Source organism: Gobio gobio (assembly GCF_949357685.1).
Source record: "Gobio gobio genome assembly, chromosome: 10".
NCBI lineage: Eukaryota > Metazoa > Chordata > Actinopteri > Cypriniformes > Gobionidae > Gobio > Gobio gobio.
This window is the reverse complement of record NC_137116.1, coordinates 7,904,519-8,008,413: the sequence shown is the minus strand read 5'-3', so window position 1 is coordinate 8,008,413 and position 103,895 is coordinate 7,904,519. Positions and strand designations below refer to the sequence as shown.

Sequence of the window (103,895 nt, the reverse complement as noted above, 5' to 3'; positions counted from 1 at the left end):
CATGTCCGTAGAAAAGTCTAGAGAAAAAACATGAAAAATATAAATATCCTAAATAAATGAATAAGATTAAAATAAATTAGCTATTAAACATTAAATTAACATACGATAAAACATAAAAATAAATAATACAATTTAAATAAATACGCTTAATTTATTATACATTTAATTCATTTATTATTTCTAAATTTGCTTAAAGGTTTAGAGAGAAAAAATTTAATACATTTGATCGAATAAATAAATGATTGAATGTTAAATTAACATCTAAAAGAATTACATACATTAAATAAAAATAAATATATGTGAAAGCCTAGAGTAAAACTGTAAAAATATGAATATAATAATAATAATACTAATATTAAAATATACATGCATATATAAATACATATACATAAATATAGACACACACACACAATAAACTAATGATATATATATATATATGAGCTTTGGGTCATGACCGAAAGGACAAGATCCCGGATACAGGCGGCCGAAATGAGCTTTCTCCGCAGGGTGGCTGGGCGCTCCCTTAGAGATAGGGTGAGAAGCTCAGTCACTCGGGAGGAACTCGGAGTAGAGCCGCTGCTCCTCCACATCGAGAGGGGACAGCTGAGGTGGCTCGGGCATCTGTTCCGGATGCCTCCTGAACGCCTTCCCGGGAAGGTGTTTCGGGCATGTCCAACCGGGAGGAGGCCCCGGGGAAGACCGAGGACACGCTGGAGGGACTATGTCTCCCGGCTGGCCTTGGAACGCCTCGGTGTCCCCCCGGAAGAGCTAGAGGAAGTGTCTAGGGAGAGGGAAGTCTGGGCATCTCTGCTTAGACTGCTGCCCCCGCGACCCGGCCCCGGATAAGCGGAAGAAGATGGATGGATGGATATATATATAATACACACACACACACACACACACACACACACATATTGAAGTACATAAATAAATTTGATTAAAATAAATAAACTATTAAATGTTAAATTAACATAGCCTAATAAAATGTAACACCATTGCTGCGTCCCAATTCGCACACTATCCGTACTAAATAGTATTCGAAAAAAGAATTAGTATGTCCCAAATCATAGTATGTTGAAAAAAATTATTCCAAAGATTCCCGGATGGTCTACTATTTCCGGTCAGAATCCGAAGTGCCTGATCGATGCGCACTCTAACGGCTGATATTGCCCACAACCCATTGCGAGATGGACGAGGATTCGATTAGAACTACAAACGCGGATAAAAAGTTTTAAAAAACTACAAACATGACGGTTACGCTAGTCTGGGTTAAGTGGAGAGTGTTAGATAAAGTGGTTTGAGTGAGCAATTATCAGTATTTAACCTGACGAAAAGATATTTATTCAATATTATCCACATTATATTTCACCTGCAGCAGCATTGAGAACTTTTGTAATGATAAGTTTGGCCATTAACTTTGCAAACACATGAGAGGAGTCTAAAGACCCACGAAAGGCAGATCAACGAGCGACTACATTTCTCTCCGATACGGTAGGAAATTAAATTTAAAGTGGGGGATTTGAACTGTGACGATTGCTGCGTCCCAATTCGCATACTATCCGTACTAAATAGTATTCGAAAAAAGAATTAGTATGTCCCAAATCGTAGTATGTTGAAAAGAGTATTCCAAAGATTCCCGGATGGTCTACTATTTCCGGTCAGAATTCGAAGTGCAGATCGATGCGCACTCTTACGGCTGATATTGCCCACAACCCATTGCGAGATGGACGAGGATTCGATTAGAACTACAAACGCGGATAAAAAGTGTTAAAGAACTACAAACATGACGGTTACGCGAGTCTGACGGTTAAGTGGAGAGGATTAGATAAAGGGGTTTGAGTGAGCAATTATCAGTATTTAACCTGACGAAAAGATATTTATTCAATGTTAGTAACATTATATTTCACCTGCAGCAACATTGAGAACGTTTGTAATGATACGTTTGGCCATTAACTTTGCAAACACATGAGGGGAGTCTCTGCATTAAAGACCCACGAATGGCAGATCAACGTGAGGCTACATTTCTCTCCGATACGGTAGGAAATTAAATTGAATGTGGAGGATTTGAACTGTGACGATGATTGACAGGGCAGTTTAAACGGTGACGGGTCGCACGTAAATAAGCAACAGAGTCCGTTAAAGATGACGAAGTAGTATGTCCCAAAGCTTGCATACTCTTCTGCTACACACTCAAAAGTATGTACTTTTTCTTCACAAAAACAGTACATACTTTTAGGACGTAGTATAAGTAGGCGAATTGGGACGCAGCAGATGATTGACAGTTTAAACGGTGACGGGACGCACGTAACAGAGTCCGTTAAAGATGACGAAGTAGTATGTCCCAAAGCTTGCATACTCTTCTGCTACACACTCAAAAGTATGTACTTTTTCTTCACAAAAAGAGTACATACTTTTAGGACGTAGTATAAGTAGGCGAATTGGGACGCAGCCCAAATTTTCTCTATCGGCGTGCCTCGTTCCTTCATAAAACAGTAGAGATTGGTCACAAAGTCCTCTATCTGATTGGTCGGTTCTAGAAGCCTCCTCACTGCTATTGGTGATACCAAGTTCTCCATCTCCCTGCTGGTCCACTATGCGCTTCTGGGATGAAACAACATGTTTATAAAACAAGTGTGTTTCACTTTATTTCTAGTTTTTTTTATGTGTTTGGTCTGCTGTGCCATTTATTAGTTTTTAATGGTAATGTATTATTACATTTATGCATTTAGCAAACGCTTTCATCCAAAGCGACTTACAACTTAGGAGTACAAGAAGCGATCCATGAAGAGGCAACGAGTGCCTGAAGTACTACGTTTTGGACATTACCCAGAGGAACACATGCTAGGGCAGGGAAGGAGTAGAGGAAAATAGAAGGAAAAGGATTTTTTTCTTTTTTTTTTTCAGTTTTCAGCTGTCTTTTGAATGTTGTCAGTTATTCTGCAATTCGGATGGAGGTGGGAAGATCGTTCCACCAGCAGGGAACGGTGAATATAAATGTTCTGGAGAGGGATTTTCTGCCTCTCTGTGATGGTACCACAAGCCGTCGCTTCTTAGCTGAGCGAAGGCTTCTGGTGGGAGTGTGGACTTGTAGGAGCGAGTCAAAGTATGCAGGAGCACCTTGAACTTGATGCGAGCAGCAAGTGGTAGCCAGTGCAGAGGGATGAAGAGTGGTGTTACGTGGGCCCTTTTGGGTTCGTTGAAGACAAGACGTGCTGCTGCATTCTGGATCATTTGGAGCGTTTTGATCGCACACGATGGAAGTCCAGCCAGAAGCGCATTGCAGTAGTCAAGCCTAGAAATGACCAGGGCCTGATGGACGAGAAGCTGTGTTGCATGCTCTGTTAGGAATGGTCTGATCTTCCTGATGTTGTGCAGCACAAACCTGCATGAGCGAGCTGTCTTTGAAATGTGGGCTTTGAAGGACAGCTGGTCATCAAAGATTACACCAAGATTTCTGACCGACCCTGAAGGGGTGATCAGAAATGAACCTAGCTGGATGGTGAAATCGTGTTGTATTGTCGGATTGGCAGGGAAGACGAGCGGTTCAGTCTTTGCCAGGTTCATGCTTTTCATCCATGCCGAGATGTCCGCCAGACAGCTTGAGATTCGTGCAGCTACTGTGGGGTAGACATTTCCTCTCTCAATATCCATTAATGTACTAAAAACATATTTAAATCAGTCCATGTGAGTACAGTGGTTCAATATTAATATTATAAAGGCACGAGAATATTTTTGGTGTGCCAAAAAACCCAGAAATAACGACTTATTTATTATATATTATATACTTATACTGTATAGTGATGGCCGATTTCAAAACACTGCTTCATGAAGCTTCGGAGCGTATCGAATCACTGTATCGAATCAGCAGTTCGGAGCGCCAAAGTCAGAAAGTTTGGCGGTTTGACACGCGATCCGAATCATGATTCAACACGCTGTTTCGAAACGCTCCGAAGCTTCATGAAGCAGTGTTTTGAGAATGGCCATCTCTATATAAGTCGTTTATTTAATTATTTTGGTGCACCAAAAATATTCTCATCTTCATTTGTGTTCCGAAGATGAACGGAGGTCTTACGGGTGTGGAACGGCATGAGGGTGAGGAATAAATTACAGAATTTTCATTTTTGGATGAACTAACCCTTTAAACACTGAATCAACTTCTCTGTGTATTTCCAGAGCATTGGTCTGAAAAGTACATGAAACAAAAAAGTTGATTTTCATGGTCCATACACACAAGCTTTTATATCTAAACTGACTGACAAAAATATGTCTTTAAAGCAGACAAATCATCCAAAATGCAGAAAATATGCCAGGTTCACCTTTTTTTGGTAAAGCCAATTTGTCAAAAACAATTAATAGTCAAGTATGAAATTATAATAATAATTGTTTTACCTCCAATAATTGATCTAACAGGATGCACCATATCCTGCTATTCTTGCACCACAACTGTTCACACTGGAAAGACAAAAACAATAGTATTACAGTATTACATTAGGCTAACTTTTTCAACTTTTGTTATATATTATTTTTGGAGCTGAGTGAAAGCTCAGTGCATGCACTTAATGCATATGCATTTGTGCAAACTTCATAATTTTACCTTATGCAGTCTTAATGAATATACGTGCAAACATAAGCATTTAAGCACTCAACAATAAGTTTGCTGGAAGCATGTACATTTATAAAATATAATTGTGTTTCTTGATTCATGTGCAATAAACTTACACATATAAACTTGACATATAGAGCTAGTTGAGCTAGGTATTCAAAAGCAACATACTGATTGCTGAAGAATTCATTGGAAATTAAAAATATAATTTTAACGAATCCCCAGTGACTACAAATGCATTAAAAGAGTGGACGTTAGATGGCACACTTTATTTTGTTAATATAAAGCTAAGCTTATCTCCTTTCACCATCTTCACTACATTGCTCTTCAGAAACCGTTGCATTGTACTTCCAGTATAGGAATACACCCCACTAAAACAATAAATGAGTGTTAATGTTACATCTCTGACCTGATACAGCTGCGTACGTCTTCACGTAGTCTAAGATCAACAGGTCAAAGATTTTTAGTGGCCCCCCACACGTATTTTAAAACTAGAGCGGACCGTTCATTTCAAGCTATGGCACCTAGGCTGTGGAATGTATTGCCTCCTTCCTTACGCTGCCTTGACTCAGTGGAAAATTTTAAAACACAGTGGAAAACTCTTCTATTTAAAGAGGCTTTCACCTAGACTGTAGGGTGGTTAGGTCGGTCTTTTGTGCATTTCTGTTTATTTTTCTTATCTATTTATTGTTTTTGTTACTTGTTTGATTAGGTACTGTACTGTTGTGAAGCACTTTGTGATTTTTATCTGTGAAATGTGCTATACAAATACATTTTACTTACTTACTTACTAATGAAAGTTAAAAATGTCAAAATCGAATGTTTTACTTTGTTCATATAAATTTAAGCTTTAGCTTACCTCCTTTCACCATCTTCACCACATTGCACTTCAGAAAACGTTGCATTGTGCTTCTTCCAGGGGCCTGTTTCAGAAAGGAGGTTCAACCAACTCTGAGTTTAAACCTGAACTCTGAGTTGACTTACTCTGAGATGGGAAACTCTGAGTTTTGGGTTTCAGAGCAGCTGAATTGAGGTAGTTCAATCAACTCTGAGTAGACTGACTCTGAGTTAAGCTCATGCATTCCTACTATGAAAAGCCACGATCAATGGAGCTCCGAAATTACGATTCACCATGGCAACAGCACCCAACAAAAAGACGTTTTCATACTTCCGGGTCAATACACAAGTTTAATTCTTAATTATTCTAATTAAGTTTAATTTTCATGGTATTTCATGGTTTTCAAAAGGCAAACAAAGAATGTGGCAGCAGCTAAAAAACAAAAACAAAAAAAAACATAATTCAATCAGGAAAAGCTTTAAGCATAAAATGTTCATGGGTGTAGGTTTAATGACTTTACAAACATTTGACATATTAAATAAATATCATTCAGTGTCCAATGTGCAGCAGCTTTTCTCACATAGACCCTTTTCACAGACTGTGATGACGTGTTTTAATGGTCATCAATATCGTAAATCCTGCAACGTTTTTTTTTATATTTTTTTTTATGTATGTACATTTATAACACTAATACTTTGTATTATATTACTTTTGCATCAAATTACAAAAATCAAGTTACCGCTGCTGTGAGTGTTTCTAATACAGCTATGAGAGTGATAGTTAAAATTAACATCTTTCTCTCTTTTCACTGCAGTTATCAATCTCACTTTAATTTTTCCATCTTTTTGAAAGTTGTGAAATCACTATTGTGGAGTTTTTCTTTTGCTATTTGAGCAAATGGAGACACAAAAATATATATTTAGTGTATTCTCTCATTCACCGCTATAAGAGTTAACCCAACTATGACGACTTCAGCTTCGGAAACCCAGAAATGTGAAAAAGGGTCTATGCTCTTTTCACATAATGAAATGTTCTCTGATCCCACCTGTTACATTTATTAATCAGGGTAATGACATTATTGACTTCTACTCAGGCCAGCCAAACACCAGCACCACTGACAGATAAAGACGAGATGGAGGAAGAATATTAACACCCAACAGGAAAAAGAATAAAGTATTTGTAGGAAATAAAGATGACTATAAAAATGTAAATAAATGTATTTAACAGCTGTGGCGGTAGTTATGCCATATATCTCGTACTACCATCTGGCAGCATCCTTCCATTCCATACAATAATCCGTTTTCAGAAAGTGTGATGATGGGTATATGAGTGTCATCAATGCGTCCAACCACTGGAAATCCTAAAGGAAATTCGAATTATTAGGTTACTTCTAGAGGATTATCAAGTGAACGTCAGGATCCTGTATAAAAGGACATGCCATTTTTGTCACTTTGACAGTGTCCTCATGATGAAAATATGAGCAATGAATGTTCCTGCAAAGAATGCTTTTCTTACTTTGTATTTTTGTCGAGTGGCAGAAAATTTAATTTGTTTTAAGTAAACTTTGCTTACTTTAGATTTAGATTAAATTTATACATTTTTTTATATTTATACTTGAAATACGACCAAAATACTCAGTAAGAAAAGCATTTGTGGCGTTTGAATGAATGAATAAAGTATTTAAACACTGCTGGTGCTTTGAAAAGGGGGAGGAGAACGAAAGAAACTGCGTTTACCAAAGAAAACCTGCTTCTGACCAGGTTAGGTTCACAGAGTAAGTTACCCTGGTAACTGACTCTGAGTATAAGTTACCTCTCTTTCAGAAACGGGCTTGGCTTACCCTGCTTTCTCGGGTTTGACATACCTCATATTCTGAAACAGAAATCCCATAGTTTCCCTTATTTCAGGGTTAACCTACTCAGAGTTTTCACTTAACCTCCTTTCTGAAACGGGCCCCAGTTAAGGAACAAACTCCACTAACACAATAAACAAGTGTTAATGAATGTTAAAAAAGTAAAACTCTAATATTTTACCTAGTTTTTTTCAAAGACAGCTTACCTGACAGAGTCTTCACAACATCACGCTTCAAAATGGCTCCCGCTTCTGCTCATTGGCTGGATAAAATATTTGCATATGACGCAGCTCACAAATACGTAACATTTTATGTTAGGTTTACTTAATTTTAACCAAGTTGTAATGCTTGTTGATGTTACTTAAATTTTTTCTTTTACTTTATGCATACACTTATGTTCACCTTTTAATTTACATTTTTGTGTTGCATACACTAGAATATGTTAAGTAGAGCTTGCAATGTTATAAATATATATATTTTTGAGTTTAATCTATTTATCTTTGTAAGTAATGGATGTTGAGCCAACAAATCGTTTTTTTCAGTGAACCGAGGATAGGCTTCACTACACTTTACCACAAAGTCGTAATTATGAGTGGCAAACAATGGATTTTCTTTGAGGCCAGATTTGGAGGCATGTCATATGGTGGACACAAAGGGTGCAGTGTCTGTATAAATTGTGACATTCGGAATACCATTCCCGAGTCCAAGCCTCCAGTTGTTTACGAGTACTATTTATCTAGGATGGCCATTTGGGAATTTGGTATGCAGAGAAAAGTTTCATAAAAAAGTTTATGAATTTTTTATATTACATCACATCGTGGGTGGATATTAGCAGTGTTTGTTTTTGGCACCTGAGAGACGGAAACGGTGACGCATGACGTCAGACTTCACCAGAACATGCATGGTAATATGTTGAAGTAAAAGAACCTTTTAGGAAAAATATTGACACATTTATTAATTTGACTTATCTTTGCAAATGTTATATCCACAAATGTAAGTTCACCAAAAGCACATCAATGTTTCTTGTCTTTTTGAACGAATTTAAGAAGTATCTCATCAACATGTCATCTTCAGTAAATAAGAAAGCGAGTAGAAAGACTTTTCTGTCTTCTGTTATTTTCATTTAGCAAATTATTGTTAACTGTTCTCCCCTCTGTAACATATTGCTGATATAGTATTTTGTGGATTGTATACACCATTATATATTATAAACATGTTATTTTTGTATTTTGTGCATTAATGAATAAAAAATATGTTGAAGTGAATAAAATATACATATTGTCGGTGCTGTGGCTGTAGTAAAGTGCACAACAAATGGAGTAGAGAAAACAAAACTAAAAGCTCAAGAGATCATCTGAGATTGTCCCTTATTTTCCTTTTCTGAAGTTGACAACCCTAATCATGACTGATAAACAATGGCTGCATTTTACTGCAGTCCTAGTCTCGGTTTCTCTATTTGAACGACGAAAATAGACTGTTGATACTTGTTAGACAGTTTTTTTCTTTAAACACATATGTTGACAGCCACCAGAGTTATGGCCATATAAGCAGACCGCAGAAGCCAGAGAATAACCTTCTGTTTTAGTCGTGCTTGTTTAGTTTAGTTGCTTTTCTCTGGCTTCCTGTGGTTTTTAGAATGAGGTTTAAGGTCCGTCTCAGTTTGCATTTGTAAAAAAAACGTTTAGCAAAATGCTAAAAACAGATCTCATTAGACACATCACTTAAAACTAACAGCTCTTGTGTTTCATTTAAATTCCACTATCATTTCCCGATTACCTATAGGCTATATGTATGAATAAAAGCCTAAAGAACCTTTGTGCCAAAAGGGTTCTTTCTTGTCATTATAGAACCTTTTTAGCATAAAAGGTTCTTTGGAGTTGAGTAAAGAACCCTATGGTTCTACGTATATAGAACCCCAATGAACCCTTTTTTCCAAGAGTGTACACCCAACGATCATGTGTGAAAACACTTAATAAATCTTAAATCGTTCTCTTAGAAATCAAAACTCAATGTTTTCAGAAAGAAATCAATTATTTTGACCCCTTTGCATTTTTGTTAATAGTGTAAATATACACTCACCTAAAGGATTATTAGGAACACCATACTAACACTGTGTTTGACCCCCTTTCGCCTTCAGAACTGCCTTAATTCTACATGGCATTGATTCAACAAGGTGCTGAAAGCATTCTTTAGAAATGTTGGCCCATATTGATAGGATAGCATCTTGCAGTTGATGGAGATTTGTGGGATGCACATCCAGGGCACGAAGCTCCCGTTCCACCACATCCCAAAGATGCTCTATTGGGTTGAGATCTGGTGACTGTGGGGGCCATTTTAGTACAGTGAACTCATTGTCATGTTCAAGAAACCACTTTGAAATGATTCGAGCTTTGTGACATGGTGCATTATCCTGCTGGAAGAAGCCATCAGAGGATGGGTACATGGTGGTCATAAAGGGATGGACATGGTCAGAAAAAATGCTCAGGTAGGAGGCAGTGTGATGCTTTGGGCAATGTTCTGCTGGGAAACCTTGGGTTCTGCCATCCATGTGGATGTTACTTTGACACGTACCACCTACCTAAGTATTGTTGCAGACCATGTACACTCTTTCATGGAAACGGTATTCCCTGGTGGCTGTGGCTCTTTCAGCAGATAATGCGCCCTGCCAAAAAGCAAAAATGGTTCAGGAATGGTTTGAGGAGCACAACAACGAGTTTGAGGTGTTGACTTGACCATTCTTCTAGAAGCGCATTTGTGAGGTCAGGCACTGAAGTTGGACGAGAAGGCCTGTCTCGCAGTCTCCGCTCTAATTCATCCCAAAGGTGTTCTATCTGGTTGAGGTCAGAACTCTGTGCAGGCCAGTCAAGTTCCTCCACACCAAACTTGCTCATCCATGTCTTAATGGACCTTGCTTTGTGCGCTGGTGCGCAGTCATGTCGGAACAGGCAGGGACCATCCCCGAACTGCTCCCACAAAGTTGGGAGCATGAAATTGTCCAAAATGTCTTGCTATGGTGAATCATTGAGAGTTCCTTTCACTGGAACTAAGGGGCAAAGCTCAATCCCCGAAAAACAACCCCACACCATAATCCCCCCTCAACCATACTTTACACTTGGTACAATGCAGTCAGGCAAGTTCTCCTGGCAACCGCCAAACCAAGATTCGTCCATGGGATTGCCAGACAGAGAAGCGTGATTGGTCACTCTAGAGAACACGTCTCCACTGCTCTAGAGTCCAGTGGCGGCATGCTTTACACCACTGCATCTGACGCTTAGCATTGCACTTGGTAATGTAAGGCTTGGATGCAGCTTGGATGACACATTCTTTCACAAATGTTTGTAGAAGCGTCTGCATGCCTAGTGCTTGATTTTATACACCTGTGGCCATGGACGTGATTGGAACAACTGGATTTAATGATTTGGAGGGGCGTCCCAATACTGTAAGTCACTGTAACAGAAACTCTTTAAAATAGCAAAACATTAATCACTACTAAATCACTCACTTAACATTAATCTTGCACAAAAAACATTATATAACACTTAATTTTAGCATTTGCTCTCCCTTTCGAGTGTCTTGGAAAAGCATGCTGTGAAATGGAAATTTTCAGTTAAATTTAAGTTAGTCTAAATTTAAAGAAACAAGTTCACAAAACTCAAAACAATGAAACAATTCAGATCACATAAAATTGTTCAGAAAGAACAAGTTCTTTACGCTCATAAAAGTTCTTTTGATTGAACTTATTTGTTTAATATAAGTTTACCCTACCCAAACCAATTAACATTATGAGCATTAGGGTTCCCATTCAGTCGGTCACTCTCGACGCCACGTCGGAGTACCGACGAATAGGAATCTCGCTCGCGAGAGCCAATCTACTTCGAGTGTAACTAAACGAGCCAATGCACATTGGCATGCAATGATTGCACCAGGTGCTCATGCCACGCCGTGCGGGTATAAATGAGACACAGGTGATTGCATCAAATCAACCTTTTGCTTCGGAGCCGAGTGGTGAATGGTTTGTCCTAAAATCACTCTCTACAAAGCGTGTGTTAACATTATAACGAGTCAAGCTCTTCGGTGGACCTCTCCTCGTTTGGTGTTGGAGTGACGGCACTGCAGCGGGGTTGATTTCTCTCTTTCTTTTTCTATTTTGAGCAAAAACAAAAGGCTGTTCTCACAGCTGGTTCGGTGCGCTATTAAGAGCGCTGAAAAGCCGTTTTCACGGCTGGTAAGAGATCGCCTTCTATGAGAGAGAGAGCGCGCACATCAGGCTGCACTTTTTCCCTGTCTGTGTCGCCGCGACTATTCCCCTGTGTGCTTCAGCACCGCGGAGAGCAGTTTCCCTAAAAGAGCTACACAGATAGAGCATGCGTCTTTTTAAAGATGACATTCTATCTGTGTGTTTCTGGATGCGGTTGTTTCCTGTCCTCACTGACGGCCACGAACACTGTTTCACATGTCTGGGCGCATGCTGAGACTGTGTTCGTGGGTGGTCATGTTTTCTAATGAGAACATGACCACGTCGGCACGCCGGTCACGACTCATCTTTCTCCGGGAAGCTTGAGTCCCCTTTGTTGTTGGCCAGCCGCCGCTCGTGTGTAAAAGCACAGCCGCGGGTCTGCTCGACACTCTGGGAGACCGCGGAGATCAGTGAGAGTTGCCGTCGGGGAAACCCGAACGGACCTCTCGTTTCTCTGCGTGCCGTGTGCCGTTGAGTGCTAGGCTGTAGCGCTGGTTGTCACGGCAACCCAGCGCTCGCTCTGCGCTCTAGGTGCGCTGTCCCCTTGCCTATTTCTCGTTGTAGCGCCCTCCCTGGCAACAGGAGAGGTCTATTTCAGTGAAATAGCTGGGGTGACCTGAGGAGAGGAGGGCTTCTCCTTCGGGGAACCAACCCCCTAGGGCCCCTCCCCCTCTAGCGCACTGCAAGCTGTGCAGCTCTGGGTGGAATTGCTGGTCCTTCTTATGGGGGAACCTAGCATTTCATTCAGTGCTCCAGCTGAGGATCAGATGTCAATCGCTGCATCGGAGAGAGGGCTGTTGTGCTCTGGGAATGAGGATGATGCTGAGCCCACTGTAATGGTGTGTGCTTCGCTGAATCGGATTCAGAGTTAACAGCCATGCTTCCCGGGATCACTCCTGGATGTGCATGGAAAACTTGGCAGTGTGGCACTTCTTTGGATATGGAAAGCCAAAAGGGCCAAAACTGCATAAGTTTTTCCTCTCTCACTACCCTCAACGGTGGGGTGGCTGTGCGCAGACCACCCCTGCCTGCACAGGGTAGTTCTGAGTTGAGGTTGAGCTGTGCATGTTGACTAACCGTGATCAAAGTCATGGCGCAGGCCCTCGGCCAGACAATGTCCACCTCAGTGGTCCAGAAAAACCTCCTGGCTTGCCTTGCTGAGATGTGAGTGGTCGTCAAAGTACGCTTTCTCGATGCTCCCATCTCACAAGGTGGCCTTGGGCGACACTGTTGAGAACTGGGCCCAGCAGTTCTTCGCAGTCGGTAGCAGGCTGAGGCAATCAAGAGCCTCCCCCGACGTACCATCAGAGTGCCTCGTGGGCCGCACCTCAGTCTGCTCGTCGCCAAAGGCGTCGTCCCCTGCAAAAAAAAACAAAAAAAAAACACACTTGGCACAGCCTGCTCTACTGTGTCCTGCAGGGGATGACGCTACCTGTCTCTGCTGCTGTTTAAGCGGTCGGTGAAACATCACCTCTGAAACGGGTGACCGGGAGATGGGCGGGGCTGCTCTTCCCCGGAGGAGGGCCGGGTAAAAATCTTGAGTCAAAATCTGCCAAAAGTTCTGCCGCTGGTGTCACAACCAGTGGTACCCAAATAAAAAAAAAAAAAAAAAAGAGCAGTTCCTCCCATCTCTGGGTCCCAAGGGGGTTCGGAGAGCTGTGGACGGTCAAACGCCGGACCACACTCATCCTCTCCTTCGCCAGTGGACAGTAGTGGACGGTTCGAGGACGCAACCTAGCCTTCTCACGTACCCTCTGCCCTCTCGTGGAATCAGGTAAGTGTGCACCGCACACTCACAACCGCGCTGCGGGCCGCCTCCACGAGACAGCCGCCCCAGCCTGGTACCTGCATTCCACCTCGCTGCCCCACGGTGGGTACGCCGGTGGTCCCTATTGTCCCGCTTGCACGGACTCTGCGAGCCTGGCTAGAGCTCCCCAGTCCGTCTCGCTGGCTCATTCGGACCATCAGGCTCGGCTATGCGATTCAGTTCGCCCGGCGCCCCCCCCCAGGTTCAAGGGCGTCCGCTTCACCTCGGTGAATGCCGCAGATGCCCATGCCCTGCGTGCGGAGATCGCTGTCCTACTGGCGAAGGACGCGATAGAGCCGGTCCCTCCAGCCGATATGAAGACCGGCTTCTACAGCCCGTACTTCATTGTACCCAAGAAAACCGGTGGGTTACGACCAATCTTGGACCTGCGAGTCCTGAATCGGAGCCTCCACAAGCTACCGTTCAAGATGCTCACGCAGAAATGCATTTTCGAATGCATCCGTCCCCAAGATTGGTTTGCAGCGATCGACCTGAAGGATGCGTACTTTCATGTCTCGATTCTTTCTCGACACAGGCCGTTTCTGCGCTTTGCGTTCGAGGGTCGAGCATATCAGTACAGAGTCCTGCCCTTCGGGCTGTCCCTGTCCCCCCGTGTCTTCACGAAAGTCACAGAGGGGGCCCTTGTGCCCCTGAGAGAACAGGGCGTTCGCATCCTCAACTATCTCGACGACTGGCTCATTCTAGCACAGTCAAGCCAGGGATCAGTTGTGCGAACACAGGGACCTGGTGCTCAGACACCTCAGCCAGTTGGGTCTTCGGGTCATCTGGGAAAAGAGCAAACTCGCCCCCGTGCAGAGGATCTCTTTTCTCGGTGTGGATTCGGTCGAACGGACAGCGTGCCTCCCAGAGGAGCGTGTCCAGTCGATGCTGAACTGCCTGAACACGTTTCAAGGCAGGATGGCGGTTCCACTGAAACAATTTCAGAGGCTCCTGGGGCTTGTGGCAGCCGCTGCGGCAGTAACACCGCTCAGCCTGCTTCATATGAGACCGCTTCAGCATTGGCTACTCGGCCGAGTCCCGAGATGGGCGTGGCAACGCGGCACTCTCCGGGTGAGCATCACACCGGCCTGCCGCCAGTCTTTCAGTCCATGGTCAGACCCCTCGTTCCTTCGGGCCAGAGTGCCCCCGGAACAGGTGTCCAGGCACGCTGTGGTTTTCACGGATGCCTCTGCCATGGGCTGTGGAGCCACGTACAACGGGCATGCAGTGTCAGGGGTTTGGACGGGCCCGCACCTGCATTGGCATATCAATTGCCTCGAGTTGCTAGCGGTGCATCTTGCTCTGGGCCGCTTCAAAGCGCGGTTGCGGGGCAAAGATGTACGGGTCCGCACGGACAACACTGCGACCGTTGCGTATATCAACCGACAAGGTGGTCTGTGCTCCCGTCGCATGTCGCAACTCGCCCGCCATCTCCTCTGGAGTCAGAAGTGTCTGAGGTCGCTTCGGGCCATTCATGTCCCTGGTGTGCACAACCGTGTGGCCGACGAGCTTTCACGAGCTGCGCTCCTAGGCGAGTGGCGACTCCACCCCCCAGGTGGTTCAGCTGATTTGGAGACCGTTCGGGGTGGCACAGGTCGACCTGTTTTCCTCCCCAGAAACGTTCCATTGCCAGTGGTTCTATTCGCTGACCGAGGATACACTCGGCACGGATGCCCTTGCGCACAGCTGGCCCCAGGGGCTGCGCAAATGCGTTTTCCCCAGTGAGCCTACTTGCACAGACACTGTGCAAGGTCAGGGAGGACGAGGAGCAGGTCCTGCTGGTGGCGCTGTACTGGCCCAACCGGACCTGGTTCCCAGAACTTATGCTCCTCGCGACAGCCCCTCCTTGGCCGATTCCTCTGAGGAAGGACCTTCTGACTCAGAGACGGGGCACCCTTTGGCACCCGCGTTCAGACCTGTGGAAGCTTCATGTCTGGCCCCTGGACGGGACGCGGAGGTTCTAGGTGACTTACCCCAAGAGGTAGTTAACACCATCACTTCGGCACGAGCACCGTCTACAAGACAGGCTTACGTCTTGAAGTGGGACCTGTTCGTCGAGTGGTGTTCTTCTCGCCGAGAAGACCCCTGAAGATGTTCGATCGCGTCTGATCGCTTTCCTTCCTGCAACAGGGGTTGGAGCGTAGGCTGTCGCCCTCCACCCTCAAGGTTTATGTTGCTGCAATATCTGCCTATCACAACCATGTAGAAGGTAAGACGGTAGGGAAGCACGACCCGGTCGTCAGGTTCCTTAGGGGGGCGAGACGGTAAAATCCTCCTCGCCCTCCCTCCATACACTCTTGGGATCTTGCTCTGGTGCTCAGAGCACTTCAAGAATGCCCCATTTGAGCCTTTGCAGTCAGCAGAGCTAAAGATTCTGTCTATGAAAACTTTGCTGTTGGCTGCATTGACCTCCATCAAGAGGGTAGGGGACCTGCAGGCATTTTGGGTCGACGAATCGTGCCTAGAGTTCGGGCCGGGTGATACCCACGTGGTGTTGAGACCCCGGCCTGGCTATGTGCCCAAGGTTCCTACCACTCCCTTCAGGGACCAGGTGGTGAACCTGCAAGTGCTGCCCCCAGAGGAGGCAGACCCAGCCCTAGCTTTGCTCTGTCCCGTCCGCGCTCTGCGGGTTTACGTGGATAGAACTCAAAGCTTCAGAACCTCAGATCAGCTCTTTGTCTGTCACGGAGGCCAGCAGAAGGGAAAGGCTGTCTCCAAGCAGAGGATGGCCCACTGGATAGTGGATGCCATCACCTTGGCTTACCAAGCACAAGGTGTGCCCTGTCCGCTCAGGGTGCGAGCACACTCTACTAGAAGTGTTGCATCCTCCTGGGCGCTGGCATGTGGCGCCTCGCTGTCAGACATCTGTAGAGCTGCGGGCTGGGCGACACCCAACACGTTCGCTAGATTCTATAGCATACATGTAGAGCCGGTCTCCTCCTGTGTTCTCACCTCAAACGGGTAGAAGCACTGAGAGGCCCCGTCTCTTGTCGGCTTGCTGCGCTACGGCGCTTATATTCTCCAGAAGCAAACTCTGTGAGTCCTCCACCGCCCTCGGTGCCGGACGTGGCGGAACGTCTGGCATCAGGCCCCTTGCCGCTGAATCCTTGAGAACCGGTATTGGGCTCGGGTTATATGAGTGACCCTACGGGGATCCCATATATCTTTCCACAGTCGCTCCTACGGGAAGCCCATGTCTTTCCCTTGGGAGAGCCTTCTCGTCAATGGGACTGAGCCCCCTCTCTCCGTTGCGGGCTACGGCTCAGCATTGTACTCCACATAACTCCTTCGGGGTACGATGTGGGCTCCGCAGCGTCCCCTTCACTAGGGCACGCTTCCCAGTGTTATCCAATAAATCACTGAGTGGGTCTTGCGGAACGGCAGTGATGGACTTCCCGGTGTGAGCCCCGTCTCATCAGGTAAGAGAGCTCAAGTGGCTCACACAGGGCACTGGAAGGGGGCAGAGGCCATGGCGCTTTGGTAGGGATTCCTATTCGTCGGTACTCCGACGTGGCGTCGAGAGTGACCGACTGAATGGGAACGTCTCGGTTACGTATGTAACCCTCGTTCCCTGAAGGAGGGAACGGAGACGCCACGTCCCGTCGCTTTGTCCTCTGTACCCTGCTGGGGTGCCTGTCTACCTACTCGGCTCCTCAGCAAAAGGCTGATTTGATGCAATCACCTGTGTCTCATTTATACCCGCACGGCGTGGCATGAGCACCTGGTGCAATCATTGCATGCCAATGTGCATTGGCTCGTTTAGTTACACTCGAAGTAGATTGGCTCTCGCGAGCGAGATTCCTATTCGTCGGTACTCCGACGTGGCGTCTCCGTTCCCTCCTTCAGGGAACGAGGGTTACATACGTAACCGAGACGTTTACAGTGTACCTAATTTGTCTACTTAGAAATCAAAACTCAATGTTTTTTAGAAACAAATAATTTTTTTATTTTGTAAATATAAACTGAATATACATACAAGTCAAGTTACCTTTATTTCTGTAACACTTAACACAATACAGATTCACAATAGTAACAAATTCAGATTCTGCCGTAAAACAGCTCTAACAATCCAGTCATTATACAGCTCAAGTCAGTTCAGTGATTCACTTCAGTTCAATAACTGTAAAGTTCATCAATTGTGCATACATACTGAATATACAGTGTATTAGCGCACATACATGTACATTTGACAAACTCCTTTGCACCGAACAAGCAAAAGACACAAGAGAGTTTTACATCGGTCACATCTGTGTGTAGTTTGGTGTGTATATGGCAAATCATTTAATGTTTGTGTGTAGAGTTACTACGCCAAACAAATTTTAGGAGAGTTAAACTAGTTTAGAATAAAGTGTTTGCTTTTGCAAGAGACGTGTGATGTTTTGCATCTTGTGTGCATGTTTTGTGAGTTTGTGAATAAAGTTTTGAGAAATAGGGCCATAGTTTCAGAAATTATGTGTAAGCAATATTAAAAACGTTGGTCGATCGGATGAAAAATGGGGTCTAAAACGTTTTGAACTTGTCCACTTTCGACCACTTCCAGAGGAAGAGGAATACGAAAATTGCTTTAGTAGTGTAGATGCTTATGTGGTCAAATGTGTCGAACAGCCACTAAAGACTGTCTACTCTACGCTTCTGGCCTGCATAAACATTATGGGAAGTGCACTAGCCAGATGGGACTTAAAGAGATAGTTCACCCAAAAATGAAGATTCTGTCATCATTTACTCACCCTCAAGTTGTTCCAAAACTGTATTAGTTTCTTTGTTCTGCTGAACACAAAAGAAGATTGAAGAATGTTTGTAACAAAGCAGATAGAGCAACCATTGACTACCATAGTAGGGGAAAAATACTTTGGTAGTCAATGGTTGCTCTCTCTGCTTTGTTACAAACATTCTTCAAAATATATATATTTTTGTGTTCAGCAGAACAAAGAAAATCATACAGGTTTGGAACAACTTGAGGGTGAGTAAAGGATTACAGAATTTTCATTTTTGGGTGAACTATACCTTTAAACTTTGTCGTCTGAAGACCCAAGTTTGGTTTGAAGATAAAAAAGTCCCAAGCACAATGCTCTCTCATCATTCCTGATTTCTAACACACACTCACAGCGTTCGGTGTGGTTTCCCTTGTCTACTTGTTATCCGTTTGACCAAAACAAATCTTAATACCAGGTGTAAACAGGGCCTTTATGTGCTTTTTTGAAACTTGAAATATTTGGTTGTGAGGACTTTAGGTGGGTGGACAAAAATGATGAAAGAATATCAAAAACACTTTCATTTGTGTTCCAAAGATGAACGGAAGACTAATGGGACACACTTTATATCAGGTGGCCTTAATGTACTAACATTTAAATTAAAAATTTGATACAATGCACTCATTGTGTACATGAGTACATAAAAAAAAATACCTGCATGTAATTACATCTATAATTACATTTATAATTACACTGTTGACCCTTCCCTTACACCTAACTCTACCCTTAAACCTACCCACACCACCACACCTGTCCCTAACTTTACCCGTATCCCACCTCAATATCAGCAAGTGTTTTACAATACAATATGAACACAATAAGTACATTGTACTTTTTTTTTTAAATGTAAGTACATAGTAGTTAAGACCACCTAATATAAAGTGGGACCGACTTATGAGTTTGAAACAACATGAGAGTGAGTAATAGATGACTTTTGAGTGAACTATCACTTTAATTCATTGATTATACAAATCGTAATCAATAGTCACATTTTGTAGAGCATTTTTGGAAAGACTTTACAATGTGCTTTCATTTGTTAACAATCAACAATACTTCTACAGCATTGATAGCTCATGTTAACCTCAACCTTTACTAATACATTATTAAAATAAAAAGTTGTCTCTGTTAACAACAATAGTTAATGCATTGAACAATGGTTTAAGTTTTACAGGTAAAGAAATTGAAATCAAATGTAAAATAACCCTGCATAGTCTTCACTTTATAAACAATATATAGATATATATAGTGATTTCAGTCTTTCATAAGGTTAATGACAGGAATATTAGGCTGCTGTCACTTTAAGACTGAATGTACGGATCCAATATACTGTGCCAGGATATTTTGACTTGATTTTGTGAGTAAAGTGAACTTAATTCAGTATTCACACACTATATGAGAGGTGGCTTCACAGAAAACAGCGAGCGAGAACTGAATTTAGTTCTCTTTTGCATCTTGAATGTTTTAAAATCACGTCAAAATTCAAACACGGGAATCAAGTAGCATTTTTATTCACTAACATTAACAAAGTTAAATTAAAGCTGTAAAAATGTATATGCATTAACAAATGAGACAAGTATTTTTAATTGCTAGAATTAACTGTATTCTTTCTGTATTCTAAGTTAATATGAAATGAAATTCATTTTTGGCTCCTACTGTACATATTGTTCTCCTTAAGCTGTGTTGTTCTTTATATAGTAGAAGTGTAACCGGGAAAGGCACATGCTGGGTAACCCTTACAAAAAATAAGTATACTTCAAGTTAATTTTATCATATACACTTAAGTTAAGTTCAAGTATATTTTTAGTATACTTCATGTAGTAAGTACTAATATCAAAGTACTAGTGGTATACTTGTAAGTGTACTATTTCAATACTACTTGGGACTAAATTAGCCTACTTTTTAGTGTATAAAAGTATACATTTTAAGTATACTTTAAGTGTGACAGTTGAATAGTTTTTTTGTTTGTGCTGCAACTATTCTACAAGTGAACTTATCGTTATACTGATATAAATACTTAAAGCACATTATTTTGTTTATGAAAGTACACTTTGAAGTATACTCTCAATAAACTACTAGTTTAGTAGTTTTATACTGCAAGTATACTTGTAAGTTCTCCTTTTTTTGCACTTTGCAACCCAAAGCTGACTTGATACCAGGGCCATAACCACCATAGGCATTGAGGGGGACAATAATTGGCAAATTGGCGACCCAAATATTTGATATTTCTTAATTCTGCTCTTCATTACGCACCGCTCTATTTTGTTGAGGATGGCACAGTTTACAAATGTACAATGTACTAAGAGCGCTCGTCAATGTCAGAATAATGGCCGATCAGATCAAAGAAGGCGTGGCTTAATGTTCACTGAAGACGAGTGTGAATTCCAATGCAGCACTTTTAGTTTTCCAGTGAAAGAGTGTGTGCGTGATAAGATATAAGTAGCTAAACATTTAATATTTGACAACTGGTTTATGATGGATGTTTAATGACCCCCAGTAACATACAGTGATGATGCAAACAACTAATTTCACCATTTTTTAATTGAAAATATCCAATCATTTAAATGTAATTCATAACTGAATGTGACGAAACAAGACTTTTTTTTTTTTACATGTTTGACATAGAAATACAAACAAGAGTGAATGAATGTGTGCATATTTTTAAACAAAATATAAAATGGATGAATGGAGTCTAAATGGATTACTTCACAAATAGGCTATAATTAGTACTCAGTCTCGGTCTCTCCCTGGCTTGGTGTTGGCCTCGTCTTGGCACCCTATTTTGCCGATCTGAGTGTGTGGTCTGAAGCTCATGGCGCAGGTGCGCTGTCTGAATCCACTTTTGCTAGTTTAACGACGGAAAAAACGTTCTGCGCGCCAGACGCATAGTCCAAAAGGGTTGAACCTAGTCTCTTAATGAGTCATGGGTGTGTTTTGGGCGTAACGTGCAATAAACCAATCAGAGTCTCATCTCCCATTCCCTTTAAAAGCCAGTTGCGCTTGCACCATGGCGGATTCACTATTTACATTAGGGATGCACCGAATCCAGGATTTGGCCGAATATTGGGCTTTTTAACGGGGTTCGGTTTGGATGCCCAACGTCAACCGCTGCTAATTATCCGACTACGTTAACTGATAAGATTATAATATTGAATTGGCATTAAATAAAAATACGATTGACAAGTGTCTGTGACCTGTTAAAAAGACACGTTTTTCACAGGTTTATTTTACCGTGCAAACATCAGCATATACAGATCAGATAAAATATAAATACAAATAATAAAATAAATAAGCCTACACTACACTACACACATTTTTTTCACTTAAATAATTACCAAATTAGGATACACTGAATTCGTTTGAATCTTTGAAGAATCGGAATAGTTTTTTTTGTCAAATAAAAATAGCAGGCCTACCTCAACCCTCACCTTGTATGGTTTTTAATTTTTTTAAAGTAACATGTCTAAGTGATGTGGGTTAGTCTGGAGCACAGCCTGTTGACAGAAAACAACCTCTCAAGCCTTGTTTAGTTTCGTCTGTCTCCGCTGCGCGAGCCTCCAATGACTGTGGCGCGCGCCTTCTGCGCTCTCCATTGTGCTGTTCTTTGAAACGACAAAGGGCAACTCGGGATAATTGTTCCATAAACCATCAGGAAACAGTGGCGAGAAGAACATACGTGACAATATTTACTTTAAACCACACTACGAAAACGAAAAGCCTTAAACAAGGCTTCAGATGGCACTGATGTCCCGGGAAAACAGAGATAACGCCTCACTAGAATGGACAGCCTCGGGAAGTGCCTTCATTTGCGTTCCACCAGTCAAGAGCTTGTACTAGCCTACTGCTGTATTTTAATACCGCATAGCATATTTTGTAATATGAGCATCCCTACACTGCTGTGGACGTTGTTTACTTCATTAATGTGTTTACTGTGATAATGGACTGAGGATGGGATTAGGATTCGGTATTCGGTTTTGGATTCGGCAGAATCTTAACCAGTGGATTCGGTATTCGGCCGAACCCCAAAAATCTGGATTCGGTGCATCCCTAATTTACAGGGAGGAAAGACTGAAGGCTTCTCCAGGGAGGAATTCTTTTATTTTTAATATTTAAACGTGTGTGTGCTGCTGCGCGTCCCTGTGTGTAATAAGCAGAGTGTACGCACGTTGTGCACGGCCTATAGGCTCATATTACTAACACACCCTTTAAATAACACAAAAAATACTGCGCTATTGACTTTAGACCAGGTTTTTGTTTGTCATTGTCGCAGTGGTTTTCAGTTCCTCAAAATAGTACCGTGCCAACAACCAGACCGGTTTTCAGACCAGCACGCCCATGGGCAAACATATGGGTCATCAGTGTATTTGCTATTTAAACAACGTCGTGCTAAACATGAAAATGATAACTGCGTCAGGCTGAAACTGGCGTCACATTGCGTATTGCGTCCTATCCTTGGTCTCAACCCCTCAAAGTCTTGGTCTTGTCTGGGTCTCAACATGGTCTCGGATTAGTTGGTCTTGACTACAACACTAATAATTAGACCTAGAACTTATTTTACAGTTCATATTTCTTCATTATTCCCTTAAATCCCTTGTAATCCTTTAATTATTTAATTTAATTAAATAAAATTCCCCTTAAAAAAAAAAAAAAACCTTTGGTCCCCCCAATGTTCAAGGCCTTGCTTGATACTATATTAACTTGAACATGCAAGTTTATAAGACAGTTTGTAAATCTAAAGTATTTAATAGGCTACTCAATCAAATGAGTAAACACTACAAGCCAAGTATACTTAGAATTTTCTGTCAGTATAAGTCAAGTATACTGAAGTGCAATTTTACATAAAAGAAGTATAAATAGTAGACTGAAACTGTACGTTCTTATTTTTAGTTTAAAAGAAGCATACTAGGCCATTTCTTTTGGTAAGGGAAGCAGTGAACATAAATTCAAGTATTGTATAATAAAAATCAAGTTGCAGTGCATAGTATCCTTTTTTCCCTTTGGTTTTGGCCATTTCAGAAGTCTCTGCCTAAAAGCGTCCCGAGAAGTGCTCTTACTTTACAGACACCAAGAGATGCGCGCGTGCCCAACCACGAACACGGGGCAGTGGAGTGCACTTCCGCCCAGTAGTGCACCATGTCTCCTGGGTTAGTGTGGTGGACAGACACCATAGTTTGGTAGCAGCAACGGCTATAAGGTACAGCTGGTCCTCCGGAGAAGAGTGGAGAATGGGTCGGTGCAATGCCTGCCGTGTGAGCACAAATACCCACAAACACATCCTCTGGGGGCAATGGACTGTCTAAGCGTATGGCGACGGCTGCTAGTGACAGCTTCAGCAAAGCAGGTCGAGAAAGCACATATGCTGTCCCGCTGCAGTAATCAGGAAAGACCACGCCGGCGTACACAGTTTCTGACGTGAAGTGTCTGCTGGCAGGATTGCGGTCCGGAGCGACCTGCATGTGGACGCGTCCCAGGTAAAGCTCGACGAGTTCGCTTTCTGCCGTTTTAAAGCTGTGGTTGAGATACTGCAGAAGTGCACTAGGGTTGAACAGTACATCATCATCGACCTTCGCCAGATAGCAAGCCTGTGGGCAGAAACGGCGTGCCCAGCCCAGCATAGACAGAGTTTTAAGGGTCAAGTTGGCGTAGGAGTCAACGAAGCGACCCTGTACGAGGTCCCCGCGCTCCTTTGACTCCTCCACCAATTCTTTGCCGAGGACTGGGTCAGACGGCTGACCGACAATGAAGAGGGTCATGACTCGGTGACCCCTGACTTGTACTTCCCCTCCCCAGGTGTCACGAATGGCCTGGCGCGCCTTTCTGTTGGGAGGGGCAGATGCCACCAGAGTGATGAGGTAGGGTTTGGCACGCTGGCAGACGTGGATGCTGGGCATAAGCAGGTACTCTTCCGAACGGGTCGGAGGTAAACTGTGAGGAAGGACCGGTCCACGAAGCCCTTCCACTCTGCTCATGCCCAGCGAGGTCATCCACAGTTCAATGACGTCAGTAAAGAGTAAAGCAAGCAGGGAGCCACAGAAGACTATTATGGAGAGGTAATGGACGAATCCTAAATGGCCTCCTCGCTTCCCAACGCGACCCTTACAGATCCTAAAACTAAGCACTACCATTTTTTATAGATCAGAGGAAACACTTCTTTACTCCTCCTTTTTGGGTATGATTATAGACAGATCCAGTGAAGGGACCACTTCTAGGTGTCCAGTTCTGCTTTTCTCTCCACCGCCAACTGCAAGAGGAAAAAGATAAACCTGTAGATTAGTGTTAATAGCTGATATCTAGAGCAAGAATTATATTCTTTAACTTATATACACTACACTCTAAAAAAAAAGGTTCCCTTTCGTTCAGTCACTACGACGTAACGTTAGTGACTAACGAATGGGGGTTTCGCTTAGAAGCCTATCAACTTCGAGTTTTGAGAAAACGCCCAATGGCGTGCCAATGCCATGGGGCATGCGGAATTTGCATACGTAGCTCCGCCTCACTGCGTGAGTATATAAGGAAGTACGAGGCAATATCGCATTATGTTTCTGCTTTCGGAGCCAAGAGTACCTACCTCTTCACTCCTACAGCCTTCTGAGACTCTGTCAGCTTCTTCGAGACGAGCAGCTTTCCAGTCGGTGTTGGTGTGACGGCGCGTTCCAGTGATCGCATACTTCCTGCCTGCTGATCTGTGCAGTGGTCTGCATCCAGCTGGTGTGTGTTTCCCTGGGCGCTTCGGCATCGACTGTGAAGTTTCCTCTCACAAAAGAGCTTGCACGTGACGCGTCCTTTTCAGGATGTTTCGTCCGTGCACTTCTGGGTGCGGTAGATCGCTTTTCTCTTTCGACGGGCACGAGCGCTGTGTGACGTGTTTGGGCTTTCAGCACGCTCAGGCAGCGCTCGTGGATGACTCATGTTCTCTCTGCGGGAACCTGGCCATCTCAGTGCTACGATCGAGACTCCGTGAATTCCGTGCTGATGCCGGAACGAGAGTCCCCTCCGTCCCCCCCCAATCTGCGGTCTCCTCTGGAGGCGGCACTTTGGCTGGTGACCAGGGTGATCTGAGGGTGACGGTGTGGAATAAAGCTCCGACGCTAGTTCCTCGGCCCACACCCCCCTCTCAGGCACTTGACCCGGCCCGCGCTCAGGCGTCTACATCGGGGCCGGCTCCTGCTGTCCCGACTGTGGCGTTTGGCGCGGCGGAGGAGGAGGTGATGTCTATCGCCGCATCACAAGGTGGGCTGGAGTCATCTGAGGATGAGGATTCGGCTGTGCTGCCACCTTCGGGTGTCCCAGCATTGCCCGAGTCGGACCCAGAGTTGACAGCCATGCTCTCTCGGGCCGCCGCAGCGCTTGGACTGGAGTGGAACCCTCCGCCTCAGCCCGAGCGTTCGCGGTTGGATGATTGGTTTTTGGGGGCGGCGCGTTCGGACACCCGTCCGGCCGCTCCTCCAATACCTTTCTTCCCCGAGGTGCATGAAGAGGTCGCGCGTTCCTGGAAGGCCCCGTTGTCTTCCCGTGAACGTTTGGCGGCCTCTTCCGCCTTCACCTCTCTCGATGGAGCCGCGGCTCATGGGTACACTGGGGTCCCCCCAGTCGAACGTTCTGTTGCGATGCAACTGTGTCCACAGAGCGCTTCGTCCTGGCGTGGTGACCCAAAGCACCCCTCCAAGGCCTGTAGGTTTTCGTCATCTCTGGTGGCGAAGTCCTATAGAGCTGCGGGGCAGGCCGCCGCTTCTTTGCATACCATGGCAACTCTTCAGGCTTACCAAGCCAAGTTGCTGTGCGATATGCACGAGAGAGGGGCTGATCCAGGGCTCAGCAATGAGTTGCGTGCCGCCACCGACCTCGCTCTCCGGGCGACGAAGGTGACCGCGCGCTCCCTGGGTCAGGTGATGTCCACAAATGTGGTCCAGGAGAGACACTTATGGCTCACCCTGTCTGATATGCGCGACGCCGAGCGAACACGTTTCCTCGACGCCCCCATATCACAGGATGGGCTATTCGGCGGAGCGGTCGAGAGCTTCGCCCAACAGTTCTCGGCCGCTCAGAAGCAGACTGAGGCAATAAAATACATCCTGCCCCGGCGGTCAGCTGCTGCCTCCACCCCACCGCCCGCGCAGGTGCCTCAGCCTGCTCGCCGCCGAGGACGTCCTCCCGCGGCTTCCTCCGCCTCTGCGCCACCCAAGCAGCAGCCTCCACCCGGGCCGCGCAGAGGCAGCCGCAGGAAGGCGTCCCAGTCCGCTCCAGCCCCGCAGCCCGCGAAGAAACGCCAGGCTAAGCGGCGCTCCTGATGCGGATGGCTCAGGGATGGGCAGTTCTTTCCAGGAGACGGCGGCAGGGCCGCTCCTTCCCCCGGTGGAGGGCCGGGGGAGAATCTTTTGTTCAGCTGCTGGCCCCCGGGTCAGCAGCACCCTAATGTGGTTAAAGAAAGAACTGACAAACCCATCCCTGAGCCCCCAGAGATCGGTGACGGCAGTGCGCGCCACCCTCGGGTCACGCCACTCTCGTCCCTCTCTGTCGCCAGCCCCCTGGCAGAGCAGACCCCCGTGGAACGCGAGTCCTTCCCTGGTCTCCTCTGTCAGGACGCAGCCGTTAACCGTGCTCCGACCCGGGGACGCCCAACAGCCTCCCCTGTCCGCGCCGGTAACGCTGCCTCGCTGCCCCACCCGGGGTACGCCTACTGTCCGTATGACCCCGTTGGTGCAGTCTCTGGAAGCCTGGCTTCAGCTTCCGGGGCTGTCCCGCTGGGTTGCCCGGACCGTCAGGCTCGGCTACGCGATTCAGTTCGCGCAGGCTCCTCCCCGTTACAGGGGAGTCCGCTATACCGTGACCGGGGCCCATGCCCCCGTCATGCGTGCGGAGATTGCCACTCTACTGGCGAAGGGTGCGATCGAGCCTGTCCCTCCAGCCGAAATGAGGTCGGGGTTCTACAGCCCCTACTTCATTGTACCCAAGAAAACCGGTGGGTTACGGCCAATCCTGGACCTTCGCATCTTGAACCGATCCCTTCACCGGCTTCCGTTCAAGATGTTGACTGCGAAACGCCTTTTCGAATGCGTTCGTCCGGACGATTGGTTTGCAGCGATCGACCTGAAGGACGCCTACTTCCATGTCTCCATCCTTCCTCGACACAGACCGTTCCTACGGTTTGCTTTCGAGGGGCGGGCATACCAGTACGCAGTTCTCCCATTCGGGTTATCTCTGTCCCCTCGCGTCTTCACGAAGATCGCCGAGGCAGCCCTTGCGCCCCTTTGGCAGCACGGGGTCCGCATCCTGAACTACCTCGACGACTGGCTCATACTAGGCCACTCTCGAGAGCAGGTTTGCGGACACAGAGATCTGGTTCTCCACCACTTAACCCGTCTGGGCCTTCGGGTCAACTGGGAGAAGAGCAAACTCTGCCCAGTGCAGAGGATCTCTTTTCTCGGTATGGAGATCGACTCGGTCGCCATGTACGCGCAGCTTTCGAGCGAGCGCGCGCAGTCTCTGCTGACTTGCCTCCGACAAATCGAGAGCAAGAATGCGGTTCCACTGAAACTTTTTCAGAGGCTCCTGGGGCATATGGCATCTGCAGCCGCGGTAACGCCGCTCGGATTGCTTCATATGAGACCGCTTCAGCACTGGCTTCGCGATCGAGTCCCGAGATGGGCATGGCAGTCTGGCACGCTCCGGATCCAAGTGACTCGGGCCTGCTTACAGACACTCACCCCGTGGTCGAACCTCAGCTTTCTACGGGCCGGTGTGCCCTTAGAACGAGTTTCCAGGCATGTTGTCGTATCGACGGATGCCTCTGCCACGGGCTGGGGTGCCATGTGCAATGGACAAGCAGCCGCGGGCTCCTGGACAGGACCCCAGCGCCTCCTGCATGTCAATTGCCTCGAGTTGCTGGCAGTACGGTTCGCCCTGCACCGCTTCCGAGCGTTGCTGAAGGGTCAACATGTGCTTGTCCGGACAGACAACACGGCCGTAGTAGCGTACATCAACCACCAGGGCGGTCTACGCTCCCGCCGCATGTCTCAACTCGCCCGCCATCTCGTCTTATGGAGTCAGAAGCGCCTGAGGTCCCTTCGTGCTGTCCATATTCCGGGAGTCCTGAACCACGCAGCCGACGAGCTCTCGCGGTTTCAGCCTCTCCCGGGAGAATGGAGACTCCATCCCCGGACGGTTCAGCTGATTTGGGAACAGTTCGGCGACGCACAGGTAGACCTGTTTGCCTCCCACGACTCTTCCCACTGCAGCCTGTATTATTCCCTGACCGAGGGCACGCTCGGCACGGATGCACTGGCGCACAGCTGGCCGCGGGGCCTACGCAAATATGCGTTTCCCCCAGTGAGCCTACTCGCACAGCTTCTGTGCAAGATCAGGGAGGACAAGGAGCAGGTCCTTTTGGTCGCCCCGTACTGGCACGGCCGGACCTGGTTCCCCGAACTCATTCTCCTTGCGACAGCCCCTCCCTGGCCTATTCCTCTGAGACCGGACCTCCTCACTCAGAGACGGGGCACCCATTGGCACCCGCGTCCCGACCTTTGGAACCTCCACGTGTGGCTCCTAGACGGGACCCGGCAGGTTTGAGTGGCCTACCACCTACGGTGGTCGCCACCATCACTTCCGCTAGGGCAGAGTCCACTCGGCATGCCTATGCGTTGAAGTGGAACCTCTTCGTCACCTGGTGCTCTTCCCGCCAAGAAGACCCCTGGAAATGTCCGATCGGGTCCGTGCTTGAGTTTCTCCAAGAGGGGCTGGAGCGAAGGCTGTCTCCCTCCACCCTCAAGGTATATGTGGCCGCAATATCTGCCCACCACGATCTCTTGGAGAACAAAAAGGTAAGTCAGCACGACCTGGTCATCAGGTTCCTGAGGGGAGCTAGGAGACTGAATCCTCCTCGCTCTCCTCTCGTACCCTCTTGGGACCTCGCAGTAGTACTAACTGCTCTGCAGAGACCTCCCTTTGAGCCTTTGCGGTCGGTCGATATTAAGTTTCTGTCTATGAAGACGGCTCTGCTGACCGCATTGGCCTCAGTCAAGAGGGTCGGGGACCTGCAGGCATTTTCGGTTGACGAAGCGTGCCTGGAGTTCGGGCCGGCTAACTCTCACGTGATCCTGAGACCCCGGCCTGGATATGTGCCCAAGGTTCCCACCACTCCGTTCAAGGACCAGGTGGTGAACCTGCAAGCGCTGCCTTTGGAGGAGGCAGACCCAGCCTTGGCATTGCTCTGTCCAGTACGCGCTCTCCGCGCCTACGTAGACATGACGCAGTGTTTCAGGACCTCAGACCAGCTCTTTGTCTGTTATGGTGGAGAGCGGAAGGGAAGTGCTCTCTCAAAGCAAAGGCTGTCTCACTGGATAGTGGACACCATTGCTTTGGCTTACCAGCAGCAAGGCCGACCATGTCCCCTTGGTGTGAGGGCACACTCCACCCGGAGTGTGGCTTCCTCTTGGGCTCTAGCGCATGGCGCCTCGCTAGCAGACATCTGCAGAGCTGCAGGCTGGGCGACACCCAACACATTCGCCAGATTCTACAATCTCCGAGTGGAGCCAGTGTCCGACTATGTACTCGCCCCCCCGAGGGGCCGGTGATGGGCCAGGCTCAGGTGTCTTCGCTTGCTCGCCACTCCACTCCACGGACTGGATACGTGCGATATTTTCCTCAGGTGAGCTCCCCGAGAGCCCTGAGCTCCTCCAGCACTGTCGACGCCGACATCAGTTCAGTCTGCCCTCTCGAGCCCAGACCCTCATGTCCGGCCAGGTGCCCCATGTGCATGGTTCCCTCCGGCGACCCCCACATGTGTATTTCACCATAAGTCTCCGCAGTGAGCGGGTTTCTTCCCTTGGCGTGTCCCCGCCACCCCTAGGGTTAAAAATCCACCTTCGGCTGGTACCCTAGAGATCTTCCATATGCAGCCCTCTCCGGGTCATATGTGTCTCTTAAGTCCTCCCCACGGGTAGGCATCTTGGCATTCCCTCACTGGGATATGCTTCCCAGTGTACCTTGGTAATCCTGTGTTAAGTGGGAGTCCTTCGTCCGTACTAGTCTTACGACAGGGAACTCACACTTACGCAGGGCGCTGGAAGACGGCTGAGTGGCGGGATTATATTGGGACCCCCATTCGTTAGTCACTAACGTTACGTCGTAGTGACTGAACGAAAGGGAACGTCTCGGTTACGGATGTAACCCTCGTTCCCTGAGGAGGGAACGGAGACGTAACGTCCCCTTGCCACATCAGCTGTGTTGCCTGGAACGCAGGAGTTCAGTCTTGGCTCCTCAAGCAGGTAACATAATGCGATATTGCCTCGTACTTCCTTATATACTCACGCAGTGAGGCGGAGCTACGTATGCAAATTCCGCATGCCCCATGGCATTGGCACGCCATTGGGCGTTTTCTCAAAACTCGAAGTTGATAGGCTTCTAAGCGAAACCCCCATTCGTTAGTCACTAACGTTACGTCTCCGTTCCCTCCTCAGGGAACGAGGGTTACATCCGTAACCGAGACGTTCTATATGGCACCAAAAATGGTTCTTGGCTTGTAATCATAGGGGAACCTTTTTTAGTGCTATATAGCACCAATTTTGGTGCTTCAGTGGTTCTTCAGCGGTTCTTCAGAGGTGCTATATAGCACCTTAGTCAAAGAACCGGTGAAGAACCTCTGATGAACAGCTGAAGAACCACTGAAGAACCAAAATTGGTGCTATATAGCACTAAAAAAGGTTCCCCTATGATTACGAGCCAAGAACCATTTTTGGTGCCATATAGAACCTTTATTTTTAAAAGTGTAGGTAGGCTCCGCCCACAAAGCACATCATCGCTGTTTACAAACACAAACTAGGTCTATATGATGATTTGCTGCTCAAGAAACATCTCTTATCAATGTTTACTTTTAAGTTTTTTGAATGAAAGATCAAAAAGATAAACAATGCAGATTTTTACAGCCATCTATGATCATATTTACCAGAGGTGCCAACAATTCGGACCACAACTGCATATGTAGCTTTAATAGGAATCAATTCAAACAGTTAAGACTGCATTGTTTTATTTAGATATCAGATTACATTTTCTGTAGTATTTCTTATGCTAAACGGATAGTTCACCCAAAAATGAAAACCCTTTGCCCTGCAGCACGTCGATAGCCTGGATGCCAGCTTAACTTAGCCCCGCCCACAACATTTGAGGTCGGGAAGTTTGGTCTGGACTTGATCCTTTGTGGAGAAACTATGCTCGAACCAGAGCTGTTCGGAACAATCAAATTGTCAGGGCGGCCTTTATACGATGATGGACAGATGCTCAACAGTGACGTTATCATCCATGTCACCAAAGAGTGCTTGGATTAAATTCGTTCTAATCCTAAATGGAGCCCACATGGAAAGAACCTATATGAGGATATAAGCGCATTTATGAAACCTATATGCAGTTTATATGCACATATATGATAATATATATGCTGCATATATATGCCACATATAGGCAAAATGGAGGTGCATACAGGCCATATAGGTCTCCTGTATTGCTTCTTTATATCCACATATAAGCCCTATACATACAATATATGTCTCCTATAGCTCATGGCAGGATCTGGTCATTTTGTAGCTCATATCTCACTTTGTCAACTGTCATACATGATGCCTAACTCATATTTTCTATTATCATGGCAAGAACTAAGAACTAACTAAAAAACGTATGTATGTGCAAACATGTCAAATTGGTATCACATGTAATTGGCATGTTATGGAATTTAACTATGGCAATTAAGTGAGAGGAGATGGAAAGCTATGACGTCTACACATTTTCCTGAAACATTTACAAGGTCAGTTCTTTCTTGTATGAAGAAGGAAATGTATAACAAAATGGTATGTCTTTTTTTTATTTTGTCAATCAAGCCTTTTTTCCAATTTCAAGTCACTTCCAGATTCACATTACAGCTCATACACATCCACACATTCACCGTTACATCCACCAAATGCAATGTATTGTCTTAATGCAGTTTCTAGGTGAATATGGCTGAAAGGTCCTTACAGTCTAAATGTAGCAAAAACAACAACAACAAAAAAAAGTACATTGAACATACATTCCAGTAATCATCATCCTCATCCCACTTTTATCTGAGAATTTCACTGTGGTTAATGAATTTGAAGACAGGTTTTGGTAACACATATAGGTGAACATATAGGTGCATATATACGTGCATATATGTACCTATATAGGTATATGTATGCACGTATATATGTACACATATATTTCCATGTGGGAGAACTTGTTTGTATATGCATTCACCTTTACTATTTCTCTCAAAAATTATTATCATGTTGGTAAGAACTCAGTGTATCCTTAAATTCTTTTTACAACACTAGCAAAGATCGTTTACACTCATCTTCTACTTTTTCCAGCGTGCAGTTGAGTTCTGTTGACAACTATGTGATGCTCAACATACATCACTTACTCTGTTGCTATGATTGGTTGTAGGTCTATCCAATTGAGTGCAGAGGCATTTTCGCCCCATAATCACAGCCCAATGGAGCAGTATCAGACTCTGACTAGACTAGAATCTGAGTATGATGACGTCAGGCTAGCACGTCGAGCCAAAAAAGGCCAAAGATCGGGGCAGGTATTACAACCGATTGCATTATGCAACAGGCGGCGCTCATTTAAATATCCTCTTCCTGATTTGGCCCTCCACCCATAACCAAATGGGCACAACCTAATGCTTTTTGACTCGGTCTTCTTTGTCTCAGTTTGCGTGTATATCCACCTGGGGTTCAGAGTATTTATTCTTTCCCACATTAATTTCACACGTCTAGTAAAATTATGTGGTTTTGTTTCATTAGTGTATACTTTTTGCTTGATTACCCCCCAAAAAAGGAAGTGAAATATAGGTGGGGTACATTGTAACATGAGCAAATGACAGCTTAAAATGTTATCTGATATATTCAAAAATATATCCATGACAAAGTAAACTATTTTGTCAATCAAATACAATTATTAACTTTTTAAAATAAAATAATGAGTTTGACAAGAGTTTGACAACAAACACACTGTAAAACACAGCATAGTTCAAAACATAATAAGTAATAACTTCTGGACATTGACTCTCAGTCTTTATTCACCCTTTTCTTATGATTTCTCAATAGAATTAATAAAAGTACAGAATATAATAGCGTAGTTCTAAAAGGGGCTCATTGTAACGCAGTGTGACAACATGCCCCACCTGCGCAACTGGGATTTAACCCCGGCTCGTGTCTTCTGCTGGTTAGATCAGCATTAAAGAACTCTCTCAACTGTAACAGATATAGGATTCAAATAATATCAGATTTGTCTTATTTTAAATAAACAAAATTATTTTACATTTCCGCACAATTTTTTCTCTAAGTAATGTTGATGTGGCAACTAGGGATGTTAACCAATGACTGTTTGACCGATGGTTGACCGTATCAACGTTAACCGATCAAAGTTGTCGGTTGTCAGTTAAAAAAAAAAAGTGATCTCTATATTAGGCTATTATAGACAGTGGACTAAACGCTACTACAGTTAGCCATCTCATTCCAAAATCTTTTTGTGTGAAGTGAACAAATCCCTCACACTCAATTTTTCATAACTCGACTGTTTGTACTTAATAAACCAATAAAAACATTTGGCGCGAGGTCACAGCGTTTGGGTTTGCAAGCTCACAAGGTTTGCGGTTAGAGCCAGGGCAGACGACAGTATGAAGCGTGCAAAGAAAAGTAGTGTGTGGGACCATTTCACCAAAAAGAACGCTGTAAGTTGCAACTTGTGTGATACAGTGCTTAATTAGAAGGCACACAGTGAATTAGACCTGCCTTGGCCGGTGCATCTTTTACGCATTCTGAAGGTGCCTGTTTTATCCATTGGTTTTATCGTGTTGCAGTCTATTAGACAATATTCCGCATAAGATGGGCTTACATTTGGAAATATATTACATCTACATTTCAGTGGTAACACATAAGGGGCCCTATTTTAACGATCTGAAACGCAAGTGTCAAAGCGCGAAGCGCAAGTAACTTTGTGGGCGGGTCTCGGCGCTGTTGCTATTTTCCCGGCGGGATAAATGGCTCTTGCGCCCGGCGCAAATCTAAAATGGGTTGGTCTGAAGTAGCTTCATTATTCATAGGTGTGGTTTGGGCGTAACGTGAATAAACCAATCCGAGCGTCATCCAACATTCCCTTTAAAAGCAGGTGAGCAAGTTCCATTATGGATTGCTATTATTATGGCGTATTTACCAGGCACACGCCAGGAGCGGTTCACAGCCGAGGAGACTGATGTTCTTGTAAGAGCAGTGAAAGACAGAGAAGTGAAGTTGTAATGTTGTACATTATGGTAAAGGTGATTTCACAGTCTTTTTTTTTCAGTCTTTCAGTTTTTTCAGTTTTTCAGTCGATTTTTTTTCCTGGTTCTTGACGGACAAACCAATTTGTCAGATGTCCTTATATACATATATGTCTTGCCACTATTGGGCAAACAGGTCTTATCCTTAATTATTACAATTAGCCTGAATCATTTGTAAGCTAGATTTATGCCTATTTTTTCACATCTTCGTGGCACACCACAATGATTTCCGTCATCTCATGTGTTAATATTTTTTTAGTGTAACAATTTATGATTTGCAAAAATAACTGTTGCATCTGTGTAGATTACATGAGCAAAGTGTATGCGCGTTGTGCACGCTATACATTATGGTCAAGCATGCGCCCTTAAAATATAATGAACAACGCGCAACGCGCCACTGACTTTAGACTAGGTTTTTTCTGGTCAGTGGCGCAATTGTTTAATGGAACAGCAAAATAGCACCAGGGATTGTTTGCGCCGGAACACGCCTCCTTTTTTGCGCTGAACCGCCCAGGTAGCGCAAGTTCATTCACTAGTTTAGCGACGTGCTTCTGTGGAGGGAAAAGCGCGCTTTGCGCGGGTGCAAAATAGGAATGACACATGCGTCGGTGTACAAAGTCAATTGCGCTGGGTGCAAGATAGGGCCCAAGGTGTTGATCATCATCTTTCTTTATTATTGTTAGCACTACCTCGAACTAAAGCGGCGTCTCTTCGGAGCTGTCATTTTCTTAAATGAGCCGCGGCAATTTTTCAAATGAGCTTCTAACGCTAGACAAATGCCTTTATTTTCAACGCGATCACCTTGTACTCAAACCATTTCGAAACTAAGGAGCCATTTGTCCTCCGATTACAAACAAGCTCCTCGGCGCCGGGACAGTGTGTGTGAGAGAGCGGGAGGCAGAGCGGCAGAGAGATGCGACAGAGTTGCGAAATTGCAGGCGTGGCTCGCGGCTGTTATTTCAAATTGCGCAGCATATTTTAAACTAATCGGTTAACCGGTTTCAACCGGCTAATGAGGTTCGTTGGTCGGTCAAGAAAATGCTTAGTTTTCGCCATCCCTAGTGCCAACTAGTAAATACACAAAGTATCGTCATCCTGGCATGTGTGTAAAGTTTTGAAAGGGGTGATAAACCACGATTTCACTATTCTAACTTTAGCTAGCGTATAATGTTGCTGCTTGAGCATAAACAACATCTGCAAAGTTACAACGTTCAAACTTTAAAGCAAAGGGAGATATTTGCTTTTAAAGAAATCAATTTCTAAGGACTACAGCAAACGGCCAGTAGGGACTACAGACATTCCTCCAGGGTTGCTGACATCACCAGCCCCAATATTTACATAAACCCCTACTCCAAGAATATTAAATAAGGGGAGGGCGAGGCCATTTTGTATCGCTGCGTTGTTGTGGTTAGTAGGCTGGAGTGGTGTTGCTGCAATGCCGACGAAACGCTGTTATTTTCATCCGGATTGCAGGTCTGGGGTACTTGCTTTGTTCAGCCTTCCTTTTGGGACGGGGGTGCGTTGCAGAGCGTTTAACATACAGCATGTTATATGCATGTGTGTTTGAGACGGAGGGGAACAGGCGCGCGCGGGGCTCCCACAGCACATCTCACGGAGGAAAACTTCCACAAACTTCGCGAGTTCAATGCAGGATATGCACAACGGCTTGTCCTGAAAGCTGGATTTACAAACAGAAGCTGTTTACGGGCCACAACCTGTAAGTCTGATTTATTTTTCATCGATGTGTTTTCCTGTAATAGGTTAATTGTGCGTTGTAGCAAGGAAGTAAACAGATGACAACGCTGTTCTGCAAACCAGTCTGTTAAATGCTCATTCATACTTAACGTTATCAGACGAACACCTAACGTTACAAACACCTAACGTTAAAATCTCAACAGCGAACCTGGCATTAGTGTAAATTATTCTTTGATTAGAGCTTTTATGTATTGTTTATCTACAGGCATGCTAAACATGGTTCTGTGTTTGATTTGGCTACTAGTAAAGCCAATGTTTAGTGTTCGTTTTGGGTTAATAGTTCTTGCGACAGATATTTGGCTATAATCGTTCTAAAAATACAAAAGTAACGGTGCCATTCAGTAGCGATCACTATAGATCCGCAGTCTTTACTCTTGAGGAATGAACAGGTTGAACCGATTCTGCTCGATCATCTTCACTAAAATGTTCTGGGTCTGATTCGGGCTCAGATTGGGATGGTTTTATTGACGCCGTTGTTTCTAATACTGACCAAAGCTCAGTCTACCGGTAAAGGTAAGGGGCGTGACGTTTCCGACAAACGTGCACTGCGGTTAGCGAATCACAACACACTGGGCAAGCTAACCAATCTGAGCCCATTGCATATTTTTGAGGGACTGGCTTCATACAACCCGGAAACCATCAGACCGTTTTTACAAGGAGGGACCAAGGGGGTAGCCCAGCCCCCGGAAAGCGTACCACCCATAGGCACGCCCATTGCTAACCAAGCATCACCTGTTGTTAGCATCCCATTGACTCCCATTCATTTTGGCCTCACTTTGACAGTGCATATCTTTACATCTGAGGCGTTTAAAGACTCCATTCATCCATATATTTCTAAACAAACACGACAATGTATCAAAGGCTCCATTACCTTGTATCTTACACTATCGCCCGTTGAAGCTGTTTTTGTAAAATTTAGGCTAACAATTGCGTCATAACCACGCGACTGTGTCGCGCTGTTGAGCGAATTACCATATAGACCCGAGGAGAAGCTCGTAGGCAATCTTTTACTGTATATGAGGCAATCTGGGGGACGTGGAGGCATAAACGCAGATAGAGATGTTGCACCCTCTCTGTCTCTGCAAGATTCGGTGATTCAGATATGTTGCACAACTACTAGAAGACTTGCCACTGTCGGACAGGCTGATCACGTCACATCTACGTCGTCAAGCTCAGTCTGCGGCTGCGCAGTACATCAGCCATCAGGAAGTGAGTGCTTCTACCTGACTTCAATTCTCCCCGTTGAAGTCTAAGGAGTCGCTCTGTCCATTTCTTTTACTGTCTATGGGAGGGACAGAGCAGTGTAGAATAAAGGTCAAATATATGAAAAAGAATGCAATTTTTTAAAAACGAAGCATGAACACATGTTACAGTGCACCCCACAAACACAATCAAGCCTTCAAAAGAATGTGTTTTACCACCCCTTTAAACCATGCGTGTAAAAAATAACCCCGTGTTAGGTTGTGCCCCGCGCTCCCCTAAAGTTTGTGAAGCGAAAAAGACCATTTACAGTGAAATACTGTAAAGTGACATCCCAGAATTGACACTTCACACCTGATTTTTCATTTGTTTCTTCTTAAGTTCTGTACTTTAGAGTCTTATCTTAAATGTTATGTTGTTTAATGAATGTTTATTGCATTATTTTACTGTTTATTAGATGCTGGTGTACTATGTGCATGTGACTGTGTGCATCCTCTATGTGTTAATATTTTCCTCAGCTTGTGTAAAAACTGAACTTTGATTCTTCACGTCTTTCTCTTTACCACCTGTGTTAGTTGTCAGTGTATTATAAAGGTACAAAATAGACTTTAGTACTTAACTAGGTTAGTATATTACCATTGTATCAGTTAGTTATATATACAGTTTTTAGACAGTTAGAATAGTAGAATAAGTTGACATGTAGTTGTACTGACAGTCCGTAGAATGCCTAAGGTGAACCATAAAATAATGTGTTACCAAATGAATTAGTAAAATTGACCTTTATTCTGGGCTTAGGGTTAGCCCAAGATCTGTCCTATATTTAAAGTGCCCCTATCAAGCTATTTCAGGCTCCTAGTGTTATTTTGGAGTCTACTACAACAGGTTTAAGTCAACTTCAAGACAAGTCAACTTTATTTATATAGCGCTTTTTACAATGCAGATTGTTTCAAAGCAGCTTCACAGTGTTAAACAGGAAAATAATGCAACAGAATTTGATTCTGTACAGCCGCTCCGGAGAAAACGGTGATGTCATCAACTCATTTCAATTATCATACAGTGACAATGTGGGCAGATTAGTAATTTAGTTTATATAGTTAATTTAGTTTACTAATTAGATTTATTTGGATATTTAGTTGAAAATGTAGTGTCCCCAACTGAGCAAGCCAAGCAAAAAGCAACAGTGGCAAGGAACCAAAACTCCATCAGCTGGAGGTCAACTCAGTTCAGAGTAGGGCTAACAATGATCAAACTGGAAACTTGGACTGGAAGTTGATTTTAATGTACAGTTATGAAAATGAAGATTTTTAATTAAGATTAAAATGTTGGTAATTGGATGATAAGATGTAACCATAGGCTGTATTTTTTTGCACAGGATCTATTGAACATGAAAAGAAAGGGAGCGATATCAGAGTTACCAAAATGCTTCAAAAAGTCAGTCATACTGCAGGTTTGGACCTTTAAAATGTTGGTTCACGTGTGTTCTTGTTGTTGATGGCTGTGCCATTTGTATTGTGACACACTAATGGTTATTGTGTTATAAATAGATGTACACAGAGGGATGACAGAGAGCCCTCTGGTTCTGAGCCAGAGCTGCCAGACGTCATTGATCCAAAAGGACCCAGTGGTAGACCAGACCTATACTTTAAACTACACTGTTTAGTTAGCAGCGGTTAGTATCTAATCTTATGGATCCTTTAATTAAACATGTCCATAGAGATATGATACATTATTTAACATTATATTATTATAATATAATTTCAGTCAGGACCACTTAAGTAAAAAAAATACCATAGACCACTGGTCTCAAACTCAGATCTACACAGTTTAGCTCCAACCCTGATTAAACACACCCAATCCAGCTAATCAAGGTCTTCAGGATTACCAGAAGCTTCCAAGCAGGGGTTAGTTGGATCTGAAGCTACACTGTGCAGGGCTGTGGCCCTCCAGGAACTGAGTTTGAGACCACTGTTAGTCAACTTTTATCGCATTTTTTGTTAAAGTTGCATTTTGGCGGTATGGCTCTGTTCTAAATGTCCTTTTTGTCTTCAGTGTAAAGGCCCACTGCTGTGATTGGCTGCTGAGAGACTTCAGTGTAAACGCCCACTGCTGTGATTGGCTACTGTGAGACTTCAGTGTAAACACCCACTGCTTTGAATGGCTGCTGTGAGACATCAGTGTAAACGCCCACTGCTGTGATTGGCTGCTGTGAGACTTCAGTGTAAACGCCCACTGCTGTGATTGGCTGCTGTGAGACTTCAGTGTAAACGCCCACTGCTTTGAATGGCTGCTGTGAGACTTCAGTGTAAATGCCCACTGCTGTGATTGGCTGCTGTGAGACTTTAGTGTAAACGCCCACTGCTGTGATTGGCTGCTGTGAGACTTCAGTGTAAACACCCACTGCTGTGATTGGCTGCTGTGAGACTTCAGTGTAAACGGCTACTGCTATGATTGGCTGCTGAGAGACTTCAGTGTAAACGCCCACTGCTTTGATTGGCTGCTGTGAGACATCAGTGTAAACGCCCACTGCTGTGATTGGCTGCTGTGAGACTTCAGTGTAAACGCCCACTGCTGTGATTGGCTGCTGTGAGACTTCAGTGTAAACGCCCACTGCTGTGATTGGCTGCTGAGAGACTTCAGTGTAAACGCCCACTGCTTTGATTGGCTGCTGAGAGACTTCAGAGTAAACATCCACTGCTTTGATTGGCTGCTGAGTAGGGATGTGACGGTGAGGAAATTTTCCCACCGGTTAATAGATGTGTGACAACACCGGTAATACCGGTATCACCGGCGGAGGCTTTTAAATCACTAATTCTATCTAACCGAAAGTAACATGCACACGACCGCTCTGAACTGAAAACGCACCAGTGCGCACACACCCTGAATGACAGCTTGTCTGTAAATGCGCGCTCTGTGAGGCCATGGGTGCGTCTCAATCAGTTCCCTAGTTCAGTAGTCAGGGCACTGATCAAGCATTGATCAGTCTATGATTGAGATGCACGCCATGAATGAATAACAGTTCGTCCGTAAAGCCTTTTTTATACTTGACGCGCCCGCACGAGCGCGAGGGTGATGTCCCTAATGTCAAGTTGAGTCAACTATTACAAAAGTTGAGTCAACAAGAAAAAGCTTGGGGAAATTGGTACTAAGATTTTTTTTTGTTGTACGAGATTTTTACAGTGTGAATTTTTGCTGAGCCAACACAACAAAGACAGTCATTTCAACTTTTTTCAAGTTGTGTTTTTTACCGTGCAGTGTAAACGCCCACTGCTGTGATTGGCTGCTGTGAGACTTCACACTGTAAAAAATGTGAAGGTTGTACAACAACAAAAAATCTTAGTACCAATTTCTCCTAGCTTTTTTTTGTTGACTCAACTTTTGTAAATAACAGTTATACGAACTGAAAATAAGTTGTCTGTGACATACATTTTTTTTAGTTGAGTCAACTTGACATTATTTGTTTTCTGGAGAGATGCAACTATTCTGTAACAAATCTTTTGTAGTTGAGCCAATTCAATAAATGTTGTCCATTGGAAACAGAAGTTCTTAAGAATTAACAGGTTTAGTTAGATGTTGAATTTTTTATTGAAAATAATTTGGTCCAATGCCAAAGGAACCAAAGGAAACACTCCTTTGGTTCCTTTGGCATTGGACCAAATTATTTTCAATAAAAAATGTGGCAGTTAGCCTCTTTGTGTAAGTGTGTGCCCTTTGTAACAGTGTTTAGCAAAACACATAATTTGTTGCTAAGAAAGAAATCAAGATTATCACATTTTCAGCCTCAAAAACTCTAATAAATCAATAATCTTATTTCTGACCAATATTTTACAAATATTATTTTACCAGCAAAACTTTGTTGCAGCAGATCAGACATTCTGAATTTAAAATACATTACAGGGGGGAAAAAGTGCTTTGCCACACACAGACATCAAGAATCAGCATATGAATCTCAACAATTGTGACATGCTTCATGCAGCAATGCATGCTGGGAGCCAACAAAGTATTAAAATTATGGCTTCCAGCATGCATTGTGGCATGAAGCATGTCACAATTGTTGAGATTCATATGCTGATTCTTGATGTGTGTTTTTGTCTAAAAAAAGGTACCGCAAAGTATTTAAAAATCAGAATTGATATTCAGAATGACTGATCTGCTGCATAAAACTTTTGTTGGTAAATATATTATTCTTAAATTATCACTTTCAATCAGGAATAAAGTAGTAAACGATCTCCTTTATAATGCTGTTATCTAGATCTCCTGATCATTGGTTACGGTTTTCTTTGCAACAATTTAAGTGCTTTGTTAAACACTGTTACAAACTCACGTAGAATGCCAAGAGTCAAACTGCCCAACTAAAGGAAACGCTCATCACCAAAATGGTGACCAAACATTTTTAATAAAAAAATCGACATCTGAATCTGTTAATACTTAATAAGAACTTCTGTTTCCAATAGACACAAAATGTTGAATTGGCTCAACTACACACAACTCCTGCATCTCTCCAGAAAACAAATAATGTCAAGTTGAGTCAACTATTACAAAAGTTGTGTCAACAAGAAAAAGCTTGGGGAAATTGGTACTAAGATTTTTTTTTGTTGTACGAGATTTTTACAGTGTGAATTTTTGCTGAGCCAACACAACAAAGACAGTCATTTCAACTTTTTTCAAGTTGTGTTTTTTACCGTGCAGTGTAAACGCCCACTGCTGTGATTGGCTGCTGTGAGACTTTAGTGTAAACGCCCACTGTTGTGAAACTTCAGTGTAAATGCCCACTGCTGTGATTGGCTGCTGTGAGACTTCAGTGTAAATGCCCACTGCTGTGATTGGCTGCTGTGAGACTTCAGTGTAAACGCCCACTGCTGTGATTGGCTGCTGTGAGATTTCAGTGTAAACGCCCACTATTGTGATTGGCTGCTGTGAGACTTCAGTGTAAACGCCCACTGCTGTGATTGGCTGCTGTGAGACCTCAGTGTAAACGCCCACTGCTGTGATTGGCTGCTGTGAGACTTCAGTGTAAACGCCCACTGCTGTGATTGGCTGCTGTGAGACTTCAGTGTAAACGCCCACTGCTGCGATTGGCTGCTGTGAGACTTCAGTGTAAATGCCCACTGCTGTGATTGGCTGCTGTGAGACTTCAGTGTAAATGCCCACTGCTGTGATTGGCTGCTGTGAGACTTCAGTGTAAATGCCCACTACTGTGATTGGCTGCTGTGAGACTTCAGTGTAAACGCCCACTGCTGTGATTGGCTGCTGAGAGACTTCAGTGTAAACGCCCACTGCTGAGAGACTTTAGTGTAAACGCCCTCTGCTGTGATTGGCTAACATCCTGCATATGAAATAGCTAGTATTTACTGTCGCTTAACTGAGGAACACATGGCACCAGGATGCACTATGGGAAGAAGGCAAGCCGGCGGAGGCAGAGTGATTCTTTGGGCAATGTTCTGGAAAAACTTGGGTCCTGCCATCCATGTGGATGTTACTTTGACACGTACCACCTACCTAAGCATTGTTGTAGACCATGTACGCCCTTTCATGGAAACGGTATTCCCTGGTGGCTGTGGCCTCTTTCAGCAGATAATGCGCCTGCCACAAAACAAAAATGGTTCAGGAATGGTTTGAGGAGCACAACGAGTTTGACTTGGCTTCCAAATTCCCCAGATCTCAATCCAATCGAGCATCTGTGGGATGTGCTGAACAAACAAGTCCGATCCATGGAGGCCCCACCTTAAAGGATCTGCTGCTAACGTCTTGGTGCCAGATACCACAGCACACCTTCATGGGTCTAGTGGAGTCCATGCCTCGACGGGTCAGGGCTGTTTTGGCAGCAAAAGTGGGACCAACACAATAGTAAGTCATACTGTTATGCCTGATCGAATGTAATTTAATGGAAAACTATGTGAGTGACGCGGCAGGATTATGAACATCCTCCAGTCCGGTGTCGTAGCTGGACTCATAACAATAACAGTGTGCTCGAGGACGCTCTGTGTCGTCTGTCAGACCGCCTTTAATATTCTCCATAACTCAAATATTAAAGTAGGCTACAGCTGTATAGTTTAGTAAATGTTAAACTTGTTTAAAAGTCAATGGTCCGTTATGTTCTGTTTATTGCGTGAGATTTCGTAACTAGAGCAACCTGACTATACATTTTAAATAAATTCAAAGAAAGTTTGTAATTTTTGCTTATCTTATTTTGATACCTTGATGTTTGTTTTTGTTCCTCATTTTTACACTATTTACAGATAATTGTTTTGGTATATAATCATATCAATATTAAAAAGTAGTATTAAAAAAATGAACAAATAGCCATACAATTTCATAAAATTATCAGCTAGCTAATAACAACTTTGTTCTGCGTTCACCTCACTCCAGTCTAAACTAAATGATTTATAGGCTATTTATTTTACTACACATTGTGAACATAAATAAGCTGAAAGACTGTGGATAGTTAAAACTAACTTACACCCACTCTTGCTAAACTGTGTAAGGACACTCGTGTTCTCATTTTAGATGTGTTCCGAGTAAATTATTAAACTGATTTGTGAGTTCAGTGTTGGACAGATCAGTTGTTCTAACCAGTCGTTAAAATGATTCGGTTCAAAGGAGTCATTAGGTCACGAATAGGACATTAGCAGACGCATTGTGTGCGAATCCCGTCTGTTAGAACATCGTGAAAGATGTCAACACACAGAAAACACTTCATAACTGGACAGGATTTGTTTCCCGTTTATTGAAAGTATGGTTTATGTCTGGTCAGAGAAGAGTCCACGTTTTTTGAGCGTGGCTTTATGCACAGCTGCACTACTTCCTGAACTTCAGCCAGCTCCTTTGTTTCCTGTCTGCCATTATTGGACAAACTGATTAATCCAGGTGTGCCTGATTATTGTTGCTGTGACTACAGAGGTCAGGCACACCTGGATTAATCAGTTTGTCCAATAATGGCAGACAGGAAACAAAGGAGCTGGCTGAAGTTCAGGAAGTAGTGCAGCTGTGCATAAAGCCAATTCACACCCAGCGGTAATTAAAGGAAAACATTGTCTGATAGCGCCACGTGCAACATGGATTCGGTCTTCCGACCTTTTGGTTTTGATTAACGTAATATGTGAAATATTAGAATGCTTATTTTGAAGACAGAGAGCGTGCGAGCGGGGGAGGAGCTCTGATCATTCTCTCTGTCACTCAGTTAAAGCTACACTATGTAACTTTTCCGTCCACTAGAGGTCGCCTGTTCAAAACAAAGGCGTAGTTTTCTTATTTACTTATTTATTGAAAATGTAGTGACTGTTGTACCAATTCAATTGTGTTCAGTGTGAGACTTTCAATGGCGTCTGTACTAATTAGTACACACTAACTAGACACCTGAATCAGAACGCGAAAACATATGACTCGGTTGATTTGACTCAGTTTTATTTATTTTTTATTCAATCTTCTATAAATACATAGTCACTAAGACTTACCATGAACAAAATGTGCCTCACAAACTCGATCAGAAGCTGCAGGAATCCAGGCTTTCTTCGGAGCGTCCAGGTTCAATCGCCTAATTGCACGCAACTATTTCTTTCGTTTTTCGCTATCCTTTTCGGAGAGAATTCGAAAAAACTTTTTATCAGTCCCCCAACGAGCCGTACAATCGACCACACAGCAAGAGTGAACCATCCTCTTCTCTAAATCCTCCTCCAAACGTGCAAAACAATCAAATTACATGTATCTAGCGGTGTTTCTTGCCACACGACTCCCATGATGCAACGCGACAAACATAAACAATGACGTCACAAAAGATCCGCCTATTAGATATATCTGAGTGTGTTGAAAAGGAAGTTATGACGTTCGCTCGGCGGCTGCTATGACACTTGTTCACACTGCAGTGAGAGTAAAGTGTTTCACTGAATAAAACCGGAAACCAAGGGTGACGCAGATATGACGCAATCGACAGGCGACTCCCTCACACGCATAGCTCACACGTCCCGGTTCCTTGGTTAAAATAGCAATTTCTCACGATTTACAAATAGTTGGAAACATTTGGGATATTCTAAGTACTCAAATGAACAAAATATATAACACTGGCCTAGTGGTTTCTGGATATTTTACTGCAAAAATCCTACATAGTTCACCTTTAATGCAAGCGCAGCAGTCATCTACTACATCAATCATAAATCACAATAACTGATCAAATAAGGCTTTGGCGGGACAAAAATTTGTTTTGGAGGTCGCCAAAAAATTTTCAATGAAGGAAAAACCCTGAAAAAAACGCGGTCTCTGTTGTCCGCCTAAGCTCCACAAACTGCAACAAAAACAAACTGGTGCAGGCTGGACCACGAAGCACAACAAACAGTGCTCCAGCCAACAGCCGACAAGAATGATTTGGGGGGTGGAAAGAGCACCTTTAAGCTCCATTCAAAGGCAGAGCATCATATTAATGCTATGTATGCCTGGAATCAGCATAAAAGAGCTTTTGAATGACAGCAACTCATCAATGTTAGAGCTCATAAATGAAGACCGGAAAAAGAAAGTGGAGGAAAACCATACTTGCACTTAACAAATTCGTTTGCCCATATAATCTTAAGATATTTAGGTTAAGCTTATTTGGCTTGCTGTCTACTGATGAGGGGCTCGATGAAGCGGCTTCAACTCGAGCTCTGATATACCCCCATAGTGACTTAATGATTATGTAGGGCAAGGTACCTAAGATAAAAGTGGAGTTTGGGGAGGTGGTGGGATGCTGGAACATCTGAGACTGAGGAGAGGTAAGCAGCTGTTTATATACTCTGGCTGTTGGGTGTTGATTGGAAGATTAAATGGGCTCACTCGTCCCTAAATTATGTTTGGAAAACAATTGCAGATGTGCTACTTTTAACTGTCACTCAAAATATAGCACAGAGAGGTCATCATATGACAAGCAAACTTGTAGGGTCTTTTTAAAAAAAAACTCCACACATCACTTTTGGCCACTACTGTATGTTTGGTGTGGTCAGTGCCACAATGGTGCTATTTAAGACCCTGTCCACTGTGTGCTGACCCACTGCTGGGTCCAAGGCATCACCGGTGCACTGCTGCACTTTTCCTGTCACCAAAATATGTAATTGTGACTTTTATTTCTGCAGTTAGAGCATTGATTTGTAGAGTGGGAGAAGTTATTCAATTTCTTATTAGGTCAGATACAAAAAGAATGTCTTGACGATCAAGCTTGTATCATTTGATCAACTCCCTGTCATCATTTAACATTGGAAAGTGTGTGGTCTCTTCCTTTCTGCTGCCATCTTGTTATTCCTAAATAATTTAGGAGCTCAGACCTAGTCTTAACATTTAGGACCCTTTATGAATCACACTTATTCTTAAGTCTCTGCGTTGGCTCAGTGCAGAATAGGTTGGTATTCAGTACGAGTCAGTGTATTTTCGGTAGTTTTTCTATTTCAATGTATCATTGTCATGGTAAAAGATTGTGTCTAGCCTGTCAGGCTGTGTGTATAGTGTTCACTTTAGACCGGAGGATTATCATCCTGGAGTCAAACATTGTAATGCTCATGTAAAGGATAATATTAAATGAATAAACATCCACACGCGATGCTTCTTTGCCGTTGTTTTTACGTGAAACAATTTCAACATTGATTAATACAAAGTATGTACATTACAGTTTTTTACATTCGCTATTACAATTTTTTCAATACTTTTAAAAAATTTTCTAAACTCTTAACGCAGTTAGCACAACATCTGTCTGTGTAGGCTATACAATTAACACATTTATTGTTGCTTTTACACAAAATGCATACAGTTAACACAAATTTCAAAAATTCACAAATTTCTTTTACACACAAGCGCAACCAAGACCAAAACAATGGATTTTTACTGCCAAATTTACCAATGATTTAACACTGTATGTCAGAACAGATAACGCCATGTTCTAAACCCTAACCTTATAGGCTAAAGTAAAAGTGAACAGCTGTTCATATTGTGCATTGAAACACAAATATATCCCCTGTATTTTATTCCATTGGTACTGAGAAACAGCTGAGTGAAGTTATGCAAGTATATAAATTACAGCTGATTCCCATCTAGGAATTGTCACATATGGTATACAGTAAAAGAGGGCCTCTTTTGGGCCGATCTTATGTGAAAAAGGAACAATATAGAGTAACACAAAGAAAGTAAGAAAAATGCCTTCACAAAGGAGAGGAAGATGAGTAACAAGGGCAAGGGAGAGGATTGCCTGGACAAGGGCAAGGTAGAGATTGAGGAGTTAGAATGCATGGTGGCGCTCAAATAAGGGCCAGAATTAGGGTAACTGGTGAAATAAGAGCTACTATCATAGACCATGTCATAAACCACAGGCTATCGTACAAAGAGGCTGGTGAACGAGTACAGCCAAATCTCAGCCAGGACACAGGATAATGGCATACATTGTCCAGTTCTCTTACGAGAGGTTCTCTCGTATTGCGTAAGTTCCTTACGCTACGGGAAAGTATTCTTTCTTCGAGATTTCTGAAAAACCCAAAATTATCCTTAATTTTGTAACATTGTCAACGCAGTGCGGCAGCCTGGCAGACCATAGCAGGCTATTCCAGCGTGCCATTGGCTGCTCTACTGGCAACTGCAGCAGCCTATCGGTGAGCCCGCGTGACGTGGCGACCAATGAGGGCGCTTCGCGCCCACCTGGTTTCATTTGCCTACAGGTGGGGCGTGGCCACGTGTATATAAGCAGGGCTCACAGGCTGCATATTCGATTTTCTTTTCTTCAGCGAAGCCCTTCGCATCGCTGGATCTGGAACCCGCCGCCGTTGAACGTGCAGACGAGCAAGCAGAGGACAGCGCCTGAAGAAGCCGGCAGCATCGCGCCACCTTCAGCCATCCGTGCCTGCTCTGCTATCCGGCAGCATTATATCCTTTTATTGCTCAGTGTTGTCGCCGCTGCGTCACACTTTCACAAAAAGAGCAGAGCGTTTTTCTAAAAATGTCTCGTTCCACCTGCGGCTCGTGTCACGCGCAGCTCAGTTCCGGGGACCGCCATGTGATCTGCGCTCTCTGCCTGGGCCGTGATCACGCCGCCGCCGCACTTCTCGCCGGCGGATGCCCGGAGTGCGAAGAACTAAGGATGTCGACCCTGCGGGCTCGACTCGATCAGTTCGAAGATGACATCCCTCCAGTCTCTGCTAAGCCGCGCAGGAAAAAGCGCCGCTCGCAGCGGACTCCGGAGTTGGCCGAGAGAAGCTCGCCGGAACCCTTCCCGCCCGCTTCACTCTCGCCTTCCCCGCCCCCACCCCAGGCCGCCATTTCTGTTGCCGCCTCTGGGGATGAGGCGGATGCGGCCGCGGAACGCGCCGACAGCTGCTCCATCATGGCTTCCGACAGCGAGGAATGGTCTTCCGCGACCTCTTCAGTCCGAGCCTCCGGACGCTCTCGAGCGGGTGAGGACGCCGAACTGTTGCGCCTTCTCACCCGGGCTGTCGAGCAGCTAGGCCTCGAATGGGCCCCGCCTAAGGTGGCAGCGCCGAATCGGCTCGACGGATGCTTCCTGAACAGTCGCCGCCGTGCGCCCACCGCCAGGACTGCACCCTTTCTGCCAGAGCTTCACGAGGAGCTCGCGAAGTCCTGGAACGCGCCATTCTCCGCGAGGGTCTCGTCTCAGGCTTCTTCGACGCTCTCACAAGTTGACGGCGCGGCTGAGAAAGGCTACAACGCTATCCCTCCGGTGGAAGAGGCGGTCGCAGCGCACCTTTGCCCGCCTTCTGGTTGGCGCTCAAAGGCTGCCCTCCCGTCTAAGGCCTGCAGAGTGACGTCATCGCTGATCGGCCGCGCTTTCGCTGCCTCCGGTCAAGCTGCGTCTGCTCTGCACTCTATGGCCGTGCTGCAAATCCTCCAAGCCAATCTCCTCCGTGATCTGGACGAGAGGAGCTGTGACGCTGAGCTGATCACGGATTTGCGAAGCGCGACGGATCTCTCCCTCCGCGCTACCAAGACCGCAGCACAGGCCCTCGGACGCTCCATGGCCTCCCTCACGGTAGCTGAGCGCCACCTCTGGCTCACGCTCGCGGACATGCGAGAAACAGAGCGCGCGGCCTTCTTAAACGCCCCGCTCTCTCCATCTGGGCTCTTCGGACCAGCGGTCAAGGGGATCGTCGACCGTTTCTCCGAAGTACAGAAGACGACGCAGGCCATGAACCTCTTCCTGCCTCGACGCCTAGGCGCCAGCGGTAGCTCCGTTGCTCGCCGTCCTCGCGACCAGCCAGCACCGAGCTCCACGCAGCGCCCAGCGCGGCCCCCTTCGTCTCAGCGAAGACCGAGCGGCCGCCCCAGATCGCGCTCTTCCAGCCACGGTAAGCCGCCTCCCCCTCGGGGCCCCCGGCCTAGGATCGTGCTGAAGTCCGAGCCTCCAAAGCCCTCCTAGCCAGAGGCAAGAAACGACGGTTAAGTCCCGCTGCGGCCGGACCACCGTCAAAACTCTTTTTCCTGTCAGCCCCCACCACTGTGGCTGCTGCAGAGGAATTTCACGCAGCCAACGAGCCGGCAAAAACGCCCTCTCGTCTGTCAACCACCGCCGTTTTTACGGCGAACCAGAGAAATCACAAAAGTTGCATTATTTCTGGTTGCACGGCTCACGCCGTATGTGTTTCAAATGCAGTAAATGTGCCCACTTTTCTGTGTTCACCCCTGCACATAAGCACAATAAACCCCGTGTCCCCCACTCACATAAAGCGGCCTCCGGCCGCTCGAGTGCTAGAGTTAGGTCACGTGTCCGCTTGTCTGCGTCCACGCCTAGCCACCACACGCGCTGTCACACAGCCACTCTTAACCGGTCATGTTCCACGCGTAAGAGTTGTGCCCGCTCAAACGCGCTCACACATTTTCGCGAACATTATGCCCCAGGCGCTACGCGCCGCGCCACACACCATTTGTTTTCCGCCCAAGGTGGCCGAAGCGATGAGTGTAGGGCCACACACAAGACATTCCCCGCTCAAAGCGGTAGAGACACAGTGTGTAAGGCGGCCAGCCACCGAAAGCGAGCGGCTGGCCCACAGCACAGAGAGCGCGCGCACCGCGCCCGCCCCTCTTATACGGGCCGTCAAACCCGCGAAACGCGGCGTTTCGAGCCCAGAGGCGTGGGAAGCCATTCCAGGTGTATCAGAATGGGTGCTGAGAACAGTGAAGCACGGCTACACTCTGCAGTTCGCTCGCCGCCCTCCGCGCTTCTGTGCGCGTATAGAGACGAGAGTGAGCGAAGAAGTAGCACATCTACTTCGAGCGGAGATAGCCACGCTGCTGTGCAAAGGGGCTATAGAACCGGTTCCCCATTCTATGAGCGAGTCAGGCTTTTACAGCCGATATTTTCTCGTGCCAAAAAGGGACGGGTCGCTCAGACCGATTCTGGATCTGAGGCGTCTGAACAAAGCTCTTTTGAGGAGATCGTTCAAGATGCTTACGACCAAGCAGATTCTCGCGCATATTCGCCCGAGAGACTGGCTAATTTCCCTAGATTTGAAAGACGCATATTTTCAAATCAAGATAACGCCCCGTCACAGGCCATTCTTACGATTCGCCTTCGACGGCCAGGCTTATCAATACACCGTCCTTCCGTTCGGCCTGTCACTAGCACCCCGTACATTTACGAAGTGCATGGACGCGGCCCTCGCTCCCCTGAGAAACCGGGGGATGCGAATATTGAACTACTTGGACGACTGGCTCATCCTGGCGCAGTCAGAGGCCGAGCTCCTCGCCCACAGGGCAATGCTGCTCAGCCATTTGGACAGCCTGGGGCTCACGGTCAACTGGACCAAGAGCTCATTAGTGCCCACGCAATCAACCTCATTTCTGGGTTTGAATCTGGACACTGTGGCTATGTCTGCCCGCCTGTCACCACAACGCACGCGCCAAGTTCGGCGCATGGCTGCGTACTTCCGGCCGGGCAAAATCGCACCTCTCAAGCTTTTTCAGAGGATGCTGGGACGTATGGCCTCAGCTGCAGCTGTGCTCCAGCTGGGCTTAATGCGCATGCGCCCGCTGCAACGCTGGTTAAACGCCCGAGCGCCTCACAGAGCCTGGGCTGCCGGAGGTTTCAGGATCAGAGTGACTCAGGGCTGTGTTGCAGCCCTAGAGCCCTGGTTAGTAGCCGACTGGTACCAGCGGGGAGTGACAATGGGAGCCATCTCACACCGCAAAGTCATCTCGACGGACGCCTCCACCTCGGGTTGGGGCGCCGTTTTCGAGGGCAGACCGGCCTCGGGCCTCTGGTCGAGCTTGGAGATGATAGCGGTAGAGAACGCGCTCAAGCAGTTTCTCCCGTTTATACGGGGACACCATGTGTTGGTCCGGTCGGACAATACCACGGTGGTGTCCTACGTGAACCGGCAGGGCGGTGTCATGTCCAGGTGTCTGGGCAATCTGACGGAACGCCTGCTCGTGTGGGCACACAGCTCGCTGCGCTCGCTGAGAGCGGCGCACGTTCCGGGCCACCTCAACGTGGGCCCGGACAAGCTGTCCAGGGGCCTCATTCTCCCAGGAGAATGGTCCCTGCACCCCCAGACAGTCCAGCTGGTATGGCGTCTATTCGGCAGAGCGGAGCTCGACCTCTTTGCAACAAAAGAGAACGCCCGCTGCTCGACGTTCTTGTCCAAAAGCGAGGATGCGCTGTCCCAACTTTGGCCCAGCCTCCCGCTGTATGCTTTCCCGCCGATTTCCCTATTGACCCAGGTTATAGCGAAAATCAGGGAAACGCGCCGCCCGGTGCTCCTTATAGCGCAGCGCTGGGAGAACCAGATTTGGTACCCAGAGCTGGTGAAGCTGTCACACTCACCCCCCTGGCCAGTTCCGCTGAGAGCAGACCTCCTCTCTCAAGCAGGAGGGTCAGTTTGGCATCCCCATCCAGAGCGATGGTCTCTGCATGTATGGGTGACCATACCCGTTGACCTGCCCGAAGGGGTTATGAACACGATCTCACACTCTAGAGCCCCCTCGACGAGGCGGTTATATAGTTCTAAGTGGTCGGTGTTCACTGAGTGGTGTGCTTCCAAGGGATTGGAACCGCAGCAATGTGGGGTCCAGCGGGTGCTCTCCTTCCTCCAGGAGCTCTTGGAACTGGGCAGGTCCCCTTCCACGCTCAAAGTGTATGTAGCGGCTATAGCAGCGTTCGCCCAGACGACGCTAGGCAGCACGCTAGGAAGGAACGAGCTCATCATCCGTTTCCTCAGAGGAGCTAGACGGATGAATCCCCCGCGGCTCCCATCGGTTCCTATTTGGGATCTGGCCTTGGTCCTAGAGGCCATGAAGGCTCATCCCTTTGAACCGCTCGAGACTGTGGAACCAAGGTTCCTTTCGCTAAAAACCGCGTTCCTGATAGCTCTGGCTTCAGTGAAACGCGTGGGGGATCTACACGCGCTCTCAGTGAGCCCGACGTGTATGGAGTTCGGTCCTAATGACTCTAAGGTCATTCTCAGACCGAGGCATGGTTATGTCCCCAAAGCGATCGGCACTCCTTTCAGGGCGCAGATTATCTCCCTCTCGGCTCTGCCAGCATCCGACGAGGGGGATGGTGGCAATATCCTCTGCCCTGTCAGGGCATTGAGGGTTTATGTCACACGCTCCGCCGCCTTCAGGCGTTCTGAGCAGCTATTTGTTTCGTTTGGAGGGCGCGCTAAAGGTCTCGCCTCCTCGAAACAGACCCTGTCCAGGTGGATAGTGGACGCGATTGCAACTGCATACGCTTCCAAACACCTGCAGTGCCCGCTAGGTGTCAGAGCACACTCCACCAGAGGCATGGCCTCTTCGTGGGCTTGGGCCAGAGGGATTTCCATCCACGATATTTGCGTGGCGGCAGGCTGGGCCTCCCCGTCTACGTTCGTGAGATTTTACAATCTGGAAGTTCCTGCCTTACAGGCGAAAGTGTTATCAGTTCAATAAGGCTGTTGGTTCTGCCCGGTGATTCTGCGCAGACATAGCTCACATACTGGTAGTAAGTTCGGTACAAGGCTTATGTAAATTTGAAGGAGACCGGCGGTACCGTTCCCTCATTTCCGAAAAGAGCCATTGTGAGTTTGAAGGTGACCGGCGGTGCCGTTACCTCACTCATATGACAAGATATTGTGAATTTGAAGGCGACCGGCCTTGCCGTTCCCTCATTCATGAGACAAGGTGTGGTGAATTTGAAGGCGACCGGCAGGTGCCGTTCCCTCATTCATAAGGCAGGGTGTTGTAACCACCCGTTGTAACCACCCGTCAGTTCAAACGAAGTGTCCGTATATGTGGTGGCCCGTTTCCTTTACCGGCCACCCTGCCCGAGCAGTGTTATGGTCCCCGGTTCCCTGGGATACATATGCTGTATGCGAGGCGCGCACGGCGTTGACAATATGTTCCCGTAGCGTAAGGAACTTACGCAATACGAGAGAACCTCTCGTAAGAGAACGATACTCGGTTACTTAACGTAACCTCGGTTCTCTCTAGAAGAGGGAACGAGTATTGCGTTCCTTGCCGTGCGCCCCGCGGGCTTTTACGCTTCAGAACTACGAAAACCGAATATGCAGCCCGTGAGCCCTGCTTATATACACGTGGCCACGCCCCACCTGTAGGCAAATGAAGCCAGGTGGGCGCGAAGCGCCCTCATTGGTCGCCACGTCACGCGGGCTCACCGATAGGCTGCTGCAGTTGCCAGCAGAGCAGCCAATGGCACGCTGGAATAGCCTGCTATGGTCTGCCAGGCTGCCGCACTGCGTTGACAATGTTACAAAATTAAGGATAATTTTGGGTTTTTCAGAAATCTCGAAGAAAGAATACTTTCCCGTAGCGTAAGGAACTTACGCAATACTCGTTCCCTCTTCTAGAGAGAACCGAGGTTACGTTAAGTAACCGAGTATCGATTTTTTAAGAAACCAACATCTATTGTATAAGGGCTTCTCCTACCGCAAAGTGTAAATACTTTTACCATGTTTTACAGTGACTGTATGGCTCTGGTCCCTAACTGTATTTTGTCTATCTAGGAATTCAACATCTACCTCCCTCAGGGGCAGAGGAAAGCTCCTAAATGAAGAACAGGAACTTGCTATTGTCAACATGGTGATTGCTGATAATGAAATGAAACTGAACGGCATTCTATAAAGCTACTCTGAGATGGGTCATTCATTTTTTGTATTGAATTTCTGCAGCAAAAGAAACAAAATGCATGCATTTACAAAACCCAACAAAACACAAATGTGGAGAGTCTTCAAAAGACACACAATCTACGTATGATCAATAAAATATACTGTCTATTGTTTAAAGGGCAGACCTGACACATAAAATAATGCAGTTTTTGTAATTCCATGTTAGTGTTTTTATGACATTGTGCTATGATTGACTAAATGCTCCTGTTGGAAGAGAAGGGTTTTGTGTTTGTGTTAGGGTTTTGGTAGACATAGTTTATTGTGTTAGTGTATTATTGTATTTTGAAAAATAGAGTTTAGTTTACAATGTGTGATTCTGAGCATGAAATTAACTGTTTTGGCAATTGTGTGATGTAGGTGTGTTGGTGTGTTAAGAGTTTAGGAATATTGTTAAAAGTATTGAAAAAATTGTCATATCAATCGTAAAAAACTGTAACACAAATGCATATAGTCTCAGACTCATAACGTCATATACATCCTTACACTATCTGTGAATCGGCATGAAATAAACCCATAACCCAGAATTAATGAATAAAGGATAACATGAAACACATACAATAACACAATAGTGTCTGTGGTTCGGCTGCCAGCGGGATGGTCACGGATCCGTCAGAGATGCAGGTCGAAGAAAACGTGAACTGTGTTGTTTGTTGTATTTTCATATTCAATAGATTATAAGATAGATGCAGCTTTTTTGAGTTTGCATCGAATGTTCTTTGACTTTTATACACAATAAATTTTGTTTATGAATAAAGATTGATCTGTTGAAAGCAGTTATTTTGAGTTAGATGCCAAATGTTCTCCTCCTAGTCAAATTTGACATTGAAGGGGTGCATACAACTTATTTGCCCACCGGCAACTATAGTTGTGCGGCAACTATAGTTGCCGGTGGGCAAATAAGTTGAATGCACCCATTCAATGTCAAGTTTGACTTTCAAATACGTCATTCAAATACTGTAGCGTCTGGAGTCGCTCTTGACATGAGATCAAAGTGGTGGGTCGTTCGAGAAACACCAGAGATGCAGATCCTTTTGCACAGCTCTGCCTATGAATTAGTATTAGCATATAAATGAGTGTAGTGGTGCCAGTTGAGGCTGGCCAAATGGCCGCACTATCACCCTTACGACCAGCAGAGACAACGCAGGCCGTGCCGTTATCACCTTGTGAGGAACTTCAAATAGATTCCTATCACACACACAGACACACACACACACACACAAGTATTCCTCTTCATATTAGCCTTTAATTTAACCATCCCAGAAATATGTGATGACCCTTGTGTTATATGTATGTTGACCACAAAGTATATATTTGTATGTGTGTGTGATGTTAATCCTAAATGCTCAAAATGGCTCTGTAAAAGAGATACACTGTCTTTCTTGCATTTAAACACAGGCATGTTTGATGTCTAAAGGTTTCTCTTTCTTTGTCCCAGTCAGTGGTGCAAAGTAGATGATTATGAGATGTACCTTTTGGTAGGTTTAGCCCTTTTTGAGCGAAACCTTACTCATTTGGCTGCCAGCGAGAACATTCCAGTGAGTGATAAAAGTCCGAACAAGGGGATTTTCCCGCCTCCAATCCACATCTATGATTGGTCATCTCAGAGAAAGTGGGCGTAGTTTAATGGATCTCAAAAGACAGTAACACAAGCATATCGGGGCTCAGTCACCTTGCAAGAACCCCGGACGAGACAAATTTCCTTTTCCTCCCATCTCATCAGCGCGGCTCGCGGGTTTTCGACCTGCGAGCCGGCGCGGTCCAGCCAAGCTGATGTTTCCTTTGAAGATCGACGCGCTCCGCGACGCAGTCAGCGGACGCACTTAGCTGGACGAGATGAATTTTCCCTTCCAAGACGACACCTTTAAAAGTCCCGCGGACCAACGAAGCTCTGGAAGAACCAAACGGAGAGAACGCTTCAGCGCGCAAACTCTCTGAGAAACGCCAACGCACGCATCTTGCTTTACACAACACCAAGAAACCATGCAAGTATCAATTCTACCGAAATTTAGATGCGTTTTAAAGATTGTACCCCTGTTTAAGGTGATATTTCTTGCTGGCTCCAATGGTTTTGTCTGGGAAGGTGTCGGATCGGACACGATCTTACCCTCCTTCCTTTCCTTTCCCTTCCCCTCATCCTCCTCTTTACTTTCCACTATTCTGTAAATACATGTATTCTTTATGTAATCATATGTAATCGTAGTATTAATCTTTATTAAAACCATGATATTCACGTTTTGATTGTCATTGTTTGCTCACGGAACACGAGTCCCTTTAATGTCAGATCTAAGCTACGAGCTCTTATAAGCATTGTTGAATGCTTTAATTAACACCATAACTCGGAAAGTTTGTCCTTTGTGGCCAGAGGGACAAACTTCCCGAAAATTGGGTAGGAAGAATAGACCTGGTGAGTGGATAAGGAATCTCCGCTCGTCCTTTAAACGGAACGGAGAGGAATTTTGAATCAACTCCCTTGAGGTTATTCTGTGATTATTTAACATAGATATATCTGTAGTTAATTACAATAAATTATTGTTAACCATATATATATATATTATATTGCATAAATACCGAGGTGAGGTATTCCCATTTTGGAGATTGGTGATTAGATTATAACCCGTTATGATTAATCATAAATCCCTAAATATTAATACCCACAATTCCCTATTGAGCTAATTTTTGATTTAAATATAATATGTAACCCTAAGACCCTACATATTTTTGGTGGAGAATATTTCGAGCACATTCTAAACTCTGTTTTGTGAGCAACTTTGTCAATTTTATGCGTATATCATTTGTGTTAATTGTTGTCTTATATGCGCGCTTCAGTGAGACAAGTCGCAATCGCGAACTCACGTATCTGTAACTGAAAAGCCCAAAGCTCATTTCAGTTAGTCCTATGGTAACAGCGTCTATTTTGGTCAAACATTTTGGTCACTGTTAATTGTTAAAAAGAAACTGCAGTTCATAATATTAAAACTGTCTCTGTAAAGGGAAAAAAACTTCTTTTGCAGAACATTTTAATATTATCAATTCCACCTGTTAGAACGAAGAAATCTTCTTTCAGCGTGATGCCACCTGTGCGTGATGCCACCTGTTAGAACGAAGAAATCTTCTTTCAACGTGATGCCACCTGTGCGTGATGCCACCTGTTAGAACGAAGAAATCTTCTCCCAGCGTGATGACGATTTGAGCGTATTCCTCTTATTCGTTTTGTAAAAGGCCTTATAAATCGCTAGCGATCTCACCCCCTTAGGTGGAGTTTTGGCATAGCTAACCAGAACGCACACCTTGCACAAATCAACCAGAAAAAAACTGCTGGCCAGTATCTGCTTGATGTGTGAATGGGAGTATTTTATTTTAACCTTGATCACGTTAAAATTTGTTGCAGAGAAAATGCTCTGTTCTACATTTGTGTGTATATGCGGTAAATAAATCCGTCCACACACTCTGTGCTTCAAAATTGGCACAAAGGAAATTTGAAGACAAATTCTCTTCACACTTGTGATTGCAGTTAAATTGCTGCGTTAGGAAGCTGGACCCTCCCCATTGTCGGACGCTCAAGCTTCATAATCACCTAATTTTGGGTAGTGTAATACCTCCGAGTAACACAAGGGGGCAGCCCGCTAGGTGTGCTGCACCTCTCAAATTACCCACGCCTGACTCCACTACGCCATCTTGTGGACGTCTGCAGATGTTTGCCTTATTAAACTCTCTCAAGCGAACTCTCGTTATTTTATTTGTTTACTATTATAATTATTTTCATTTATTTCCTGTTATTGCTATTGTTTGGTATCATTCAATCTTTCGGGTTCAATGACTTCTCACACTTATTTAAATTTGGTTTAAACAAAGTTTGAATTTGAATTTAAATTAAGTTCTCCTTTCAGCCAGTGATGCTACCTAAGGGGAATAAGCCCCTTTTGTGACATCTTCTGCTAAGTCAGTTTCCCTTTCTTTCTCATTGTTTCAATTTGAGTTATTTTTGGTTGTCTGTTCTTTTCTTTCCTTTTTATTGTTATTTGTTTATCAATTGGTTTCTTCCATTTCATACCATGTTTTAGTACTATTTATTGAATAGTCTTTTACCTCACTCACTTTACAGAATTATTTGAATTTGGTTCAAACAAGTTTAAGCTAAGCTGATGTCACGTTTTCCTTGTTAGCCATTTATATATTTACAGGTAGTACCTCCCCTAGTGCTTGTGGTGAATTTCCGGTTGTCTTCTGGCTGGGTTCCGGTGAGTGGAGTCACCTGGCCTGCGTAACTGACATCGGTCGTGTGTGAATCGCAGACACCTGTCTCCGTACCATTGGGGGCGGCACGCAGCAGACTAAGCATTTCGGGCACTCCAGGGAGAAGTCAACGAGTCCAACTGAACCGCTCAAGGGCATCTTGGTTAATTACTCTGATCCTCCGTTTGGACTCCAAAGGGATTTCAGAGGAAACCCAATTTCAACCCTTCAGTCTGGCCATTGACCAAACTTACCTGAGTGCTGCCCAGTCATGCTAAAAGTCACACGCTGTTTGAGTGGGCGCACCGTGGTACCAAGGGACAAGGATCTGGGAACACCGCGGTCGAGTGTCCAGGGACCGCCGGCGAGATTGACCTCACCATCGGTTCTCACCTGAGGCGACCCCGATTCACCCCAGGCATAGTAAGTTAAATAAGCCCATTCACTTATTGCAAGCCCTAGAATATACATATTCCCGGTCACTTAAGTGTTTGGCCACACCTTTCTTTTTTTTGTAAGCCATACCTTTCCCCTAGGCTTTATAGCTCAACAGCGCCCCCTCACTCGTTGGCCCTGTCATAAACCCTAGCATTGGTATTAAGCTTAGAGCCTTCCCATATCTATCTCTTCTCATGTTCTCATTCTGTTTTATTTCGTGCCTTCTTAGTATTCTTGGATATTTCGCCCTTTTCTTTTCTTTTCTACTCTACTATTCTGTTGTTTAGTTTCTTCCAGTTCACCTAAAGACAGAACCTATGAGAGCCATCAAGGAAAGCTGAATAATAGATTGACGATCAGCAGCCAGTGTCAGTAAATGACCCACTAGGCTACCGCACTGTCAAAATTGTTATTTAAATCCGGCACTCACCCACACAAATCGGCCCCACCTGGCCGCTCACGGCCAAGACAACAGGTGCACGGCCTAGATTCCACTAACTGTCTGCACCAGTTAGTCCAAAATTGCACACACAATTAAATAGTCACATATGGCTATAAGCACTACACCCTATACGGACTTGCATTGGCCTCTTTTGTGTTGTCTCTCTCTTGCCCACAGTAAGCGGTGTGTCCCGTTCATCCAGCCCCACCGCCGCTGGGATCACGTCGAGACCTGATCGAGCACCAGGACGACTGCGTTCCTGCCTAAAGCCACGGTGACCTGCAGCCCCTGAGCCAAGAACGGCAGCGTTGAAGCTCCATGCCGAGGAGGCCCGTAGGAACCAGGACCACGCGCAGAGTCGATTAGATCAGCTACTCCTCGAGACCCAGGACCGACGCGGACGGAAGGACGGAACGGACCTACAACTTCGGGAGGAAGTTGAGAGACTCCAAAATGCCCCGGCAGAACTTCGTGTAGAGACAAGCACAGAGAGCAGTTGGAGAAAGAATCCGAAGAGGAACCAAAAGAAAAACTCCAACGAGGTGAAGCTCTCCTAACAAGAGCAAAGATTGAACTGAAAGAAAGAAACAGCAAGGCCAAAGCTTGTGAAACCCACTTGCAAACGCCCATGCCAAGGTCCAAGATTTGGTTCAAAAAAAAAAAAAAAAAAAGACTATTCAAGACAAAGAACTTGAAACTGTTCACAGAGAACTGAAGTTCACATGTACATCGCACAGTGAACAGCAAGGGGAAACACGCACCACACAGTTTCCCCTGACAAGTGGGACAAGAAACCCCCAGCCAAGAGTTCCAGGCTCAAAAAAAAAGGTGAAAGCCCACTGCCCAGGTTGTCACCAGCCAGCAGCCACGAGCCCCCACCAGCAGCAAAGGGGGTGGGAGCCAATCCAGAGAATCATGCTCAGGCACATCATGGCTTCCCAAGAACTCTACAAGCTGGCCAGAAACATCCCAACTTTCACCCCAAACCCTGCAGGGTATGAACTTTCACTTACAACATGAGACCGTAAAGCTGGACTACCAACAGCTACGGGACTGCCGACAAAAAAGACTGTTTCTGAAAAGACTGTGAGAAATCTAATGGTTTACCCTGTCTCTGATCACCGTTCAGAGCTGGCTCCAGGGGGCGCCCTGCAACAACGCAGTGACAGACTTTGTAACCGGCAAGACCGTTCCAAGCCAGCAGAGAGCAGCGCAACTGGCACGGTGCCCGTCTTAAGCACCTGTCCGAGCACTCTGAAAGACTCTGAGACAAGCCACGTCTGTCTAACCACCCAAAGGTGGAGCCGCGTGAGATGCCAGCCGACAGCCCAGAAATGACAGCACCCCTAGCCCAAACAGCCAGCGGCGGAACGGCTCGCCCCAAACGAACCCAAGTCTGAGCACTCACCAGAGCCAGACGGTGCAGCTTCATCTGAGTCAGCAGAGATCCTGAGGATTCTAAAAGAACTTCTCGCAAGGGAGACAAGAAGGACAGGCCAGACAGCTTACGACTGTGACCAAGACCGGCACCCAACGTCCTTCCTGACTGCTCTCCGACGGAACCAAGCACCGCACAAACCACAGTCCAAAGATCCAGAGACTTCATCACCAAGTGACAGCGTCGCTCAACTCCCTTAGCTGACAGCTGCACTTCCTGAACAATCGAACTCTGAAATCCCAAAATGTGAGTTGAATGTGCAGTCATACAGCCAAAATGAGATCCAACTTGAACAGATAGCTCCCATCCAGCTAACGATGGGCCTTATGAGTCTGGTACACCCAGTGTACATCTAACCAATGGACACGTACCCCTTTCTCGTCGGCAAAGATCTGCTAGATCGTTTTGAGCCCCTACTAGACTTCAAACAGCTAAAGATTTGGGCTCAAGTACGAGAACCTCTGCCTCTCCAGCTACCCAGATCACCTGAGCCAGACTGTCAGGTCACAGAGGTCACAAGAAATCTTGCAACCCGCCGCGAGAACACTGTCTCAGCACCAGAGCAAAGTTCAAGCTCGCTACTCTGCACTTTTCAACTCACCATAGACTCTGACTTTCACTGCCCCAAGGTCATGACTGACCTCCAGCTGAATGATGTAACAACTACAGACATCATACTCTCTCTATGGGCAGACAACTCAGCCATCAGTCTAGCACTGTTCAAAGCCCTCATGAAAGACACATCCAACCTTCCATCTGCAAGCAAGTGCACCCACTGCCCGTTGGACTCCTGCCTAACAACCATGGTAACTGTCAAGGGCACCTGCACTTTGAACTTGAAATGGAACGATCAGTGCCTCACACACCACATCCTGGTCCTTCAAGATCCACTGCATAACGTCTACATAGAAGCAGACCCCTTGATTCGCCTCAAGGCTCATGTGGACTTTACCAATGAGGTAGTGTGAGCCCCACTGACATCACAGCCCCCTGTGGTTCCTGCCAAGCCTGAAAACCTCCTGCCAGGCCAGACCATCCCAAGAGTCTGTACTTTAATCAATGAACAGGATACTGCAGCACCAGCTGTCTTTCACCTTCTGCAACCGACAGCGTACTTTCACCCGGTGCCCAATCGGCTATGCCAACTCACCAGCCGAGTTTAACATCTTCCGAAACGAAGCATGCCCAACACCTGTTCGACGCGTGTGATGACATCACAAGAACACACGACATGACTGTCCACCGGGAAAAGGTGACAGGACACTCGAGGCAACCCGGCCTTGACAAAGACTTGAATGACCAAACTGATTCCCTGGCCAAGACTGGCACACTTCACGGCAATCCATGGTCACCTCCCACCCACACAACCACCCGTGATGGCGCTGTGATAACCCGCAGCAAACTGACTATTCCTGCGACGATTCCAACATCACAGCCACTTACGCTGGCTCTACAATTTCCATAAATGACACAGCTGACATGCAAGCCTCTGACACTGCCATAAAAGCTATGAGTAACCACCTCTCAGACCCCTCCAACCACCCTGTCACGATGTCTGACTTCACCGCTACCACAGGCCTCAGACGACCGCATGACGGCAAACACATGCTGCGTGAGAAAACAAACATTCTGGGGTATGCCTCTGAAGCCCTCACAGCGCTAAAGCTTGTGATGCCACAGTGTCAAAAGGGGGGTAACGCTAAATGTATGCCCACAACGCACCATGTGCCGGACACCACGGTACCAGAGCCACAAGACACAGAAGCAAGTGAAATATTGGCCTGGCATGCAGCAAGTCGTGTCAGAGTATGTCAGAGAAGTGTCTGGTTTGCTGACAATTCTAACCGGCAAACCCAAACCCCAGAGCCCCTGCAACGCAGAAGAGTCACAGTCCCGTGGTCATACCTCCAAATAGACTGGGCGGGATCCCTTCCCAGATCAACGAGGGACCACAAGTACTTCCTCACAGTTGTATGCCAGTTCTCCAAGTGAGTAGAATGTCCTTGAGCACCCAACGACACCAAGTTGAATGAACCAATTGAGCTGGGGCCAGCATGCTGAGAAAGTATGTGTCTGCCAACCAGAAAGACTGGGATGTGAAACGTCCATTGGTGCTCATGACCATCAGAGCCACCCCGCATGAATCAACTCATGTGTCTACTTTGGAACTTGTGACTGGGTGTCAGACGACCCTGCTGCATCAAACAAGAGACTCTAGTTTTGTCAGAACTTACACTGCTCACCAGCACATTGACAAACTACACCTGAAGTGGCTCAGACAGCTGTTGAACCATGAGAGCAGCTGGACAGATCAAACACATGCAGAACTGTCACTATGGCAAACGCCAAGTACCAGACAAGCCACTGGGCGGAGCCACGGAGGACAGCACGTCCAACCTGCGTACACCACAGGATGTCCCACAGCCGCCGGCAACAACTACCCGCTCCCCTCCTGTCACCAGCACTAGGTCAGTCTGAAACCCTCTTCAGGCCACACAGACCCCTTACCACTTCCTGAGACCACAAGCAGAAACCTGCGCCACACAGACAGACTTCAGGATGACGGGTGACGCACCCTCATGGCACCTGCTGCATCGACACCTGTTGCACAAGGTCAGAGACCTGAACTTGGCTACTGCCTGCCTTATCTGCAGTGGAGAGACCATCACTCCAGGGGACACAAACAACCAGAGTATGTGGATTCAAGTACCAAAGAGTGCCATCCTCCACCTCGATGATCTGGCATTGCACCTCCGCCCAAGTGAAGAGTACTGGTCAGAGCTGGAAACCCCATCCTTCTTCAAAAATCACAACTTCACTCTAGATCCAGAACTGGAACTGAAGATTGAGAAAGGGGGGGGTCCTAGCCAATTGACATCACCCTCATCGACGCGGCCCTCCAAGTACTGTCCCGGCTGCTCATCCTGACCAACTCCCCTGTTGGCCAGGTGCAGACCACAGCCGACACAGCGCTTTACCTCGCTACAGCTTTAGGCTACACCCTAACATTGGGCCTGGCTTTCATCCTATTCAAGAGAGTCCACGAGATGCGAAAGTCCATGACAAAGAACACGGCCTCTCTCTCCCTAGGATTCAAACGAAACCCACGGAAAAGAGGTACCAAGACAGACACAATGCCAAACCTCATCAGGATGGACCCTCAGCCAAGCCCGAACCAAAGGCTTGGAACGATTAGAAACCACCTGCCACTCGACCACCATGATCCACCTGCCATCTGACCATCATGATCCCACTCGACTACCATCCGATCAAAATGACAACTGTCATCCGACGAGGTCAACCGGACGTCGTCACATGACAAAGGGGGACTGTAGCGTCTGGAGTCGCTCTTGACATGAGATCAAAGTGGTGGGTCGTTCGAGAAACACCAGAGATGCAGATCCTTTTGCACAGCTCTGCCTATGAATTAGTATTAGCATATAAATGAGTGTAGTGGTGCCAGTTGAGGCTGGCCAAATGGCCGCACTATCACCCTTACGACCAGCAGAGACAACGCAGGCCGTGCCGTTATCACCTTGTGAGGAACTTCAAATAGATTCCTATCACACACACAAGTATTCCTCTTCATATTAGCCTTTAATTTAACCATCCCAGAAATATGTGATGACCCTTGTGTTATATGTATGTTGACCACAAAGTATATATTTGTATGTGTGTGTGATGTTAATCCTAAATGCTCAAAATGGCTCTGTAAAAGAGATACACTGTCTTTCTTGCATTTAAACACAGGCATGTTTGATGTCTAAAGGTTTCTCTTTCTTTGTCCCAGTCAGTGGTGCAAAGTAGATGATTATGAGATGTACCTTTTGGTAGGTTTAGCCCTTTTTGAGCGAAACCTTACTCATTTGGCTGCCAGCGAGAACATTCCAGTGAGTGATAAAAGTCCGAACAAAGGGATTTTCCCGCCTCCAATCCACATCTATGATTGGTCATCTCAGAGAAAGTGGGCGTAGTTTAATGGATCTCAAAAGACAGTAACACAAGCATATCGGGGCTCAGTCACCTTGCAAGAACCCCGGACGAGACAAATTTCCTTTTCCTCCCATCTCATCAGCGCGGCTCGCGGGTTTTCGACCTGCGAGCCGGCGCGGTCCAGCCAAGCTGATGTTTCCTTTGAAGATCGACGCGCTCCGCGACGCAGTCAGCGGACGCACTTAGCTGGACGAGATGAATTTTCCCTTCCAAGACGACACCTTTAAAAGTCCCGCGGACCAACGAAGCTCTGGAAGAACCAAACGGAGAGAACGCTTCAGCGCGCAAACTCTCTGAGAAACGCCAACGCACGCATCTTGCTTTACACAACACCAAGAAACCATGCAAGTATCAATTCTACCGAAATTTAGATGCGTTTTAAAGATTGTACCCTGTTTAAGGTGATATTTCTTGCTGGCTCCAATGGTTTTGTCTGGGAAGGTGTCGGATCGGACACGATCTTACCCTCCTTCCTTTCCTTTCCCTTCCCCTCATCCTCCTCTTTACTTTCCACTATTCTGTAAATACATGTATTCTTTATGTAATCATATGTAATCGTAGTATTAATCTTTATTAAAACCATGATATTCACGTTTTGATTGTCATTGTTTGCTCACGGAACACGAGTCCCTTTAATGTCAGATCTAAGCTACGAGCTCTTATAAGCATTGTTGAATGCTTTAATTAATACCATAACTCGGAAAGTTTGTCCTTTGTGGCCAGAGGGACAAACTTCCCGAAAATTGGGTAGGAAGAATAGACCTGGTGAGTGGATAAGGAATCTCCGCTCGTCCTTTAAACGGAACGGAGAGGAATTTTGAATCAACTCCCTTGAGGTTATTCTGTGATTATTTAATATAGATATATCTGTAGTTAATTACAATAAATTATTGTTAACCATATATATATATATATTATATTGCATAAATACAGAGGTGAGGTATTCCCATTTTGGAGATTGGTGATTAGATTATAACCCGTTATGATTAATCATAAATCCCTAAATATTAATACCCACAATTCCCTATTGAGCTAATTTTTTATTTAAATATAATATGTAACCCTAAGACCCTACATACGATTTTCAAGAAAAAAATAACTAAAACCTGGGAAAAATAAATGCAGAACATGTTCACATAGGACACTATTAACATGACTATATGCATGGAACCATTCAGAAAAATTTGGGCACAAATGGTTTAACAAGTTTGACTTATGCCTGATGGTCAACACTCATTAGTTTCTGTTATTGGTAAGTATCAATACTCCTAGATGACCAATACCAGCTTTGCAATTGCCTGAGTGTGATCTGAGCACAGTGTTCATATCATTAGCTAGCGTGTATAATCATTAGCTAACACTGTTCTCTCACCGAGACACCTGCCGTTCTCCACTGTTTCTCCTCAAACAACAACTCAATTTGTCTCCTCTAATCGTTGTTCTGTCTAATCCTGGACTGTCCCTAATTGTGTGTCATAATAATTATTATTAATAAACATTTATAATTTCCTCAGCGTCCGAACTGTCATTGCGATCCATTGTTTTCCTATCGTTGAAATTCACTGCACTCCCTCCCGTTATGTCACTTCCGGTTTTGGCATTTTTAGATGATTTTTAGAAGATTTTCTCACAAAAACGACTCTAAAAGCCTTAGTAGTGTACTTATATGTATATTTTAAAGAAAATCTAGTTCCTACATTATTTTTCTATACATTAACTCACTGGGGTCTCTAACCTGCAATATGCCCTTTAAGTGAAGAGTAGGACTAAATCTTAAAGGTTAACTTCAGTGATTTAGCATTAAGCTTTGTATCAGTAGAAACCCGGTAGTATATTCGAATTATGGTACTTTCCCCCCTCATATCCCCCTGAGATGAGAGAATTATGCATTTTATTTCTGGAACAAATCCTCCGATGACGCAAATATCGTCATTTTGCGTCATCGGAGGATTTTTGGCCAGAGGCTAGAGACTACAGGAGCTAGTTCTGCATGTTGGATGACGACATATAGGCAGGGACCAATCACAGAATCAATTTCCTGATTTAATTTAGGAACATTCTCAGATAAATTCACACTGAATGGTGAAATTCCTAAAATCATTTTCAAGAGAATACATTATGATATACACATTGGAAATAAAAGATGAACATGTTTTCCAGCCACCATTAGGGGTGTCGAAATTAATCGTTTCTTCGATGCATCGCGATGCAGACGAGGATGATTCGGTATCGGTTCAGTAATACCGATTATAATTTACTGATTCTTTTCTGACGTCATTTGTTGCGTACATGCTTTGTCACGGTACACAGCATACAATGGCAGAAGGAGGCGAGAGGCAAGACGCGAGTGAGAGCAATTACAGTTTTTCTCAAATGCTAAAACACATTTCACAAACGTTTCCTCCATGTTCCCCAATGTCTAAACACAACACCCTTTTCTAAAGCTACATAAACACAACTACACCTTCTCACTTCAAAACTCAAACTTTCACACCAAAACAGCAGCTCGAAGCTTTCAAAAATGTAAACACTATACACATCATTACACAGTACAGCAAAACAATTGAAAACACAATGCTCAATTTGTGAGAAGGTTCTTTGTTTCATAACTGCCAATGCATATTTTTAGAAACTTTACAGTAATGGATCTTCTTAGATCTCTGCAGAGGAGTAGGCATTTAGATTTGTGAGTTTCATATGAAGAGTATAAATCTATAGTAAATTCTGCATGTACACTTCTGTAACACAACTCAATGCAAAAACAGAATCTATTGCACACAACAGTACTCTTGAAAACATGATCAGGGTGTGAAGTTTTTTTTATTTACTTTATTCACACCACACACACACACCACAATCACTGTGCGGCATCATGTCGCTGAGCTGCATCGGGCCACATCACCTCATCCACATCGCAGGCTATATTGTCTCTTGCCAGGCACCGCGGGAAAAATGCCCTGGAATGGCGAATCCATCCTTGGAAGGCCTCCACTGGGATATCAACACAGGCCAGCTCCATTGCCCTTAGGAGGTTCTCTCTAGTGTATGGTTGTCTGTCATAAACCTTCCATCTCCACGATGAGAAGAACTCCTCTATAGGGTTCAGGAAAGGGGAGTAGGGTGGCAGACAGACGTTTAAAAAGTGGTTACTGTTGGTGGTGAACCACTCTCTGATTTGGTTTGTTTTGTGGAAGCGTACATTGTCCCAAATGATCACATAAATGTGATGTGCGGGCCCAAGATGGTGTTGTTGGCGGTCCAGGAGGATGTCTTTTAGCTCCTCTAGGAAGGTGAGGAGACGTTGGGTGTTGTAAGACCCAAGGACAGCATGCCGGTGGACAAGCCCCTCCAAACCCATGGCCGCACAAAGGGTAATATTACCCCCCCATTGGCCAGGAACCTCAGTGATGGCTCTTTGGCCAATGATGTTACGGCCTCTTTGCCTTCGTTTCTGAAGGTTGAAGCCAGCCTCATCCAGGAAGAGGTACTCATGAGGTCTGGCCATCGTGTCCAACTGTTATATCCTCTGTGAAAATGTGAAAGTTGCCAGGTGTTCAGAACAACAGTCAATCAGGTAGCACAGTATTGTCCAGAAGTAATGTAGGCCACTGAGCAACACAGTATGTCCACTAACTGTACTGTGAACATGGATGTATACTTACTTGCACATACTCGTAACGTAGGTCTTTGTGTCGCGCACAGTTGCGCTCAAAGGGAACCCTATAGACCTGTTTCATCCGCATCTTTTGGCGCCGGAGAACTCGGTCTATTGTGGCCAAGCTGACATCAATGCTCTCAAAGTTGACATTATCGGCAATGACTTTGTCTCTGATCTCCCGCAGTCTGATGAGGTTGTTCTCACGAACCATATCCACAATGAGGGTTTCTTGTGCCGCTGTAAATATGGCAACCCTCCCACCTCTATGTGGCATTCTCGCATCTCGTCCGTAATGATGGTGCGAGGTTGTCTTGCTCTCCCTCCTGGACCTTCTCCTCTCCCTTGTTGGCCTCCTCCTCTCCCTTGTTGGCCTGCTCTTCTTCTTCCATGGCCAGCTCTTCTCCCTCCTCTGACTCAAATTCATCTTCCCCTGACTCTGCCTTCATCCATTGTGTTTGTTTGGAATCTTCAGCAAACTGTGCACTCTGAACTTGCTTTTATAGATGTGGTCACAGCATTAGCAACAAGTGTTTTCAATTTTGAGTGGTTGTGTGTAATGAATGACGCCAGGTGTGTTCATTGTGTTCAAATATTGCTGGCTGTGGCAAGCATTTTGCATCACATGAGCTTTCATTTGAGAATATGAGCAGAGTTCTTTAGCAACTTGTGTTTTAGCAAGGAAAAATGTGTTAAGATTTATGAGAACAGAGGATTGTTTTTTGTGAATTGTGTCTTTATGTGAAATGTGTTTATGATATTGGAAAATGATGGCTAGATTTAGTAAATGTGTTTAGACAACTGGTCATTTGGTTTAGAGGATTGGTTTTTGTGTTTTAGTATTTGAGAAAAACTGTAAAATGCTCAAACTATTTTAAAAGACGACATCTGGGCACATTTTGGCTTTTATGAACAACTTGGTAAGCACGACCTGGAGAACACACAAGCTGAGTGTGAATCAAAACTATCTGATTTATCAAAACGATTTCATTTACACTTGGGCACATAAATGTATCTCCGCAAAACGGATATAAATCCGATCTTCTATTCCCGCACTATAAGCTGATTTATTGGAGTTCACATCACGGAAAACAACAGATATGAGCTGCATTTTATTGATCATCAGCTAATTTCAAAATCAAAGACCGCAATAGGAGAGAGCACGGCAACAGCACTGGTCAGATCATTCAGTTTCTTTACTTGTAATGAATATGATTGCATGTTGAGCACCTACGACTTTACTTTCGGTAGTTTGTACACTGGCTTGATGAAGAGATACGCAGCTGCTCGTCTGTGGCGATGCGTGCTTCAGTAGTGCTGTCATATCTGGCTATAAGTGAAGTTCACAGCGTAATTTCAGGAGGCGTGAACCCATCTAATCTTTCAAATAACCACCAAAGCATATAAGCAGCTTCCTAACTCCTTCAGGCATCAGTTGCTTTGCATCCCTCCACCTCCCTATCTCCACTTACTTTACATTTAGGCTTCTCGTTTACCATTCTCTTCTTCCTAGCACTATTAGTCCCTGGTGGGTAAATCTAAGCTTGAGTTGAAGCAGCTTCCTCGAGTCCCTCCACCGCGGACAGCAAGCCAAATACGCTTAAACCTTATTAGCTAAAAAGTATATGGGTAAACAAACTCGTGAACATGTCATATAGCCCATAACATGCTCTCACACATTAATTTTTTTTAGCATTGTTGCTAGTAGTAACATTTACATACACTCACCTAAAGGATTATTAGGAACACCATACTAATACTGTGTTTGACCCCCTTTCGCCTTCAGAACTGCCTTAATTCTACGTGGCATTGATTCAACAAGGTGCTGAAAGCATTCTTTAGAAATGTTGGCCCATATTGATAGGATAACATCTTGTAGTTGATGGAGATTTGTGGGATGCACATCCAGGGCATGAAGCTCCTGTTCCACCACATCCCAAAGATGCTCTATTGGGTTGAGATCTGGTGACTGTGGGGGCCATTTCAGTACAGTGAACTCATTGTCATGTTCCAGAAACCAATTTGAAATTATTCAAGCTTTGTGACATGGTGCATTATCCTGCTGGAAGTAGCCATCAGAGGATGGGTACATGGTGGTCATAAAGGGATGGACATGGTCAGAAACAATGCTCAGGTAGGCCGTGGCATTTAAACGATGCCCAATTGGCACTAAGGGTGTGCCTAAAGTGCCAAGAAAACATCCCCCACACCATTACACCACCACCACCAGCCTGCACAGTGGTAACAAGGCATGATGGATCCATGTTCTCATTCTGTTTACGCCAAATTCTGACTCTACCATCTGAATGACTCAACAGAAATCGAGACTCATCAGGCCAGGCAACATTTTTCCAGTCTTCAACTGTCCAATTTTGGTGAGCTCGTGCAAATTGTAACCTCTTTTTCCTATTTGTAGTGGAGATGAGTGGTACCCGGTGGGGTCTTCTGCTGTTGTAGCCCATCCGCCTCAAGGTTGTGCGTGTTGTGGCTTCACAAATGCTTTGCCGCATACCTCGGTTGTAACGAGTGGTTTTACAGTCAAAGTTGCTCTTCTATCAGCTTGAATCAGTCTGCCCATTCTCCTCTGACCTCTAGCATCAACAAGGCATTTTCGCCCACAGGACTGCCGCATACTGGATGTTTTTCTCTTTTCACACCATTCTTTGTAAACCCTAGAAATGGTTGTGCGTGAAAATCCCAGTAACTGAGCAGATTGTGAAATACTCAGACCGGCCCGTCTGGCACCAACAACCATGCCACGCTCAAAATTGCTTAAATCACCTTTCTTTCCCATTCTGACATTCAGTTTGGAGTTCAGGAGATTGTCTTGACCAGGACCACACTCCTAAATGCATTGAAGCAACTGCCATGTGATTGGTTGATTAGATAATTGCATTAATGAGAAATTGAACAGGTGTTCCTAATAATCCTTTAGGTGAGTGTATGTGGTTTCAACAACCAGATTCATTTGTACTTTAGTTTTGACTGTAATGAGCCCAGACCACTTCCTGAAGTGGCTTTTAGCATTTTCTATTTGTTCTAAATGCTCCTGTTGTCTTCTGTGCCCAGACTTGAGTTTTGTTTGATACATTAAAGAAGCGTGTTTTCTTTGAGCAGATAAAATGAAAGGTTCAGGTCATATAACTGACTGACAGAATTGTATGAAGATGCAGTGCATTGTCAATGCATTGTGATATAGAATTGAACCGAATCGATGGCATGATAATCCTAATCGAACCGAACCCTGAAGACCTACCTATATATAGCCTAGATGTTATGATATAATCAGCCACCATGGATTCCAAAAGAAAACCGAACTGGTAGGAGGAAGAAGCGATCGCTACTGCTTCCTGAATTAATCGAATCAAGTTCAGCCCAACATTAACCAGCACTGAAAAAGATGACGCCTGCTCTGTCCAAACAAGACTGTTTGATTAACTGGTCGTCGTCAAATATCTAAAAAACATTCTTCCTCTCCTGAAAGATTCACGCACGTCTCTGTCTCCTCAGTGCCATCAGAAGCCCCTACTGGCAACTCCTAACCACTTGAGAGACCTCTCGAGCTGTCTTAAATAACTGGGAGAGTTCAGAACAATAACAAAGGCGTAGATTGATGGCGCAGTGAATGAGCGTGGAATCATGGAACTTGTTGTTATACAGATGGATCTAATGTTTATTGGGAAATAATGTTTATGGATGAGTGAATGCATTCATGTTTTTAACATGACTGTGGTATAAAGCAGGGTTACTAATAAGAGACAGAAATCAGCACCACACATGAGTCCCGGGGGATATAAAGAAATGAGGACATTTCATTCTACCAAACTAAAGTTACCCGCAAGTGCTGAATTACTACTCATACATTTCCGTTTATTTGACAAATTTAAATTGTGAGGAAACGCAATGCTGATTCACTTGGTCTACACCAGGGATGGGCAACTGGCGGCCCGCCTCCTCACTCAGTGCGGCCCGCGGGTCAATTTTCAAATACCATAGAAATGTTGGTTTCACAGGTTTTACCGCATCTGAACAAATTCCAAACTCCTATGCAAAACACTTAGTCGGACCTGCTTCACTACAGTCAATGATGAAGAGAGAGAACCATGAGAAGTAAAAAAGGAAAACTGGATCAAGAGAATCGTACTTTTCAGATGAGATGGGAAACAGATTACCTGTTTACAGAATTCAAAGGTAGACCTATGTGTTTAGTGTGTTTGGAAACAAGATCAGTATTCAAAGATTTCAACTTAAGTCGACATTACAATACCACACACAGGGACAAATATGGAAAGTACACCGGAGTTGCTAGGGCCACTGTTATAGCTGACCTGAAAGTGAAGCTCAATAAACAACAGAGTATTTTTTACCAGAATAACATCCACACAGGAGTCTGCCCTCAAGGCGTCTTACTCTGTGGCGCTGGAGCTTGCTAAAGCCAAGAAGCCCTTGTCAGATGGCGAAATGGTGAAGAGGTGTGCAATGGAAATGGCCAAATCATTTGGAGATGAGGATATGGCTAAAAACTTTCTGCTTGTCCCGTCGCACAGTGACACGCAGAATTTTTGACATCCACAATCATGTCGATGGCAAACTGAAACAAGTCATGCACGACTGCAAATACTTCTCATTAGCGTTGGATGAGAGCACAGATGTGATGGATGTTAGCCAGCTACTGATTTTCACTAGAACGATTGACAGTTCATTTGTTGTACACGAAGAACTTTTAAAATTGGTGTCGTTGCACAACACTACTAAAGGGACGGATATTTTCAACGCCGTTAACAGTGTTGTGAATGCGTACTATGGTGGCTTTGACAAGCTGTCAGCCGTCGTTACTGATAGCGCACCTGCGATGCAAGGAAAACACAATGGTTTCGCCGGGCTCCTCCAACAGAGTGGGGTGGACTGTCCTATACTGCACTGCATCATCCATCAGGTGAGTTGTTTTATCTTCAGCTCAATTTTTATGATTATGAATATAATTATGCCTTATGAGATTAATATGACAGGATGTGTAGATTTTAGCGCTGAATCTAATCTTATCTTAATTCTACAGGAGGCTCTCTGTGCCAAGACACTTAACTTCAGTCACGTTATGGATCTGGTGACTAAAGTTACAAATCTCATCCGAGAAGGGAATAGGTCTCTCAATCACAGGAGGTTTGTAGCTTTTTTGTATGAAGTGAGCGCGGCGTATGGGGATTTACAAATGCACACCGAGATTAGATGGATGAGCCGAGGAAAGTGCCTGGAGCGTTTTTTTGCGTTGCGCACCAAACTTCCTGTGTTTTTGGAGGACAGTGTTTGAGGCGATACAAGTGCCTACACCCGAAAACTCAGAGACACTTTTTTAAATCACTAATTCTATCTAACCGAAAGTAACATGCACACGACCGCTCTGAACTGAAAACGTGCCAGTGCGCACACACCCTGAATGACAGCTTGTCTGTAAATGCGTGCTCTGTGAGGCCATGGGTGCGTCTCAATCAGTTCCCTAGTTCAGTAGTCAGGGCACTGATCAAGCATTGATCAGTCTATGATTGAGATGCACTCCATGAATGAATAACAGTTCGTCCGTAAAGCCTTGTTTATACTCGACGCGCCCGCACGAGCGCGAGGGTGCGCGCGGCAAAAATAAATGCGGAGCCAGGCGAAAGTAAACAATGCGCGCTCTGTGCGGCCGTGCACATTTTACTTTCGGGTTTGAATTAGCGCCAATTCGGCTGCAGGTTGCTTGAATTGTGGGTTCATTAGCCTATTATTTTTAATGAAAAACACAACAACAAAACAAATGACAAAGTCCCTTAAATAGGCGCTTTTACGTTTCGCTTTGAAACCAAATCTTCCGCGATCATCTCAGTCAGCTCCTCACTCTTAAATCTGATGAATGACTCCTGCCGAGACTCACGGTCGGATCCTGCTTTATTAAGCAGATACGTTCAGTTTTTATTTGTATTGTCTGTTCTCTAACTGAACTAAATTATTTTATTACTATAAAAATATCAAAAAGACGGTGGGCGGTGCCACGGTGGGCAAGTGATGTAACCGGTGTTGAGTCTGAACACCGGTAAAACCGGCAACACCGACTATCGTAGCAAGCCTAATGGCATTCCTTACGGACGTTACCTCACACCTCAATCACCTGAACACACAGTTACAGGGGCGAGGCCAAACTGTATCTGACCTTTACGCACACATGAATGCATTTCGGCGTAAATTAGAGCTTTTCAAAGAAGGATTTTCATCCAAACGTCAACATTTTGCACATTTTCCCGCTTGGGAAGAGATGCGGAGAGATGTCCCTGAATGCGAGAACATTTTTCACAAATACAGAGCCGACATCGAAACACTGCAGCAGCAGTTTAAGTGGCGCTTCTATGATTTCCACGGCATGCAGCCACGAATAGCGTTATTCACTGACCGAGTATGGAAATGCAGGTTGGTTCACTAAACATTACAGAGTCTATAATACAGACATACATATGTTTTGTTCTTCTAAAATGGTAGCTCTAATTTTCCAATATCCCATTACGTTTTTTCACTTAATAGGCTACTTTTCAGTTTTGTGACATCATTCATTGTTTTTTGAGAGCCCAACATGTTTGAATAATGAATAATAATAAAAAATGTTTGCCACAGTAATGTGTTTTTGTTTGTTTATGTTAAAAATTAATTCATGAAAAGAAGCAGAAAAAATAATTGAATATGGACATGCAGGTTGATTCACTAAGCAGAGTCTGTAATACAGACATACATACATTATGTTTTCTTCTAAAATGGTACCTCTAATTTTCCAATATCCCATTGGTGGAAGTGCACAGTCACATTTGGCCCTCTGATAGTGCCGATAAAATATTTGTGGCCCTCACTATCATCAAAGTTGCCCATCCCTGGTCTACACTATCTAAACTGCATTTGAGTGTGTTGAAAGTTAGAATGTTATTCTGTGTGTTAGTTTGTTGGCTGTAGTAGTAAGCTACATCATACTGATGATATTCTAATATTTCATGTTGTAAGTTCATGTCGCATTGAGCTACATAACATTGATTCGCTTTATGTACATTTGCTCACCTAATAAAGCACATGCAGGAACGACAAGTCTGCTTGCCATGGTCCATAATGTTTGAACGAAACTACAACAGCGGCCGGTAGACGTCATGCAGTTGTCCACGTCTGTTGCCATGGTTTCTAAGGCAGTACAAGGAAACCACATATATGACGCCAGTGACAGGAGACTCCCTCACACGTTCCGGTTCCTTGGTTTAAATCGCAATTTTCCCACGATTTACAAATAGTTGGAAACATTTGGGATATTGTAAGTACTCAACTGAACAAAATATAAAGCACTGGCCTAGTAGTTGTGGGATATTTTACTGCAAAAATCTTGCATATTGCACCATTAATGAATGAGTACTGCAACTTAAAACGCCACTCGTCACTATGACGGTAATGCTCCAAAAACCCACATTAATAAAAACTCTTCTAAATTAGCATAACAAAACATCAATCAGTACTAAATCTCCCTTACCATTAATCTTGCACAAAAAACATTATATAACACTTAATTTTAGCATTTACTCGCCCTTTCGAGTGTCATGGCCAAAGCATGCAGGGAAATTGAAATCCCAGTTTCAGTTACACTTAAGTTTATCTAAATTAAAGGAAATGAAACAACTCAAAGGATATGAAACAACTCAAACAATGAAGCAGTTCAGATTACCTGAAATATGTCAGAAGAAATATTTGAAATATTTTTCAAAAGAAAAAGAAAATAATCATAACAATTAGTTTGATTGAACTCATTTCTTTAAATTAAGTTTGTCCTACTCCAAACCAATTAAGTATTTTGAGCGTTAGTTTACAGTGAACTACAGAAATTAGGGTTTCTTTGGAGAACTATGGAAAGAGGTTGAAGAGATTGTAGAGCACTGCAAGATAAGTGTACAAACAGTGTGTAAAAGACAACCTAAAACAAGCTTAAGGTTTTGTGTCTCATTGATGATAAGCACTGTAGCACAGAAAAATAGTGACCAAAGTGATGAAGAGCTTCCAAAGAGCTGTATTTTATCAGGTACTTGACAGACTCACAGCTGGACTGCAGAGGCGTTTTTCAAAGAAGAATTTTGAGATAAGAAGCCGCTTGGTTTGATGAACCTCGTGTTTGAGGTGCTCTAAATCTGACTCAAATATCTGAGCAAAGGCAAATATCTGTTGTGCTCTTTGGTCAAGGAGGTCACGCTCCCTCAACATGGATGTGTTTGGGAAAAATATTGCCGGCTCTCACCAGAATTATGTTACGTAATCTAAAGAGTTAAGTAATCTACTTAGGATACGTTGTAACATTGATTATCGCTAAAATAGTTTTTACTTTTTATATCCATGTTTGCTTGATGCCTGCTATATCTAATTGCAGTGTTTTTTTGCATTATTTTTTGCATGATTTTTGGTTATTTTACAGCGTCATTGTTACACGTTACATGTAGTTACTATGGTAATAACAGTAAACTATGCATAATTACATGCTACTAACCCTCAACCAAACCCCAATCCTACCCTACCCCTATAGTAAGTACATGTAGTTAATTAATATTACTCAGTACTTAAAGGAACACCCCAACTTTTTTGGACTTTAGCTTATTCACCGTATCCACCAGAGTTAGATAAGTCCATACATTCTCATCTCTGTGCGTGCCATAATTCTGTCTGACGCACCCACCCACCGCTAGCCTAGCTTAGCACAAAGACTGGAGGTAAACGGCTCCAGCTAGCCTACTGCTCAATAAGTGACAAAATAACGCCAACATTTTCCTATTTACATGTTGTGATGTGTATAGTTACATCGTGTACTAAGACAGACGGAAAAGGAAAAGTTGTGATTTTCTAGACCGATATGGCTAGGGACTACTCTCCCTACTCTCATTCCTGCGTAGTAATCAGGGAACTCTGCTGCCGTACCATGAGTGCAGTGGCGCAATGATATTACACAGCGCCTGAAAATAGTCCCAGCATGCTCTATGTGTAAGCAGGTTGTCACGTTGGTTATATTGCCGGAAGTTAGCCTATTTTCAGGCGCTGTAATATCATTGCGCCTGTTGCACCCATGGTACGGCAGCAAAGTTCCTTGATTATTACGCAGGAATGAGAGTATAGTTCCTAGTCATATCGGTCTAGAAAATCACAACATTTCATTTTCCGACGGTCTTAGTACATGATGACTGAATCAGCCGTTTGAATGAAACGTTTGAATGAATGACTCAATGACTCACTCATTAAGACTCTCCTTCTGTCCCCTACTGGTGGTTTAGTTTCATCCTTCCAACATTTCTCATTTGTATATTCAAAAATATTTAAAACAATCTCATAACATTTTATGAGATTGGCAACTGCCCTGTAGTGTCTTATTCTAGTTTAATTTATAGATCAAATTTAAGAATATAAAATGAAAGCTGAAGCATAGCCTTAATAAGATTATGGAAAAATGCCCTTCATAAAAGGTAAAAATATCACAAATATGCAGATTTAAATATGTCAAAGCTGATTGAACAATGGTGAGAATATTGCTTCAGAATAAATTATATTTACAACACACACACACACACACACACACACACACACACACACACACACACACACACACACACACACACACACACACACACACACACACACACACAAATCTAATTTTTTCTGGACAAACAAATGTTTAACTTGGACAAGTGAATGTTAAGTGACTTAAGCACGGCTTAAAGTCGAGCCCTGACAGTAAGTCATCTCATATTTGCTGGGGAATATGTGTCCAGGCAGCTGGTAGGTGAGCTAACAGTTTGACCAGAGTATGTGAATTTCAGCAGCTATTCTGACACTTGTTTAGTTCAGTATGGAAAAAAACTAAATATTCAAAATTATTATGAAATATGAATTTGCCATTTCCCAATCTCTGACATCTGAAATAGACAAATGCAATAATAGGCCCTATCCTACTATGCATTGTCTGGATAAAATATAATGAAATCGCCTAGGCCAAAGGTTTTCACATTTCTCTTTCTTTCTCTTTCTTTCTCTTTCTTTCTCTCTCTCTCTCTCTCTCTCTCTCTCTCTCTCTCTCTCTCTCTCTCTCACACACACACACACACACACACACACACACACACACACACACACACACACACACACACACACTAAGAAATACGGAATTAAATATGTTTTTATTTGTACGAATTGTCATTTTTCAGATCAGAACCGCCGTCGCCAAAATCTCACTCTGAACTCAGTTCAAAACTTGAGAGCCCTGCAGACACACTGTGTCCTCATTGGCTTTTTTATATTTTAGATGTTCAACATTTATAGACACAAACAGAGCGACCCAATTCTTTCCACATATGTGTGAGTGTGTGTAATTACTATCACTATCAATATCAGAAAAAAAACTGCTTATAAATCATACTAAATTTAAAAATGCATTGTGTGATGTTTAGGGCATAGAAAATACAGTTTGTAGCTACAGTATAAATATCATTATGGTTATCAAGATCATTATAAAAATACCTGCAAAAATACACATTTTTAATAAATGTAGTGTTAGTTTTTATTTTTTTTACCATCTAAAACATTGTCCCTTATCTCAAGAATCCGTGACGCACAAGAACCAGCCATTCAAGCTATCAAAATGAACTTAAACACACAGTCGAGCAGCTCCTCTCACAGAAGCACAACAATGTTCACATGACAGTTAGGCGTAATCTGTCTGACAAAAGCGCCATTAAAAGCAAACTCAGCCTCGCGGTGTGTTTGCTCGCGCGTTTCCGCTGTCTCCCATTCTCACGCATATTCAGAATGGAACGAAAAGTCAACAATGTGTGTCTTTTCTATCAATGCGTGTTATTCTTTAACGCTTGAAGTAGAAATGTTACCTTCCCAGCGCGGAATCCTCTGGAATAAAAACAACCTTGCAGTTTTCACATTTTGCCATGAAGATGATAAATGCATCCTTTATTCATGGCCCTTTCGGATGTCCGTTTCTCCATAGCGGTTTAGAGTAATCCAACATATTTACAATCTGACTATTATTGCAATCCTGGTATAGCTTATTCCCGCTGCTCTGAACGCAGCATCAGCTACTGTGTGCCTCCACTGAGCAGTAAATCTGATGGTGATGATGGGCAGAAATACAGGGTGCTTCCTATAGGAGGCTCTCGAATTCAAAATGCGCGTTCCGATTTACACCCTACGCAGTGTACACTGCCCCCTATGCCCTGTGCACTGGATAGTAATCGACCTAAACTGTTAGAGTTTGTTAGGCTATATTGTGAAGCTGATGTGCTATAAAGCGCTTTATAACAATAACGTTGACTTGCTGACTTGGCTTGTATGCGTAATCAGTGTGTATTTACACTTCAAACAGAAATTCATGGGGGTAAAGTAATTTCTTTCTCAAAATATTTTTTGATTTCTAAGGGAACAATTTATGTTTTCACACATGATCATCATTAAATTAGTGTATGGCAGTGCTTTCTAAATGAAACACAAGAGCTGTTCGTTTTTAATCATGTAGAGATTTCTGTTTTTAACATTTTACAAAAGCAAACTGAGTGTGAATCAGATTATGTGCTTGTAGTTTTGCAGACATGATCTGGAGATTAGCTATATGAGTGAATGTTATCACTGAGTGGACATCAAGATCTACTTTTAGTGTCAAAGTTTTTTTAAAAACTAAAAAAAAAAAAAAAAAAAACTGTAAATGCCACAAGCATTTACTGATTACCTACACCCGATGATCATGTTTTGAGCAACAAATACATTTTTAAAGTCAAGTCACCTTTATTTCTGTAGCACTTATACATATTCACAATCATTCACAATAGTAACAATTTCAAATAGCTCTAACAATCCAGTCATTATTCAGCTCAAGTCAGTTCAGTGATGATTGAGATCAGTTAAATAACTGTACAGTTCATCAATTGTGCATACATACTGTATATGGGTCAGTGACAAATAAGATAAAATTTTATAAGATAAAAAAAAAAAATAATTTTAGGCAAAACAGTTTTAAAATGCATTTTTTCTGTCCAAAAAATGTATGGTGTTGATTCATATAGGTTTTTACAGCTTTTAAGACAACATTAATTCATTAGTACAGTTATTTACAATCGCTATGACAAAACAAATGTCCTAAACTCTTATCACACCAACATACATCACACAAGAGGCAAAACGTTTAATTTCATGCTCAAAATCACACATTGTAAACTAAACTCCAAAACTAATTTTCAAAATACAATAATACGCTAACACAATACACTATGTCTACCAAAACCCTAACACATGTTCTCTTCCAACAGGAGCATTTAGTCAATCATAGCACAATGTCGGATGGAATTACAGAAACTGCATTATTTTATGTGTCAGGTCTGCCTTCACTAGACAGTATATTTTATTGATCATAGATTGTGTCTTTTGAAGACTCTCCACATTTGTGTTTTGTTGGGTTTAGTAAATGCATGCATTTGTTTCTTTTGCTGCAGAAATTCAATACAAAAAATTAATGACCCATCTCAGAGTAGCTTTATAGAATGCCGTTCAGTTTCATTTCATTATCAGCAATCACCATGTTGACAATAACAAGTTCCTGTTCTTCATTTAGGAGCTTTCCTCTGCCCCTGAGGGAGGTAGATGTTGAATCCTTAGATCAACGAAATACATTTAGAGACCAGAGGCATACAGGCACTGTAAAACATGGTAAAAGTATTTACACTTTGCAGTAGAAGAAGCCCTTATACAATATCATACCTGTTGGTTTCTTGAAAAATCTGGATAATAGATGCCACTGTGTCCCGGCTGAGATTTGGCTATACTCGTTCACCAGCCCCTCTGTACGATAGCCTGTGGTTTATGACATGGTCTATGATAGTAGGTCTTATTTCATCAGTTACCCTAATTCTGGCCCTTCTTTGAATGTCACCATGCATTCTAACTCCTCAATCTCTGCACTGCCCTTGTCCAGGCAATCCTCTCCCTTGCCCTTGTCCCACTCCTCTCCCTTGTCCTGGTACTCATCTTCCTCTCCCTCATGCAGGCCTTTTTCTGACTTTCTTTGTGTTGCTCTATATTGTTCCTTTTTCACACAAGAGCAGCCCAAATAGGCCCTATTTTACCATATGGTCATGTGATTGAAAGAACATTGACACCTCGACAATTCCTAGATTGGAATCAGCTGTGATTTATATATTTGCACAAATTCAATCAGCTGTTTCTCAGTACCAATGGAATAAAATACAGGGGATATATTTGTGTTTCAATTCTCAATATGAACAGCTGTTTACCTTGACTAAAGGTTAGTGTTTAGAACATGGTGTTATCTGTTCTGACATACAGTGTTAAAGCATTGGCAGTCAAAATCCATTGTTTTGGTCTTGGTTGAGCTTGTGTGTAAAAGAAGTTCAAGCATTTTAAATTTGTGTAAACTGTATGCATTTTGTGTAAAAGCAACAATAGATGTGTTAATTGTATTGCCAACACAGACAGATGTTGTGCTAACTGCGTTAAGAGTTTAGGAAATTTGTTAAAAGTATTGAAAAAATTGTCATAGCGATTGTAAAAACCTGTAACAGAAAAAACAATCAGAAACTTCCTCCATCCTGCCCAGTAGAAAGACAGGAAGACTCAGGGAGCGCCACCATGCATTCTAGTTCCTCAATCTTTCCTGTAGCTCAAACAGTAGAGCGTGGTGCTCGCAACGCCAAGGTCATGGGTTCAATCCCCAGGGAAAGCAAGAGCTGACAAAAAGGTAAAATATGTACCTTGAATGCAATGTAAGTTGCTTTGGATGAAAGCGTCTGCCAAATGCATAAATGTAAATGTCAATCTCTACCTTGTCCTTGTCCAGGCAATCCTCTCACTTGCTCCTTTTTCACACAAGATCGTAGGGCTGCTCGATTATGGAAAAAATCATAATCACGATTATTTTGGTCAATATTGAAATCACGATTATGTAACACGATTATTTCACATGACTTTGGGAATGTGTTGTATTTATTAAAAATACACCTTTCAACAATTCAATTGAAATTGTAACATTTGTTGTACTTTTTGAACTATTAAAATAAATAATATAACATATTCAAATCAAAGTATAAAAGTATTCACGTAAAAATGATAATCACAAATAAATAAGATCAACAATATGGTTCGGATAGATATGCTTTTCAGGTACGTCTAACATTAGTTTTCAGGTACAGAAATGTCTCAAATGTAAAATAACATTGCATATTTGAGTGCATAAATTAAAGATGAATCCTATTAAACTTACAAAAGCTATTCAATCCGGATCGGATATGCGTCGTCTTTATCGACTGTATAAAGTTCACTTAAGGCATATACAGACTATGTCTGCTAGGATACTCATCAAGATGGACATGTTGACATACGTTTTGTGTGAGTTTGTCCGTTCAAGAGCAAGACTTGAAAGAGAACTCAATATTTGCGCGCTGAGAGACGTGTGCGCGCTCTCGGATGAGCGCACAGAGATACATTTCCTCACAGCGCGCGCGGCTTCTCATTCTCGTCTTCTGGCACTAAACCCGGGTGATGACGGTGAAAACGACTGGTCATATTCAAACATACGGCAGCACTCGCATGCATTGAACAAAGTTTACAAAGAGAGAATTATTTGAAAAATATGAGGGGAAAAAAGGACGTTTACACGGCACCCCTGCTCTCGTCAGTTTTTGTTTCTTTATTAGATTGTCATAGGTCACTCTGTTTAATTTTCAAGTGGTTAAACAAATTCGTGGTGTTCCCTTGCGTTGCAGCCACTACCATGCAAATCTTGCACGTAACATGTTTCTGCTCGTCATCTGATTCCTCGAAGCCAAACTGTTCCCAGACAACGGAGTTGGTTTTGCCTTTTTTGCTCACCAAACGCTGCTGTAACTGCCCTCCTTCTGCCATCTTTACTCGCGCAGAGTTTTTAAATTCCAGCGGATGATATGCACACGAGACTCCCGAACTGAGAGAGTTTGTGGCTTCGGGAGGGGCGGATGAGCGCATGCGCGTTTCATTCAGAACGCAAGGCAAAATAATCGTTTTTTCTCGATTGTACTATTTTGGTGATCGTTGGGAGGCAAAATCGAAATCGAAATTGAAATTCGATTAATTGCACAGCCCTACAAGATCGGCCCAAATATGTCCTCTTTTACTGTATACCATATGGCAGGGATTTTCAAATTGGGGTCCGGGGACCCCAAGGGGTCCTCCAGAAGGTTGTAAGGGTTCCCCAGAAAATTCGGGTGAATAAAAAGACAAACCAAATCTACCAAACATTGTTTAATATCTAAATGTTTCTCTCCTTTCTTGCCGTATACATACTTTCCAGAACTGTTTATGTTTGCTTTGTATCTTGAGTTTTTCTCACAATAGTTCCCTTTATCTTGCTCACTGGGGTTGTAAGGCATAATTCTTAACGCAGTACATAAGCTGCTTGCATACATTTATTGTGAAAGTTGCTTATACAAATAATTTTTAATTGAAAATGTTCTTCTTCAGGTTTATACATCCAACATTACAGTTTTTTACAGACGCTAGGACACATTTCTCAATACTTAGGTCACTTTTGCAAAACGTCTCGGTTACGTATGTAATCCTAGTTCCCTGAGAACAGGGAACGAGACACTGCATCACCTGACGCTATGGGGAACGCTTCCAGCGTGACAGGTGCCTGAAATCACTATGTTTGGCAGGCAAGCCCTTGAGGCATGGCAACGCGACGCAGTATGTTCTCAGGGAACTAGGGTTACATACGTAACCGAGACGTTCCCTTTCGAAAGGGAACTCGCGCTGCGTCGGCTGACGCTACGGGGAACGATATACCCACGCCGCCATGCCGAAGGGAGTGCATGCCCACTGGCAGTGACCACGCTGTCACTGTCAGGACAAGCAAATTCAACTGAAATGCCTGAACCACTCCCCCTCTGGTCACATTAGGCTGTCAGTGACAGCGCTCCCTACGGTCAAAGCCCAAGCTATAAACCTGAGATGAAGTCCTACCCTGGCCGCTCGAAGGCCTGGAATCAGCCCATTCAACAGAAGGGGTTCCTTTAAGGGAACGTGGCTAGGGGACCCGAGGGAACCTGCGACAGTCACTATTCGGGAAGAATTCCACCGAATGCCACCAGGGAGGCCTGGCCTAGTGACCTCTACGTGGGACACATAGGTCCGGTCAACCCTGTCTGTTAAGTACAGAGCCTCTGGTACTCGCCTCCGTAGAGACATCCCGCTAGGGTACAGCAAAATGGCAGTGTCCTCCACCAGCCGGACCTCAGAGACGGGTTATCCTGGAGAGCAACGCTCAGCGAAGTGCTTTCTTACCCTTGCTTGTGAGGGGAGTTTAGCCGCTCGATCCTAGGATCTACCAAGCACTTATTTTAAAACGTGCTTAGGAGGCCGAACAGGCCTACAGGCTGATCCTAGCTGGGAGGCCTCGAGGGGCCTACAACCAACGGATCAGTGCCAAGCGGCTGTAAGCTCACAGAAGACTCTCACTTGAGAGGAGCTCCTAAGTCTGCCTGGTAGGTAACCATGCTGTAAGCGACCTATGAAAGTCCTTTGTCCTGTAGGGACCACATAGCAGCAGTGAGGCCTACTACCTGCTAGCAATCCACGCTCACCGTCACAGAGAGTGGGAACTGGGAGCTCGCCCTCAGGGAGGCCCGGCGAGGCCTGAAACCTGCTAGTCTTTGGCCGTTCCTCCAGGGAGGCTTAATTAGGCCTGCCACCTGGCGATAGGTGCGCTTAGCAATAGCTCTATACCGAGACTGGACCCGTCCAGTGACTGTGATCAGGAACATGCCCTCAGGGGAGGCCAGGTGAGGCCTACTCCCTACTAGCAACTCGTGTTAGCCATCCAGTGACTGGAGCCCGGGAGCGCCCCCTCAGAGGAGGTCAAGTGAGCCTGCTTATCCCACAGCAGGCCCTTAGGGAGGCCTAGTAGCGCCTACCACCTACTAACAGCTCATGCCAGCTGTCGAGGGACTAAAGCCCAGGAATACCCCCTCGGGGGAGACCGGGCAAGGCCTGCTACTCACAGCAGGCTCTCAGGGAGGCCTGGCGGAGCCTACTACCTGAGCCAGGTGACCCAAAAACGGGAGCCCACTCCTCAGGGAGGCCTGGCAGGGCCTACTTCAAAATAGGAGGTCTGCAGATTCTATGAACCCTGCCGCGGTTAGAGGAAGGCTGGCTGCTGCACCCAGGCTGACGGTAGCTGTCTGCTGATGACAAAGAACTGGACATCCAGTTATCACCTAGGGACTCATCCCCAAGGAGGCCAAAGAGGGCCTACTAGTTGACAAGGTTTCTGCTGAAGTCGACATCGACGGAGAAAATCCTCCCAGGCCCACACGGGCCGCGACGTCGAGACTCTCTTGCAAGGAGGCCTGATGATGCCTACCACCTGTCCTGGAGTCTGCTGCCCAGACTGCCCAAGCTGGCTACTCACAACCAGCTGGCCTTCATACGCCCGCACCTGGGGCTGGCTCCATCCCAGAGGCTAGAGGGCCCCCGTGACGGCACAGTGTCACGGGCAGTTGCCTACAGACATGAACCTTAACACATTGCCGATAGCAGTGCACCCAGCGAACAAATGCTTAAAAATCCTCTAAAGCGAGGGGAGTACAACTTACGTCACCTGCTTCGGGCGGCCGCCTTACTTTTTCATGGGCGTCAGCCATTGGCAATGCTCGGGCCTCAGGGGAGCATCCGACCAAAACCGCCATGCAGAAGGTTGCGATGTTCAGCTCAACCCGAGCCCTAAGAAGGTGGAGCAGAAGACATAGAGCAAGGGTGAAAATATCATACAAAAATGCAACCCACCGGCCGTGCCATCCTCCAGGATGAGGCCATGGGCCGCCAGAAGGTGGCGGCCACACAAGCTCTGAAAGGCGATTTACAGCAAAATGAGAAAAAAAAAGTCTAATCGCACACAAGCGAAAGACACTTAACCCCGCCCCACAACAACTGGCAAAGTCGCTATCCCTGCTGCAACACCTAGACTGCATTACTAAATAACCCCAGAACGCAGAGAAGGGGGCGGGCCTTGGCCGGACGACTCTGTAATAAGAGGAGGCTGAATCAAGGATGCAGAAAACAAAGCACTGTTCTTATACTTAAAAGACAGGCCCGGGGCGACAATACCTGCCTTTAAAGGAAAACGCCCCCCATCCTTAGGGAAGCCTAGGCCAAGTGGTGCGGCGCTAAGCCTGCACTAGATCTACTCAGGGCTTGGGAAAGAAATATTATCACCCTTTACGTTAAAACAACGAGGCCCCGAAAAACCCATTCAAAAGCCCAAGAGGGCTGGGCGCAGATCTCACTACAACTCATGCATTAGTGCTTTACCCGATCGTGGCTACTTTACACTTTAAGCTATGAAACAAAACTCACCTCAGCATGCCACAAGCCCGCGAGCAAGAGCGGCAAATACAACTACTCACACTGATGAGAGAGATAACACAGAGGCGGTAAATCTCTACTAGCTAAAGTATAGCATTTATGCACAAACATGTAATGTTGCAAAGAAGATCGTTCTTAGCTATTCACGCAGAGCTGCAGGCCCTGCGGTGTCCGACGATGTTCCATAATCCCCAAACCCTCTCAGGAGAGCGAAAGAGGGTTCTGGAAAACATAATAAAATAATGTTTCACCCTACTCGAGGGGGACTCACTGCTCTCTTCTCTGGTGCTTCAAACCTTGAAAAAACAGCCATCAAGCTAGTGTTCGACCACCATCCTGAGGGGGGTGCTCTCACCAAACAAGCCAGGCGGGCCGTCAGAATCTTACATTTCTGCTCATCATAGGCCCACCGGCCTGATGTAAAGTGCCCGGGGAAAGAGGCAAGAGGAAGGGAAAGACAGTGCTCATCTGCGTGCCCTAGGGGGCGGAGTCCTATCGCGCTGCCTCCATTGGTTCCGGTTCCCAGCACCGGCTTCCTTCCTCTTCTTGTTGCGGGTGTCCCGCCTCCTCTGCGCACCAGTCCTCCGCGGAGGGGGCGCTCGAGAGGCGACGCTGGTTCGCTGGTCCCGCCTCCAGTCTTCAGACCGTGACGGGCCAGGGACCGCCTACTGCCTGGGCGCGGTCCCGGACCTCAGCGGAATGCATGTTCTGAATGCCGCAGAGCGCGCCTTCGCCTCTCTGAACTTTCCCTCCACCGCCTCGACGGAGGTGCCGAAAAGTTCAGATCTCGTCCACGGGCGGCACTAACACATACCCAGCCTCGGGCAGTCCCTCGACATCAGCGAAATTAGCTCGCTGATGTCGATAGATTCGGGCTGAGAATGGTTTCTTCCATCCCCTCGAGATCTGCTGATGGAGATCTGGAAGGAATGGAAGACTCCCAGGAGTTGGGAGGTCATGGGCGGAGAGAAACCGATCGTCCAATCTGTTTGGACGCCCAGCCTCTCTCCTCACGCGCTGCCAAGGCAGCTGCAGTCTACCCGCAGTGCGTTCCATCACCTCCAACAACTCCCCATACATGGGACAGGATGGTTGAGAGGCTTCAACCTCAGCGGACTCATCAGCCTCCTCCTCCATCTTCTGCTCGAGTGGAAGAGCAGCAGACGAGGAGGAGGAACCTAAATCCCGCTCCTCCTCCAATGTCCGCCTCTCGCGATCTGGGTCGTCATCTGCGAGAACCACACCTGTCTGCAGACGACGAGCCAGATCCATCTGGGAACCCCATGATTGTAGACGCCGCTCAGCCTCAGCTCGAGCGGGGCCGTCCCTAGATGCTGAAACCTCTTCACTCGAGAAGAGGGCCAGACGAGAGCGGAGCGTTCTCAGGGGGAAAACGCTCGCAGTTTTCGTTCTCTGTAGCGTCAGCTGACGCAGCGCGAGTTCCCTTTCGAAAGGGAACTCTTCACACAGTGAGCACAACAGAAGTCTATGTGGGCTAAACTGAGGATCAATTATCATTGCTTTGGCACAAAATGCATTCAATGACTACATCTCTCAAATTTCATGAATTATTTTCTCACTCAGACACAACAACTGCCAAAACTCTTTGTACGTACAGGCCATAATTTAAACTTATGTTCAAAACAATAACATAATACAAAACTGAATAAGACAGAAATTTGCTACATTCCTACAGTAATATTTGAATGAAATATATTTTAAATCTTAAAATTAGATGCTATAAAAACAATTGGACAATTGGACCAGCCACAGCTGATTCTCATTGTAGATGAACATCTACACAGGTGTTACTCTTTCAATTTAATTACAAAAGGAGACAACTGCTGAATAGTTTTGTATTGTGATGTAAACATGGACCCAGCCAGAAATAGAAATATCAGCAGAAGATTGCCAGGGATGGATCAGGCATGCTAGAAGATTCTTTCCTAGGTGTATTGCCCTAGATGACATAAGATGTGATGTGGATGAGAACCAGTGGCCAAATGGAGAAGACAGAGTAGATTAGCATTACTATCGTATCTGTGTCAGTGGATGGTGTAAATACAAATTCTTGTATTTTGGAATTACTCTGATTCATTCCAGTAACATATATTGCAGTAAATTATAAACAGAGATGTGTCCTTGTTTTACACAAGAAAACATTGTATAATGCTACATGTTGTTAGTGTTTTTTAGGTAATTGTTTTGTGGGTGACAAAGTGTGTTTGTCGGCTGTCAACCTTTGCTGGTGTTCTGGAAGAATGGGTTGATTTGAGACCCGAATAAGGTGTTCCCTTTCGTTCAGTCACTTCGGGTGTGCCAGCCTTGCCCGAGTCAGACCCAGAGTTGACAGCCATGCTGTCTCGGGCAGCCGCGACGCTTGGGTTGGAGTGGAACCCTCCGCCCCGATCTGAGCGCTCGCGGTCAGACGATTGTTTTTTGGGGGCGGCGCGTTCGGACACCCGTCCGGCCACCCCTCCAATACCTTTCTTTCCCGAGGTGCATGAGGAGGTTGCGCGGTCCTGGAAGAACCCGTTGTCTTCCCGTGACCGTTTGGCGATCTCCTCCGCCTTCTCCGCCCTTGATGTAGCCGCGGCTAAAGGGTACACTGGAGTCCCCCCAGTCGAACAATCTGTTGCGATGCACCTGTGCTTCGACCTGGTGCGGTGACCCAAAGCACCCCTCCAAGGCCTGTAGGTTTTCGTCGTCCCTGGTGGCGAAGACCTATAGAGCTGCAGAGCAGGCCGCCGCTTCGCTGCATGTCATGGCAACCCTCCAGGCTAACCAAGCCCAGTTGCTGTGCGACATGCGCGAGGGCCGTGTTGACCCAGGACTCAGCAATGAGTTGCGTGCCGCCACTGACCTCGCTCTCCGGGCAACGAAGGTGACCGTGCGCTCCCTGGGTCAGGTGATGTCCACTGCCGTGGTCCAGGAGAGACACCTATGGCTCAACCTGGCTGATATGCGTGATGGCGAGCAAACCCGTTTCCTCGACGCACCCATATCCCAGGATGGGCTATTCGGCGGAGCGGTTGAGAGCTTCGCCCAACAGTTCTCAGCCGCTCAGAAGCAGACTGAGGCTATAAAACATAGTTTTATACCACCTACGGTGGTGGCGACCATCACTTCCGCTAAGGCAGAGTCCACTCGGCATGCCTATGCGTTGAAGTGGAACCTCTTCGCCACCTGGTGTTCTTCCCGCCAAGAAGACCCCTCGAAATGCTCGATCGGGTCCGTGCTCTCGTTCCTCCAAGAAGGGTTGGAGCGAAGGCTGTCTCCCTCCACCCTTAAAAGTTTACGTGGCCGCAATATCTGCCCACCACGACCTCTTGGGGGACAAAAAGGTAAGTCAGCACGACCTGGTCATTCAGTTCCTGAGGGGAGCGAGGAGACTAAATCCGCCTCGTTCTCCCCTCGTACCCTCTTGGGACCTCTCAGTAGTCTTAGATGCTCTGCACTCCACGGACTGGATACGTGCGATATTCTCCTCAGGTGAGCTTCCCCGAAAGCCCTGAGTTCCTCCAGCACTGTCTTACGCTGACACCAGTTCAGTCTGCCCTCTCTCTCGAGCCCAGACCCTCGTGTTCAGCCAGGTGCCCCGTGTGCATGGTTCCCCTCCGGCGACCCCCACATGAGTATTTCCACCGTAAGCCTCCTCTGTGAGCAGGTGTCTTTCCCTTGGCAAGTCCCTGCCACCCCTGGGGTTAAAAATCCACCTTCGGCTGGTACCCCAGAGTTTTCCCATATGCAGCCCTTAGCGGGTCATATGTGTACTCTCTAAGTCCTCCCTACGGGTAGGCATCTTGGCATTTCCTCACTGGAATATGCATCCCAGGGTACCTTGGTATTCCTGTGTTAAGTGTGAGTCCTTCGACCGTACTAGTCTTACGACGGGGCACTCGCATTTACGCAGGACAGTGGAAGACAGCTGAGTGGCGTGATTATATTGGGACCCCCATTCGTTAGTCACTAACGTTACATCGTAGTGACTGAACGAAAAGGGAACGTCTCGGTTACGGATGTAACCCTCGTTCCCTGAGGAGGGAACGGAGACGTAACGTCCCTTTGCCACGTCCGCTGTGTTGCTTGCTGGAACGGGAGTTCAGTCTTGGCTCCTCAGCCGGTAGCGTAATGCGATATTGCCACGTACTTCCTATTTATACTCACGTGGTGGGGCGGAGTTACGTATGTAAATTCCGCATGCCCATGGCATTGGCACTGCCATTGGGCGTTTTCTAAGATCTCGAAGATGATAGGCTTCTAAGCGAAACCCCCTTTCGTTAGTCACTAACGTTACGTCTCCGTTCCCTCCTCAGGGAACGAGGGTTACATCTGTAACCGAGACGTTTTGGTAGTTGTAGTGCATTTTGAATGTGAAATGAACCGCTTTGCCAAGCTGAAAGTTGGTGGGGAGAACTGTGTGAAGAGTTTTGCAAAAGTGACCTAAGTATTGAGAAATGTGTCCTAGCGTCTGTAAAAAATACCCAATTTTCCATAAGGAGTTTTGTTTTTAACTGTAAAAATTATTTGTATACATTATATAACTGTTTACAGTTATATTTCTTACTTCATTTTGCATTTGCAGTGGGAATTGATACTTTTAAATGTAAATTTGCTGGTTGCACCACCAGGCATTTCAATCTTAATTAAAATCTAACAGGCATTAACTTGAACACCTTTACAAATGTTTGACCATATGCTCAAGGTTATACATACATTTTTAAAATCAAATACACATTTTTATAATGACACATTTTCAAAGTTTTCCAGGGGTCATACCACCTGACATGATAAGTTGAATCAACCTCATCATTACTCAAAAATGTCAAATTATCTCATATTTATGGGAGGGTGACTAACATTGACAACCTCTGGGGTCTTCTGTGTGATGTTTTCTTAAAGTAACATTGCATAAAATGGCATTTTTATACTTCTCCCTGAGATTGGAGAAGTACATTTTTCAGACAAATGTATTTTAAGTAATAGAATAGTTTTGAAATAGGACTGATACACTATTTCCCCTCATTCCAAAGGAATTTTAACTATTTGATTAAGAATTTTACTGAGAAAAGGAACCTTTTTATTGCAGTTTTGTTTTCTGCTTGTACGTTCGGACGGTCGCACCACCTGACATTTTTGGTCTTTCAAACACCACAACTCAAAAAGTTAATTGAATTATTATTATTTTTTATATATTTTCTTATAAAGGAAATATTGTAGATCAATTTGATATATGACATTGTGGAGGAGGGGGCGTGGTTTTGCGAGGTCTGTAGCGAGAGAGAGCAGGGCCGAGCGGTTGGTAAGTGGGTCAAGTGCAAATGAGTAACACCTGTCTCTGATTGCAGTAATTGGCTGGAGAGACTGCTTATAAGCTGCAGCAGAGAGAGAGATGAGAGAGAGAGAGACTCACTTGGACTCGTATGCACACAGCCACGCAGAGAGGAACTGCTGATAAAACCGACGAAGTGAAAAGAGAGTTTGATTATTGTTTTATGTTTTTGTGCGATGTGCACACAGTTTATTGAGTGACCGAAGGAGAAAATAAAAAGAGCACTTACGAGTCCCAGAAAGCCGACCCTGGTCTTCTTCCTTCCCACACCCACAAGAGCCAAAAACTACTACAGACATGTATTTATTAAAATTATTTTAAAATAATGAATTCGGACACAAAAAATACATGTCATGTCATTGACCCATATACAGTGTATTTGTGCACATACATGAACGTTTGACAAACTCCTGTACACTGAACAAGCAAAGACACGAGTTTTACATCGGTCACATCTGTATGTAGTTTGGTGTGTATGTGGCTAATCATTTAATAATTGTGTGTAGAGTTACTACGCAAAAACAATTTAAAGCAATTTAAAAATAAAAAAAACTGTAAAGCTGGACAGAAATGACATTTGATGACACTTAATGACACTTGAGACCACAAGATGTCGCCCTTGGGTCAACAACGCCTTGAATGCCAATACAAAGACAAGCCGCACAATCTTGAATTTTAGGTCATAGCAAAATGCTTGTGCAATTCTGGGAAGACAATCGTGCAACACATGGGTGTAAGGATGTGTGAAATAAAAGGAGACACCTCAAAAGATGTTCGGTGTGAATTTGAAGATTTGTTTACAGGACTGGGTTAAGTTCCTGAGAGGTATTCTTGAGAGGCCAGAGCCACAGCACTAGTCAGCCCTACAGAGGTTCCTAGGCATGTTCATCCCAAATCTTTCAGAAGTGACTGCACCCAGGGGCGCCGCTAGCAATTTTGGGCCCTATGAAAGAATATGAGGTTGGGCCCCCTACTGCAACCAATTCCACATCAAACATACAAACCAAGATAGCTATCCAAAATCTAATACTGACCTATTACACAAGCTCGCTCTTTCCGCTCAGCGCTGCTCGCTCAGCCCAGAATGCCCTTTGTGATATGCTGGTTCGAAAATATGTGAAATAAGTAGGGCTGTCCCCTACTAAAGTTTTTTCTATACTCTACTAGTAGTTGTTCATTTAAGCTATTAGTCCACTAAGCACTTTTATTCATTTAATTACATAATTATTTATACTGAGAGAATTCTAAACCATATCCAAATGAGCGCTTGCGTAATATAGGCTTTTACCCTATTGCGCACTCATAAAGCTTGCCACAAAGAACCGGCAAAATAATGATTATGAATGTGTCAAAAATAGCGAGGAGACATTTTAATTGTTTATTAATAAACTCTAGAGTTTTCTGTGTCAGTGTCGGCTGACGATGCTGATTTGCCATAATAAATAATTTCTGACCCACTCCATGTCTTCCGACATCTTATAATGTGTCCTTTCTTACTCATGCTGTTCACTTTTCATAATCAACATAGATTAAATAAAAAAATTACATCATATTTAAACATAAATATGAAACTAAATACATTTTCTTAATGGCTACAACAAGTATAGTAGCCTATGGTAGACTCTTTGGTAGATTATAAATGTATACTTTTTTATTACATTACTACTAGGCCTACTAATAAAACCGATCTCTGGGGGCCCCAAAAGTGCGTGGGCCCTTAGAATCGTCCTAACTTTCCCCCCCTTAGCGGCACCCCTGACTGCACCTCTCCGGAAGCTGCTGGAAGGAGACAAAGTACACTGGCATTGGGAGAGTGAACAAGACAGCTTCAGCCTTCAATCGCTTGGAAGTGCTAGAGAGTACAGCACCAGTGTTGAAGTTTTAGGATGTGAACCAGCCAGTTACCTTGTCAGTGTCACTGGTTGTGCTTCTCAAACCATTCCTGAACCATTTTTACTTTGTGTCAGGGCGCATTATCTGCTGAAAGAGGCCACAGCTACCAGGGAATACCGTTTCTATGAAAGGGTGTACATGGTCTACAACAATGCTTAGGTAGTTGGTACATGTTAAAGTAACATCCACATGGATGGCAGGACCCAAGGTTTCCCAGCAGAACATTGCCCAAAGCATCACACTGCCTCCGCCGGCTTGCCTTCTTCCCATAGTGCATCCTGGTGCCATGTGTTCCTCAGGTAAGCGACGCACACGCACATCCTCGTGATGTAAAAGAAAACGTGATTCATCAGACCAGGCCATTCTTCCTTTGCTCCGTGGTCCAGTTCTGATGCTCACATGCCCACTGTTGGCGCTGTCTGAGGTGGACAGGGGTCAGCATGGGCTAGGGTTGCCAACCGTTCCGTATAATTAATTGTCCCGTATTTAAAGGGTTAGTTCACCCAAAAATGAAAAATATGTCATGAATTACTCACCCTCATGTCGTTCGACACCTGTAAGACCTCCGTTCATATTCGGAACACAAATGAAGATATTTTAGTTGAAAGCTGATGGCTGAGAAAGGCTTCAGATAGGCCTTCATTGGCATCCAGTACATTTACACTCCCAAGACCCATAAAAGGCACTTAAAACGTTGTTACAAAGTCCATCTCACCACAGCGACTCTACAATAATTTTACGATGCGACGACAATAGTTGTTGTGCGAAAAAAAAATCAAAATAACACCTTTATCCAACTTGTTCTTGTCTTCCTCTTCCGTGTGTGCCTCCACGACGCATGCGCAAGAATATGACGCAGATCCAGCGTTCTGACACATGACCCAGAAGCGATTTGTTTACAAGCAGAGGAAGACGCGCGTGTCTAAGCTGTTGAATTCTACATTGATCATGCTTTAGGTCTCGGCGTAGTTCTCAAAATGGGGTCAAAGTGTGCATTTCATGGATTCCCGAATCCCGAATGCGTCGTGGAGGCACACACGGAAGACAAGAACAAGTTGGATAAAGGTGTTATTTTGATTTTTTTTTGCGCACAAAAACTATTGTCGTCGCATCGTAAAATTATTGTAGAGCCACTGTGGTGAGATGGACTTTGTAACGACGTTTTAAGTGCCTTTTATGGGTCTTGGGAGTGTAAATGTACTGAATGCCAATGGAGGCCTATCTGAAGCCTTTCTCAGCCATCAACTTTCAACTAAAATATCTTCATTTGTGTTCCGAAGATGAACGGAGGTCTTATGGGTGTCGAACGACATGAGGGTGAGTAATTAATGACAGAATTTAAATTTTTGGGTGAACTAACCCTTTAAGTCATCAGATTTACCTAATAGACCTGCCAATCTCTGTGTAAAAATAAAATAATGATGCTGCCGTCTTTCTGAAGCCATTTTTACACCCCTGTGAAAATTGTCATTCTGACCCCTTCTACAAAATATTGAATTACTCAGTAAATATTCAGGTAACACTTTAGAATAATGGTCATTAGTTAACATTAGTTAATGTATTAACTAACATGAACTAACCATGAGCAGTACATTTGTTATTGTATTTGTTCATCTTTGTTAACGTTAGTTAATATAAATACAGCTGATCATGGTTTGTTCATGTTACTTCACAGTGCATTAACTAATGTTAACAAGATTTTAATAATGCATTAGTAAATGTTGAAATTAGCATTAACAAAGATTAATAAACGCTTTATACATGCAGTTCATTATTAGTTAATGTTAACTAATGTAGTTAACTAATGTTAACTAATGACCATTATTCTAAAGTGTTACCAATATACATACATTACATTCAATATTTTGTCTTTTTTCTTCATTTATGTTCGTCTTTCTTCAGAAACAAAATTGACAAAATCAAAAATTTGAGCCTGGAAAGTTTCTGAATTTGGTTGATTTTGACACAGAATAATCCAAATGTGTGTGTATGAGAGCCTTTTATACACACACTTAACTGCAGATACTGAAAGGACATACACTGTGTGGTACAGTACAAATATTTTGAGTGTCCCTTATTCTGTCCCTTATTTTCCTGTAAAGAACCACGCTTGTCCCTTATTTTATTTTCTAGAAGTTGCCAACCCTAATGGGAACCCTGACTGGTCTGCGGCTCTGCAGCCCCATACGCGACAAACTGTGATGCACTGTGTTTTCTGACACCTTTCTATCAGAACCAGCATTAACTTCCTGAGCAATTTGAGCTACAGTAGCTTGTCTGTTTGATCGGACCCCACGGGACAGCCTTTACTCCCCACGTGCATCAATGAGCCTTGGTTAATGCTCATGACACTGTTGCCGGTTCACCACTGATCCTTCCTTGGAGCACTTTTGATAGATACTGACCACTGCAGACCGTGGAACACCCCACAAGAGCTGCAGTTTTGGAGATGCTCTGACCAAGTCGTCTAGCCATCGCAATTTGACCCTTGTCAAACTCGCTCAAATCCTCACGCCTGCCCATTTTTCCTGCTTCTATCAGCTTTGAGGACAAAATGTTCACTTGCTGCCTAATATATCCCACCCACTAACAGGTGCCGTGATGAAGAGATAATCAGTGTTATACACTTCACCGGTCATAATGTTATGCCTGATTGGTGTTATGCCTATAGGCCTATAACTTTTTAAACTTTATATATATATATATATATATATATATATATATATATATATATATATATATATATATATATATATATATATATATATATATATATATATATATATATATATATATATATATATATATATATATATATATATATACTAAATTCTAAAACATGATAAGATGCTTTCCTGACACAGAGAGAGGAATGCTATTGCTAAATAAACAACATTTATATGTAATGCTCATGTCTGCTTTTGTTGCCAAATCCATTACCCTGGTTAATCTTACAATTATATTGGTCTTTTCAGTGGATCAGTTGGCTTCAGAACTGATATCTGCTCTCAGCAGCTGCTCTGGTGATTATATAGGCTAAACATTAAAGCTTATGAATATGACGAGCCTGATGAAATTAAGTATGTTGATCTCGTATAGATGTGTGCTATTAGCAGCATCTGCTAGAATCACTAGCAGTGAAGGACAGCGGATATTGTCAGTGCTGTTAGTAACTGATGATATGTAATCTGGATGACGTAATCAGATTCCAAAAATGAAGAATTTGCTATTAGATTGCATTACATTTTTAAATAATCGTAATCAGACTACAGTTAGCCTACTTTTTATCAATTGCATGATATTATTCTCACAATGGCAGTAAATTATTCACAATCCATTGATTCTCCCTACTACTTTTATATTTTAAATGTTCCTCCCTAAAAACCCCTCTGTTTATAACCGTTCAGAAGCTCTTTTATTTGGTAAATTTCCTACAGTAAATATGTCAAAAATGTATTATTATTTTTAGTAATATGCCTCAGATTCCAGATGTTCAAATAGTTGTATCCCAAATATTGTCCTATCCTAACAAACCACGTCAATGGAAAGCTTATTTATTAATCTTTCAGATGATATTTAAATCTCAATTTAAAAAGAAATGATCCTTTTGACTGGTTTTGTGGTCCAGGGTCACATTAAAAAAAGCAATTGATTTATATGAAAAAGTGAATCATTGTATTTTATTGACAAAATAGAGTTTGTCTTGAATATTTTTTGATTATATCAGATGACATTTTAAGCTGTCATATGGTCTCACTTCTATTATTTAGGGGTAAATCAGGAAAAAAAGTATACACTGTATTAATGAAACAAAACCACATAATTGTACTAGACATGTGGGAAATTAATGTGGGAAAAAAATAAATACTCCAAACCCCAAGTGGCAAATGCAGGATTACATAGACATGATCATAGTGCAAAAAGATTGCTCTATGTGGGAAAAGATATAGCAACTAAATTTGCTGCAGTGTTGCTTTCAGAGCAATATATGTTTTCTTATAGTATTTAACAGCACTTTCACTGCTCAGATAATGCAGAATGAACAAGAAAATAACATGTCAAAATCACCCAAATAAAGACAGTACGTCATGACGTTTATTTAAAGGAAAACTCCAAATTAAAAAATAAATATTTTTTAAAAGTTTTACTGTTTTCGAATCCATTCAGCCGATCTCCGGGTCTGGCGGTAGCACTTTTAGCATAGCTTAGCATAGATCATTGAATCTGATTAGACCGTTAGCATCGCACTCAAAAAATGACCAAAGAGTTTCAATATTTTTCCTATTTAAAACTTGACTCTTCTGTAGTTACATCGGAAACTGAAAAGTTGTGATTTTCTAGGCTGATATGGCAGGAATAATAGTCTCATTCCTGCGAAATAATAAAGGAACTTTGCTGCCATACCATGAGTGCAGCGGCGCATTGATATTACGCAGTGCTGAAAATAGACTAACTTCCGTCAACATAACCAACGGGCTGGGGACTATTTTCAAATCGCAACTTTTCATTTTCCATCAGTCTTAGTACACGATGTAACTACAGAAGAGTCAAGTTTTAAATAGGAAAAATATTGAAACTCTTTGGTCATTTTTTGAGCGAGATGCTAACGGTCTAATCAGATTCAATGATATATGCTAAGCTATGCTAAAAGTGCTACCGCCAGACCCGGAGATCGGCTGAATGGATTCGAAAACAGTAAAATTTAACTCTAAAAAGTCTTTACTTTAAGAGCACACACACTTATGTAATAAACTCTAAGTGCAGAGTCTGACGCAACAACACCACAGGGTGAACATCAGGTGTGCACGATATAGACCTACTTTGCATAATCTTTCACAGTCCCTGAGCTCTGCAGTGGCAGTAGCAGGACTGCAGGTGGCAGCAGAGAATATATATTCAAATATAATTTATTCCTTTTCAGCATCATTACTCCAGTCTTCGGTGTCACATGATCCTTCAGAAATTATTCTAATATGATGATGTGTGCTCAACAAACATTTATGATTATTATCAGTGTTGAAAACAGTTGTGCTGCTTCATATTTCTGTCTGAATTCTTCAGGATTCTTTGATGAATGGAAAGTTCAAAATGACAGATGTTTAAAAATGTATTCTATTATAGCTAGTTATATAAAATAGGAATCTTTTGGAACATTATAAATGTCTTTACTGTCACTTTTTAAGAAAATCGATTGAATGCATCAATAAAAAGTATTGATTTCTTTCTTACCGCGCAAACTTTTTAACGATTTGTGCTTCTTCTTCTCATTTGTTGCTAAAAGTACAGGGACAGTTGATGAGAATCAGTTGGAGACTCATATTTATTTTTCTTTCTATTTCAGACACATGAGGTAATGCAAAACATCTTCGGTTGAAACTGATATTTCATTTTACACTTACATTCCCCTTAAAGGGAAATGGCTCTTTTATTGTGTTTAATACTGAGCATATTGTCTAAATGCTCACACAACACACATACAAATACCACCTTAATTAAATATATACATTCTCTTTTACTATCTTACCATATTTACAAGTCACCCCTTTACAATGAGCATCCATTCACTGTTCAAGTCCGTTAAGTACGAAAAGATATAAAAATAAAGCTGCCTCTTCTTAGTATTAACAGGAAAGTAGTCCGCTGAGTTTGTGGAAGTGTTGGTGTTAGGAAGCGGAGTGAGGTTTTCTGTTGCGTTTAGCCCGTCGGGTCGGTGGGAAGCTGATGAACTCGAAGTGTTTGGGTTGGTCCGAATTCGGGAAGGGAAGAGGACCTTTGTGGAGGCGCTTGATGAAGTGAACTTCCCGCTGGTTCTCCCTGGTTTTGGAAGCCTTGATGGGCCGGCCCTTTCTGCTGAAGGCCACATACCAGCCTTCATATTTAGCGTTCTGGAAAGCGGTGTAGTTGTTCTCCAGAACGATCTCTGTGAAGATGCAGTCCCGTCCCCTGCCGTTAGGCTGTGAGAAAGAGAGAGAAAGTCACAGGTTATTTCACAGAACTTCAAAAAATTGAAATCTATGGCATATTGCAGTATTTATTATAATTGATTCATCCATGCACATCATTATTTTTATATTAAGCAACCTGTCACTCACATGAGATCCACCAATAACAAACCACAGCCATCCAATCAATTCCCCACGGACAAAATCAAGCCCCGCCCTACATTTGTTCTTGTTCGAGAAGCCGTTTATATTGAGCATTCTACAAGACGCTTCTACGAATATGTGTGAATTTGTGATTGATTTGATTTGAGACGTGTTCTCTGGAGTGACCAATCACGCTTCTCTGTCTGGCAATCCGATGGACGAGTCTGGGTTAAGGGGTTGCCAGGAGAACGGTACTTGCCTGACTGCATTGTACCAAGTGTAAAGTTTGGTGGAGGTGGATTATGGTGTGGGGTTGTTTTTCAGAGGTTGGGCTTGGCCCCTTAGTTCCAGAGAAAGGAACTCTTAATGCTTCAGCATACCAAGATATTTTGGACAATTTCATGCTCCCAACTTTGTGGGAACAGTTTGGGGATGGCCCTGTTCCAACATGACTGCGCACCGGTGCACAAAGCAAGGTCCATAAAGACATGAATGAGCAAGTTTGGTGAGGTGGAACTTGACTAGCCTGCACAGAGTCCCGACCTCAACCCGATAGAACACCTTTGGGATGAATTAGAGCCGGGACTGCGAGCCAGGCCTTCTCGTCCCTCTTGTATCTTTTTGAGGTGTATATTTTTACACCTTGATCAGTTAGAGCTACAGGCTTTGTTGTCTTACAAAATAACCGATATGACAGAGGTCTTCCCTTGAGAAAAAGAAGCACACTTGGCACACTTTTAAAAAGCATACTTATTATGTAAATAATATGCTTCAAGAGAATAGACTTAAGTGCGAACTGAACTTTTTGGACACTTAACTGCATGTTACTAGCAATTAACTGAAAATATATTACACTGTAAGAAATAAAAATGTAATATGTACTGGTAATGCCAGGATATTCTCCTGTAATTCTACAGAAATTTCCATTAGCACTAAAACACAACACAATAGAATGCGTAATTCAAAATACAGGTAAAACACCTGAAAAAAAAAAAACAATTCGGAAAATTCCTTCACTATTATACAGTAAATTGGGCCCAATTTTTACTGACATTTTATGTTGTTTTTTTGTAATTTATATGTAATTCGGACTCAAGTACCTCGTTATATGTAATTTCATAATTACTTCTATTGTCTTTGAAATATGGTTAAAATTACTGCTGAATGTACTGACAAAAATTATGGTAAACTATGTCATATATCATGTCATATTTAAATATATTTGTAATTGTAATTACACATTTGTAATCATGAAGTTTCAATTTAGTACATTTAAAATATGAACTTTAAATAACACACTACAGTTTGAATTCTAATCAAGTATAATCAACTTTAAAATAAGTACACTTCTTTAGAGCATGACAAAGGATTATTAAAACTTGAAAGAAAAGTTTCATTTCCCAAATTGAAAAGCTTCCCATACCCGCATACAGTGGTCTAAATACACAATTTTGGTGTCATTTTACAGGAAGCCCGTTGAAGTTTGATAAACCACTGCTAAAAGTGATAAACATTTAAGTATATGTTGTCTGAGCTGTAATAACTTTTTTTGGGTTATAAATTCACTTTTGAATAAATCTTGCTTACATGATCCAGACGAAAATCTTTTTTCCAGTATTTGCTGCCATCTAGTGGAGACAGCCCAAACTGTCTGCAGGGTGCTAAAGCACACATGGCAAATACACTTTTAAAAACGAATTTATAAACAAAAAAATCCAAAAACACCTCTTGTATGGGGGGGTTATTACAGCTCAGACAACATATACTTACATGTTTATCATTTATAGCAGTATTTTATGTAACTTCAAAGGGTTTCCTGTAAAATGACACCAACATTTTGTATTTAGACCACTGTATTTGGGTATGGGAAGCTTTTTAATTTGGGAAGGCCAAATCCAGGCGGAAATGGTCCCAGAGTAATTCAGTGTAAATACGTTACTTTGTGTAAAACAAATGCCAAAGTGATGCATGTCAGAAAGTAGAGACTCTAAGCTTTCAAATGGTACCACATATGATGTCAGAGCTCCTCCACAGACATTTAAAATTTAAAGTATATACTTGATGATGTCGTTCCGGACCCTGTATAGGGTCTGCACAGGTTAGGTGGTTAAAGTGGGTTAAGAAACATCTGTAAGTACAGATTTTTTTGTGTTAAATATATACGTTTATGTACATTCAAGGACACTTACTTTTCACACGGGTTGGTCTTAATACTGACATCTATGGATGAATACGAAGTTTATGTTTATTATCTCAGTTAAACTGCATGTCACTGCTGTTCATGGAGAAAAAAACTAGAACATCTTTTATTATTTAAATGACAGACTTTGTTTCATAATTCCAAATTTCCTTAAGGAATTGAAAGTGCTTGGATCTTACGTAAGCCAGTGCGAACACTCATTGTTTGTGCCCTCGTCTCTCAACACAGCTCAGGGCCGCCCCAATGCTCTCACTGTCTCCATCTAATTGTCCCAACACTTTGTCTCATAGCAAATCCATAGCGCTGAAGACTTTTTTCCACTTTCGTGATGGAAGAAGTGGCTTGACATCTGACTAAACGCTTCCTCTACATGCCTGGCAGTTGGATTCAGGCAAACACACGCTGATTTTTGATACTGTTCTCACTGTCTATAGCTGTAGATCTACATGTCCTGCTCTGCTTCACCCATCCCGACGTTCACAGTATGAAAAAGAGTAACTTTGGCATTTTGATTACTATTTTATCTTTTGCAGGAAACAATCAAATAAGTCGAGGGTGGGCAGATAAGGACAAATTTGTATTTTAAATATTCTTTTATTTCCTAAATGATATCTGGCCTATAGGAAAATCTTCACACTTTTGGCCACTACTGTATATTCGAGTGAAACGGCTTCGCAAACAAGAACAAATGTAGGGCGGGCTTGATTTTATCCATGGGGAATTGATTGGATGATTGCGGTTTTCTATTGGCCAATCTCATGCTTTAAGTCATGCAACCTAATTATCAGTCCAAAATACGCTTGCCCCAACAAAAATCAAACATGCTTTCCGGGGAAATCTCCAAGCAGGATAGGATGGATAGGATACATACCTTGCCCACCAGTTTCCCTCTGCGGTTCATACAGAGGTATCTGCCACTCTCTGCTCCTCTGATCCGAACTCGGCTTCCGAAGGTGTCCGTCTCCACATAAAGTCTGGCTGTAATGCAGCACAAGTGTTTTACCAAACAAAATACTGGAGCCTTGAATAGATCCAGCCAGTTATCAATATCATACACAACTATACCAAAATCATAATGAAAACATACCAAATTTAGCGCAATATTCAAGTAATTCTACCTGACCTAAAGTCCTGTTACACTGATATAATATGGCAAGCCGTTTGAACCTTTATTCATTCCCAGAATATGAATTATTGATATAAACAATTAAATTTTCACTAGTTAAAATGATAACTCTTGATATCAGGAATTAGATTTCT

The 103,895-nt window shown here is 44.2% G+C and overlaps 2 protein-coding genes across 7 annotated transcripts in view; both read right to left on the bottom strand.

Annotated features, from left to right (window-relative positions):
- Positions 1–17,270: 17,270 nt before the first annotated feature.
- On the bottom strand, positions 17,271–79,837 carry b3galt4 (UDP-Gal:betaGlcNAc beta 1,3-galactosyltransferase, polypeptide 4). Of its 2 annotated transcripts, none has more exons than XM_079827183.1 (2): positions 79,594–79,837; positions 17,271–24,326 (listed from the first exon to the last, which is right to left on the bottom strand). In XM_079827183.1, exon 2 carries the CDS (start codon positions 24,208–24,210, stop codon positions 23,098–23,100), a length of 1,113 nt encoding a protein of 370 aa, XP_079683309.1. In that variant the 5' UTR covers positions 24,211–24,326; positions 79,594–79,837; the 3' UTR covers positions 17,271–23,097. The 2 variants fall into 2 exon arrangements, with proteins under 2 accessions (XP_079683309.1, XP_079683310.1); XM_079827184.1 differs by lacking the exon at positions 79,594–79,837 and adding an exon at positions 42,867–42,906 and having other exon boundaries at positions 20,702–24,326.
- Positions 79,838–98,004: 18,167 nt separating this feature from the next.
- The window catches only part of fgf17 (fibroblast growth factor 17), a 9,356-nt gene continuing 3,465 nt past the window's right edge, over positions 98,005–103,895 (bottom strand). For 2 of the 5 annotated variants that reach the window (XM_079827050.1, XM_079827051.1), the window contains exons 4-5: positions 103,507–103,613; positions 99,647–100,303 (exon numbers count right to left, since the gene is read on the bottom strand). In XM_079827050.1, coding sequence (XP_079683176.1) covers positions 100,013–100,303; positions 103,507–103,613 — 398 coding nt within the window. In that variant the 3' untranslated portion in view covers positions 99,647–100,012. Of the gene's footprint in view, positions 98,522–99,279; positions 100,304–103,506; positions 103,614–103,895 lie in introns of those variants that run through there. The other 3 variants (XR_013817311.1, XR_013817312.1, XM_079827049.1) reach the window with 3 other exon arrangements.

Bases quoted from the DNA above. Each gene is read 5' to 3' on its own strand.
- b3galt4 (XM_079827183.1), bottom strand. From the start codon at position 24,210: ATGGTAGTGCTTAGTTTTAGGATCTGTAAGGGTCGCGTTGGGAAGCGA.